The sequence below is a fragment of the Sus scrofa genome, chromosome 8, assembly GCF_000003025.6.
Source record: "Sus scrofa isolate TJ Tabasco breed Duroc chromosome 8, Sscrofa11.1, whole genome shotgun sequence".
Taxonomy (NCBI): domain Eukaryota; kingdom Metazoa; phylum Chordata; class Mammalia; order Artiodactyla; family Suidae; genus Sus; species Sus scrofa.
Window position 1 is genome coordinate 31,216,117 of NC_010450.4, and position 144,179 is coordinate 31,360,295.

At 39.0% G+C, this 144,179-nt stretch overlaps 2 protein-coding genes across 11 annotated transcripts in view; both read left to right on the plus strand.

The window, feature by feature from the left end:
• N4BP2 (NEDD4 binding protein 2) lies at positions 826 to 71,877 on the plus strand. The gene is given in 20 exon segments (XM_021101117.1): positions 826 to 925; positions 3,289 to 3,388; positions 13,979 to 14,061; positions 15,713 to 16,052; positions 19,936 to 21,058; positions 24,578 to 24,702; positions 28,641 to 28,729; positions 31,509 to 31,585; positions 36,694 to 36,849; positions 38,898 to 39,268; positions 39,271 to 41,268; positions 41,886 to 41,971; positions 42,477 to 42,522; positions 44,146 to 44,342; positions 47,146 to 47,264; positions 54,751 to 54,889; positions 61,615 to 61,803; positions 62,546 to 62,714; positions 67,407 to 67,530; positions 68,460 to 71,877. Coding segments are annotated over 17 exon segments (5,280 nt in total). The 5' UTR covers positions 826 to 925; positions 3,289 to 3,388; positions 13,979 to 14,061; positions 15,713 to 15,826; the 3' UTR covers positions 68,506 to 71,877.
• RHOH (ras homolog family member H) overlaps positions 104,889 to 144,179 on the plus strand; it is a 51,362-nt gene continuing 12,071 nt past the window's right edge. The window contains exons 1-5 of one of the 10 annotated variants that reach the window (XM_021100346.1): positions 104,930 to 105,253; positions 108,175 to 108,376; positions 108,799 to 108,839; positions 111,605 to 111,754; positions 115,224 to 115,308. The gene's annotated coding sequence lies outside the window, so the exon portion shown is untranslated. 10 annotated transcript variants of the gene reach the window in all.

Below are 144,179 nucleotides of genomic sequence, written 5' to 3' on the forward strand. Positions count from 1 at the left end.
GCTGAACCTGCTGCATATGGAAATTCTCAGGCTAGGGGTCAAATTGGAGCTGCAGCTGCTGGCTTGTGCCACAGCCACAGCAACGCAGGATCCAAGCTGTGTCTGCGAGCTACATCACAGTTTATGGCAATGCTGGATCCTTAACCCACTCAGTAGGGCCAGGGATTGAACCCACATCCTTCATTACTGCTGAGCCACAACAGGAACTTCTATTACATGGTTGTCTTCAGTAAAGAAGAGGTTTCCGGGAGTTCCCGTTGTGGTGCAGTGGTTAAAGAATCCGACTAGGAACCATGAGGTTGCGGGTTCGATCCCTGGCCTTGCTCAGTGGGTTAAGCATCTGGCGTTGCCCCGTGAGCTGTGGTGTGGGTTGCAGACGTGGCTCGGATCCCGAGTTGCTGTGGCTCTGGTGTAGGCCGGTGGCTACAGCTCCAATTAGAACCCTGGCCTGGGAACCTCCATATGCCTTGGAGCGGCTCAAGAAAAGGCAAAAAAGCGGGAAAAAAAAAAAAAAAAAAAAAGAGGTTTCCCTCATCAATTAGGTCTGTTTTGTTACCTTGAAATAACATTCTACTTAAAAAGCAGAGTAAATGCTTAGTTCTTCCCTTTGTATATAATCATTTCCAGGGTGTAATAGTCACTTCCAATGGTGATGAATAAGGTCTGTCTTTTTTCTTTATTTTGTAGCTCTCTCTTTGGGATATGATATATACTTATAAATATTGTATGTATTTTGGACTTTGATTTTGTTTAGGATTATGGTTTGATATGAACTTGCTTTTGTTAAGTATGTATATAATACATCACTTATATATTTTTTAATAGTAAGAAGACATTATGTTGGATAATAGGAAGAGCTGTAGAGTTTGCAGGTGTCAACCGTGGCCTTAATAAGCACACTGATAGCATCAATGCCAGACAGATGGTAAGTATTATTAAAGTCATGGAATATGTATATTTTACACATAAGTTTTCAAGCTTTTTTTTTTTTTTTTTTTTTTTCTCTTTTCTAGGGCTGCTCCCACGGCATGTGGAGGTTCCCAGGCTAGGGGTCTAATTGGATCTGTAGCCACCGGCCTATGCCAGAGCCACAGCAACGGGGGATCTGAGCCGTGTCTGCAACCTACACCACAGCTCACGGCAATGCCAGATCCTTAACCCACTGAGCAAGGCCAGGGATCGAACCCGCAACCTCATGGTTCCTAGTCAGATTCGTTAACCACTGCGCCACGAGGGGAACTCCTCAAGCTTTTTTTAATTTGTTTCTTTATTTGTTGCTTTTTAGGGCTGCACCTCCGACATGTGGAAGTTCCCAGGCTAGGTGTTGAATCAAAGCCGCATCTGCTGGCCTATACCATAGCCACAGCAATGCCAGATCCAAGCTGCGTCTATGACCTACACCGCAGCTCATGGCAATGCCGGATCCTTAACCCACTGAGCAAAGCCAGGGGTCGAACTTGAGTCCTCATGGATGCTAGTTGAGCCACAAAGGGAACTCTCTTAAGCTTTTGTTTACATACTTGAGTCATTAAAAAAAATCTCTCATAAGAAGGAAAATATAATCACATATTTTGTTACCAGGATTTCTCCAAGAGCTTGAGGTTGCATAAAATGTGTTGACCTAAGAAGTCTAAAGAACTGTATTGTGGTTTTCCCACTTAATGTGTGTTTGGTGTCTTTGTTTCTAAAGTGCCACTTCTTCATATTTTACATATTTTAGCCTGCTACAAATAATTTTTGTGCACCTATTTTAAGTATGAGACTGACTAAAGGCTAGATTGGATGGAACATGGCTAATAGAGGAAATAAACACATACAGATGAAAACATGTCAGTAAAACCAACAATATGAGATACTAAAAGAGCTAAACAAGACTCATCTGGTAGTAAGTAATGAGGATTATAGAAAATGTTGAAGAATTGTAGAGAAATACATCTTCCTGCCATTCTTTAGCTCAAAGCTATACATCATTCAGCATCTTGCCTTTCCTTTTAAGAATGTCACACAGATTTTCCTGGTTTTTAGATTCTACCTTCATTTTTCATAGCTGCATAGTATTCCAAACAATGATTTTTTTGTTGTTGTTGTTGTTGTTGTTGTTTGTTTGTTTGTTTTTTGCCCTTATTTATTTAACCGTATTTTGTCAGTAGCTGGGATGTCTTAAATTATTACTTATAATAGTTCTTATGACATATACATTTTAAGATTATTGGTTATCTTAATTTGGTTACATTTTCTGTAAATTCTTCTTTTAATGACACACCCTTTGGTACCTTGATGAGATTTGTCTTTGTCTTGATGAGAAAGTATCTACCTTTCTTGCTTATCACAACAGTACACCTTAAATCATCTTAGGAGTTCCCTTGTGCAGCTGGGTTAAGGATCTGGTGTTGTCACTGCAGTGGCTCCAGTTGCTGTTGTGGCAGAGTTTGACCTTTGGCTAGGGAACTTCCACATGCCAGGGTGGAGCCAAAAAAAAAAAAAAAAAAAATCATCTTGTAAGGGACTTATTTTTAAGGACTGAATGTATTGGTTCTTGGTAGCAGTTGTTTCTGAGAGAGATGTTTTCTGAGCTTGTCTGGGATTGTGCCATGTTTGAGTCTTCTGACTTTCCTGTATATTCCTCATGGAGGCATGCCTTTTGTTTTTGTTCCTTTTTTGATGGTTTTAGATAGCTAAAATATTATTTATATATGTGATTCTTAGTATCAGTTTTCTTAGGCCTGCTTTAAATATTAAATAGAATTATCTCTCTTGATTGTTTATAGAAATTTATTATTTTCTGGATATTTTTCCATAAAGGTGAGTTATTTAAAATTACTAGTCCCTATAATATATGCATAAACAGATTCATTAATAAAATGATGTAGGAAATTTTTTAAGTGTTAGGATTGTGTTGATGATGTAGTTTTCAGTAGGTAGGTTTTTTTCTCTAAGTGGTATTTATTTATCCACTTTAATGGCAGTGCTGACCATTGCCATACCCCTGTTGGAGTTCATGTTCACTTTCATTACTATTTATCGATTTCGTGTTCACCCTCAATTTTTTTTAATGGTTAAAAGAACATGTATCCTTATCTGTTAAAAAGCAAACAAACAACGAGACTTGATAAGTCCTCTGCTTACCATGCTGAAATATTTCGATGATAATCTGTGAGCAAGTATGTATTGGTTAGGTTCTCTCAGGTTAAAATTAAATAATAGAGGTAGAAGAGATTGGAAAGTGTGTATATGAAATTTATATATTCATGGTCATTATTAATAACAAATTGTATTATTTGTTTTTAGGTTCTTCATTTGAGAACCAGTCCTTTCATATTTCTCCATAATATGTCAAACTTTCTTACCCATCCTTATTTCCCATATCCTTTTAGAATATTTAGGTCAGGTATGTATGTAAAGCTACACAACCTTGTTTAAACTAGTATCAGTAAAGCCCTCTTTATAGAAAGAGGAAGATATGTAAGATCAGGTGATAAAAGTTAAATGTGAAGAGTTCCCACTGTGGTGCACTGGGATAAGGATCCAGCATTGCTGCAGCTGTGGCATAGGTCGAAGATGCAGCTTGGATTCAGTCCCTGGGCCAGGAACTTTCATATGCTGCAGGTGTGGCTGAAAAAGGGGGAAAAAAGTTAAATGTGAATATAGCTTAAGAGAAATAACTGGGATTGAAATACACTGGATATACAAAGCAGCTGTGACGTAGTGTCAGCTGTATATGTTTCTTTCCTGGAGTTCCCGTTGTGGCGCAGTGGTTAACAAATCTGACTAGGAACCATGAGGTTGTGGGTTCGGTCCCTGGCCTTGCTCAGTGGGTTAAGGATCCGGTGTTGCCGAGAGCTATGGTGTAGGTTGCAGACGAGGCTCGGATCCCACATTGCTGTGGCTCTGGCGTAGTCTGGGGGCTATAGCTCCGACTGGACCCCTAGCCTGGGAACCTCCATATGCTGTGGGAGCGGCCCAAGAAATGGCAAAAAGACAAAAAAAAAAAAAAGAAAAAAAAAGAAAAAAAGAGTTTCTTCCCTGTACTAAATACTGGTTGGATACTTAAACTGCCTGTATGTTTAGATCTTTTTCCATATAGGTAGACAGAGTGGAAAAAAGGGTTGCAAGCTGGAGGAAGTATATAAGGAAGTCCAAGATTCAGCTTTAATTGGTAGTAGTGATTGTTTTCTCCCCTTAAAAAAAAGTATATATTATAGGTTATTTGGAAACTATAAAAGTAGTATATCAAAAAGTATTTAAAAAAAGCAATAGTGGGAGTTCCTGTTGTGGCTCAGCGGGTTATAAACCCAACTAGTATCATGAGGATGCAGCTTCCATCCCTGGCTTTGCTTAGTGGATTAAGGATCAGGCTTTGTGGTGAGCTGTGGTATAGGGTCACAGACACAGCTGGGATCTGGAGTTGCTGTGACTATAGCATAGACCGGCAGTTGCAGCTCTGATTTGACCTGGGAACTTCCATATGCTTCGGGTGCGGGCCTAAAAAGCAAAAAAAAAAAAAAAAAAAAAAAAAGAAAAAAAGAAAGAAAAAAGAGTAATAGTTAAAGTTACCATTACCCAGGATTTCCTTTCCAGTCTAATATAGTCTGGTTCCATTTAGGTGTCTGTAAAAATTATATTTAGTTTTGTTAGTGTTAACAGTTTAAAAAAGAACTACAGTTAAATATTATCCAAAATATAATCTTTAACAGCTGTATAAAATTTCATCCTTTGAATCTATAGGGATTTATATTTAGTGGAGCCTAACAAACCTGGTGCAGATCACAGTTTTGCCACTTAAGAACCTTGAGCCTCATACTTACTTTTTCTAGTCCTTAGTTCTGTTATTTGCAAAATAGGCGTAACATTACTTATGGTTTTAAGAATTAAGTAAAATCATGATCTTAACTTTCTGGCTGGCATATGTTAAGTATTTAATACATTATATTTACCATCACCAGAAATTATTTTATCATTCCTTTCTCATCAAGTATTTAGTTGTTTTCAAATTTTCATTGTAAAAAGTTAGGGTATTTTGAACATCTCTATATAAATACTTATGTAAATCCTCTGATTTTTCTTTTTATGATGTATTCCTAGAAGTAGAATCGTGTGTCAAAAAACATAAGTAACCTAAAGTTTCTTGGTATGTTGTGTGTGCCATTTTGCTTTTCAGAAAGGTTGTACCAGTTTATGCTCATCATAATATATGAGAATTTTTGTTTTACTATAGCTTTGTCAACACTGGGTAATATCATTAAAAATTACTTTTTACTTAACAGGCAATATTAACAATGTTTTAATTCTTTGTCCTTTAATTTGGTTTTATTAATGGGGTTAGATATTTACTGACTATTTCTGTTTCTTTTAGAATTCTGTACTTAACTGCTTTCTTCTTCTTCTTGGTTCTTTTTCCCTGCTTTAATCCTTTATTTAGCCAGCAGAAATTTATTGAGCGCTTATTATGTGGTAGACATTGTTTTAGTATTAGTATTTAATTTTGGTACTTATTATTGCTTAGATTAGTAATGGCAGCCCAGGAGTGAACAGAACTGACAAAAAAATTTGTTTTCAAAGAGTTTACTTTTCAATGTCAGGGTATAGAGACATTAAACAAAATAGACACCTAAATTATAGAGTGATAATTGCTTTGTAGCCAAAAATTAGTGAAGGGGGAGATGAAGAGAACTCTGTGTGTACACATAATTTTATGCTGGTTGGTTAGAGAAAGCCTTACTACAAAAGTGCCATGAGTAAAGTCTTATAAGGAGTAAGTCAAGAAGATTTGATATCCAGTGGTGGGGGGTGTTTGTGCATTTCAGACTGCTATCCTCTCAACCTCAGCAATAGCAATTTCCAGTTGCTGAGGCCGGAAAAAAAAAAAAGTCATTTTTGCCTCTTTTCCTCACACCTCATGTCTAATCATTCAGCAGATCTTGCCTGTTCTGAGTTCAATGTATATTCAGATCATATGGTAACTTTTTGTTTTAACCTTCTGAGGAACTGCCAGACTGTTTTCCAAAGTGGCTGCATCATTTTCAATTTCCATCAGCATCGTGTGGGGCTTCCCACCTCTCTACATCCTCACCAACACCTGTTATTGTCCCTCTTTTTGACTATGGCCATCCTAATGGTATCTCATTGTGGATTTAACTTGCATTTCCCTGATGACTAATGCTGACCATGTGCTTATTGGCATTTGTATATTTTCTTTTGAAGAAATGTCAATTTGGATCCTATGCCCATTTTAAAATTTGAGGGTTACTTGTCTGTAATTTTGAGCTGTAAGAGTTCTTTATAATTCTAGGTACAAGTCCTTTATTAAATATGAAGTATTTTCTCCCATTCTTTGGGTTGTCTTTTCACTTTCTTGATGGTGTCCCTCGAAGTATTTTTCTTTTTAATCTTAATGAATTTATCTCTTTTTCTTTTTTTTCTCTTTTGTCGCTTACACTTTTGGTGTCCTAAGAAACCCTATTGCCTAAACCAAGGTCACAAAGATAATATGCCTATGTTTTCTTCTAAGACTTTTACAGTTTTAGCTCTTACATTTAGGTCTTCGATCCATTTTTTTTGGTCTTTTTAGGGCCACATTTGCAGCATATGGAGGTTCCCAGGCTGGGGTCAAATCGGAGCTACAGCTGCAGGCCTACGCCACAGCCATAGCAACGCAGGAGCCAAACCGTGTCTGCAACCTACACCACAACTCATGGCAACACCAGATCCTTAACCCACTGAGCAAGGCCAGGGATTGAACCTGCAACCTCATGGTTCCTAGTAGGATTCGTTTCTGCTGCACCACAATGGGAACTTCTTCAATCCATTTTGAATTAATTTTTGTAGATGGTGTGAGATAGGGGTCCAGCTTATTTCTTTTGCATGTGGATATCCAAGTTGTCCTAGCACCACTGGTTGAAAAAACTGTTTTTCCCTATTGAATGGTCTTAATGAAAATTAATGACTTTGTTGATCCTTCTTATTGCGTAGTTATTTTCTATTTTCTCTTTACTTCCTTTCTAATTTCTTTATATTTGATTTTTCTTTCCCAATTGTTGGATGCTTAGATCATTTTTTAAAGCTTTTCTTCTTTTTCTAACATGTGTATTTGTATACTTTCTATGCATGCCTTTAATTGTGTTTTACAAGTATGGATATGTAATAGTTTTATTTTGTTAAAATATTTTCTAATTAATATTAATAACTTAAAATTAATTTTAATGCAATGAGCTCTTTGTATAGATTTTTTTTTTAAATTTTCAAATTGGGTTTTCTAATTATATTTTTGCTACTGATTTCTAGTATAATTCCATGTGTACTTGAAAATAAAGTGTATTCTGTGGTTATTGGGTCCAGTGTTATATAGATACTAAGTCAAGTTATACTTATTACATGGCTCAGATCTTATGTGTCCTTACTGTTTTTTCTCTCCATTTTCTTCCTCCTTCTCTGTGTTTGTTGGTGGCCTGGGGTGGGAGCTTTGTGCTAAGAGTTGACAGAGAGAAGGGTTTTATTGGTTAAATGCAAACTTAGAATTGCTGTATATTTCCTGTGGATTAGACCATTTATCTTTGACTTTTATCATTGACATGTAGGTGAGAAGTGATTTAGATAGGAGCAATTTTAGTGTAGTGGTAGAACTGGTGGATTCAAATTTCTGTTTAAGAAAGAATGGAAGGAAAAAAGTTAAAAACAGTTGCTATATGTTATACCTGTTTTACCCTAAATTTTTTTTTTTTTCTCTTTATGGCCACACCTGTGGCATATGGAAATTCCCAGGCTAGGGGTCAAATTGGAGTTGCAGCTGCCATCCTACACCACAGCCATAGCAACACCAGATCAAAGCTGCATTTGTGACCTACACTGCAGCTTGCAGCAACGCCAGATCCTTAACCCACTGAGCAAAAATCCAGGGATTGAACCTTCATCCTTATGGAGACTAGTTGGGTTCTTAACCTGCTAAGGAACAAAAGGAACTTCTCCCCTAAATTTTTCTTTGATATACAGGTATTTTACATTTAAATGCAGCAAGATGTGTTAGTGTTTCTTTTTCTTTATGACCTTCAATTTGTACTTTTTTGTATATAAAGCTTCTTAACTTCTTAAAATGGGATAGTCACTTGCTTCATGGAACTTCTATTCATTCTAGACTGGTCCTGTCCAATAGAACTTATTGCATTTATGAAAAAATTCACTGTTTGTGCAAAATTTAACCACATGTATCTGTTGAGCACTTAAAATGTGACTAGTTGACTGAGGAATGAATTTTAAATTTTACATGCTTTTTCCAGAATTAAACTTTTGAGATTGTAGATTTACATGCGGTTGTAAAGAAACATGTTTGCAAAACTGTAGTATGGTATCACAACCAGGATGTTGACATTAATACAGTCAAGCAAGGTACAGAATATTTTCATCACAAGGATCTTTCAAGTTAGCCTTTTTATAGCCACACTCACTGTTCCTCTTTATCCGTTGGCAACTCCTAATCTGTTCTCTCTATAATTTTTTAATTTAATTTTAAATATTTTTTTAATTTTTAAAAATTAAAATTTTTTTTTGTCTTTTATCTTTTGAGGGCCACACTTGCTGCATATGGAGCTTCCCAGGCTAGGGGTCTAATTGGAGCTGTTGCTGCCGGCCTATACCCAGCCGCAGCAGTGCTGGATCTGAGCCTCATCTGTGACCTACACCACAGCTCACAGCAACGCTGGATCCCCAACCCACTGAGTGAGGCCAGGGGTCGAACCTGAAACCTCATGTTCCTATCGGATTCGTTTCCACTGTGCCATGACAGGAACTCCTCTATAATTTTTTTATTTCAGGAATATTAAATGGGATCATTCAATGCATAGCTTTTGGGGATTGACTTTTTTCACTCAGTGTAATTCTCTGGAATTTCATCCAGGTCTTCTGTATCAATAGTAAGTTTCTTTTTATTGCTTTTCATGGAATGGAACTATCGTAGTTTGTTCAACTCTTTACCTATTGAAGGATATCTGAATTGTTTTCTAGTTTTTGGTTATAATGAATAAAGCAGCTATAGACATTCGTGTATAGGTTTTTTTTTTTTGTTTTTTTTTTTTTGTTTTTTTTTTTGTTTTTGTTGTTGTTGTTGTTGTTATTGTTGCTATTTCTTGGGCCGCTCCCGCGGCATATGGAGGTTCCCAGGCTAGGGGTTGAATCGGAGCTGTAGCCACCAGCCTACGCCAGAGCCACAGCAACGCGGGATCCGAGCCGCATCTGCAACCTACACCACAGCTCACGGCAACGCCGGATCGTTAACCCACTGAGCAAGGGCAGGGATCGAACCTGCAACCTCATGGTTCCTAGTCGGATTCGTTAACCACTGCGCCACGACGGGATCTCCTGTGTATAGGTTTTTGAGTGAACATAACTTTTCATTTCTTAGAGATGCTTAATTGTATGGTAGGTGTAGGTTTAGTTTAAGAAACTGTCTGACTTTTGTCTAGAGTGGCTTTACCATTTTACATTCCTATCAGCAGCTTATGAGCCTTCCAGTTTCTCTGCATCCTTCCTAGGATTTGGTGGTATCATTAGATTTTATGTTAGCCCACTTGATAGATGTGTAAGTAAATCTTGTAGTTTATGGTTTATTTATTTATTTATTTTTGGCCGCACTTAAGGCATGTGCAATTTCCCAGGCCAGGGGCCAAATCCTAGCCACAGCAGTAATCCAAGCCACAGAAGTGACAATGCCAGCTTGCTGAGTTCTTAACTGCTAGGTCACCATGGAACTCCCTTATTGTAGTTTTAAATTGCATTTACTTAATGGCTAATGATGTTGAATATCTTAGGTGCCTATTTGTCATCTGTACATCCTTTTGGTGTATTTTGTTATTGTTGGCTGCCCATTTTCTAGTTATTTGGTTTTGTTTTTACTGTTGAGTTTTTTTTACATAATGATTTTTATTTTTTCCATCATACCTGGTTTACAGTGTTCTGTCAATTTCCTACTGTACAGCAAGGTGACCCAGTCTCACACACACACACACACACACACACACACACACACACACACACACACACACACACATACATTCTCTTTCTCCCATTATAATTCTCCATCATAAGTGACTAGACATAGTTGCCACTGCTATACAGCAGGATATACTGTTGAGTTTTGATAAAGTTCTTTATATATTTTAGATACTAGTCTTCATCAGATACATAGCATGCAAATATTTTCTCTCAGTCTCTAAGCTTGTCTTTTCATCCTCTTAACAAGGTTCTTCATAACAGAGCAAAAGTTTTAAATTTGATGAAGTACAATTTATCAGTTTTTCATTTTATGAATCATAGCTTTGGTGGTTTTGCCTAGTGCTAGAGCCTGAAGATTTTCTTCTTTTTTTTTTTTTTCCCAAAAGTTTTATGGTTTTATGGATTTAAGTCCTTGATCAATTTTGAAGGTTTTTTTTGTTTTCTTTTAAAGTGTGAGACTTAGGTCAAGGTTTATTTTTTTATCTGTGGATGTCTCCTTATTCCAGTTACACTTGTTGAAAAGACTGTATTTTCTCCATTGAATTGCTTTCTGACTTTTGTCAGAAGTCAGCTGGGGGAATTCCCATGTGACTAGTATCCACAAGGATGCGGGTTTTGATCCCTGGCCTTGCTTAGTGGATTAGGGATCCAGTGTTGCTGTGAGCTGTGTTAGAGGTTGCAGATTTGGCTTGGATCTGGCATTGCTGTGGCTGTGGCATAGACCAGCATCTGTAGCTCCAATTCAGCCCCTACCTTGGGGACTTCCATATACTGCAGGTACGGCTCTAAAAAAAAAAAGAAAAAAAAAGGGATCAGTTGGGCATATTCATGTTGGTCTATTTTTGGGTTTTCTCTTCTAGGTCTGTAATCTTTTGTCAGAACTGTATGTCTCTTCACTGATACCATATGGAATTCATCAATGTAGCTTTATAACAAGTCTTAAAATTGAGTTGACTGATTCCTCTCTATTTTCTTTCAAAATTGTTTTAGCTATTCTATTTCCTTTCTCCCTCCATTAGATTTAAGAATAATCTTGTGCATATCCACAAATAATCTTGCTGGGGTTTTAATAGGAATTGTGTTAAATCAGTATATCAGTTTGGGGGGAATTGACATATTTACTCTGCTGAGTCCAGAGTTGACTCTGTTGAGTCCAAAAGCCCATGAATATATACTGTCTTTCCATTCATTTGCATCTTTGATATTTTTCATCGTTATTTTGTATTTTCAGTTTGTAAGTCCTGTATATAGTTTGATATATTTATACCAGAATATTTCATTTTTTTGAACATTTGTAAATCATATTGTATTTTTAATTACAGTGTCCACATATTCACTGGCAGAGTGTATAAATACAGTTGGTTCTGTGTGTTTATCTTGTATCCTGCACTTTGCTGAATTTATATGTTGGAATTTTGTCATTTCCTTGGGGCTTTTAACATAGACAACTATGTTATCTACAAATAAGGACTATTCTTTTTTCTTTTTTTTTTTTTCTTTTTTTTTTTTGTCTTTTGTTGTTGTTGCTATTTCTTGGGCCGCTCCCACGGCATATGGAGGTTCCCAGGCTAGGGGTTGAATTGGAGCTGTAGCCACCGGCCTACGCCAGAGCCACAGCAACGCGGGATCCGAGCCGCGTCTGCAACCTACACCACAGCTCACGGCAACGCCGGATCCTTAACCCACTGAGCAAGGGCAGGGATCGAACCCGCAACCTCATGGTTCCTAGTCGGATTGTTAACCACTGCGCCACGACGGGAACTCCCTTCTTTTTTCTTTTGAATCAGTGTGTCTTTTATTTCCTTATCTTGCTTTACTTCCCAGGTTAGAACTTCCAGCATTATGTTTATTAAGAGTGATGAGAGTGACATCCTTGCTTTGTTTTCAGTCTTAGGAGGAAAACATAGTATTTTACTATTAAATAAAATGCTATCTGTAGGGTTTTTATAGATGCTCTTAATCAAATTGAAGAAGTTCTCTTATATTTCTATTTTTCTGGTAGTTTTTATCATTAATGGGTATTGAATTTTGTCATTTTTTTTTCCTTCATTCACTGATATGATTGTAATTTTTCTTCATTAGCCTGTTAATATGGTGGGTTTTTACTGATTTTTGAATATTGAACCAACCTTTCATTGCTGGAATAAACCTCACTTAATCATAGTGTATAATTCTTTTTAAATAAATTGCTGAATTCTTTTTTTTTTTTTTTTTTTTTTTTTTTTTTTTTTTTTTTTTTTTTTTTTTTTTTTTTTTTTTTTTTTTTTTTTGTCTTTTGTTGTTGTTGCTATTTCTTGGGCCGCTCCCGCGGCATATGGAGGTTCCCAGGCTAGGGGTCTAATCGAAGCTGTAGCTGCCAGCCTACACCAGAGCCACAGCAACGCAGGATCCGAGCCGCGTCTGCAACCTACACCACAGCTCACGGCAACGCCGGATCTTTAACCCAATGAGCAAGGGCAGGGACCGAACCCGCAACCTCATGGTTCCTAGTCGGATTCGTTAACCACTGCGCCACGACAGGAACTCCTAAATTGCTGAATTCTATTTGTAATATTTTATTAGGGATTTTTATGTCTGTATTACTAGGGATATTGGCTAGTAGGTTTCTGTCTGATTTTGGCTTTGATTTTGGTAAGAAGATAACAACACTAGCTTAATAAAATGAATTAGGAAGTGTTCCCCCTTCTATTTTTGGAAGAGATTATATAGAACTAGTTAATTTTTCTTAAAAATGTTTGGTGGACTTCTCCATTGAAGGTATTTGGCCTGGAATTTATTTTTTATGGGGGAATTTGAAAACTTTGAATTAAATTTCATTAAAAATCATAGGACTTTTATCTATTTTCTTTTGGGTGAGTTGTGATAATTTGCGGATTTTGAGAAATCAGTTTATGTCATATAAGATGTCAAACTTTTGCATGTATATTTGTTCATGGTATTATTATTAGTCTTTTGATGTCTGCAGGGACTGTAGTGATAACCCTTTTTTCATTCCTGATATTAGTAATTTGTTTCTTCTTTTTTCTTTGTCAGCCTTGCTAGAGGCTTGATAATTTTATTGATGTTTTCAACCAACATCAATTTGTTTCACTGATTATTATCCATTTTTTCTCTGTTTTCAGTTTTATTCATTTTTGCTCTGATTTTTGTTATTCCTTCCCTTCTATTGGCTTAGGGTTTATTTTGCTCTTGTTTTTTTTTTTAGTTTCTTTTGATAGGAGCTTAGATTATTGATTTGAGACTTTTCCTCTTTTCTAATGTATGCATTTAGTTATAAATTTGCTATAAATATCTGCCATTGCTGCTTTATTTGTGTCCTACAAATTTTGATATGGTATATTTTCATTTTCATTCTTTTCTGTGTGTTTTAAAATTTTCCTTGAGACTTCCTCTTGACCCATGGATTATTTAGAATATTGCTTATATCCTATTGTGATATTTGGAGATTTTCTTATTATGTTTTTGTTACTGATTTCTCATTTGATCTCAATGTGGTCAGGGAACATGCTTGGTATGATTTCAGTTCTTTAAAGTTTGTTAAGGTTTGTTTTATAGCCTAGGATATGGTCTGTTTTGGTGTATGTTCTGTGGTACTTGAAAAGAATATGTATTCTGCTGTTGTTGAGTGGGATGTTCTGTAAATGTTGATTAGATCCTTAATGGATGTTGGTATTGAGTTTTTCTGTGTCCTTGTTGATTTTCTCTCTCCTTACTCTATCATTTTTTGAGAAGGGACATTGAAGTTTCTGACTGTACTTGTGGACTTGTCTCTCCTTTCAGTTTCATCAGTTTTTGCTTCACTTATTTAGTGGCTCTGTTGTTTGGTGCATATACATTTAGGGTTATTACATCTTCTTGGTAGACTGATCCTTTATGAATTATAATGTCCTTCTCTGTCTCTGGTGGGGTTTTTTTTTTTGCTCTGAACTCTACTTTATCTGATATTAATATACAAAATGTAATTTTATTTAATTTTAATTAATTTAAATTTAAATAGGCACATGTGGCTGATGGCTGCCATATTGACATTGCAGTTCTGGAAGATGGAGAGATATATGACACAATAAATTTAATTAAAAGGTAAATTTTATAGTATGTTAGAAGATGTTAAAGACAATGGGTAGTTAGCAGGAAAGGGAGATTGGGGCAGAAAAAGTGGGGGATATGATTTTAAATTGGGTAATCAAGGGAAAAAATCATTGAATATGACACTTAACAAAGATCTGAAGGCGTGAGAGGGTTAGCAATGCACATATTTTGAGGACAAGTATATCAGAGGCCAGCAGGGAGGTGGGCCATAGTAAGAACTGTAGCTTTTACTCTGAGTGACATGGAGAGCTACTTAAGGATTTAAAGCAGACCCTGATCCATTTTGACTTATCTTGTATGTAGATCATTCTCGCTGGTGTGCTGAAAATAGACTGTAGGGGACAAGGGTGGAAGCAGGGAGACCATTTAGGAGATAGGAATATAGGTGAAAGATTACAGTAGACAGACCAAATGGTTAGAGCACGTTTTAGAGAAAATATCAGACATTTGGTGTTGAATATTTTCCATTTGACTTGTTTATTAGATAGATCCAAGCAGAGAAAGCAAGTAGATTGTTAAGAGTTCTCCAGATCAATTTGTCTCTGCCCTAGTGGAGCTTACACTCCACCAGAATGTGGGTAGTAAATACAATGAATAAAACAAATGGGTAAGACATATACTATGTTAGAAGATGAGTCTTATGGAGAAAATTCAAGTAAGGAAAGAGGAATGAGTGATGTTGGGTGACTGACTTCCTGAGAAGATAACAGTTGGGTTATGATAGAAAGGTAGTGAAGAAATAAATCTTATAGATACCTGGGAGAACAATAGTTCAGGTAGAAGGGACCAAATGTAAAGATTTCAAGATGGGAGCATGGCTGGTATGAGAAGAACAAGGAGGTGAAATATGGCTGGAGTGACATGAGTGAGGGAAAGGGGATTAGCGGTGACAGCACCAAAGTGACAACTGTCTGGGTTATAGGCCTTTTTAAGGGCTCTGGCTTTTACCTTGTGTGAGAGGGGAAACTAGTGGATAGTTTAGCAGGAGAGAGGCATGGTCTGACCTGTGGTTTAACCAAGTCACTCTAGTTGTTGCGCTAAATAGACTGAGGGGCAAAGGTGAAAGCAGGGAGGTTGGTTACACTAATCCAGGTAACAGTGGAGAGAGTGAGGAATGATCACATCCTGGATTATTTGAGGGTTAAGTTGACAAATTGGCCTAGCGATTGCAAGTGGGATGAGAAATGAGTAGCGTCAAGAATGATTCCAAGGTTTTTGACCTGAACAATTGGAAGGATAGAGTTGCAGGGGTTAAGATGGGAAAGACTACGAAGAACAGGTGTGCTAGAGGCGATCAGGAGCTCAGTTTTGGACATGTTAACTTTATGATGCCTTTTGGACATCCAAATAGGTGTTCAGTAGGCCTTTTTGTTATGAATACTGTTTTTTTTCAAGTGATTTAATTGTATTAAAGCAGTGTGCTCACTGTTCTGAAAATATATTACATTCGTTAATATCTTTAACATGTTCAATCCTGGCAAAACTTGAATATTTTGGAGAGAGAAATTGTTTGACTGCTTTTTGGCTTTGCTGCCACCAGAGTTGATGGTATTTTCTTAAAGTTAAATAAAGATATCATTCCAATTTTAGACATAGAAATATACTGTATAGTCTGAGTGTTTCAACTTGCTTTCTATTTTAGGTCCTATTACTGCTGGATTGTGCAAGATATTTAACACTCTTTTCTTTGAGGTATGACTTAAATATAAAACATCTTAAATAAGAAAAGGGAAACATTTTAGTTGTGGAAGTCAGAATGCCAAGGAGAAGGAAAAATCTTGGGGGAAATCCTTTTCGGAAGACTGCAAACTCTAAGGAAGTTGTATCCAGTGTTGCTAGTCATGAGGAGCCAACCACTACTCTTCCTTCCATGTATGAGACAAAAGTTGATCAGGAAGAACTCTTCACCAGTATCTCAGAGATGTTTTCTGATCTGGATCCTGATGTAGTGTATTTGATGCTTTCTGAATGTGATTTCAAAGGTGAGAAAAAGTTTAGTTTGAACCCTTTACATCTTATAAGGAGATTTCAAGTACTATGCCGTGACCAGTAGTAATATAGAATATACCTTATTTCTATTTTATTCATCATTTTTTGAGTATCTGCTATGGGCAAAGTACTAAGTTTGGTATTATGAGGGATATGAAGAAGAATAAAGCATAGTTTCTGCTTTTAAGAAATGTACAGTTCTAGATGTAAGATATATGAAGATATCATATTCTTTGTTTTATTTCTTTTTATCTTCCCTCTAGAACAGGTTGGCACTATTGACGTTTTGACCGGATAATTCTGTTGTGAGTAGCTTTCCTGTGCATTGTAGGATGTTCAACAACGTCTCTGGCGTGTACCCACTAAATGCCAGTAGCATATTCCTCCCCCTCATCCCAGTGTGACAGTTAAAAATGCCTCTGTATATCTTGTGTCCCCTGGGGGGCAAAATCATTCTCAGTTGAGAACACTTGACCTAGAAATATAAGCTCCATAATGACAGGGATTTAAAAAACTGTTTGGTTTTACTGCTGCATCTCTAGCCACCTACCCTCTCAAATAGCAAATGATCATCATAGGATCTCAGTAAATATTTGACTGAAAAGGTAATTGTAACTGTGAAAATGAGAGCCAATTAAGAGTAGAGTCGTTTCGAGTTGCTGTGGCTGTAGTGCAGGCCAGCAGCTGTAGCTCCGATTCAACCCCTAGCCTGGGAACTTCCATATACTGCAGGCGCGGCCCTAAAACAACAACAACAACAAAAAAAAAACAAACAAAAAAAGAGTAGATTGGTTTCAAAAATACTGGCTTTGGAGTCAAGAAAACTGAGAGTTAGTTTTCTGGCTCTGCCACTTAACCTCTCTGGGTCTCAGTTTTATTACCTGTTAGTGAGAAAAATAATAATATGCACCTCATAGGACTTTTTCAGTGAGGATTGAGGTTTTTTTGTTTTTGATAAAGTCTTCAGCATAGTAAGTTATTAATGACTTAAATTGTGTAGATGTATGTTTGCAGACAGAGGGGAAACTATCAAATTTGACTGGATGACTATAATTTAATATTGATGTTTAGTATTGCTATTAGCCATGATAGTATAAGATTAAATTATTCTGTGTTTGGGGAGTTTTGGTAATGTGATAAATTTGCTTTTATTTTTATTTTTTTGCATTACCTGGTCTGTGATGTGAGTATATCTTATCTATCCTGTTATGATATGTATGCAGAAAACCAGTTTTCAGCAGTCCACATGATGCTCAGAAATGATAGTGTTTACAATTTTATATGTGACTTTGACATTTATTTCCTAATTTTGATATGCTTAAAATTTATTTGTTGCACATACACTAACATAGCAATGAAGAATTACAAAGAAAATATATTACCCTACATCCTAACAAAACAAATTCTGTTTTCTAGGATCTTCTCTACACTTTGTTCATAAATACTGATGTTTTGAGTAGTTTGAATATTAACATTGATGAAATTGTGTGTTCTGCTTTTTAAACTTAACATAAGCATTTTTTTTCAGTGTTGGCTGCAATCTTTTTAAAAATAGCTTTCTAATATTCCACTGAGTTGTGCTCTAATTTATTTAATTATAACTAAGTTTTACGTGAATAATTAATATTGCAAAGAACTTCTTGGTACAAATAACATTTTTCTATCTTTTGGCTTTTTTTTTCTCAGTCCCAAAGTTTTATTTTCTTATATCACAGGGTAGGGACAGTTTTCGGCTGTATACACTTGGGAACATACTGCTAAGTTGCCTACTAAAGAGGTGTGCCTATTTGTAATAATACCAGCCCTGTATAAGTATAGTGGTTTCACCACAGCCTTTTCAGCATTGAGTGTTATTATTTTAAGATTTTAGGAATGAAAATTTACCTTTTCTTAACTTTTTTTAACATAAAGAGGAATTTTGAACATTTTTTATGTTTACTCTTGTATTATGTGAATTGTTCATTCATGTGTTTTTCGTTGTTTTAATTTTTTTCAACACTGTTAAGAACTTTTGTGAGATACTCATCTTTTACTTAATACCGTTTTTCGTTATATACACATTACTTTTTTTGGTCAATCTTTTCTTTTGCGGTTTTTCTATCACATAGATTTTCTTCCATAGAAATACCTCATACATTTGCTTTTTTTTTCTTTCTTTTTCCTTTTTTCCGTGTTTAAGGCTTCTAGGCTTTGTGGTATTGCTATAATCTTCTAACTGGTCTCTCTGCCAGGCTTGCCCCCTTCCAACCCCTCTTTGTTTTTCTTCTTAAGGGAACATTAATTGGGTGCTTACTAGGTGCCAGTCCTTGTGCACAGCCCTTTTTCATGGATTATCTCATTTAATCCTCACAACAACCCTATGAGGTAGGTACTTTGATTATCCACACATTGCAAGTGAGAAAATCAAGGCTTAGGAAAGTTAAGTAACTCGTTTAAAGTATTAATGCCAGCAAGTAGGGATTTAAATGTCGTTCTGACTCCTAACCAGAGCTGTTATCCACTGTGCTATTTCCAAATATATCTTCCTTAAAACAAAACAAGATGAAACACAAAAATAAAGCTTCATGAGTTCTCTTGTGGCACAGTCGGTTAGGGATTCAATGTTGTCATTGTGGTGGCTTAGATTGCTGCTGTGGCACAGGTTCATTTCCTGGCCCAGGAACTTCCACATGCTGTGGGTACACCCCCTCCCCAAAGCCTCAAATTTCAGATCCTTAACAATTGTAATCATTTTGTATTTAATGATTAAATAATGGAAAGAGCTCACCATTGGAGTCAGACACATCAGTCCTGGCTCTGTCACTTACTATCTCTGTGACTTGCGCTAAGTTAATGTACTTTCTGAACTTCATTTTCTTCATCTATTTTCTAGGAATACTATACCTCATAGTATAATTTTAAGATTCAGTAGCTCAAATGCTGTGACAAGTAGTTTCCCTTCAAGTTCCCTTAGAAAATAAGTTGACGTTTCTTACCATGACATAGGACCCTTTCTTACCATGATATGTCACTTGATCTTCCTTTCCAGTTTTATCTCCTCTTATCCACAATACTGTGTACTTGCATTCCAGCCAACTTCTCTTAACACCTTAAACAAGCTTGGTGTTTTCAAGACTGGCTTTGCCTTTCTCTTCTGTGTCTGACAAGTTTCTTCTTAATCTTCGGTTCCCACCTCACATATCACCTAATGTGAAATCTTTCCTTACCCTCCTTACCCTTAGGCTGCTAAGGCATTTATATAATACTAAAAGTGTGCATTATTTAATCTATATGATATTATAGTGTAATTGCCTTCTGATGTAAATAACTGTAATTGCCTCCATGAGACTGCAAAATCCTTTGAGTGTAGTAAAAACTATGTCTTACTCATATTTATATAAAGCATGTCTGATATATAGTACATGCTCATACACATTTTTTTGGTATTAAGTGAAATTCATAGCATGGACTATATAAAATTAGATTTACTAGGAGAGTGCTTAAAATTCTTCATACTTAAAAGGACATGCAGTAGGTAAGTATTTGTTGAGTAAATCAACTGGTTTTAGGATCTTTATAAACAACCCTAATATATACAATTACAATATTTTTACTTTTATTCAATAAATTCATCAGAGAATATCTTTTGATGGTGTTTATTAGCCTAGTTTATTACTGTCTGAAAGTAACATTGCATGTCTTCATCATTGAAAGCTTTTACTAATGTAGATGGATGTATTAGCAAAATATTAATAAAAATGACTTGATTATTTATAAATTTTTCTATTTCAGTCAATGCAAAACCTAGTATAATTTTATGTGGATTTTAATTAAATTATATTTTACTATTTTCAATGCACATAGATATATTTTCTTGTTTTTGTTCTTGTTGTACAGTTGAAAATGCCATGGATTGTCTATTAGAATTATCTGCCACTGATGCTAAGATAGAAGAATCATCTTCTGAGAACCAAGTAAATGCAACGGCATGTGAAATAATGGAAAAGTGTCCTCCTAAAGAAGAGAGTGAAGATTCAAAAATGGATTCATTTTTGGACATGCAGCTAACTGAAGACTTAGATTCCTTAATACAGAATGCGTTTGAGAAATTGAATACTTCTCCTGATGACCAAGTATACTCGTTTTTGCCTTTGCAAGATGTTAATAGTTTTAGTGACCCGAGTGCGTTTATAAATTCAGATTCAAGTAGTACAAATCCTGTTCTTTCTACCCAAAATACGGATTTGAACAGTGAAAATTTAGAGAGTTCTGCCTCTACATTAAGTTCAGATTCCTTAACTTCACATTCAGTTTCAGATGAGCCCAAAGGTTTTACAAAGGATAACACACTGGCATCGGAAGATTCTCTTCTCAGTAGTTCTTTAAATGTAGCAAATGACACTATGGTGGATTGTAGCAGTCAAATTCAGAGAGAGCTTTTAGAATCTGAGTGTGTTGAGACCCAGTTCTCTCAAGCCCCTGTAGATTCGGATGCCAGTGAACTTCAGGCTCCTTTAAACCTTACTGTGCAAAACCCGGGGCTTGGTTTACTAGGTACAGGTGGGGATCAGAAATCCACTTCTGTCTCTGATGTTTTTGTACCTGCTGAAGAATTCACTTTCCAGCCACACAAACCTGCTGAACTGCCACCAAAGGGGAAGGATGTGAACTACTGCCCAGTACTTACCCCTCTCCCTCTATTGCTGCCTCCTCCTCCCCCTCCACCAATGTGGAATCCAATGATTCCTGCTTTTGACCTCTTCCAAGGAAACCATGGCTTTGTAGCTCCCGTTGTAACCACAGCTGCACACTGGAGACCTGTCAACTATACATTTCCATCCCCAGTTATCTCTCACACTTCCCCAACAAAGGGATGGAGGAATAAGGAGGGATCAAGTGCTTATCAAATACAAGAAGCTCCAGTTTCTCAGGTTGTAAGAAAGAAGACATCATCTTATGTTGGACTAGTTCTTGTTCTTCTCAGAGGGCTTCCGGGATCAGGAAAATCTTTTTTGGCAAGGTATGAGGTTTGATTGGGTTTAAAAAATGAGTGCAGTGCATGAATTTACACATTTATAACAGAAAGCATGAGTATGTGAAATGTTTTTCTTCATAGAGATGTTTACTAGTTTTTCCTAACTTTGTAGGTATTAGCACTGTTTTTTCTAGAAGCTTTTATTGAGTTCTTTCATCTCTGAATATCATTTTGGGAGATAGCAGAAAAAACTAAAGATGATTCCAAGATTGTGAGCTTGCGAAATCAACAGAAATAAGTTCATGTGGAAAAGAATAATTTGAATGGGAGAAAGATGAATTCAGTTTTGGTTATAGAAATAAAGGGGCCATAATTGATTTTGAATATGAGGCAGTCTTAAGATAATTCTGTAGATAGTTAGAAATTTGGAATGTTGTTAAATAAGGTTTTAGAAATGGATGATTTGAGGGAAGAGAACATAGGATGAACCACTGCAGAACTTTAAATTTTCAATGATTTATTTATTGTAAAATGCAATATCCTTACTTGTTTTACTTCATTGTTCTGTGTCCCTTTTGTAGTTAAGGTGCATTGTGCATGCCTGACTAGAGTCAGAATTAGAGGCTGCTCCATTGTGTTTTCAGTGGCACTTGTTTGCTGGTTCCAAACTTTCTCCTACACCTCCTTCTTTAAATTCCAGAATATTTACATCATTTTTTTTTTTTTTTTTTTTTAATCTGTGAAACCAGAAGGGAAGAGAGTAGAAGAGGGTAGGGTGAGAAACTAAAGAAAGCAGAAAGCCTTTAAGACAGATGTTTTCAACCTCAGCTGCATGTTAAAATCACCTGGGGAATGTTTTTTTTTAAATGCCCATACCCTCCCTCACAGAGACCCCTAGTTGACTGGTTGGGTTGGGAGGCTGGCCTTGGGGCTTTTTTTTTAATAAAGCTCTCCAGGTAATTCTAGGGTGCAGTTATGGTTGGCAATCCTAATTTAGGATGAAGCCTCAGCCTGTAAAACTTTTGCTTTACTTTTCTACACTGGCAAATAGTATATGAAATAGAGGTCCGTCTCTGTAGACCAGTATCTTCATATTAAAAGTTTATTTCCTAGAAGTTCTCTTCTGGTGCAGTGGGTTAAGGATCTAGTGTCACTGCAGCTGCCTAGGTTGCTGTTGTGGCACAGGTTTGATCCCTGGCCTGGGCACTTCCATATGCTGCAGGTGAAGCCCCCCACCCCCAAAAAGTTTACTTCCTGGAGGGAAGTAAATCAGCTACTCATGTTGTCGAAACAGCCTCTGTGCACCTATGTCGAATTGAATTTTGGAGGCCGAGCTTTGGGTGAAGGAGAAAAGAAGAGCTTTATTGCCTTGCTAGGCGAAGAGGGATACAGTGGGCTAATGCCTTGAAAACCTTTGTGACCCCTAGAATATTTAGATCTTACGTAATATTTTTTATTTGCCAGTTTTTTTTTTTTTTTCTTTTCCTTCCAAATTTTAACTCTTTGCCCTCTTCTCAGCTGCATCTTTTCTACTTGATCATTGGTATATTTGGTCTTATATCAACCTTGGAATGTCCTTGATAAGCTCATTTTCAGGTTGTTTTTTTGTTTGTTTGTTTTAATGCTTTCTTAGTCTGGATTTATCTTCCAATAAATTTCCACGTATTCTACTCATATACTTATAAGTATACTCTTCTGTAGACACAGGCTTTCTCATTGATTTAGTGACTGCAAGAGTAAGAAACATTTTAATTTAATATTACAGATAATACAATCAGTTATGATATTGTATTTTGTGAAAGGTTGGAATGGAAGATAGTACCTTAAAAGGTAACAGAGCTATGACATAGGTTTGGAGAACTAGGTTTCAGATGCTTTAGAGCCAGAGGCAGCTACAGTTAGTGATTGAGGAGCAAAAAAGAAGTGCTTGTCTCAAAGTTGGAGCTTAGTAGTAATTTTTGAATGAGAGAAATAACTGGGAAGTACAGAGACACAGAAGCTGAGTTTTCTCAGAGAGAATGAGCCATAGTGTGCAGACCAAGGAATATGAAAGATGAAAAAAGGCTTTTGGATTTATTGGAAAGAGGTCTTTTTTTTTTCTTTTTGGGCTGCACCTGCCGCATGTGGAGGTTTCCTGGCTGGGGGTCGAATTGGAGCTGTAGCTGCCAGCCTACACCATAGCTGCAGCAACACAGGATCCAGGCTGGGTCTGCCACCTACACCACAGCTCACGGCAACACCCGATCCTTAACCCACTGAGTTGAGACCAGGGATCGAACCCACAACCTCATGGTTCCTAGTCTGATTCCTTTCTGCTGTGCCATGACGGGAACTCCGGAAAGAAGGTCATTAATGGATATCTTGAAAAACAGTTTTGTTGCGCTGGGGAGGTAGAAGACCTTACCTAAGACCTTAAAAAAAATTAATATTAAAGCAGTTAAGGAAAGAAGTTAGGTAATAATTGAAAAAGGAACCTTAGTGTGGTTAAAATGTTAAAAGATAGCTGAGAGGAATATATGTTGAAAGGGAAAAAGGGGAAGTGAAATGTCAGAGAGAGGAAAACTTCGAGATAGGAGAGAATAAACGTAGGCGTCTTAGAAAGTGGGATTAAGGAGCATTCACTAGCACGTAAGCTTCATGAGTGCCAGAATGTTCGTCTTGTCTTTTTTGTTCACCGATGTATGCTCAGTGCCTCAAACACCGCCTGACACTTAGTGGACAGTAATAGAAATTAAGTTCAAAAGGCGTATTTTAGCCTTAGAAATATTTATACATATTTTAGAAGAGGATAAAAGGTGGTGTTTTACAAACGGTTAATATGGTAGCATTGTTATGTCTCTGTGGATTTTATTTGCTCAGTTTTTGCTGTATCTCAGTTCTATGAAGGTCCATTCTGAGGTCAGGAAAGAGATGTCAGAAAACTCCCACAAAACTATCTTTGTATAATTTAACAGATTAAATTAATAAATAACTTTATATTTTTGAATGTTTTCGGCAATCACAAAATTTATAGTGATATGCAAAAAGCCTCATCTATTATTGAAGGTCTTGAATTTCCAGGGCCTTGCCCGTCTCAGTGTGACCTTGGACTTAGAGTGGGTGGGGAAGTTCGGTGACCAGATGAGGGAGATGCCTGTGACTGATAAGAGTTCTGAAGCATTTTCAGTTAGCAAGTTTTCTTGATAATTAAAAGGACTTTATAGTAAGGACAAAGGACTTTATAATATTTTTAATAAGTTTCTGAAGTAATAATTTACATAAAGCAAAGTAGACTTGCCTCAGGTCAGTTTTTTTGGGAGTTAAACTTCTTCTTAGAGAATTTCCAGTATGATTTGTTTGAATCATATTGTTTGTTTGAAATACTCTTTTAGTGGGATGGAAATCCTATAAAACTGGATTGTGATGATCATTGTACAACTATAAATGTAATAGATTCATTGAGTAATAAAAAAAATATTCTTTTAAATAATAGTAGTTGAATTTTTAATTTGGATTATGACCTTGCAAAAATTAGGAGAGAAAATTTAGAAGAAAAATTGATGAAAGTAATTTTATTATTCACAGGACTTTGCAAGAAGATAATCCAAGTGGAGTCATTCTTAGTACTGATGATTATTTTTACATAAATGGACAGTACCAGTTTGATGTAAAGTACTTAGGAGAAGCCCATGAATGGAACCAGAATCGTGGTAAGAATGCACATCAGATGCTGGGTAATATTAAGATCAATATAAAGAAAAAAATCCACTTAGTGTTTGTATTTTGAGGGACATACAGCTTTTAAAAAGTTGTAATTAACTTTAATTCTATATATAAAATTATAACTGTAACAATTCATGTTACATAATAAGAGGTGAAAGAGGTAGTCTTATAGGGTTGTTATGAGGATCGAGTTAATTTTTATACAATACTTAGAATATTGTGTGGCATGTTGAAGTTTTTAGTCTGGAGATCTTTTTTTTGTCTTTTTGGGGCCGCACTCACAGACGTATGGAGGTTCCCAGGCTACGAGTTGCATCCAAGCTATAGCTGCTGGCCTACACCATAGCCACAGCAACTCAGGATCTGAGCCATGTCTTGGACCTATACCACAGCTCATGGCAACGCCAGATCCTTAACCCACAGAGCGAGGGCAGGGATCTAACCCGTATCCTCATGGATGCTAGTCGGGTTTGTTAACCACTGAGCCACAATGGAAACTCCAGTCTGGAGATCTTGTCGGAAGTGAGTCAGATTTTCTATGTTGGTCTCCAGATAGCTCAGGGTGGTTATAGTTGTTTGGCATGCTCTGGTTCCTGATTCCTAAGATGGAATTTGCATTGTTAATCACTAGTCTTCCCTAGATTGGCTTAATTTTTATAGAGGATAGTATGAGAGTAAAAATGATTCTCCTCAAACTGAATCTTTAGGGAGATCATAGGTAATACCTTTATCAGTGCAACTCTCTATTCACTGAAGATGTTTTTATCCTGAAATACTTCATAATGGATAGTTTAAGTTTTTTTTTTTTTTAAAAAGAGCTTTATTTTATTTTATTTTATTTTATTTTATTTTTTTGCAGACAAACCCTTCATTTTATTTATTTATTATTATTATTATTATTATTATTATTATTTTTATTATTTTCCCACTGTACAGCAAGGGGGTCAGGTCATCCTTAGATGTATACATTGCAGTTACAGTTTTTTCCCCCACCTATTATTATTATTATTATTATTTATTTTTTTTTTTTAGTTTTTTTTTTTTAGTTTTTTTTTAGTTTAAGTTTTATATGGGAAGTTCTTACTAAGACCTATAGACAGTATTTTACTTAGCCTTTCTTTTATGATAAATACACGGTGAAGTCTGTTCCTTTTTTTTTTATTTTCATTTTTGGCTTTTTAGGGCCACATCTGCGCCATATGGAGGTTCCCAGGCTAGGGGTCGAATCAGACCCTTAGTGGTGTGTGCCAGCCTACACCACAGCCACAGCAATGCAGGATCCAAGCTGCGTCTGCGGCCTCCACCACAGCTCATGGCAACACCAGATCCTTAACCCACTGAGTGAGGCCAGGGATCAAACCTGCAACCTCATGGTTCCTAGTTGGATTTGTTTCCGCTGCACCATGACGGGAACTCCTGAAGTCTATTCTTGAGTTGTCATCTTTAGACATTACTAAATTGTTCATATTCTTTCTTGAATTAAATATTAAATTGAAAACTCAGAAGTATGAAAATTCTAAAACATGATTAAAAATAAAGGAAGCACATTCCCTGGTGGCCTAGTGGTTAAGGATCTGGCATTGTCACTGCTGTTGCATGGATTCTATCCCTGGTCTTGGAACTTCCACATGCTAAGGGTGTGGCCAAAAAAAAGAAAAAAGACAGTATGATGTGGTGAAGAGCAGTCCTGGATTTGCCAGTTACTAGCTGTGTGATCTTAGGTAAGTTATTTATACTCTCCAGGGCCCAATATCTTCATCTGTAACATGACTTCACAATACCAAACCCTCAGGATTCTTACAAAGGTTACATGAGAATGAAAAGTGCTTAGCACTATAGTTCAGCTTGCCCTTACTGTAGCAACATAATATGAAGGTAATTGGCAGAACTCTTTTTTTAAAAAAGCTTCATGGAGATATGAAGTTTTGAATAGATATGAATAGATAAATACTTTTTAGTGTATTCAATATAATAAGGCCATCATTATAATCAATTTTAGAACATTTTTATCACCCCCAAAAGACCCCATACCGTGAGCAGTCCCTCCTCATTTCTCAGCCACTCTCTCCCAGCCCCAGGCAGCCACTACTTAATGTCCTACTTCTATAGGTTTGTCTATTCTGGACATTTTAATATGTGGTCTTTTGTGAATTGCTTTCTTTCACTTAGCATGTTTTCAAGGTTCATCCATGTTGTAGAAAGTATCAGTGCTTTATTCCTTTGTATGGCAGAATAACATTCCCTTGTATGGGTATGTCACATTTTATTTAGTTGATGGACATTTGGGTTGTTTCCACTTTTTGGCTGTTATGAATAATATTGCTATGAGCATATCTGTCTGTGTTTTAACCTTTTTAGGAACTATCAAGCTATTTTCCAAAGCAACTGCACCATTTTACATTCTCAATAGCAGTTGTGAGGGTTTCAGCTTCTCTACATCATTACCAACACTGGTTATCATCTCTCCTTTTGATTATAGCTATTCTGGTGGTTGTGAAGTGGTATCTTGTTGTGGTTTTGATTTGCGTTTTCCTGATGCCTTTTTGTGTGCTGTTGGCTACTTGTTTATCTCCTTTGGACAGCTGTCTATTCGAATCTTTTGTCATTTTAAAATTAGATTATTTGTCTTTTTATTACTGAGTTGTAAGAGAGTACATAGAACTTTTAAAACTTTCAAATAATTTCTATGTAAGGCTTTTTTACTGTGGTTCATTATCACTTTCCCAAATGGTCTAATTCCTTGAGAAAAAAAGGCAGTTTTATAAGAAAATCCCTTGCACAATGGCTTATAATGGTATATAATAATTTTTTCTTTATTTTAAATCATTAGATCTTGGTTTTTTGTGTGTATGTGTGTTTGTCTATATTTTGTTTGTTTTTAAAACTTTATTTTGGAATTATTTTATTTTATTATTTATTTTTTGTCTTTTTAAGGCTGCACCTGCAGCATATGGAAGTTCCCAGGCTAGGGGTTGAATTGGGGCTGCAGCTGCTGGCCTACACCACAGCCGCAGCAACACAGAATCCAAGCTGTGTCTGTGACCTACACGGCAGCTCACAGCAAAGCTGGATCTTTAACCCACTTTACAAGGCCAGGGATTGAACCCACATCCTCATGGATCCTAGTCAGGTTTGTAACTGCTGAGCCACAACGGGAACTCCTATTTTGGAATAATTTTAGATTTATGGGAAATCTATACACTTCATCCATTTGGCCCTAATGTTACCATCTCATGTGACTGTGGTACTCTGTCAAGACTAAGAAATTAAAATTGGTGCATTATTATTAACTGACTTCTAGACTCTATTTGGATTTTAGTTTTTCTTTTCTTTCTTTCTTTCTTTCTCTTTTTTTTTTTTTTTTTTTTTTTTCTTTTGTCCTTTTAGGGCCGAACCCGCACCATATGGAGGTTCCCAGGCTAGAGGTCTAATTGGAGCTGTAGCCGCCAGCCTACGCCAGAGCCACAGCAACACGGGATCCGAGCCGCATCTGCAACCTACACCACAGCTCACGGCAACACAGGATCCTTATCCCACTGAGCAAGGCCAGGGATCGAACCCGCAACCTTGTGGTTCCTAGTCAGATTCGTTAACCACTGAGCCATGAAAGGACCTCCTTCATGTTACAGTTTTTAATGATAGCCTTTTCCGCCATTTATGCTGTTTATGCATGTAATAACATACACATAAAACTTAGATCAGACAGTTTTTATTTAATTTCTATGATTATAATTTTGGTATTTAGTATTTATTATTCAGCATTTCCCTATACTTTAATTTTTCATATACTCAAAAGTAATATGTAGTAGTTATGTAAAATTAGTACATATCTGATTTTCAGATTATGAAAAAAATATTAGAAATATCAAGATAATCCTTAATATTGTTATTAAAAGTGATTTGTCATTTTCTGTTTGTTTTACAGCAAAAGAAGCATTTGAGAAGAAGGTGTCACCTATAATAATAGATAATACAAACCTACAGGCATGGGAAATGAAGCCATATGTTGCTTTGGTTTGTACCATTAATTGTTATAAATCTATAATAGTGGGTTTGAAATTATTGGAGGATGTTAATTACATAAATGAGTCTCAGGCACACAGTCCTCAGGCTGTATGTAACTGAGCTTTCTCTAGTCTTTTGCAAAATAAGAAAAATGGGAATAATTTTTTCATAAAACTAAATTTATTCAGTTTTCACATTTTGAAATTAAAATTTTGAATTCTGAGGTTGTTTTTGTTTTTTGATGTCTTTTATGAAAAGGTAGTGGTGTTAAATTACAGGGGGTTTTTTTTGTTTTGTTTTTTTTTAAGGCCGCACCCAAGCGAGGCATATGGACGTTCCCAGGCTAGGGGTAGAATCAGAGCTACAGCTGCTAGCCTGCACCACAGCCACAGCAGTGTGGGATCTGAGCCGTGCCAGCAGTCTATGCAGCAGCTCATGGCAATGCTGGATCCTTAACCCTCTGAGTGGGACCAGGGATCGAACCCAAGTCCTCATGGATACTAGTCGGGTTCGTTAACTGCTGAGCCACAACAGGAACTCCTAAATTATAATTTTATATTTGTGTATATTTGTATATATGTATGTGTGTGTGTACATACACACACACCTTTTTTTCTTATTGCTCTGATTTGGCAGAATTAAAATTTGGTGGTCCTTTATTAGTTCCCAAATTTCTTTTGAAATTTCACTACTCTGAGAAAGTCAGAATTCTGTAAACTCAGCTATTTTCAGTTCTTCAAATTTGCTGGATTTCTTTTTTTGCCCAGCTTTGATGTCACCTTTTTCAGGAAGTTAACATTCATTGACTTATAAAAAAGCTGGATTGGGTACTCTCTGCTTTCATAGCAGCCTGCCTTCTGTCATAGCATTAAGCACACTGTTTTTAATCAATAGGCCATGGTTTGGCTACCTTTTTTTCTGCAGCACAGATAGTAAATATTGTAGGTTTTGCAGGCCACAGTCTCTGTTGCATATTCGTTTTTTAACAACCCTTTTGAAGATTTTAAAAAACCAAACGATACTACCTTAAGGCTGTACAGACACTGGCTGATGGGCTGAATTTGGCTCTAGGCCTTCTGTTTTTTTTTGAGGGTAGGATCATTGTTGTATTCATCATTGAATCTCCGGAGTGTAGCATGCTTGGCATGTAGTAAATATATATTCATTGAATAAGTTGATGAATGAAGCTTTCGTGAGTGTGGGTATTGTTTATTTCCTCAAGATTAGCATGCATCTGGCACATTGAAGCTCAGTTTGTTTCTTTAGTTAGTGAACATTGTACTTGCTGTGTTATGTCCTTGACACATTCAGCTTATACCCTCCTTGCTGTGCCTAGTGCACTGGTACTGTTTTTAAGATATGATTCTTTGCCTTTCTGAAAAAATTATGTGTCCTTTGAAAGCAGTGAGATTTTACTTCTGTGCAGGGCAGTAGAGGGAACAAAGACTTGATTTTAGTGCATTGAGAGCTGAAATTCAGTTTGCTTTCTGGCTTTTGGAGTTCCTAATTTCTAGACTAATGTGTTTGCTATAGGGACATGCTTCCTCCTTAACCTTACTTGTCTCCTCCGTAGGTTTTTCTTAATTTCCTGCTGTCATCTCACAAAGCACAACATTTTATTTTCCTATGTAGAAACCAAGGAGTCCTTGAATGCTGTGTTCCTGATTTTCATTGAGGCTTCAGCCTTCTATAATGTTTTCCTTTTCCTTTTTTCTTCTATAATAATTGAAAATATAAAGCGTTTTTCCAGTATTGATTCCTTGGCTCTTCCCAACTCTGCTGAGAAGTATAAAGGACTCCTGGAGTTCCCATTGTGGCGCAGTGGTTAACGAATCCAACTAGGAACCATGAGGTTGCGGGTTCGATCCCTGGCCTTGCTCAGTGGGTTAACGATCTGGTGTTGCCGTGAGCTGTGGTGTAGGTTGCAGACGTGGCTTGGATCCCGCATTGCTGTGGCTCTGGCGTAGGCCAGCGGCTACAGCTCTGATTAGACCCCTAGCCGCGGAAGCGGCCCAAAGAAATAGCAAAAAAAAAGACCAAAAAAAAAAAAAGAAGTATAAAGGACTCCTGCTTATCATAGATGTCAAATGTTTTCCTTCATAAAGATACAGGAATACAGGAGAGGAGTTCCCGTCATAGCGCAGTAGAAACGAATCCAACTAGGAACCATGAAGTTTCAGGTTTGATCCCTGGCCTCACTCAGTGGGTTAAGGATCTGGCGTTGCCATGAGCTATGGTGTAGGTCGCAGATGCAGCTCGGATCCTGAGTTGCTGTGGCTGTGGTGTAGGCCAACAGCTGTAGCTATGGTTTGACTCCACCATATGCTGCAGGTGTGGCCCTAAAAAGCAAAAAAAAAAGGGAATTACAGGAGAGAAGGAGGATCACTTTTTGCTTCTTTTGTAAGATAAAGAAAGCTGTCAGGGAGTGGAAGAGATGGGAGGTAATAGTCCATCATCTTGACTGTCATTTACAAATGTAGCTAAAGCAGTAAGCTGGAGATAAACAGGGAGCCGTCAAGTATGCTTGGTGGCAACTGGCAAAACGTACATGTATAACAGTGAACTGGCTATCTTAGTGTATATATTTTTTTACACTCTTGCATAAGTATTTATCAGTAGCATAAATTTCTGGAAGTTTGTTGCTGGATCAAAGAGATGGTGCACCTAGTCATCAAGATAAGATAATCTTTTAGGTTCTTTCAGTTTGAACATGGTGTGAATTTGGAAAGAAGCCTGTAACTTCATGGAAGTAATTATTTTAAAATGCGTTTGTCTTTTTTGTATGTAGTCTCAAAAACATAAATATAAAGTCCTTTTCCGGGAACCGGATACATGGTGGAAATTCAAACCAAAGGAACTTGCAAGGTAAAACTTGGAGCTTATCTAACGTGTTTTTAATTTCGTGAGAGTGATGGAAATTCCATGTAGATTTTTCCCCTAATAAATAATGAATGAAACAAAATGGATTAGATTGCAGCTTTGCCAACTTAAATTTTGTATTGCCTGTAGGTTTTCTTTTTCAGTTTGTGAAGAATTTGTCATCTTTTTGTTCCTGAGATTGAGTTAATTAACAGAAAAATCCCAATTGTCTTATATAGTCACTACCTCATTACTTATTAATAATATGATGTCAGTAGCTGAAACTAGAAGAGACTCTAGAGTTTGGCTTACCTGAACCATGGCTACTGCTGGAAGGAACAAATTGTTTTAGCTGCCTAGTGACTTGAAGGCTGGAAGGAATAGTGTGGCAAATGTTCAGCTGTCTAGGTTTTTCACTGCTAGCTCTGTTTTTCCCCCAAGGATAAAAATGTTACTCTGGACATGGACATAAAATGTGTTTTGTTTTGTGCTTTACTGTATTCTCTTAGAGAGAGCCCTAAATTAACTTCAGTCAGGATATTTTCTTTTTGGTAATTTAAACTAACTTCAGTACTTACTAAGAGGCAACCTAACTTCAGGATATTCACAGTGTTGTGAGCCATCACCGCTGTCTAATAAGTAAACATTCCATCATCTCAAAAAGAAACCCTGTATCTCCCAGTTCCTCTTTCCCCTTGGTAACCACAAATCTCCTTTTCTGTCTTTGTCAATTTGCCTGTTCTAGACATTGCATATAAATGGAATCATACAGTATGTGCACTTTTGTTTCTGGCATCTTTCACTTAGTATAATCTTTTAATGGTTCACCCATGTTGTGGTACATGTAGTACCTTCATTCTTTTTTTAATATCCTTGTGATACCTTACTAGTTTTGGTTTTCTGATATTTCATTCAAGATTTTTCACATCTGTATAAAAGAGTGAGATTGACTCACAGTATTTTCTTCTTTGCCCTGCCTCGCCTGGTTTTGGTATCATGGCTTCAGGTTCATAAAATTAGTTGGGAGGTATTTCTTCTTTTTCTCCTTTCTGAGTTTGTGAGTTTGACTGATGGAATTTGCTTATGAAACTGTCTGGATCCTGTGTTTTCTTTGTGAGAAGGTTCAACTAAAAGTTATCCATTACACCCAAAGTTTTCAAATTTATTAAAACATTTTATTAAGGTAGTTGTAGTATTATCTTACCTTTTATATCTCTCCTGCATCTATGCTTAAGTTTCTCTTTTCAGGCCTAATTTATGTGTATCTTTCTTTTTTTTGTGATTACTCTTATCAGAGATCAGATTTCTTATTGGCCTTTCAAATAAACATCTTTGCTTCATTGATCTTTCTGTAAGTTTATGTTTAATTCATTTCTGTTTCCCTTTTATTCTACTCTGATTTTTAAAAAATCTATTTTACTTTGTTTATTCTGTATTTTCAAAAGGCTTTACCTGAAAGTTTAGGTCATTTTCTAAAATGAACATTTATTACTATAAACTACGTTAAGTACTGTGTGTGCTGCTCCTAGAATTTTAATATATAATACCTTCCTTTTACCATTTATTGTCTAATTTGCATTATGATTACTTTTATTCTTTAACCCTTGGGTTACTTATAACTATATTTTAAATTTCTGAATAGATGGTTTTAAAATTTATCTTTTTAAAAAGTTGGTTATCAGCTTTACTACAGTAGGTAAGATTGTGCAGTTTGTGTGATACAATTCTGATTTTTTTATTCTTTTTCGGCTACATCCAACCTCCTACATATGGAGGTTCCTGGGCCAGGGATTGAATCTGAGCTGCAGCTGTGACCTAGGCAGCAATGCCAGATCCTTAACCCACTGCACCGGGCTGGGGATTGAACCAGTGCTTCTCTAGAGACAAAGCTGGATCCTACACCACAGTGGAAACTTTCATTCTCTAATTTTATTTTATTTTTTAGCACCGCACCTGCAGAATGGGGAGGTTCCCATGCTAGAGGTTGAATTGGAGCTGCAGCTGCTGCCTAGGCCACAGCCATAGCAACTGGGGAACCAAGCTGTGTCTGTGACCTATGCTACAGCTCACGGCAATGCCGGATCCATAATCCACTGAACGGGGCCAGGGATCAGACCCGAGTCCTCATGGTTATTAGTTGGGTTTGTTACTGCTGAGCCACAATGGGGACTCCTCTGATATTTTTTTAAGATGGGTTTTACTAGTTCATTGTCAATTTTTTATAAATGTTCATATTTGCTTGATAAGAATATATAATGGTTATAGTGTATTAATGTGTTATTAAATCATACTTTTTAATTCTTTTGCTTACATCTATAATTTTACTTTTTAAAAAGTTTTGCTTGATGGATTAATTAAGAGAGGGATAAGAAAAGCTACTATGATCAAAAGAAAAAAAAAAGAAAAGCTCCTATGAGAGAGGTGTTGAAATCTCTCTATTATGTTTATTATGTCAGTTTTTCCTTAAAATTCTGCCTTTTTTTTTTTTTTGGTCTTTTTAGGGCCACACCTGTAGCATGTGGAAGTTCCCAGGCTAGGGGGCTAATTGGAGCTGCAGCTGCCAGTCTACATCACAACCACAGCTCACAGCAACGCTGGATCCTTAACCCACTGATGGAGGCCGGGGATCAAACACATGTCCTCATGGATACTAGTTGGGTTCGTTACCACTGAGCCATGACGGGAACTCCAGTTCTGCCTATTTTTGCTTTAAATATACTGAGGATATTTTTTCAAGTGCATATAAGCTAAGATTTTTATATCAGTCTAATGGATCTTTTTATTCTTGTTTAGTAATTTTCTTTAATATTTTTGTTATAAAATCTAGCATCTAATGTTAATAGAACTGTACCATCTTCTTTTAGTTGGTATTTGAGTGTTATTTCTTTCCTTATACTTTTCCTTTCAGCCTTTTAGTATCTTTATGTTTAGAAGTATCTCTTGTAACCAGTATGGCTGGATTTTTAAAAATTCACTGTTGGAGTTCCTTGGTTGCTCAGCAGGTTGAGGATCCAGTGTTATCACCTCTGTGATATGGGTTTGATCCCTGGCCTGGGAATTTTCGCATGCCATAGGCTTTTAACTGAGATGCTGTCTGGCTTTTAACTGTCTGGCTTTTAACTGAGATGCTTAGTTCTTTTACAGTCTGGCTGGCTTTTAACTGTCTGTCTGGCTTTTAACTGAGATGCTTAGTTCTTTTACAGTTATTTTGGTTATTCATATAATTCATATATTGTTTTTTATAGTTTCACTTCACTTTTAATTTATCTCACCTTTTCTGTGATTTTTTTTCTCCTATCACAGAAAATTATATATTTGATTTTTTTCTTCCTAGCATGCTTAATTTTGGATTTTTTTAATTGAATGCAAATTTTCTTACTCATTTTTTCCTTCCCTACTAATTTGGAAATTATATCTATACTACTGTTAGTCTTTCAGTAGTTACATTAAAGTTTTTATTATAAAGCTTTAAAGTTAAACCATTTTCTTAGCCTTCCTTCTCACAAATACAAAGACTTTCAACCATGTTAACCCTGATACTTACCTCCCTTCCAGTTTACATGCTGTCGTTCAGAATGTACAGTGTTTTTCACTCATGTAGTTTTTGCTTTGTGCTTAATTTTTCTTTAATTATAGGCCTTTTGTCTGAGAATTTCCTTCTGCCTGACATCCATCTTTTAGGATTTTCTTTACAGTGTAGGCCTGTTTCATGTCAAACTTTCTTTCTTTTTTTTTTTTTTTTTTTAAATCTAAAAATCCTTTTATTGTCCTCATTCTCGTAAGGTACTTTTGCTGGGTGTATGTATGCTAGATTGACAGTTTCTGTTATTTATGATATCATTTAACTGTCTTCTGACTTCCATTATTATTGTTGCTAAGTCAGCTATAATTCTAAGGGTCTTTGTAGATTAGTTTTTAAAATTTCTAATTGCTTTCAATATATCTTTCTTTGGGGAATGATGCTTCAGTACTGTTTTTAGTTGTGGATTTCTTATTGTTTGTCTTGTTTGGGATTTGTTGGACTTGTGAGATTAGGAGATTAATGTCTTTCATCAGTTCTGGAAAATTCTCAGTCATTTTTTTCTTTAAATTACTTCTTGTCCCATGTACTCTTTTTTTTTTTTCTCTCTTTCTGGGACTTGGATTAGATGTACACTTGACCTTTTTGCTTCATCCTCTATGTCTATGTCTCTTAACTTCTCTTTCATATTTTCTATCTCTTTGCTTCTCTGTGATCTGAAACCAGACAAGATTGAGGTATGTAATTATGAAAGCCAGATTTGTCCAGGTGGCAAAAGCTAATATTAGCCACAGGATCCAGACACTAAACTTTAGATCCAGCCTGAGATAAGAGAGTTGTAACTGAGATATTTTCATTAAGACAAGACCCTTGAGGGACTAAAGCATACTGTCTTGCCTCCTGGCAGATGTAAATGCAGCTGCTGTGTGAATGAAAGTACCCCCCATTGTAAGGCCTAAGTATTCCCATATATTAGATTCAACTAAAAATGAGCTCATAAACAAAACAAAGAAATAAGCTACCATGAGTAAAAGCACAAATATAACAGACTTCATATTTGGACATCCAGAGACATAAATTATTAGGAATTTTTTTTCTTTTCTTGAACTTAAAAGGTATTAAAATGTGTGTTTGCTTCAATTCACATGGGATCCAGTTTTATTGTAATAGGAGTGCCCTTTGGGAAGTCTAGTCTGCCATACTGGCTTAAGTGGCAACCTCTATGGTGGAAATTTTTTACTCATTAGTTAATAATTAAAGCCTTGACATGATGGTCATATTCTTATGAGACTGTTTTTTTGCAGAGCTTGAGAGTAACTTCTTTTACAATTATTAAGATCTGCTGGCTTTTTCCAAATTGATAAAGGATGTTTGAAAAAGATTGTATGGAATGATTAAGAAAATGGTAATTTAGGACATCCTAAACTAAAATGAAAATTAGAATCGAGTAGTTTATATTATGTTATAATAAACCAGTTGTGATATTTTTATGTATTAGAAACATTATCACTATTTTTCTTGATATTATATGAGCTGATTTTTTTAAAATTTAATTACTGATGTTCCTTCTGTCCTTTTTCCCTGGAATTTTTAGGCGTAATATTCATGGGGTAAGCAAAGAAAAAATAACAAGAATGTTGGAACACTACCAACGTTTTGTTTCAGTGCCAATAATCATGAGTTCTTCAGTTCCAGAGAAAATTGAACGTATTGAGTTGTGTGCATATTCTTGTGAAGACAGAAGTACTAGGTAGGTTAAAGGCTCTGTGTACAAAAATACAATTTAAACTTAAGATATGATAATTTAGGGAGTTCCCATTATGGCTTGATGGGTTATGAAACCTAGTATCCAAGAGGATTCAGGTTCGATCCCTGGCCTCACTCAGTGGGTTAAGGATCCTGCGTTGCCGCCAGCTATGGTGAAGATCACAGATGTGGCTACGGTCTAGTGTTGCTGTAGCTGTGGTGTAGGCTGGTGGCTGCAGCTCTGATCAACCCCTAGCCTGGGAACTTCCATATGCTGCAGGTGTGGCTCTATAAAGAAGAAAAGAACCCGATTAGAAAAAATGTGATTTTTGGAACCTGTGAAATCACTGCCTACAGTTTTAAAAATAAGGTAGAGGTTTGTTTTTTGTAGAGTTTAGATATAGTCTTACCTGAAGCAGGATATATGTTGTTAGCAAGAGAAGTAGAAGTTTACATGAATGATGACATACATGGAAGTTTCACTGTCCTCTGGTTTACACAGGTCCATGTTTCTACTATGAATACTCCTGCCTTCTTTTTTAGCTTGCTGATGTTCCAGTGTTTATCTGTTACTTTATCGCCCCTCTATTATTATTTTGTGTATAGTCACATGACTTCTTAATTTTTTTAGATATTAATAAAAAATACTCTTAAGGGCTAGTTTGGTAAAAATTAATTATTCATGGTATACTTTTACTATGTAATACAAGTCATAGCCTTTTGAAAGTTTGCAATCCAGGGTAGTGCTGATTCTGTTAAAAACACCGAATAAATAAGTGAGTAAAGAGCCTTAAATATATATAGTGGTCTGGATTGCTCGCATTTTTTAATGGTAAGGGGTTGGGAAAAGAAAATGCATAAATGTTCTTTTATTGAGGGCAGTGTTACATAGTGGTTAAGTTTATAGACTCCTGAGCTGTATTTCCTGGATTCAAATCTCAAAACTTTGTAATCTTTGACAAATTCTAAAATATCTCTATACTTCAGCCCCTCATTTGCAAAATGGCAATAAAAATAATAACACTGCTTATAAGGCTCTCATAAGGATTATGAATTAATACCTATAAAGGATGGAGTTCCCGTCGTGGCGCAGTGGTTAACGAATCTGACTAGGAACCATGAGGTTGCGGGTTCGGTCCCTGCCCTTGTTCAGTGGGTTAACGATCTGGCGTTGCCGTGAGCTGTGGTGTAGGTTGCAGACGCGGCTCGGATCACGTGTTGCTGTGGCTCTGGCATAGGCTGGTGGCTACAGCTCCGATTAGACCCCTAGCCTGGGAACCTCCATATGCCGCAGAAGTGGCCCAAAGAAATAGCAAAAAGACAAAAAAAAAAAAAAAAAATACCTATAAAGGATTTACAATAGCATCCAGCATATAGAAAACTGAATGTTAGGTGTGATTTCACTTTGAAAGGCTCTGTGAGAGAGTTGGGACTTTGAGGGCTCCTGCAGTAAAGAAAGGAAGATGAGTTGACGAATGAGGAAAGTGTACTGGCGTTGAAAGTGTAATTCGGCAAAAGTGCTCTGAATCTGAGATAACATCAAGGATGGTTTTAAAAAATTTAGCAAGTGACATCTCAAATGAGAGCTCTCTTCCCTTTCTCTCATTTAACTTAATTTTGTGAATCATGTTGGTTGACTCCTCGTGACTGTATAAATCAATCTTAAGCATTTTCCTCTGTAGCAAATGACAGGTGGTATAGAGGCAGACCTTGTTTCACATATATTAAGCTTAAACAGGTTGGGAAAAAGCCAAGGAGGTGTCCTCTGCTGGGAACAAATTTAGAACCTTGACTTTAATATTTAATGCATATAAACACCTTAACTGAAATTGTCATGTTAATTATTCAATTCCAGAAAAGTTTGAGTGCCTCTTATATGCCAAGCATTGTGCTAGGTGTTAAGATTACAATAAGGGATCTGTTCCTAGTGTATTAGGGAAAGAGCAAGATTAAGTGTCTTGTCTTTCAGTTAAGTGATTCTTTAATTTAAATCATAATATTAATGGCAGCATTAAGAGACTTCATTATAATACTTTAAAAAAAATCTTACAGCCCAAGAGACAATGAAGATATTACTTCTGAAAAAGAAGAAAATGTTTTATCCTCATCTTTGAAGCATCTAGAGCTAACTGAAGAGAAGAAACTTGATGTGACCAAAGAAACTGTGTTACCTGAGAATGTTCCGTGTCTCCCTAATGCAGATTTAAACAAAGGAAGAAAAGAAATAAGTGGTGTGAATCCTAACATTCAGAGTGCCTTCATTCAGGAAGCTCTAGACATGTACTTTTCTGATTCTGAAGGCAAAGTACGAGTAGCAGACAAAAGTGAAAGAGAAGAACCCGTAGAAATGCCTTCGGAAAAAGAGTGTGGTAAAACCAATGCAGATAGGTCTGTAGAGAGCGTGTCACCGACTCTTTGCTCTGGTGAAATAATCAAGATGACTGTGGTCTTTCAAGTACTGTGCCACTTCAAAATGAAAAATCTTCATCTGGTGAAATACTGGAAGAAAGAGCAGCAGTAAAGAAAAAAGCCTTTGGAAAGCAAAAAAGCAAATCACCTCTGGAAAAGCTCCCAAAACATGAGCTCTCTTTTGTTGGTGACTGGCCAGTTGATAAGACTATTGGTCAGAGGACGAAAAGGAACCGAAAAACTGAGAAAGCTTCATGTGTACAAGGTGACAGAAAGTATAATCGCCCTCAGTCACATAAAATATCAGATCATAGTTCATCTGTGAGTATAGATTGTATTCAACCACAGGCATCTCCACATGAAAACGTAGAGAGTGACAAGTCACAGTGTGACGATGCTTTGGAATCTTTCAATAGCTGTAAATATGATACTTATAAAAATACGGAAAAAGACTCCTTCAACATTGTGGGCGACTGGCCTTCACCTGATTCTTTAGCTCAGAGAGAGCACAGATCAAGAATGCCAAAGGCTGACCTAAATGAACCCAACCTAGAATTCGGCACTAACAACAGTATGAGTGAAGTATCCTTATACACAGCACACGAGGCCTGTTGGGGCACAAACCCTGAAGAACTAAAAACATTGGGTAGTTCTACTCAAGGCAGGTCTGAAATGCTGCCCAGTGAGATGACCGGTGATACTAAGACTTGTCCCGGTAAAAAGATTCAAAGGCAACACACATTGTCTCTTGCCTTTACCAATAGTGTGCCAGCTCTTCTTGGAGGAATTGGCCCGCACACTCTAGCTGAAGTTCCAGAAGAAAAGCCTAAAGTCCCTGGAATAGAAGTAGGCATGTGGACCCAGACCGAACCGCAGGATTTTGCTCTCTTATGGAAATTAGAAAAGAATAAAATTAATGTTTCAGATTCTCTGAGGGTACTAACAGGAAGATTAGATGGATTTAAACCGAAAATTTTCAATATTAACACAAAATTAGATGTTCAAGAAACAATTCCATATAGGGTAATGTATGACAAAAGCACATATGTTGAAGAAAGTGAGCTTACTAGTGCTGATGAATCTGAAAATCTTAACATTCTTTGTAAACTATTTGGATCCTTTTCATTAGAAGCCCTAAAAGACTTATATGAGAGGTGTAACAAAGATATTATTTGGGCCACAAGCCTTTTACTGGATTCTGAAACTAAATTATGTGAAGATACTGAATTTGAGAATATCAAAAAATCATATGATGAGGCACAAATTGGGCCATTTTCTCTGGGACTGAATTTGAAGGAAATTATCAGCCAAAGAGGAAGCTTCGAGGATTTGAATTCTTCTGTGCCAGAATTTAGCCATGGAATTGATATCAGTAACACCAGTGTACAGTCTGCCTGTAATTTAGAAAAGGAAAACTTAGAGCAGGGAGAGATAAATGCGATAAGTACTGAAAAGCCTGGATTACTAACAAGTATATTTCCTAACATAGATCGAAAGAATAGAAATGAAGTACTTCCTACTAATCAGGCAGAACTTTCAGGTTTATGTAACGTTAAGCAGTTTTTTCCAGCTACTCTGAAAGCTACTGCCACTAAAAATGTGAGTGAAATGGAGAAGAATCCTGAAGGCACAGAGATTGGAGACAGTATACACTCGTCTTCGAATTTGTCTGATATTTTAAACTCTGTGTCGAGCACTTCAAATCTTGAATTACAGGAAGAACCTTATTTTAGTGACTCTTCTGAAATAAATAAAACTGAAAATCTTCCAAAAGATTATGTGAAATTTCCAAACACAGAAGACTGTATCAATGAAGAGGAACAGGAAATGGAAAAAATTCTCATGGCCGGGAGTACTTTGTCAGCTGGACTTACTGAAGAAGATCAGACCGAGACGTTGAATCCCACGCCAGTGACGGCCAAATCTCTGACCATAGATTGTCTGGAATTGGCATTACCCCCTGAACTGGCTTTTCAGCTTAATGAATTATTTGGCCCTGTTGGTATTGATTCAGGTAAAGAAAAAGTAAATTACCTATGTGTGTGTTTTTGTGTGAATAGAATAGAGAGTTCTAGTTCAATTTTACAACTATTTCATATGTTCACTGAAACATAAAAGCAAGTTGTGTTGCCCACCTTGTTTTTGATACAGGGTGTCTGTGGAAGATTTTTAAGTAGCTAATTTGAAGAAGTAGAGAGAGTATTTATATGGAGTTTGTATTCATCCCATGCATATATTGAAGTTTTTTCTGATATTTACCTCATGCTTATTTGCATAAGCACATCTTTTTGCATCCTTTGGTGCTACTCTAGGTACGTTTAAGGCAAGATAATTTCTTAGAACATACTTACTGAAAAGTCTTGACTAATGGAAATGAATAAATTAAATATGTTTAGTCTAATGGACATGGTGACTTAAATATGTGAAGCACTGTATAAGTGCACCTGCCAAGACGTGTGAAAACAATGACGTGTTACATAGAAATATTCCAAGAGATTTAGAACTAGAAACATAGGTTATTAATTAAAAATACAGATTAGTTTTATGATGCATAAGGTAATTGAGTATATTTTCTGCCAATGCATAATGAGTAATGATCATATTTTCTTTTCTTTTTCCCCCCATCACAAGGGTCCTTAACAGTTGAGGATTGTGTGGTTCATATAGATCTGAATCTGGCTAAAGTGATTCATGAGAAATGGAAAGAATCTGTAATGGTTGGTAGGCTTCTTTTTATAAAGAGCTCCGTTTCCTTTTGTGTCCATTTTGTCTTCTAAAGTCTGTTCTGTTCTATAAAAGATTCTATTGAATTTTGACTTTGAGAGAGAATGAATTTTACCAGTTAACAGATTACTGATTTTTTTGGTCTTTTTCCAGTATTTTAGATTATTTCCAGACTGGCCAAATTATGTAATTCATGATGGAGCTCAATATGATTGTTAAATTTTTTTTTTTTTTAGGGAAAAATTGTAAATAGTTTTTTACTCCCTAAAGATTTGCAATACTAATTAAGTTTCATAAACAGTTGTTTAAAAAAAAAAAGCACAAGAGCTCTACAAGGAAAAAACAGATGAAATCATACCATATAACTGTATTTATCTAGTTTTATTAGATTTAGCAAGGTCGATTGATAGTTTTACAAGGGAAATGATTACTAGAGACAATATATGCTTGTTTCTAATGCACCCTCCTTTGCCAATCCTCTTTGGCCTTTGCATTTAGGAGCGACAAAGACAAGAAGAGGTATCCTGTGGCAAGTTAATGCAAGGTAAAGCACATATTTTTACTTCCAGTGTTCTTGTCTTGATGTTGAAACTTGATGTGTGTGTGTGTATGAATTTTAGCTCATTGTAAATACACTTCCACAAAATATGTTACCCAAGAATTTTGATTTGTAAATAAATGTTGAGAAATTAACATTTAATATCATTATAAAATAACACTTAAAGAAGAAAAAAAGCCCCTCTAATATTATTTAACTTTCAAGTCACACCTAACCACAAAAAAAAAGAAAAAAACTTTTCAGGAGTGCTGTGGAGCACTTAAGGTGGGCTCTGATGCATATGGTCAGGGTGTTTCCTGTTGCTGATTTTGCTCTGAATGAAAGAAAACTGTTCTGGTTGGAGAGCAATAAAATGTTCACGTGTTTGAGAGCATGACTGAAATATTACTTGGTTATTCAAAATCTTTACTGATGTTAATACTATTAGAGCACAAAAGTCAGCCTGCTTTTTTTGGGTTCATCTGCCGAATTGGAAATCTTTTATTCTAGAAGATTTCTTAGACAGCATTGTCCTAGGAGATTAGTGCAGGGTGGCAGACCTGTTGTAGGGTTCTCCTTCTGTTCATGAGTTTCTCCAGATGCCTCTCTTGTGCACTCCGTATTAGGACTCCAGGTTGGAGATTGTTACAGTGCAGTTTCTTCACTTTTGTTCATACCCATTTTGTAGCTTTAAGAGCTAAATCTGTTGGAGAGCCAGAGGTGCCCAGAGAGTATCAAGTAATTCAGATGTCAGTGTCTGCTATTTCTTCACTCTCCAGGAAAGCAAAGGAGTATATCAGAATGTGTTGCTATCTCTTAGAAAAGCTAAAATACTGTATATACATTGTCTTGTTATAATGAACATCTTAGCTTTTTTTTTTTTTTTTTTGTCTTTTTGCCATTTCTTGGGCCGCTTGGCATATGGAGGTTCCCAGGCTAGGGGTCCAATCGGAGCTGTAGCCACCGGCCTACGCCACAGCCACAGCAACGCGGGATCCGAGCCGCATCTGCAACCTACGCCACAGCTTACAGCAACGCCGGATCATTAACCCACTGAGCAAGGGCAGGGACCGAACCCGCAACCTCATGGTTCCTAGTCGGGTTCGTTAACCACTGCGCCACGAAGGGAACTCCTAATAAAACATCTTAGAATGTTCAGTTCCTTCCTTATGCTGAATGTCATTTGTTCAGTATTTATGGAGTGCCTTTCGTGGGTTACAGCTTTGTGAAAATATTCATCCTTTCAGTTGCTGGAGTGGCCAGGCAGAGCTGACCAAAGCTGCTCTAGCTGGTCACTTCTGGTTGGCTGCAACTTCCTCTGTTCACCAGTGTATGTGTACACTGTTTTCACTATGTTGATGTGATACGAAAAAGAGTGGGAAGCATTACATTGATTTACAGTGATAGCCATGGCATTGGTCATTTGAAATATTTCTATATTTATGCGTATTTCTTGCTTGCGATTATGTGAAGATGTATTTTGAAACTTTCAAGTTGTATTATAATCTATAAGTAAAAAAATCATGTTTTCTGGGTCTCTCTGAGGTAAGATAGATGGAACAGAATGAATAGTGCCTAATTTGTGCATTTATTGTGGATGATCTGATACTATTGATCTTGTTTTTGTAGATCCTTCCCTGGTTGGGCATGCTGGTCTTGACAGTCCAGAACAAAAATCATCTCAGAGAACAGGCAAAAAATTATTGAAGACTTTAGCAGCACCTGAAATGATACCCTTATTGGATCATTGGAACACTCAAACTAAAAAAGTATCACTCAGAGAAATAATGTCAGAAGAAATTGCCTTACAGGAAAAGCATGATTTGGTATAAGTATAAATATTAAGCCTTTATCACTGACTCTAGTTTGAGTGTATGTGTATTTTGTGGTTTTCATTTGATTCTGCTTTTCCTAGTCTGGAATCTATATTTTAACCTGATTGAAGTTAATGTTAAAATTGAAAAAATACTTTAAATATAGTTTGAAGTTGGAGGTTTTTGCTTCTGGGAAAATTGGTTGATATTCTATAACAGTAAACCAATTTATGTTAAGTCTGTTGCTTTAGATTTAATTTTGCAGGTGCATATTTCTTTGTCTTTTAGCGTTTACTTCAGTAATTTTTTAATTCTAGAAAAACATGAAAAAGAAATATTTCATTTGAAGATAATTTCATTCATAAGTTAGTAATAAGAAAAGGCTGTCTTGTTATTAAAGAAGTATCTGTCTTTGAAACAATTTTTTAGAGAATTAAAAAATTGTGTTCAGATAACTTTAAAGTTAACCTAAACTTTTAAGTTTTAACTTAAATGTTAAATTCTGTATAACTTTTCAATTAAACAAGTTCAAACAGAACCTTCACTTTACTTTGAACTGCATTTTTGTTCTTTATTTAGCATTATCTAATTATATGAAACCATAAGAGAATTTGGTTTCCTTTGCATTTCTTTTTCTTAACCTTTTTTGGAATTCTGAAAATTAGTATTAGAGAATTCCAAAATCAAAAGGAAAATGACCTTAGAGGTTATTTAGTCCAGTTCTCAAGGGGCAAAAATTCTTAGTTGCTGATCTTAAAACATTTTAACCTCTTTTTTACTAATTTGACTGCTCAAAGGCTCAAAGGGGACCTTTATATTGGCTGAAATACAGAGAATTGGTGCATAGGAAGAAGAATACCTCCACCTTCATATTTATTTTGTAGGTTATCTTGTTAATGTGGAAATATACTACCATTACCTCTTTGCATGTTTATGTAATTCAAAGGACAATCCCTGCAGTAGGGCCTTATAATTTAGTATTATTTCAGATATTCTGTTCAATTTACATATGTAGTAAATTGAGGAAATGGATTTTCTTAAAAAATAGGAAAAGCCTAGAGTTTATGCTCAAATGGTGTGACATTTTTGTTGAAATGCCATTTTCCACTACTAAAACTTACCTTTATGGTTCTAACCTGCCTTTTTAATCTTAGTATAGTAATGAACAAATAAATGTCTTTGATTTCCCAACCTAATTTTTTTTTCTATTAGTGATCTTTGCTTATCTTTCTGTGGGTTTGGTAATAGAAGGTGTACTCTTTTGATCTTAAGGATGTTTCCCCTGAGGTAGATCCTCAGTAAGAGAATTTCAGGGGAAACTTCTTAGAGAATTTCCCAAAGGAGAAATGCATTTTAAATTCTTTTAAAGCAAAGAGTACAAAATAAACATTAGGCATTATGTATGAATAAGATAATTGTTTATAGGATGATTACAGTTATGAGTTTTCAGTTTATTGGTGAAACCTTTGCAGTCTAGAAACTTTGTGACCTGGCAGATGCTAGTAAATCTGATCAATGAATTTTTTAGTAAGTTTGGATTATAATGTGTGTCATAAATAAGATGTGAAATATTTAAAATTTTTGAGGTGGCTTATTTCCATCACTCTTATGATATGTGATGTGTTTAGCTTTACCAGTTATTTTTACTGGTTAGAGTGTCACCTGCTGTGGTTCTTCTTTTATTATTGTTTGGTATTATGAATTGCCAAAATATAATAGAATTCAAAACCAATAACTATTCCAGGATTGCCCTAAATTATTGTAATTTTTATATTTTCAGAGATACCTTTGAAGTTTTATAGTAAGTTATATTTTAGACATTAGGATTTTTTGAAGTAAACCAAAATATTACATAGTTAAATGATAACATCAATAATTTGTCTTAAAGTTAGAAATCACTTTAAGAATGATTACTATAATCTTCAGAATGAAAACAGCACATTTTAGGAAAGCTCTTTCGGTTTGGCGATTTAAACAGTCCAAATATGACTTTGAAAAAATACATTTAGTAGTAATTCTCATAGTTACTTTGGAGTAAATATGTTTGTGAAGTTTTTTTGTAATGTGAATTTTAAGACTTTCAACCTGAATTTGCAACTTATTTGTACATTGTAGTTTCTGCTCATTGAGGAGAATATGTTTTTGAGGACGTTGTTCACAGCATCACACAGTGTCCCTTTTATGAGGACCCATGGGAGAAATTTCTCTCAGGTCTCAGTACCAGAAAAAGCTGTACTTCTCCTGAGCAACTGGTTTGTTTTCATTTTATGGACACTGAGAATCTTTGTTTCCCCCTTTGCTTTGGCCAGTAAGAAGCTCAGAGCTGAATTTGTGGCCCACCTTTAGCAATTGTACAGGATTTTGTGGCATGCATTGATATACTAATTTTACTTGCTAGCTTTATCCTATATTCTTATCTTAATTTTCTCTACTCTCTGACTTCTTCATTTATTTATATCCTGTTTATATGTATGTATATATCTTCATCCTTTTTTATATAGTAAGATGGAATGTGTTGGGTGTGTATATATGAGAGTATATATACACATGTATACATACATATGTTTATGTATGATTGTGTGTGTATGTTTATTAATAAGCAGCTTCGAATATTTAGCAAAAATGGGATATAAATAAATAGTGCAAGAATACTTATATTACTAATTTCAGCCTTTACTCAGTGAAGAAAGTCCGTGATTGCTTTTAAATTGTTACTCTTTTTGCAATAAAATAACCATGCTTTTGGGTCAGCATAACTAGTACTGTAAATTCCATCTTAAGAATGATTTTTGTCTTTTTTGTTTGTTTGTTTTAGAAAAGGGAGACACTTATGTTTGAAAAAGATTGTGCCACTAAGCTAAAGGAGAAGCAGCTCTTTAAGATATTTCCAGCCATTAACCAAAATTTTCTGGTGGACATTTTCAAGGACCACAAGTGAGTGCTAGAGGATTATCTGTAGTTTCTATTGAGATGTCATTGAAACCACACATCATACATTTTAATCTCTTATTTTTAATTTTCTGGTAAGAAAAATAGTATAGGTATATTATAAACTATTTAAATGCAGTAATGTAGCAAGTGAAAAGTTTCTGTCAATTGGTTCATTCTTCTCAGGTTTTTCTCACATCCATACACTAATATATGTGTACACATGTGTACCTGTTTGCTTTTGTGTATATATATGAATATATATTTCACCAAAAATAGGTTTGTTTTATATTCAGTAAGTTTGCTGTTATTTGTTTTTCTGCCCACACTTTGTTACTTATTCTTTTTAAACTCTATAGTATATTCTATAATATTCTTAAGTGATTTCTAAAGTACCGTGGTTTATTTAAATATGCTGTATTTACAGGCTTTTTTTTTTTTTTTTTTTTTTTTTTTGGTCCCTTTTGCCATTTCTTGGGCCGCTCCTGCGGCATATGGATGTTCCCAGGCTAGGGGTCTAATTGGAGCTGTAGCCACCAGCCTACACCAGAGCCATAGCAACACGGGATCCGAGCCATATCTGCGACCTACACCACAGCTCACGGCAAGGCCGGATTGTTAACCCACTGAGCAAGGACAGGGACTGAACCCCCAACCTCATGGTTCTTAGTCGGATTCGTTAACCACTGCGCCACGATGGGAACTCCCTATAGGCTTTTTGACTGTAAGAAAAATTGGAAACCATGTTGCGCTGAACATCCTTGAACGTACATTTTTGTGTGTGTGTTGAATATTATTGTAGGCTAGTTCCTAAAGTGAAATTGCTGTTCAGAGTGTTTGCATTAAATTTTAGCTGCTGCATGTGGCATTGGATCATACGAATGAGATTAAATGATGTCAGGCCTCAGTATCCCTTATAATAACAGCTCATGAAATTGTGCATTTCTCCAAGAAGATTACAGATGCCAACACATGAAAAATGTCAATCGCTGATTATAAGAGAAATGCAAATCAAAACTACCATGAGATACCACCTCACACCAGTCAGAATGGCCATCATTAATAAATCCACAAATAACAAGTGCTGGAGGGGCTGTGGAGAAAAGGGAACCCTCCTGCACTGTTGGTGGGAATGTAAACTGGTACAGCCACTATGGAGAACAGTTTGGAGATACCTTAGAAATCTATACATAGAACTTCCATATGACCCTGCAATCCCACTCTTGGGCATCTATCCGGACAAAGCTCTACTTAAAAGAGACACATGCACCCGCATGTTCATTGCAGCACTATTCACAATAGCCAGGACATGGAAACAATCCAAATGTCCATCGACAGAGGATTGGATTCGGAAGATGTGGTATATATACACGATGGAATACTACTCAGCCATTAAAAAGGATGACATCATGCCATTTGCAGCAACATGGATGGAACTAGAGAATCTCATACTGAGTGAAATGAGCCAGAAAGACAAAGACAAATACCATATGACATCACTTATACTGGAATCATATCGCCATGAATGAAAGTCTCTACAGGACTGTGGTTGCCTGATGGAGGAGGGAGGGATCGGAGCTGGCTTATCAGTCAAAGTAGAATAAACAGAATCCGCTGATAGCATTGAGAACTATGTAGATACTCATGGCAGAAGATGGTGGCGTATGTATGTTACAGTAGGATACCTGACCCCTTGCTCAGTGGGTTAATTTTATTTTTACAGCGATTCCCGTGGGCGGGTTCGTCGATTAGGCCATGAGGTTGCGGGTTGGCTCAGGGTCTGGTTGCTGTGAGCTGTGGTGTAGGTTGCAGACGCGGCTCGGATCCTGCGTTGCTGTGGCTCTGGCGTAGGCCAGTGGCTACAGCTCTGATTCGACCCCTAGCCTGGGAACCTCCATATGCCTCGGGAGCGGCCCAAGAAATAGCAACAACAACAACAAAACAAAACAAAAATTTTTACAGCTGATGCCAGATTTCCTTTCAGAAGGGCTTTCCGTGTTCGTTACATGCACTGATAGTATAACCCATCCTGGACATTAAGAATCTTTAAAATTTTTGACAATCTGGTGTGAAAAAGATTTCATTGTTGTTTACATTTTTATTTTCCTTATTATTGGTGAGGTAGAGCTTTTTTCCCATTATTTTCTTCTTCTTTTAATTGCTTACTTTTTACCTGTCTTCCTTTTGGTTGTTTGTCTTTCTTTCTAGATTTGTGAGAGCTCTTTATGTATCATGTGTAGTTATCTTTGTTAATAGAAATTACAATAATTTTTCCTGATAAATTCTCTTTGGTTTTATATTTATATATATATACACATATTCATGTTTTATCAGAAAAATCTTTTCCTTTACTGGTTCTGAGTTTTATCTCTTTTTTAGAAAATTTGTCCTACCCCAATATTATACAAGTATTTTCTTCAGTTTTTTGGTTTTGGTTTTTGTTTTTTTCCTTTTTTGGCTGCCCCAAGGCATATGGAGTTCCTGGGCAAGGGACCAGATCCAAGCTGCAGTTGCAACCTACACTGCAGCTGCAGTTGCAGCAATGCCGGATCCTTAAACCACTGTGCTGGGCCAGGGATGGAATCTGCATCCTGGTGTTGCAGAAATGCACCAATCCCATTGTGCCGCAGTGGGAACTCCTTCAGTACTTTTAATAGTTAATTTTTAAAGATTTATCTAGCATTTTTATATGTATGTTCTGAAGTAGAGATTTAATTTATTTGTTTTTTTTCCAAATGATTAACTGGATGAATAGATCATCTTTATCCACTGATATAAAATATCATCATTAATATTTACTATATTCTCAAATATACATTTTCTTTTTAGGACCACCCCCATGGGATATGGAGGGTCCCAGGCTAGGGGTCTAATTGGAGCTGTAGCTGCCAGCCTACACCACAGCCATGGCAATGCCAGATCCTTAACCCATTGAGTGAGGCCAGGGATCGAATCAGTGTCCTCATGGTTACTAGTCGGGTTTGTTTTTATAGATTTTTGATGTGGTGATCTTTTTATAGATAATAGAGTTGTAGCTTCTCGTACATCTGGTGTCTGCCCCCCTTGTAGCTGAAGTTGGTAGGGGGCTTGCTGTAGGCTTCCTGATGGGAGGGACTGATGCCTGCCCACTGGTAGGTGGAGCTGATTCCTGTCCCTGTGGTGGTTGGGGGTGGGGGGGCTTTGTCTCTGGATGAGATTAGAGGTGGCTGTGTGCCTGGGGGGTCTTTAGGCAGCCTGTTTACTGATGGGTGGGGCTGTGGTCCCATCTGGATTGTTGTTTGGCCTGGGGCTTCTTAGCTCTGATGGGTGGGGCTAGATTTTTCCCTAAATGGCCCCCTCCAGAGAAAGGCACTGCTGCTGAATATTCCCAAGAGCTTTACGTCTGATGTCCTTCACCCACAACAAGCCACATTCACCCCTGTTTTCCCAGGAGGTCCTCCAAAAACTGCAGTCATGTGTGACCCAGATTCCTATGGAGACTTTGCTTTGCCCTGGGACCCAGTGCACATGAAAGTCTGTGTGCGCCTTTTAAGAATGGGGTCTCTGTTTCCCCCAGTCCCTTGGAGCTCCTGCTCACAAGCCCCACTGGCCTCCAATGCCAGATGCTCCGGGGGCTCTTTCTCCCAGTGCCAGATCCCCGCACGTGAGGGTTTGATGGCTCAGAACTCTCACTCCTGTAGATGAGTCTGTGTGAACCAGTTACTTTCCAGGGGTTGCTTATATTGCGTAATCGCCCCTCCTACCTCTTGATGTGGCCTCCTCTTTGCCTTCTGGAGTAGGATATCTTTTTGAAAGTTTCCAGTCCATTTGGTTGAAGATTGCTTAGTATTTGGTTGTAAATTTTGTTGTTTTTAGGAGAGAAGTTGAGCTCAAGTCCTTCTATTCCACTATCTTAATCCTGTCTCCTAGTTGAGTTTGTTAACTGCTGAGCTATTACAGAACTCCTGTCATCTTTTTTTAATTATTGTGGCGTTGTAGTATGTTTTGATGTTTGTTATGTTAGGAGTGCTTCTAGTTTGAGTAATGTATGCTTTTGATCTTAATGTATCCCTTAATTTTCTATTTTAGCGAGAATTGTTTTAAATAAAAGCCTATTTAGGAGTTCCCGTAGTGGCGCAGTGGTTAACGAATCCGACTAGGAACCATGAGGTTGCGGGTTCGGTCCCTGCCCTTGCTCAGTGGGTTAAGGATCCGGTGTTGCCGTGAGCTGTGGTGTAGGTTGCAGACGTGGCTCGGATCCCGCGTTGCTGTGGCTCTGGCGTAGGCCGGTGGCTACAGCTCCGATTCAACCCCTAGCCTGGGAACCTCCATATGCCGAGGGAGCGGCCCAAGAAATAGCAACAACAACAACAACAACAAAAAAGACAAAAAAAAAAAAAAAAAAGCCTATTTATTCATTGATTGATTGCTGTTTTAGGACTGCACGTGCAGAATATGGAAGTTCCTGGACTAGGGGTTGAATCAGAGCTGCGATTGACAGCCTACCTTATAACCACAGCAACATGGGATCTGAGCTGCATTTGCAACCTACATTGCAGCTCATGGCAATGCTGGATCCTTTAACCCACTGAGCAAGGCAAGGGATTGAACCCGCATCCTCATGGATACTAGTTGGGTTCATAACCTGCTGAGCCGTAATAGAAATTCCCAATAAAAGCTGTTTTAGAATCTTTTGAGAATCTAATTGAGATTTTTTTTCTTAGTTCATTATGTAATTCATGACAATCAGTAATTTCTGCAATAAAAATTATTTTCAGGCTTTCATTTTTTTCCTTTAATACAGTGCAAGAATTAATTTTAGGATTTTTGGTAACAGTAGTTAAATGAGATTATCTGTGATTTTCTGTTCCTATGTTATCTTTGTCAGATTTTGGTTTTAGGGTTTTATTTGGTGTTTGACTCAATAAAAGAACCTGGCAAGACTGCCATTTTTCTCCATGTTTTGGAAAGTTTAAATAAGTGCCTTGAGGGTCCTGGGGTTGTGCCTTTTTAGGGAGAAGGTCTATAGAACTTTTCACTATCTTTTTAAGGGTATTGCTTTATTCAGATGTTTGATTCCCCCCCCCCCCCCCGCCGCCATGGGTCTTTTCTGTAGTTTGTCTTCTAGAAAATCATCAGTTTTACTTTGACTTTCAGGTTTATTATTGTTAAGTTGTATATTCAGTGATAATTAAAACCATATACTTTTTACTTTCCTTTTTTTTTTTTCTGTTTTCTTTGTTTTTGCTGTTTATCAGATTGGCCTTTTTAAAGAACAGGTTCTTGGTTTATTGATCAAAGTCGGTTTTATAATTTGATACGTTTTCAATTCTTTGGCTAGTTTGTTTCCTTTTAGCCTTCAATAACAAATATATTAAAGAGTATGTTTTTCTCATTTTAATGTTTTTGATATATATGTAGTTTTGATTTTGATATATAGTATTTCACTGTTTTTCTAAATAATCTCTAATTCAGTTTGGTTTTCTCAATTATCCAGGATTTTTTAATTTTCTAAATGGCTTGATAGTTTGTTGGGGGGGTGGTTATTGTTTATTTTATTTCGTTGTATTGGGGTGTAAGAATGCAGCCTAAAAGAGTCCTACTTTTTGGAATTTGAGATTTTCTTTGTGGTTTAATACATGCTCAGTTGTTATAAATATTATATGAAAGTGCTTTTGAAAAAGAATATTCTCTGCTGAGAATGCAGAGTTCTAAATATGTCACTTGAGTCAATTTTTCCTGGTATTATTTTAGTCCACAATTTTTCTGTTTATTTTTGCTACCTAAACAGCTGTTTACTTAGAGTTATGTGTTCAAATATCCCAAGGCACTGGGAGTTAGGAGGATGGTGGTGGCATCTGGCAGCTCTCTTCTCTGGGGACCTCGAGCAAGAAGGCCTGATGTGAAGCTACCCAAAGTTGTGGTTCCCCAGGCAAGGTTAGGGGACTGAGTGAGTCTTCACGATGCTCAGAGTGATTGGACAGTAAGGCCCCTCAGGGTAGCTATTATGGTATTAAATGATTAAAAATTTTTCTGCCAACAGCAGGATAATTTTTTTCTCAGCAGTAGCTTCGGCCGCATCCTGGTAAAAAGGGTTAGGTTTGTTCAGTTACAGCAGTATATATGCCTGTAGTGTCATTTTCCAGAGCCATTCACCTGTAACAACGCCTGTTGTGTGGTGGAGTCTGGCTTCCAGCCCTGGGAATGGGCAAGCCAGGTGATTTTAAGGACAAGTTAGGATGGTGGAAAATTTCTGGTAGCTTCTAGTCCCTAGAAACCCTTATTTGTTGAGCATAAGTGAGGCAGCAAGATGAGAGTGCTCAAGTGGAATTGGTAGTCCCAAATGGTTCCTCTTTAAGGGTTGTCTTTAATAAATTGCAGGATAGCTTAATATCACAGTATTTTGGGTAATCACATTTCAAAAATGGGCCTTCGTGGTCAGCTCTTCATTATCTGGCCGTTGAAAAGATCAGAGGCATCAATAGTCTGAGCAGTATGCAATCATTTATAATTTGCTTTGGAATGAGTTTCTTTAGCTAAAGGGACGTGAGTGTTTTAGATGTTTGTCAGTTTTTGTAGAATCTCATTTTCCGTGTATAATATAGTATCACTATGAAAATATGCTTGAATACTGTAGGGACAGGCGATAGGATAATGTTTACTTTTTCCCTTTCCAGCATAGAATTTCTTTGACTAGAACCCGATGGCATATGTAAACTGTGAAATTTGACAAAATAAAAATGTCAGTTTAAAGACCTATTTCTTGGAGTTCCCATTGTGTCGCAGTGGTTAAGGAATCTGACTAGGAACCATGAGGTTGCGGGTTCAATCCCTGGCCTTGCTCAGTGGGTTACCGATCCGGCGTTGCCGTGAGCTGTGGTATAGGTTGCAGACGCAGCTCGGATCCTTCATTGCTGTGGCTCTGGCGTAGGCCGGCGGCTCCAGCTCCAATTCGACCCCTAGCCTGGGAACCTCCATGTGCCACAGGTGCGGCCCTAGAAAAGGCAAAAAGATGTTTTTGATGTTTGAAGGAAACAAACCACGTGTGAATCCAGCAAGGGACATAAGTATAGGTGATAAAATGAAAGAAAGATTGGTGGAAAATCTACCTTGAATAAAAATAAGAAAACAAATTAATTATCAATTTGTTTTTGATGTTTGAAGGAAACAAACCATGTGTGAATCCAGCAAGGGACATACGTATAGGTGATAAAATGAAAGAAAGATTGGTGGAAAATCTACCTTGAATAAAAATAAGAAAACAAATTAATTATCAATTTGTTACTTTTTGGTATTCATTTCAAAAATTAGTTTTTGAGAGCCTGTAACTTGACACTTTTCCTTGGGTCCTGAAATTCTTGAGTCTTGAAATACACAATGAGCATTTAATTTTGATATTTAAAACTTAGAGGTGAGCCAGTTTTTCGTATTCTTCTAAAATGTTTGCTTATGTTAATGTTTTTACATAACTTTTTTTTAATTGACCTTATATTTGTACTTAAACTCTCTACAGCTATTCTCTAGAACACACAGTGCAATTTCTAAATTGTGTTCTTGAAGGAGACCCTGTAAAAACAGTTGTAGCGCAAGAGTTTGTTCACCAAAACGAGAATGTCACTTCTCATACTGCACAGAAGTCTAAGGAGAAAAAGGTATAGAGCTACTTATTTTTTTTTTTTTTACAATAATGGTAAATAATTGTGTATGAAAATATAATTGGTTTGTTATATAGCTTAATGATTATTTTTCACAATTTGGCATAGACTGGAAATTTAACCACCAACAGCATCTTTGGTTTAGAATATCCCATTTGCTCAAATAATTTATAACTGATTATATTTTTTTCTTCAGTGTCTTTGTGCACAATAGGCACTTGAATTTCTGTGATTTTTTCTGTGTAGATACAAGGTAGAGTTATGAGGCTTAATTGAATATCGGTAGGATGTAATATGATGGGTCTTAGGGCATAAACACGTGGGTAGAAATTTTAACCATTTGAGAAACTGCAAAACATTTTCCCAAAGTTTCCAAACATTATTTTAACATTTTTGTCAGCATTGTATGAGGGTTACAATTTCTCCACATCCTTTCTGACATTTGTTATCATCTTTTTTTTAATGATTTTTATTTTTTCTATTATAGTTAGTTTACAGTATTCTGTCAATTTCCACTGTACAACAAAGTGACCAGTCATACATATATGTCCTTTTTCTCACATTATCCTCCATCATGTTCCATCACAAGTGACTAGATATAGTTCCCTGGGCTATACAAGCAGGATCTCATTGCTTATACACTCCAAATGCAATAGTTTGCATCTATTAACCCCTGATTCCCAGTCCATCCCATTCCCTTCCCCTCCCTTGGCAACCACAAGTCTGTTCTTCAAGTCCATGAGTTTCTTTTCTGTGGAAAGGTTCATTTGTGTCATGTATTAGATTCCAGATATAAGTGATATCATATGGTATTTGGCTCTCTCTGTCTGACTTACTTCACTTACTATGAGAGTCTCTAGTTCTATCCATGTTGCTGCAACTGGCAAATATGTTTTTTATGGCTGAGTAGTATTCCATTGTGTATATATACCACATCTTAATCCATTCATCTGTCATGGACATTTAGGTTGTTTCCATGTCTTGGCTATTGTGAGTAGTGTTGCAATGAACATATGGGTATATATATCTTTTTAAAGGATCGTCTGTCTTTTTAATCATAGCCATCCTAGTGAGTGCGGAATTATTTTATGAGTACTTGGGATTTGTTTTATTTATTTATTTAATCTTATTTACTTTTTAATTAAAGTATAGTTGATTTACATTGTGTTAATTTCTACTGTACAGCAAAGTGATTCAGTTTTATATGTATATATATTTTTTTCTATATTCTTTTCTATTATAGTTTATCACAGGGTATTGAATATAGTTCCCTGTGCTATACAGCAGGACCTTGTTGTTTATCCATTCTATACATAATAGTTTGCATCTGCTAACCCCAAATCCCAATAACCCCCTCCCCACAGGGGTGGGGTTGTTTTACTAGGGTATAGTAAGATACCCAGGCATGGAAGTGTCATGAAGGAAGTAGTTTATTAAACTCACAGATCCTAGAAACAAGAGGCATGGCCCACCACCCAAAGCCACATGAGGAAGCGCACCACAGTCAAGGAAGCAAAGGGAGTGGGGGGGAAATGTGGGCAAGAGCCTTTTTTGTGGTTTCTGTAGGAAGGACTATGTAAGGCAGAGTAATAAGCAGATTTAGGACTGGCTAGCTTGAATAATTTCAGCAGACTCTGGGACGTAAGAACTGTCCCTGGTTTTCTGGCTTCAGTGATTAAAGCAGGTGGATGGTGGCCAGAGAGTGAGATCCCCATAAAGGAGGTGGTTGGAGGTATGGACTCTAGATTGGATGATTGCATGTATAAGGCATGCCAGAAAGCACATTGTCTCCTAGCTCTAGGAATTAGCTAACCCCAAGGTGGGGGTTGCTATGTCACTGGGGGTTATTAGCAAGGCCCCAGCAATCAGAGCATCAGAATACAGGAAAATAAAGACATGGTTAACATAGAAGTGGTATCTCACTGTGATTTTGATTTGAGTATAAGCATTTCCTGGATGACTGGTGATGTTGAGCATCTTTTTATGTGCTTATTGGCTATTTGCATATCTTCTTTGAAGAAATGTCTGTTTATATCCATTGCCCATTAAACTTTTTAAAAAAATTCTTTGGTTACATGAGTTTTGTATGTATTCTACATACAAGGCTCTTATTAGACATAAGATTTGCAAAATTTTTCCTATTCTAAAGGTTGCTTCTTACTTTTTTGATAGTGTCCATTGAGGCACAAAAATTTGGAAAATTGATCATGTACTATTTATTTATTTTTTTTTATTAGATGTACTTTTCTTGTCATATATAAGAAACGATTGCCTAATCCAAGGTCATGAGAATTTACACCTAAGCTTTTTTCTGAGAGTTTTATAGTTTTAGTGCTTACATTTAGATCTTTGATCTATCTATTTGGGGTTAATTTTTGTATATGGTGTGAGATAGGGGTCTGGTTCATTTTTTTGCATGTGAATATCCAGTTGTCAGAGCACTACTTGTTGCAAAGATTATATTTCCCCACAGAATTTTCTTAGCACCCTAGTTGAAAATAAGTTGATTCTAAGTTTATCACTAGACTCTCTGTTTTATTCCATTGATCTGTATGTCTGTCATTATGCCAGTACCACACTATCTTGATTATTGTAGCTTTGTAGTAAGTTTTGAAATTGGGAAGTATGAGTTTTCAACTATGTTCTTCTTCTTTTATTCTTTTTTCAAGATTATTTTGGCTATTCTGGTCCCTTTGCATTTCCATATGAATTTTATGTCAGTTTATGCAAAGAAGTCAGTTGAAATTTTCATGGAGATTTGTTGAGTCCATAGATCAATTTGAGGTTTACTGCCATCTTAACAGTATTGTCTTCCAGTTCATGCATATGGAATATTCAGTAGTACCTTTTGATTTATTTAGGTCTTAATTTCATTCAAGAGTGTGTTGTAGGAGTTTCCGTTGTGGTGCAGTGGTTAATGAATCTGACTAGGAACCATGAGGTTGCGGGTTCAATCCCTGGCCTTGCTCAGTGGGTCAGTGATCCAGCATTGCTGTGAGCTGTGGTGTAGGTTGCAGATGCAGCTTGGATCCTGCGTTATTGTGGCTCTGGCGTAGGCTGGTGGCTCCAGCTCCAATTCGACCCCTAGGCTGGGAACCTCCATATGTCGCGGGAGCAGCCCTAGAAAAAGCAAAAAGACAAAAAAAAAAAAAAAAAAAAAAAGAGTGTGTCATAGTTTTGAGTATAAGTCTTGTAGTTTTGAGTATAAGTTTTACATGCCTTTTGTTAAATTTATTTCTGAGTGTTTTATTTTATTTTATTTATTTTCTGCTTTTTAGAGCCACACCTGTGGCATATGGAAGTTCCCAGGCTAGGGGTCAAATTGGAGTTGTGCCTCAACCACAGATGCAAGCCGTATCTGTGACCTCTGCTGCAGCTTGCAGCAATGCCAGATCCGTTGACCCACTGAATGAGACAAGGGATCACATTTATGTCCTTATGGATACTGGTTGGATTCTTAACCCACTGAGTCAGTATTGGAACTCCTAAGTACTTTATTTTTTGATGCTATTCTAAATGGAATTGTTTTCTTAATTTTATTTTTGGATTGTACATTGCAAATACATAGAAATACAATTGATCTTGTATATTAATCTTGAATTAACTTTAGGCTTTTTTTTTTTAACAGTGCTCAATCATCCTGCTATTCTTATTAATAAGGCCACTCAGTGATAACTTATGTGCTCTTTTTTTCTTTGATTATTTCACCATCACTTAGCTGATATATAGGACTTATAGGACTTAGATAATTTTGGTATTCATGTGACCTGTTAGTGTCTTGTGAATGTCATGTGTGAACCAAACCTAATTTGGTTTCACACAGGAACCAAATCTTACTATGGATGCTCTGTGGATAGCTGCAGTATATTACAAGATTCAGAAAGTATACGAAATGATGATGAGACCGTCAGTGCCAAAAGGGGGGTGAGGATTATTTTTTCTCCCAATAATAGAGCAAGACCTATTGATAATGTGGTGATTGAGGAAGTGATGGGGAGAAGGTGTGCTTGCTCAAAGTGGGAGATAGTTAGAAAATGTTGGAATCAGAAAAGGAGATTTTATGAGTTGTGTAAATGTTGGCCAAAATGTAAATTTGGGTAAGATATTCTTGTGATTATTCTTAGCCTTTCTCAAAAAAAAAAAAAAAAAAAGTAGGCAAGCGTCACAGCACTGATAGAAATCTTTTAAGATTTGTGAGCAGAATAATCTGTCTTTGATATCCAGGACCCTATGGGACCAGAGGTACTACAGGGTCGTATCAGGATACCAGTAACATTTTGGTTTATCTGCTTTGTTCAAGAAACTAACATTTATTTAAAACTGTGTTTTTTAATACTACTTTTTCCCTTTAGCTTTTAATGAAATTTGCAAGTTTGTTACCATAGGAAGTGGTTTGGGTATTGTAGTATATTATGCTTTCAAGAGAATAAGTGACACTAATTAGATGAATTCTTAGGAAGCATGTGTTTCAGTTGGCCTTTGTTAATGATATTATAGTAAACCACATCACTATGGAAGGAATATAAAAGTAAGTTTTGGTTCTGTTTTATTTTCTTAATTTTTTAATTTTTTTGTCTTTTTAGGGCCGGACCCGAGGCATGTGGAAGTTCCCAGGCTAGGGGTCGAATCGGAGCTGCTGGCCTACGCCACAGCCACAGCAACACAGAATCTGAGTTGCATCTTCAACCTACACCTCAGTTCATGGCAATGCCAAGTCTTTAATCCACTGAGCAAGGCCAGGGATTGAACCCAAGTCCTCATGGATACTAGATGGGTTTACTACAGCTGAGCCACATGGGAACTCCAGTTCTGTTTTAAAAAAGAGTAGCTATTTGATAAACAGCCTCTCATTATATACTTATTTTAAAAAATAAGAAGTGAAGGGTGTCTTCCCAGAGAACCAAGAGTAATTTGCATATTGAGTATAAACACCAGCAGAGAGAGACTTGAAAGCTGTGAAATATTTATGTTAGGCACTATGGGGTTTTCGAAGGTCATAGAAAGCATTTTTATTATCCCTTCCTGCAAAATCTTTGATTTTATTAGGGATGCAAGCCATATACTCATAGAATATTTAAGTATTATTATGAAAGAAGCTTGTGTTTAATTACTAGTGAGAGCAACATAAGGATGTAGGTCTTATGAGTATTCTTAGGTAAGAGAGAGCCTTGGATTTTTGTTGCAAAATTAAATCATATTAAATCTATATATTTACAGATTTTCAACTCTGGTAATGAGTTAGAAACAGGATAGTGCATTTTATTTTCTATTTGGTGGAGAGCATTGAGACAAATTTGCATAATTATTATTTTCATTACCTTGTGTTTTAAATTAGTTTAGTCTTTTTAATTTAAGATTCCATTTTGAGGGAGTTCCCGTCGTGGCTCAGTGGTTAACAAATCCAACTAAGAACCATGAGGTTGCGGGTTTGATCCCTGGCCTTGCTCAGGGGGTTAAGGATCTGGCGTTGCCATGAGCTGTGGTGTAGGTTGCAGACGAGGCTCAGATCCCTCATTGCTGTGGCTGTGGTGTAGGCTGGCGGCTACAGCTCCGATTCGACCCCTAGCCAGGGAGCCTCCATATGCTGCGGGAGCGGCCCAAGAAATGGCAAAAAATCAAAAACAAACAAACAAAAAGATTCCATTTTGAATAACAGCTACTTAATTTTCCAGAAAGCTCAAAAAGTCAATACTACCACGGTGGCTGCTTGGTAGTCAGCTGATTGAAAACTGCCCCATAAACCTACTTAGGATTTTTACTAACTAGGCATGGTCGCTCCAGGTGCACTTCTGTTTAAAAAAGAATGCTACTCAGTTACTTTATTGATTGATTTTTAAAAATATATAAATTTAAATATGCCATTATTTCCCTCAGTGATTGGACTGACCCTTTGAATGGGTTTACAAACTAAAATTTGGGAAATAGTGCATTAAGAAAATGAACGTTTTTTCTTTGACTATATTATATTCAATCTTGCGGCCTGATTTTTTTTTTTTTTTAGCCACCCCACAATATATGGAGCTCCCAGGTCAGGGATCAGATCCAAGCCACAGCCCCGAACTAAGCTACAGCTGCAAACACCAGATTCTTAGCCCACTGTGCCAGGCTGGGATCGAGCCTGTGTCCCAGCACTCCAAAGATACTGCCGATCCTATTGTGCCACAGTGGACCTCCTGGCTTGATTTTTTTTTTTTTTTCTCCTGGCTTGATTTTTTTACCTTCACAATTTTAGAGAACTTTTTAACATCTTCTAAGATAAGAATGGTTAAAGAAAAGTACGTTATTGCATGAAACAGTTAATTATAATTGCTAAGTCCATGGCTTACTAGATAGATAGTAGGCTACATCTGAAAGAAAGATAAGGAGTTCCTGTCGTGGCGCAGTGGTTAGCGAATCCGACTAGGAACCATGAGGTTGTGGGTTCGGTCCCTGCCCTTGCTCAGTGGGTTAACGATCTGGCGTTGCTGTGGTGTAGGTTGCAGACGCGGCTCGGATCCAGTGTTGCTGTGGCTCTGGCGTAGGCTGGTGGCTACAGCTCTGATTCGACCCCTAGGCTGGGAATCTCCATATACCGCGGGAGCGGCCCAAGAAATAGCAAAAAGACAAAAAAAAGAAAGAAAGATAAAAATTAGGAGAGCCTAGTTTTCATATATCTTTTTTGAAGGTAAAGTTTGTATTTTCTACTTCCTTTTGTATTTTACTTATTGTGTAACATCTTACAGGTGAAAAAATTAAAAGAGACTGAAGAGACATCAAGCGAACCGTCTTTCCAGGATTTTGAGTACCCCGAGTATGATGACTACAGGGCAGAGGCTTTCTTGCACCAGCAGAAGAGGATAGAATGCTACAGCAAGGCGAAAGAAGCTTATCGGATGGGGAAGAAAAATGTGGCCACGTTTTATGCCCAGCAGGTAAAGAGGAAAACATGATACTTTCTTTGTCCCTTGCGGTGTCTGAATAATCTTGAAACCGATAATACTCATACTGTGACTAGATTTAAGTTATTCTGGGGAATGTAGATTGTATAAGTGATATAATGCATCCTAATAGTAATACATGGTTCTGAGAATTCCAACAGTCTGTATTTTCTTTTAGGTTGGAGTCTCTCATTCAGTACCAAAAATCAGATACAGATTTTTTGGAGGCAAGGCAGCAGAGTGCTAATATTGGCCATCTCGGGATGGGATTACAGAGGCCTTGTGCTTTCTATCATGCTTGAATTATTAGTCATGTATCACTTTCATAGTCAGAAAAAGAAAGTTACATTAATCTCTTTTGGGGAAGTAAAATTTCTCCGTGGGCTTATTTGACCTGGTATTACAAGAAATTTGATTAAGTTTTTGTGGTTCCGTATAGCTTACTTTTTTATGACTGAACAGAAAAAGTATCAAACAGTTATAAAGTCATGAGCAATAACAGTAAACCTTGAGGATGACCTCAGGAGCAACTATGAGGTGTTAAAAGGCATGAGACTCAGGATTATCAAAAGATAAACCAGTGAATTTCCTTCTTGAGATGGCTCATGTTTATTTAAGTTATTTTAGATTTGTTGTTCCCTTTTTCGTTCTTCCTTTATTTGGGGCACTGTTTCCTCATTGCCTACTAAGTAATAGACATCAAAAGTGACTACTGGTGATGTGTTTATAATTAAAGGGTAGTCTTCACGAGCAGAAGATGAAAGAAGCCAATCACCTTGCTGCCGTGGAGATCTTTGAGAAAGTCAATGCCTCCCTGCTGCCCCAGAATGTTTTAGACCTCCATGGGCTGCATGTGGATGAGGCTATCGAACACTTGACGACAGTTTTACAGCAGAAAACTGAAGGTAGGACCACAGTCTTGACAAGTTTTCAGTAGAAATATGTCTTTGCTTATACTGGTGTAACTTAGACATTCAAGGGAGTCTGGATGTGCAAGACTAAGGATATCTCTGCCACACTTACTGATGTTTGATCAGGATTATTCTTCAAGAGAACCTTCTTGGGAAGGAAGTCTAACTGCCACGGCCCTTTTAATTTTCCCATTTTCAGTTATGTTTGTATTCCTCTGTTGTATTTTATCAAAGAGAGAGCATGATATAGTCTGAGAATTCCCTGGACCTTTCAGGAATATTATACATCTTTGATTAATAGACATTTACTAAAGCTAATGCCTACTTATTAGTTGCGAGTTGCTCGACAGATGTTTAATAAAATACTTAAGTAAATAAGATGATAGGACTTATATAGAGTTATCTCAAAGGCAAGATTTCTGAGTGCTTGCATTCTGAAAAGGTGGTACATCCTTCTCCCATTCTGCCTGTATTTTGTCTTTGCAGGTCAGTAGGAAAGGCTACTGCCTACCTCTTACAATCAATATCATGTATTTCTCATACATTAAAGTTTTCTTGTTGGTTTATCATTTTGTTTTCATCACCAGGTGGTAGTAAAACCTAGACTCTAATACTAGGGTGTCATCTCCTTTCACCACTGCTAGAATATTTTTGAATTCTCAACTTGACTTTCTGTTTATCTTCCATTTTATTGTGGAGGTATAGAATCCATGCCTCAGTTATTATTTTGTGTTCCATGATACTGCCCTGTTATTTTTAGCTGTATTGTGCTGATTAATTAATTTGTATATATTTTAGAAAGTTTTATAGTGTATATTATACAGGGTTATCAGTTCAACACATATCAGTTGTAAATAAATACTTGATTAAATATAATTGATGTAAAAGGTTGAAATTCATGGAAACCATGTTGAAAAGGTTGCAGAGTAATATAATGAACATCTCTGTATCCGTGAACCCAAGTAACAAGTGATAGCATTTTAACATTATAGCTTTTTTTTTTTTTTTTGCTCCTGCCTTTGCATTCTCCCCAATTCTTTTCCCTTTCTCCTCTTCCTTCCTGATGGAAATCAACATCCTTCAGTTTGGTCAATATTCTCCTGGCTGATTTTGAAAGAAAATACCTTTACTACATGTACGTTCATTCATCATCAGTCTAGGTATTACTTTAATCAGTCATGGTATTAGGACTCTATATAGGCAACCAAACCACTTATTTTATTTTCACCCATTATGGTTTTTAAGATCTACTCATCTTGATAAATTGGGGTTTTTTACACTGTAACTGCTGCATGGTATTTGTGACTGTATCACAATTTATTCATCCCTCTATTGATGTGACATTGAATTATAAGGTTGCAGTGAGCTTTATTTTGTGCATCAACATATGTACTCTTATCACTATCTTTTTTCCTGGCTCCCCCTCCCCTTTTTTTGGGCTGCGCCTGTAGCATATGAAAGTTCCCAGGCCAGGGATTGAACCCGTGCCACTGCAGTGACAATGCTGGCTCCTCAACTGGCTACACCACACAGGAACTCCCTTTCCTAGTTTTTATATTGAAAAATTAAAACCTACAGAGAAGTTGAAATTGCACAATACACATTCGCATATCCTTTACCTAGATTGATCAGTTGTCAGCATTTGATCATATTTGTTTATCTCTCTAAACTTGCTTTTTGCTGAACCATTTGAGAATAAGTTGCTAAACATTGTGGTGCTTTTCCTTTGAATACCTAAGCCTGTTTATCTCTTGAGAACAAATACATTCCCTACATAATCACAATACCATTATCATTTTTAAGACACCTAACATTGTTATAATAATATTGTCTAATATACAGGCTGTATTCAGATGTTTCCAGTTGTATGGAAATGTCTTATGTTGCTGTGCCATTTTCCACTTCCAATTCAGGATCCAGTCATGCATCGCATGTTCCAGCTGATTGTCCCAAGTCTGTAGCCTCCTATAATACAGAATAGTTCCTCTGCCTGTTTTTTGTTTTCCATGTCATTAACATTTTTGAAGACTCCAAGCAGTTGTTTGGCAGATTGTCCTACAATTTTAATTTGTCTGATTGTTTCTTCATGATTAGCTTCAGTTTACAATTTTCTTGGTAAAAATACCACATAGGTGCTGTTAGATCATCCATGGTAACCTCATCAAGAGACATATTTGGTCAGTTTGGCCCAGTATTGGTGGTGTTAAATTTGATTTCTTAACTAAGGTGGGATTCTATCAGATTTTGCTTTGTAAATGTACCTTTTCTCCCCCCTTTTTTTTTTTTTTTTGTCTTTTTCCTATTTCTTGGGCTGCTCCTGCAGCATATGGAGATTCCCAGGCTGGGGGTCCAATCGGAGCTTAGCTGCCAGCCTACGCCAGAGCCACAGCAATGCGGGATCGAGCCCCGTCTGCAACCTACACCACAGCTCACGGCAATGCCGGATCTTAACCCACTGAGCAAGGCCAGGGATGGAACCTGCAACCTCATGGTTCCTAGTGGATTTGTTAACCACTGCGCCACGATGGGAACTCCTCTTTTCTCCCTTTATAATCTGTTAGTAAATTTTGGTATTTGATACTTTTTGTGAATAACTATTCTTCTATAATTTTTTGCTTAATGATTTTAGTATCCACTGATGATCCTTGTCTGCATCAATTATTATATTGGTGGTTACATAATAGTGTTTTATAATTTGTGTTCATTCTATGTTTATTAGCAGGTATTCTTTGATAAAGTAGAGGATCCTCCTCCCCTAGTTGTTTTTTAAATAGAATTTTGAAAAATCTTAGAGAGAATCTAGAAAACCACAACAAAAAAGATTAGAAAAGAGAAAATTTAAGAGCAGTTTAAATACATCATTTAATCTGGAGAAAAGAGAAACTCTTATATAGAAATATTATAAGAGAATATTCTGTCTATAGAGGATGAATAAATCATTTACCAAAATTTGATTATCTTCTGTATTCTAGACATCAAGGATAAGGCAGTGAAAAAAAACGCAATCTTTATAGAGTTTAAAGATGCAGTCCTTATGGAGTTTGCCATCTAGTAGGAGAGATGATAGTAAATAAATGGTTACATAGTTACTTTAGCATTGTGATGAGAAAGTACCAGTTGCCATGTTTCATTTAGAGCAGATTCGCAGGTCCCTTCGTAATTGTTCCTTGCCTGCCTCTGGCCTCTGCCTTCCCATCTTGTGTTTCACTTTTCCCCCTTTTCTGTATGTTTATCTATATTATCGCTTGTCAACCGCTAGACTAGGCTCCCTATTAATAGCCTCTCATAGTGCGCCTATGTATCACTGTATTTGTAAAAAGCTTGTTTAATTGTGCATGCTACCTATAGTCGTCTATAGTCACTGAATGTCACCACCAGATGGTGGTAATATTGTTGAATGGAAATGTGTCCAGGGCAGTCTGCGGGCTCACCTTGCATTGCTTTTGGTCCAAAAAGGTGATTGTCAAAATTGGGAATTTTTTTTTTTTAATTAAAAAGATATTTGACCTTTATATGTCTTCTGATTGAAGTATATGCTGCTACTACCCATGAAACTTTTTTGCCCCCAAATAACCAGAAGCAGATAGAGCCTTGAGATCTGACTGACTCTATACAGATTTATAGGGAACAGAGGAACATGTAAGATGGCACCATGGGGATACCAGCAAAATCCAGACTGCGACTATCTAGGATAAATACTGTAATTTTTCCAACAAATTATGAAAAAGGAAAAAGAAAGAAAAAAGAAAAAAAAACTATATGGAGAGGGAGAACCTATAGATTAAAAGTTTAGAAAAATATAAACCAAATATAATGTGTGGACCTGTATCAAGCCTTATTCAGACAAATCATTGTGAAAACACTTTTTTGAGATTATTGGGGACAATTTTTAGCCATTTTTAGAAACACCTTAAGGAATTGTTTTATTTTTGGCCACCCCCATGGCTTGTGGAAGTTCCCACTCCAGGGACTGAACTTGCAACAGTGACCCAAGCCACTGCAGTGACAACACCAGATCCTTAACTGCTGCACCACAAGGGAGTCTCCTCAATATTTTAAAATTATCTATTTGGAATCGTTTCTTAAGTTAATAATTATCTTTAACATTAAGATACAGTCTGTGCTGTAACGAGTAGATTTGCTAATGGCTATTCCTGAGGGCAATAGTCTGTAAAGCACTTGCTTTATATCCCATTTTACTGATAAGGAAGTTGTCACGGATAGGCTCAGTAACGTGTCCACGGTCCTGTCACAGAGTCATTTAGTGGCAGAGCTGCTAATCAGACCAAGGCTGCCTGGCTTCAGAGTTAATAGGGTTGTTATAAAGATTCCTAGTTAATAAATATAAGTCACTTGAAACAATGCCTGACTCAGTGTGTAGTAATTGTTAGGTATCATCGGTATTATTGTTGTCATTATTTCAGAGAGAAATTCTGGTAGCACATGGAAATCTTTCTCCGTACAGAAGTCCTACTTACATCTTTAGATGGATGAGTTGCTATGAGGCTTCCATACCTAAAATGTAGATGAAACATACATTTAGAAATGTTAATTTGAAGGCTTTTTAAGTAATAAATCTCTGAATCCTCATGCAAATAATTTCCACATGTGTTTAAATAAAGGTTTGTTTTCTGTGGAGAATATCAGGGAAATCAGTTTTAACTGTTGCAATTCCTGTTGTAACAGAATTTAAGCAGAATGGGGGTAAACCCTATCTTTCTGTGATTACGGGGCGAGGAAACCACAGCCAGGGAGGAGTTGCTCGCATCAAACCAGCCGTCATTAAATACCTCACAAGCCATAACTTCAGGTGAGTATAGATTTCTGTTATTGATCATGGCAGTTAGTAATGGCAGATAGTAAACACTGATAGTATGCTCAGAACCATTTGTTAAAAATAGTTAAATTTAACCATCTGACCTGGCCACAAATTCATGCTTAAATTATGATATGCAACATTCTTTACTGGATATATGATGTCCAGTGAACCAGAAATGAAAGGAGAATGTGTTTGTTGTTGAAGTAATCGTCTGACAAAACTATTTCTATCATAAATGTAGTTCAAGAATGAAGATTTGTTGATGGATAAATTCCCTGAGGGTGTGTAATATATCATGAAGTACCCCCTTGCCTTACTTCTGTTTTCTATAATTGTTTATGCCATGTAGTAAAACATCGGCTACATCATAGAAAATGGTAGCATTAATTCTGAGTGTAAAAACAGATGACATTTCATAGGTACTTTTATAAAGGAGTAGCTGGATCAGAACATTATCATGTTGGGATTAACGATCTATTAGAGACGAGTGTTTCTTTAAATTTTAGCCTGAGGGAGTTGAAAGCATTTCATGGCCTGATGAATCAGACTTACCTATTAGAGATTTCTTCTTGATACTAATATAATGCATAGAAACAATGTAATGGACAGCATCTGGGTCTTTCATACAGCATGCTCTTCTTCATGACGGTCAAATTTAGGCTTGAAAAAATTTAAAGATCCTAAATTGTAATAACAACTAAGTTAGGAATAACCCCCAGCCTTAGGCTTGTATTTATTTTGACAATAGATTAAAATGAACATAAGTATAGATATTAGTCATGGATTTAACTTAAAGGAGAGTACTTTGGTAGTGACTATTGTGATTAGCATAGGCACTGGATAATTGATTGCAAGATATATTTTGTAATCAGTTTGAAATTTTTATCTTTAAAATGTTTTGTCTCTTTTCATTTTTGCAGGTTCTCTGAAATTAAACCAGGGTGCTTGAAAGTCATGCTAAAGTGAAATAAACACCCTTGACTTACAAAGTGTGAACTTCGTAGGTTAAAATTAGTTTTATTTGCAGTGATTTGTCAGTTTTACTGTAAATATGTTTTATTAGAAATAATGTCCAGTTATAAAACAGAAAAACATGTTTCAAAATTCAAGAGAAGTTTAATTTTTTACTGAATCAAATGCCAAATATGTTGTCTATTAAAAATACTAAAGAGGATTTTTACTGATCACAAGATGTCTAAGAAAATTATCAGCTACAGTTTTAAAGACTGAAATGCTCTGATTCTTTCTCAGACAGAAAATGTTACCTTTGTATTAATTGTTGTTTGACATTTAGTAAAGTCTTAAAGGCTTCTTTGAGAGGTATTTAAAATGCTTTGAGACCTAGTTCATGCCCTTCAAGGCTTGTATTTAAGAAAGAAGAAGCATTAGTGGTGGTAGTAATGAAAGACAAAAACACTTGAGTGTTTTTTGACTTCAAAACAATACAAAAAAATCATTTTGCCCTATCCTACTGGAAGGAAGACATGCATTGTACCTTCTGCTTTGTATATGATCATTCTCTCTTACCTTTTGTTCCTTTGTTCTCTGTGTGTGCATTTTCTAGGAGTAAAATTGGGGTCTGAGATTATATTGCAGTTTTATACCTTCCATAGCAGACAAGTTTTCAGAGAAGGAGAAATGGTTAGATATCTCCCAAGTGTTGCTGTCTTCTAGAACTGTCTAAGTGGTATTTAAGACAGTACTAAAGAGCTATATTTTGTATTTTGAGGCATGTAATTTCTAAACTGCAAGAGGTGAAAATCCTATTAAGACAGATATAGAAAACATTTTTGATATAATCATAAAAGAAATTCTTAACATTTAAAAGTTTTTTACCTTTATTTTTAAAAAGAGCCAACTTTCTGAAAGGAAACTTTCATTAACTTCTGTTTTTTGGTGAGCTAAAGAGTCCTGTTAGTATGTCAGTTAACATTTCCTTTACACAAATTTATGTGGTAAAGTGTAATTTTCCAAATGAGACACTGGCTTAAATAAATTTGACTTTGGATATGGAGACTATTTTCAACATACGTAATTTTAGCAAACAATTGTATTGCTTTTTGATAAGCTTAAAAATTATTTGGATCAGGAATTACAGTATTGCGCTATTACTGAAAGAATGCTGAATTACAGAATGGTTTCCCAAAAGAATAGACATTTTAATGAAACTGAAACTCAAAACCACATTTTTATATATCATGAAAGCATGCTTGTAAGAGAAGAGCCATATCATTGAATTTATTTCCACAAAAATAGTCATGTATGTTTATTAGTTAGAAATAGTGACTAGTATTGAAGTATTATTCACATTGTTATGTTTGTAGCAATCTGTTTAAAAAAGAAAAAGTGCCAACAATTTGGCATATGTTTTTTGTGATTTGTATACATTAAAAATAAAGCAGTTCCTTTCGACAACTTATAAAATTACAACTGTTAAATATTTCTATGTATAAATTGATAAGAAATAAGAAATGTGAATAGCTACTAAAACCTAGAATTATTTGAGTGTGCAGCTGCATGCTCATTTTCTGTGTTTTTATATTTCCTCACCCAGTTTTAAAAAAATGCATCGCTTTTGAGCACTTCAGCTGTACGTATTTCAGTATTATTTATTATAATTATGATTAATATGGGAGCAGTCAAAAAGAACAAGAGGTGAGGTATTTTGCGGGCAGAAATCAAATGAAAAGAAGCTATGTTTTTTACTATATCAACTCTAATTTTATGCTTTATTTTGGTAGATCTAGGATATTCTTAATCATCATTCATAAATATACAGGCAAATTGTGAGCATCTTAAGTGTTTTTATGAAATTGTAAACAAAGCTACCAAACTGCCTCCTACCCCGCTGTCTGGCGTAGTTTAAACAACACATAATTATGAAAGAAAATTTTATAACTGCTCCTTTCTTGTTTTGCCTGTTTCTAAACCTGCAGGCCAAAGGTAAACAAGAGTTTGGGGATTATCACATTTTTCTCTTTTGTCTATTTCTAAATCCCGTTTGTCAAAACTAAAGATAGTGTGGAGCTTATCAAAGCTTTTGTGTATGTATTGGTATATTTGTGCTAACATATGACTTATTAGAATGGCTTTTTGCACATTTTAGCAGTACAACACTTCTGTGATTTGGAAGGTTTTAGTAACAACTATCGTCTTTCAGCAGTCTCTGATGACTAGCTACCAGGGGGAAGAGAACTAATGTGAACCCACAGGGAAAGTGGGGATGGACTGAGGGGACTCTTAACACTATTTTCGATCTATTCATTGCCTTCCATCAACATGAAAAATGGAAGCATGTTGTCTTACATTCATCTCAGTAGTGTGTTCATGTTGAGGTTTCTTCAGTTTATTTGTGTTTCAGTACTACTTGCAATTCAGTGGCCTTTAAATGTAGGACACTGTGTAGTTGAAATCCTGACTTATATGCGTCTTGTGTATTGTAACACATTTTTTAAAAAAAAGCTAAATAATTCTTTTGGATTGTTTCCAGTCCTTTATTTTGGTGTTTTTCTGTTTAAATTCAAGAGTTTTGTATGCTTAGGAAAACGACATGTGTAGTAGCAAGATGGGTTATTTCTCAGCTTGAAATTGGAAACTTTGAAACTCAGGAAATTGCTCTGACAATGTTTTAACTGCTTTCAATTTAAGAAAATGACAAAATATATAAAAAAAAGACACAAAAATAACGTGTGCTCTTTTTTCCAAGTGCTTTTTCTAAGTGCTTTTTCCGTTGTGCAATTGAGGTGAAGTTTGATAATTTTTCTGTGTAGTGGTTAAATATTGCTTATTTTTATTTACATGGTAAAGAAAACAGATTTAAATGTTTGCGTGGCCAAAAAAATTTGTCATCTAAAAGGTAAAGTAAGTTTATGTAGAATGTATGTTAATGGTGCTTATTTTTAAAATGTAATTCAAGTTTACAGTGTTAATTAATGTCTCTCTGCAGAATTTATTAGAGAAATAAGGCTAGAACACATCTACATCCTGAAGAGCTTTTTATAACTTCACATTATATGATGACAAATTTTATTATTTTCCTTGAGGTTGAGCAGTTGACTTTTATGGTCCAAATGATGAACCCGTTAACACATGACTGAATTAACCGTGAGACTTTGCATTAAAATGTGACATTACAGCTGTCAGTTGGGGAATATATTATAAACATTTCAGACAGTATATCAGAAACAATGCTTTCATTTGTATTATAAAGAAAATGTAATTTTGCTGTTATCGCTGTACTTTTTTATTGAAAATGTTTTATAACTTTGCTTTTAAAATTTCTTATGAAACCATTTGCAAAATACATACTTAATTTAATAAAATACTTCAGCCACTGTCCAGCGTGAGGAAATCCTTCATTTGATGTGCTAGGATTAGTGGTTTCATTATTAAAGTGTATTTTTATGTGTAGCATTGTAATTTCTTGTTTTTTTTTTTTTGCCTTTTCAGGTTTTTGTTTTTATACTTTTTTTGTATTAAAAAGAAAAGCATAATTACCACAAATTACAAAGGACCAAATAGGTCTAGACTAATGAATGAATCCCTTCAGCCTAGAAAGCAGGTACTCTTAATAACGTTAATGTTATAACACAATCCCATTCAAGTATTTTACATTGTTTTCATCCTTTTAAATGTGATATCCTAGCACATGAAAGGCTAAGTGGAGCCTTCTCCGCAAAGCCAGATGACAGGCTTTCGCCTCCGGTCAGAAATGGGCTGTACGTTCTTATCTCTGCCTCTGCTGTCAGCAGGGCTGATGGAGAGGATGGGGCTGGGGCAAATCCAGCAACTCTTCCACTCAGGAGCTACTCTGGGGTCCCATTCAGGAGGGCACCAGATAATCCAGGCTGTTCCACCCAGGGTGTTGGCAAAAAACCACCCCCACCCCCCTAGCTAGTCTTCCTTGCCCCTTCTCCCCACTTTCTGAGTAGCTTTCTTTTTAACAATCAATTATCAGGAAAGGGGGAAAAAGAGCTACAATAGAACTAACCCAAAACATAACAACTTTGACATGGGCGTTCCACGCCTCGCTCTGAGCCCAGGGGGCCCAGGCCAGGGCAGCCTTCCTTGCCAGTAGTGCATTTACTCCCGGGTTCAGGAGTGAGTGAGAGAAACCTGCCCCTTAGCAGGGCTGAGGTACACAGACCTTCTGATGTTTGATGCCCAAAGGTGGTGTTAGCATGGACAAATCATGGGAGGGTACAGGATAAACAGAAGGATTTGGGCAGAACTTGCTTTGTGTCTCAGATCTTGGATCCCCATGGACAATGGTAGGTGCAAAGTGGGAAGCCTTGATGGCCCTTGTTCCTCCTGGAAAGCTTGTCACAGATACATAGGTCCTACATTCAGGTGTAAGTTTGTAATTTCAGGGGCAAAGGGTCATAAAAATTTCATCTTTGTACTACAGCTTTTATTTTAGTTTAAATTATTTTGCTGGAGCAAATTGGGGTCTGCTTTTGGACCAGATAAATGGGTCAGCTAGGATTATAAGGGTCTTCATACCCTTATAACTTTTTTTTTTTTTTTTTTTTTTTTTGCTTTTTGAGGGCCACACCTGCAGCATATGGAGGTTCCCAGGCATGGGGTCAAAGTGGAGCTACAGCTGCCGGCCCATACCACAACTACAGCAACGAAGGATCTGAGCCGTGTCTGCGACCCACACCACAGCTCATGGCAACGCCAGATCCTTATCCCACTGGGCAAGGCCAGGGATCGAATCTGTATCCTCATGGATCCTAGTGGGGTTGGTTAACTACTGAGCCACGAAGGGAACTCCCCTTATAACTTTTGACTGATATAAAAATTAAAAATTGTGTCTCCAAAGGATTCAGGTAATATTTTAATATTAAAGGCCTTTGAACTTTATTCAACTCCAAAGCAGAATAATTTACTCATTAGCAATGGCTTAAAAATATTTATTCAACAAATATTTATTGAGCAGTTGTTCCTGGGATATAAAGTGAGACAGAGCTTCTATCCACAGGTATCTTATAATCTCATCAACTATTTTGTGTATAGTGATTTACACTGTAGAACGCCTTTCATATACATTACATTTTAAGACTAAAGAGAAATTTTTTACACAGGTGTTTTACAAAAGTTTTGACATTTGACTATTTTGTGACAGAGGTAAGACTTCAGCCTGGGTTCTCTGACTGCTAGTATAGAGCAACTGCATCTGTCATAAAAGTAGGAATAGTTACTGAAAATGAGATAATATTGTTATCCCCAACGGAGAGAGATGTGGCTCCACAGTATATGTCTATGAAAGTCTCTCATTTATAAATCTGCCTTCTTTCTTTGTCCAAGGGAAGCTGACTGGTGAGGGTTTTCCCAATGGCAAAGATAAAAGTTTATTTTTCCCTTAATTCCAGAGATAAAGAGACTGGCCTGATGGGCATGCTCTGTTCCTCAAAGTTCTCGGGGATCTAGGATTTTTAGCTCACCATCCTATCATATCCAAGCTGTGGTTCTCATGTTCCTGAAGCCGTGCGGGCGGCCACATCTCTAGTTGTCACATCTGCATTCTGTTGGAGGAAGGACAAAGAAGGGAGCAGTGGGCAAAATGCCAATGATATTTTATACAAGAATGATGCAAGCTGCTGTAGGACATTTCCACTTATATATTACTGCCTAGAACTCAGTCACATCTTGCTGCAAGAGAGGCCAGGAAGTTGGCTTTGTTTTGGACTGCCATGTGTTCAGCTAAAATGTGGGCATTCTCTTGGAGAAAAGACAATGTAAGAGGAATGAAGAGCAGTCTCTGCCACCATTTTTGATGACTGAATGCAAATAATGTGAAAATTAGTTCTTATACACGTATTCAACAGATCTTTGTTGATGACTACTATGTGCTAGGAATAATAAAAAGGAAATCACCATTGTATGTATTTTAACTCAAATATTCAAATGACGTTCGAAACCAACATGGCTGATGGAACGGGCTTCCGGTCGATGACCTAACTAATGGGATTACATTTGATTTAATAACTCAGTTGTGGCAACTAGATTAAATGTGTAGGTTATGGAGTTCCCATTGTGGTGCAGTGGTTAACGAATCCGACTAGGAACCATGAGGTTGCGGGTTCGATCCCTGCCCTTGCTCAGTGGGTTAACGATCCGGCGTTGCCGTGAGCTGTGGTGTAGGTTGCAGATGCGGCTCGGATCCCGTGTTGCTGTGGCTCTGGCGTAGGCTGGCGGCTACAGCTCCGATTCAACCTCTAGCCTGGGAACCTCCGTACGCCGTGGGAGCGGTCCAAGAAATGGCAAAAAGACAAAAAAAAAAAAAAAATGTGGAAGTTATTTCTAGTGCTACTGCTCAGTTAATATATTTCCATAGTGACTTCTGTGTTTTCTTAAACATCATTAATGTCATTTATAGCTAAAAGCTCAGTACTTGGTACAAGCGAGGTAAAGCTGAGTAGACTGGGGTAGGGAGATGTAAATATGAATATGTCTTAAGACCTAGAAGCTGCATATAAAGAATTGTGGGAGCACGGAGGAGAATAAGTTATTCTTCTCAAAGGTGGTAGTCTTGAACTTTTCTCTCTTGATTGAATGAATTTTTAAATGATTTTTTTTTTTTTTTTTTTTTTTTTTGGTCTTTGTGTCTTTTCTAGGGCTGCGCCAGCAGCACATGGAGGTTCCCAGGCTAGGGGTCTAATCAGCTGCAGCTGCCAGCCTACACCACAGCTCATGGCAATGCCAGATCCTTAACCCACTGAGCAAGACCAGGGATCAAACCTGCAACCTCATGGTTCCTAGTGGGATTTGTTGACCACTGAGCCACAATGGGAACTCCTTAAATGACTTTTGTAGGGAAAAGGTAAAACACTCTACAGATTCATGGCTTTGTACATATATAACCATATAGTTGTACCTTTCATATGTTCTGGAGCCCTTCTCTGAGTAATCTTGATTTAAATTTAATTTTATGAATTTCGTCTAATGCTGCATCTATTGAGATGGCCAAAAGATTTTTGTCTTTCATTCTGACTGGTGTAAGATAGGAGTCTAGTTTCATTCTTTTGCATGTGAAATATCCAGTTTCCCCAACCCCATTTATTGAAGAGTGTATCCTTTTCCACTTGGGTATTCTTGATTTCTTTGTCAGACATTCGTGGGTTTATTTATGGGCTCTCTATTCTGTGCCATTGGTCTTTGTTTTTATGATTAGCTATATCTTTGTAATATAGTTCGAAATCAGGAAGTGTAGTGCCTTCAGCTATGTTTTTCCTCAAGACTGCTTTGGTTGTTCAGGGTCCTCTGTGGTTCCATACAAATTGAAGGATTGTTTGTTCTGTTTCTGTGAAAAATGCCAGTGCAATTTTGATGGGGATTGTATTAAATCTATAGATGGCTATGGGTGGTAGGGACGTTTTAATGTTAACTCTTCTGATCCATGAGCATGCAATAATCTTTCCACTTATTTATGTCTTCAATTTCTTTGTCCACATCTTAGAGTTTTCAGCGTACATATCTTCTATTTCCTTGGTTAGATTTATTTATTTAGTTTTGCTTTTTAGGGCCGCACCCTCGGCATATAGAGGTTCCCAGGCTAGGAGTCTAAGCGGAGCTGTTGCCTCCGGCCTATGCCACAGCCACAACAATGCCAGATCCGACACCACAGCTCACAGTAACACCGGATCCTTAACCCACTGAGCGAGGCCGGGGATCAAACCCTCAACCTCATGGTTCCTAGTTGGATTCATTTCCGCTGCACCAAGACGGGAACTCCGATAGCATCTTTAAGACAGTTTAACTTCTTCCTTTCTGATTTGGATGGCTGTTATTTCTTTTTCTTGCGTAGTTGCTCTGGCTAAGGCTTCCAGAACTGTGCTGAATAGGAGCGGTGAAAGCAGGCACATTGTGTTGCTCCTGAATAGAGGAAAAGCTCTCAGCCTTTCACCATTGAGTATGATGTCAGCTGTGAGTTTGTCATATACGGCCTTTGCTATATTGAGTTATGTTCCTTTTAAACTCACTTTGTTGAATGTTATTATCATGAAAGAATGTTGAATTTTGTCTAATGCTGCATCTATTGAGATGGCCAAAAGATTTTTGTCTTTCATTCTATTGATTTGATTTGTCACATTTATTGGTTTGGGTACGTCGAATCATCCTTGCCTCCCAGGGATAAATCCCACTTGATCATGGTGTATCTTTTTAATGTCTTGTTGAATTCAGCTTGCTAGTGTTTTGTTAGGAATTTTTCATCTATATTCATCAGGGATATTGGCCTGTAGGAATTTTTTTCTTTGTCTTTTTTCCCTTGTAGTATTATTTTCTGGCTTTGGTATCAGAGTAATAATGCTGGCCTCAAAATGAATTTGGGAGTTCCCTCCTCTTCAGGAGGTTAAATCTTAAAAATTGCTGTATGAAAAAATAATAGCACAACACTGTTTATGTAAATTAAAAATATGTGCACACAAAACAACAATGCATGTTTCACAACAGATAAAAACATTGAGAACACAGGAAAATACAGTTTGCCTGGCAGTGAGGAAAGGATATGTAAATGAGGAAGGCAGCAAAAAAAAGGATAAATCAAGAAATGTAAGGACCTTACACAGATGAAAGAGGATCGCATGCCATGAACTAGGGAGAATGACTAACTCAACCCTCTGCTCTGAAATCCACTAAGTAAAAAATGCGATGGACCTGGCATGGAGGGAGGCCAAAGTCTGCTTGTTTCTAGAAACTGATGCTTAGACATATTTTCGTTTGGTTTGGGTTAATTTTGCCCAACTTCTGCTAAGGCTGAAACTGCATGGTAGAGCCAGTGGTTGCAGAAGTTGAGATCTCTTTCTGAAAAAAGATTCCTGGAATTGTTCTTGTTTCCTGAACTGAACACGGACTAATAATATAATGAGGTTGCTAGAATGTCTTGGCTAGATTAGTAAAATGAAATAAAATAAAGAGGAGTTTATTCAGGACCTTAAGCTATTTAAATCTTATTGGAAACATCATGCTTCCCAGAAAAAATGAAAACAGTGAAAAGTATATCCTTTAGGAGACCTGTGCTTGGCCATGGCAGTCTGCAATGAAAGCAGATTTTTGGGTGTACTTACATATGTTATAATTTTGACCAAAAAGTTATGAAAGCCTTTATCCAAAAGGCCTTTGGGAGGTTTCCTACTCTCAGCTTTATATACGCTAAAGTAAATAATCTGGGAAGTCTAAGTAGCTCAGACTTAACAATTTATCAAGAGAAAAGCAAGGTACATTTTTTTTTAATTTAAAATTTTTTTTCCAGGACTATTTGTTACTTCTCAGGGAGGAAAATAAAAGTATCAATGAGAATATTACTTACTTCTCAGGGAGGAAATAAAAGTATCAACGAGAATATTAAAGAATAAACCTGAGACAATCCCCCAAGTGGGAGACATGTGGGGACTTTCAGTGACAGAAAAAAAACAAGACACATTTTTACCTGGACTTCGTAGTGAGCTAATGAATTGGCTCCTCTTTAGGTGGGTCTTGGTGATACCACCTCTTTAGAGTATAGTTAATTAAAAAGTCAATTTGCTAATGCTGTTAGGAAAGATTTCCTGCCCTTGATGTCCAAATAATTGGTCAGTTTGTTTCTCCTAACTCCATAGTTGTGGTCCCATCTGACTGAATGCAGAACATTATGTTTTGTTTTTTGTCTTTTTCTAGGGCCACACCCTTGGCATATGGAGGTTCCCAGGCTAGGGGTCTAATTGGAGCTGAGCTGCTGGCCTACACCAGAGCCACAGCAATGCCAGATCCGAGCCCCATCTGCAACCTACACCACAGCTCACGGCGATGCCGGATCCTTAACCCACTGAGCAAGGCCAGGGATGGAACCCGCAACCTCATGGTTCCTAGTCGGATTTGTTAACCACTGAGCCATGACGGGAACTCCATGTTTTTGTTTTTGTTTTGGGTTTTTCTGGTGGCTTCTATTAGAGAGCTATCTAATACGTAGAATCAGGTCCTCAAAAATGGTAGGAAATCACCATTTCCTGCCAAAAACAAAACCAAGTTGAACCTAAATCTGACCAAGCCTGTAGATCCAACACCCAATTTATCGGAATTACAGAGGATGGAGGACTACGTTTACACCATGGAAGGCAGCCAGCAAAATACATACTACAGGAAACTCTAACAACATGGTTGTTCAAAAGTCTCAAAGGACACCCCCCACCCCGCCACTTCCCCCACAAATGAAAAGGGAATCTATAAATTAAGACTTAAGAGGCATATTGCCAGTTTCAATTTGTGACCCTTCTTTGGGTGCTGGTTCAGCAAAAAAAAAAAAAAAAAAAAAAAAAAAATACAAACTAAAAAAGTTTATGACAAAAACAAGATGAATCTTCCAAAGTGAAGACTGATTTGGGTACTTCATGATAGCAAAGAACTTTTTTTTTCTTTTTTTTTGGTGGGGGGGGAATGATGATACTGTGGTTGTATTAGGAAAACCCAGGCTTTCCTCTTCTATGTTTTTCTCGCCTGTCAAGGGAAAACCCCAGGCTTTCCTTCTGTGTGTTTCCTTTACCGTTCAAACAGAACACCTCACTTCTGCTCACCAAATATGTGGAGGTTTGCCCCACACCAAGCCATTGTGACACTGTTGCAGTGTGTGTGTGTGTGTGTGTGTGTGTGTGTGTGTGTGTGTGTGTGTGTGTGCGCGCGTGCGCACGCAGGGCAATGCCTGTCCAAAGGCCAACTGGCAATCAGTGGGCAACAACTTTTACCTGCAGAACCAGCACAGTCAGCTCTGACAGTCTTTTGTTTTTGGTGTTTTTCTCTTTTTAGGGCCGCACCTGCAGCATATGGAGGTTCCCACGCTAGGGGTTGAATCAGAGCTGCAGCTGCCGGCCTACACCACAGCCACAGCCATGCCAGATCCGAGCTGCATCCGCAACCTATACTGCAGCTTCCCACAACGCTGGATCCATAACCCAAAGATCAAGGCCAGGGGTCAAACCCACATCCTCAGGGACCCTATGTCAGGGTCTTAACCCACTGAGACATATAGGAACTCCTCTGACAGTCATCCTGAAATTGGTCAGATGGTGGTCAGACCAACATTTTGATTAAATGCAGTTAGTCTTCAATTCCAAGGTCAGTTTTTTCCCATTTCTTTGGGGCCAGTTCTCAGAATCGGGGCCGCTTATGTCACGGCGACAGTCTGGTCACTATGTAGTTAACTTTTTCCACGTGATGTGGGTTTCAGTATCTCTAAGACAGCTCACAGGATATGGCTCAGAATATTATCTATAGGTCCTTGAGGGGGAACGAAATGTCCCCAACTTTGCTTAATGACTAAATGATTATAACTGGGTCTCATTTGACTCTTTTCTTTTGCTCCTTATTTTCTCACTTCTCTGATTAAAATTACTCTTTGACTAATGTTTTTCTACTGACAAAATGCAGGTGGAGGACCTGGAGTAGGGGAAAGACCATAGGGTCTGGCTCCAGTTCAGCACCAGCAGGTGTTCGATAGTTCAACTCCATTCTGACACTGTCTACGCAGAGAGCGCCTCGGAGCCTACATGTTTCACTTGGACCTTCATCGGAAGCTAATGAACGGCACTGCCTTCCCTGACCGTCTCCTCAAAGCCCAGCAAGCTTTTCCAGCGGTCTCTTCAAGTCCCTTTAAATTTTCACTAATTCTTTCCTCAAGATTCTTCCTGCTTCTTCCCATGACCCAGGGCTACTCTCGCATTTTTAGGGTTTTGTTACAGCAGAACCCCCTTTGGCACCAAACTGTATGAGTTACGTATTGCTACATAAAAAATTATGCCGAAATGTAGTGGCTTACAACAACACAAAGCAGGAGTTTCCTCATGGCTCAGTGGGTTAAGGATCTGGCCTTGTCACTGTTGTGACTTGGGTTGCAGCAGTGGTGCGTGCAGGTTTGATCCCTGGCCCAGAAACTTCTGCCTGCTAAAGACACAGCTAAAAACAATCAAACAAAACACTCACAGCAATAAACATTTATTTTCCTCAGAGTTTCCCAGAATTAGTTAGCGGCCTAACTAGGGTATTCTTGGTTGGAGTCTTTCATGAAATTGCAGCCGACATGTCAGTTGGGGCATCAGTCATTCGAAGGCTTGATTGGAGCTTGGAAATCCAATTCCGAGGTGGTGCCTTGTGCATGTGGACTGTACGTTGGTGCTGGTTGTTGGTGAGGACTCAGTTTCTCCCCATGGAAGCCTCTCCACAGGCTTCGTGACTGTCCTTAGAACAGGGCAGCTTTCCCTAAAGTGGGCATCCACGTGAGCAAAATAGAAGGTGCAATGCCTTTTATGACCTAGGGCTGGAAATATCACACCATTATTTCTGCCAAACTATTTATTAGAAGCAATTTCTTTATTAGAAGCAAACTATTAGTCACTGAGAATAGTCTACATTCAAAGGTAGGGGAATTAACGCTACCTTTTGAAGGAAAGACTGTTGAAGAATCGGTGGATGGCTTTACAAAAATATCATGTCTGGAGTTCCTGTCGTGGCTCGGCAGAAACAATCTGACTAGTATCCATGAGGATGCAGGTTCTATCCCTGGCCTCGCTCAGTGAGTCTGGGATCCAGCGTTGCCGTCAGCTGTGGTGTAGGTCGCAGACACCGCTCGAATCCCGAGCTGCTGTGGCTGAGGCCATAGCTGGCAGCTGCAGCTCTGATTTGACCCATAGCCTGGAAACCTCTATATGCCACAGGTGTGGCCCCCAAAAGAAAAACAAACAAAAAACCCCATCCTGTCTATATGTGCCAGGCACTACTGCGTACTTTATAAATATATCCAACATAATCTTTAGAATCACCCCATCCCCGCCGGATAGGTATCATTACCTATATGGCAGAGGTTGTCAGTCTACCCAACAGCTATTTCTTTCGCATTCTGCCAACTCTTTGTTCAGGTATCGGGTGGCAGTAGGCTCAGGAAAGACTGACCCCTCTCTAGGCCAGAGGGTGAGTTATGATTGGTCAAATAGGCAATCATGGCACTCCCATTTCCTTTTGGCAGTAATTGGTTAGAGGGTGGGTATGTGGCAGAGCCAAGGCGACTGGAGAATCCTATGAGGAGATTTCTAAGAAAGGTTTCCTGGGAGTTCCTGTAGTGGCTCAGTGGTTACCGAATCCGACTAGGAACCATGAGGTTGCATGTTCAATCCCTGGCCTTGCTCAGTGGGTTAAGGATCTGGCGTTGCCGTGAGCTGTGGTGTAGGTTGCAGACTCGGCTTGGATCCCACGTTGCTGTGGCTCTGGTGTAGGCCGGTGGCTATAGCTCTGATTGGACCCCTAGCCTGGGAACCTCCATATGCCATGGGAGCGGCCCAAGAAATGGCAAACAGACAAAAAAAAAGGAAAGAAAGAAAAAAATAAAGGTTTCCTCATTAATTTAGAAAGGCGCATGGGAGGAAGTGCCCTTCTCTTCAGCAAGACCTTCTATCTACATTCGATGCCTGGAATCGTAGTCTCCAAGTCACCGTGAAGAGACACAGCCAAGGCCCAACCCTATGAGATAAGGATGGGAGCGCATCAGGAGGAAAGATCCTTTGGTCTCGATGACACCATTGAACCCCTGGATTAACCCTGGAACCAATTTTAGCCTCCTTGTTATGGGAAACAACATAGTTTGGCAGGGTTTTCTGTTATAGCTGAAAGGATCCTGATAGATAGAACCCATTTTACAGATTAGGAAACAGATATTTAGAGCTAATAAACAGCAGCATCAGCATTTCAGACTGAGATCTGTAGATCCTCAACGCGTGGTACTTGCACATTGTATCAATTACATGATTTTTTTTTTCTCCAGCAATTCTCAGGAGTCAGGGAGGAGAAACAGAGACATCAGTTGGGTTAAGTAGAGTCTGTGGTTGGCAAACAGGTAAGGTGGGGTGTCAAGGTGGGAAGGAAGGGAGAAGGCATTTAGGGTGCTGCCTGTGTAAAGTGGAAGTGGCTGACGGTGAGAGTCAGACTGGAGAAGGAGTCAAGTGGCTCCCGGAGGGGCTGGTAGACCGGGGAAGTGGCGGTGAAGAGTGGGGGGAATGTGCAGATTCAGAACCTGTGAGGGCGCAGGAAAGCGGAAGGAGGTTGCAGGTGGGGAGAGAATTTCAGAGTACAAGGTCTTAGGGAGGCAAGTATTTGTTCCCAACAGAGTTTGATTTGTGGTTGAGGATGGAGAAGTGGTTATCAGAGTAGAGACGGTCACAGACCTGATGTCAAATTTCTGGATCATTCATTTTAAGTACCTATTGCCAGGATGGTGACAGGCCATGGGGAGGAAGATTGAAAGCCAGTGGGCTGAAAAGATGGATGGATTAAAAGTGTTTTCTTTATTTGCATGGTCCCCGTCCTTTACACTGATAGGATCGGACTCGGCACAGCCCCACTTTGGGGAAAGATTTATAAGGATTCTTCTGCTTTAATCTGCTCTTTTGCACCAAGTAGAGAGATGAGATGGCTTGGTCATCGGGAAGAGCTGAGAGGATCGCAGGAAATGGGCAGTTTTTCAGGTCTTTCTGAAATAATTCTCTGCGGAGGGATTTCACAGTGATGTTTGAAGTCACTTTCCTGTTCATTTACCCATCTGAATGTATGAAAAAAAGAAATATACTTTAAAAAGCACCCACTATTTCGGATTATCTCAGTTTCCTTGTATGTGTAAAAGGTTGAGATTAATGACACTCTCCTGAATCTTTCTGCTAGCCTCTGAAGTCAGTGGAGCTGTATAGGAAGAAGGGCTCACTGCCTTTTTAAGGTCTGGCTAAGTTTTTCTTTTCATTGTTCTGCCTTAGGTGAAATTAATTTTTCCCTTTAAAAATAATGTCTGGCATTTGGTTTCTTCAGAATCTATTTTTAAAACACCTAGTTAATTTTTATGACACTTGTGAAAGCAAAGTATTCTAGAATTTCTGAATATAATTCCTCCCTTGGCCTTTCTAGTTCTTGATTCCTGTCCTTGGAGTCATGTTAACAGTTTTAGGTCATGTGCCCGTGATCTCACTGTAAACAAACTCAGATCTTAGGAAGCAGGCAGGATATAAACAAACCTATACGTTTAATGGAAAAAGAAGCAAGGTTTAGAAGGGTAGTTACCGTTTTATCCCATTTGTGTTTCTTAGAAGGGATATGTGTAGATAAATCCACTTATATTTATACATCTCTTTCTATGCACATGCATCTGTGCACATGTACATGTACACACACACACACACACACCACACACACACACACGAATGCAAACCACACATAGAGTGAACAGAATGTATCCTGGGCCTTTAATGATGCAGCCTCAGAGGGTATCATGTACAGAAGACAGTAAAAGTAATTCTAGTCTTTATTTTTATTCCTCAAAGAACTTACAAGAAACATGAGTGCTTTATAGGAGCGTGTGCTGCGTTAAGTTGCATAAGCACTGCTTTAAGTCTGCATTCCCACAAAGTCTTTCTGTCTCCCACTCTCTCATACCCTGAAGACACCCCAAAGCCTCTGTCTCCATATTTCTTACACTCCCCCTTCCAGCAAAACCCTCCCCGATATCTCTGCCAGAGCCAGGCCTCATCTATCACCCATATTTCTTTTTCTTTTTTTTCCCCATGCAGTGAATAGACCTGGACTTTTTAGTATAAATGTCCTAGCTCACCTTCTTTGGTTTTTCACTTATAAGCTCCCCATAATTAAGGCGGTGGGGGGTAGGGATACAGGAATGAGAAGGGGTGAGTAAGTACTTATTTACTTTTTGTTAGTAAGTAGGAAGATGGAAAGAAGTATGAATAATCCCAGAGCAATAATTTTGTGTCTGTTACACATGAAGAATTTCTGAAAGTTTCTATAAGAAACATGAAGAGTGTCCCCCCCCCCCCACTTCTTTTTTGGCCTCACCCATGGCATGTGGAAGTTCCTAAGCCAGGAATGGAACCTGCACCACAGCAGCAACCTGAACCACAGCAGTGACGATGTGGATCCTTAACCTGCTGAGCCACAAGGGAACTCCAAGTAGGTCACCTTAGGGGTAGGTCTGGGGAGTCAGAGGTAAGAGAGAGAGATTTTACTTTCACTATCTGAACAGACTTTTTAAAAAGCAGTGTGTATTGCTTTTAAAATACTATTTAAAAAAAAGACATAACAGATGCGTATTTTAAAATAGAGTGAAAATGTCATACTTGATAGAGTGAATTATCTAGGGTGTAACTTATTTGTATACTATTATATTTCGCTATAGACTGCTGCTTTTCTGCTACCAAGTGTTATACCTAGATGATTTAGCTGATATCTGCAATGATCCAATATTATCAGGAGAAGCATTAACATACCTTTTCAAACCTTAAATGGATGCTTTCACTGCTAGAAGAAGAGGGTGCAGATTTAGGAGAGCTAATATGTAATAGGAGCTCCAGAATGAATTACAATGGAAAAGCCAACTTTAATAGATGCAAATTTTCCTGAGCTGAACAAAGACTTGAGTTTGCAACTGAAAGTGCACTAAGTCCTAGGTAGGACTGATGAGAAAAAGCACACATTGAAACACAGTCTGACTAAATTCCTGAATTCCAAGATTGAAGAGAGAAATCTGTCATTTCTCCAGACAGAAATAAGAAATTATTATTATTATTATTATTATTTGTTAGGGCTGCACCCATGGCATATGGAGGTTCCCAGGCTAGGGGTCGAATTGGAGCTGTGGCTGCTGGCCTACGCCACAGCCACAGCAATGTCAGATCCAAGCCATGTCTGTGACCTATACCACAGCTCACAGCAATGCCTGATCCTTAACTCACTGAGTGAGGCCAGGGCTTGATCCTGCGTCCTCATGAATGCTAGTCAGATTCATTTTCTGCTGAGCCACGACGAGAAGTCCCAAGAATTATTTACAAAGGGAAAGAATCAGACTGGCATCAGATGGTGGAATAATATTTATGCCTATTCAGAGAAAAGAAATGTAACCCAAGAGCTCCTTTCCAGTTTAGTACCATTTACCTGCCAGGGCAAAAGGGATGTGGCAGTGTAAGGATACCAAGAATATATCACTCATATGCCCATCCAAGGCAACTACAGAAAGAGGACTCCAACTAAACAATAAAAAAATGGGAAGAGAGATCTCAGAAAGGAGACGGTGATATAGAAAAAGTGGAGAGTGGAAGTTCCTTTGTGGCTCAGCGCAACGGTAACAAACCTGACTAGTATCCATAAGACACAGGTTCAATCCCTGGCCTCTCTCAGTGGGTTAAGGGTCCAGCATTGCCGTGAGCTGTGGTGTAGGTCATAGATGCAGCTTGGAACCAGCATTGCTCTGGTTGAGGCGTAGGCTACCAGCGGTAGCTCTGATTCGACCCCTAGCCAGGGAACTTCCATATGCCATGTGTGCAGCCCTAAAAATACAAAAAAAAAAAAAAAAAAAATTAAAAAAAAAAGTGGTGAGTGAGCAGTGAGTCTTGTAATATATATAGATAATGGTGGATTGGCTGGAATGTATTCTGTTTATGTTAAATAGTCTTAAGATAAATGAGAGTCACCTAATGAGAGCCTGGAAGTTGCAAAATTTCTCAGCAAAACCCAGGAGGTGGGGTTAGGGGAAGGGGAGTAGAAATGAAAGGCTTTCTGAAAGTATTGTCTTATTGAGGTGGAGGCAAAGTATGAGGAAATAGACTAAACTGGTGGATAAATAGTATCTTTTCACAGGCTAGTAATAAAATACGTGTATGGTGATGCATATTAAAAAAGAAAATAATCAGTAATGGAATGGGAAAGCATTAAATCATTTTGACATTATTGCGGGGAAAGGGAATAAATTATAACTTGATCATACTAATAAATATAAAGGAAAAAAGGGAATTAATGAAGCAAGTTCAATAGTAAGTATAAGCAAGAGAGAAGAAATAAATCAAGAGTATTAGCAATACTAGTAAATCCAAATGAGCTCAATCTTCCTATCAAAAGCCGGAGACTGCCACATTAAATTAAAAACAAACCCAGCTGTAGGTTGTCTACAAGAAACACACTTCACATAATAAAGAATTATTTTAAAATAAAGAGATTGGGCAAGCAATACCACATAAATGCAAATCAACCAACCAGAACCGGGAGAGGCAGTATTACTATCAAAGTGGAACTATTAATGCAGAGAAAAAAGAAAAACATTTTCTATATAACATATGAAGTATGTATCAAACAATGTAATAGTGAAATATTATAAGGACATAAATGTATGGACAACTAAATATATGTAAGGACAACATCATAAAAATAAAATTAGAGTAGGTTTTTATCTATTTATTTATACCTCTTTCAGAACTGGACCAGATCTAGTAGGGGAAAAATGAGAAAAACCATATGAAGATTAATATAATAACATATATGTGTTAATAAATATATACAGGATCTTACATTCTTCAAGCAGAGAATGCTTATTTATATTTTCAAGTGGCCATTGGCTATACATAAAAACTGGTCATAAACTTTGTCACAAAAAACGGTAAAATTTAAAGTAGAGATTTTTACAGGTTGTACTATTTGATGAAATTAGAAGTAAATTAATGAAATTAGAAATAATTTTTTAAAAGATAATTTAACCAATTATTTGAAATTTAAGGCTACTTTCCTATGATCACTTTACAGTATGTACAGGTGTCAAATCATTGTGTTTTACACCTGAAACTAATGTAATGTTGTATATCAATTATGCCTCAACAAACAAATACTGAAATGAAAAATTTGGGTAAAAACATCTACCCCAAAAAAGAGACTATCTCCTAAATACTCCTTGCTTCAAATTAGAAACTAAAGTTGAAATTGTAAACTAAAGTGAAAAAGGGAAATGCAACAAAACCAAACCTACAAGACCCAGTGAAATCTGTATGCAGACAAAGATTAGAAATATAAGAACTCAGGAGTCTTTGGTAGCTTAGGTTAAGGATCCAGTGTTGTCACTGCTGTGGCTCAGGTCACTGCTGTGGTGCATGTTCAATCCCCAGCCAGGCAATTTCCACATGCCATGGGGCAGCCAAAAGAAAAAAAAATAAATACAAGGACACTGTGTTCATCTTAAAAGATTAGAAAAAGAGGAATTCCCGTTGCGGCTCTAGCATCCATGAGGACTCAGGTTCGATCCCTGGCCTTGCTCAGTGGGTTAAGGATCTGGCATTGCTGTGAGCTGTGGTGTAATTTGCAGACGCCATGTTGTAGGTTGCAGATGTGGCTCGGATCTGGCATTGCTGTGGCTGTGGCATAGGCCAGTGGTTACAGCTCCGATTCAGCCCCTAGCCTGAGAACCTCCATATGCCTCAGGTACAGTCCTAAAAAGACAAAAGACAAAAAACAAAAAATAAAAAGACAAAAGTACACTCATATCTATTTATCCGCATTCAAGTATAAGAAAGAGCTAGTAGTAGATACAAAATGTGGAGAGTGAGTTTGGCAGTGTTGGGTGTGTACGTGGATTCTGGAGACAAAATTGAGAACAGTGGAAAGGGCTGTGATATGAACCAGGTGTTGTGAACTTCACAAGTGGCATTGTTTCTATGAAGCGCTGATAATTAAGATTGGGGAATTCCCTATTTTATTGTTTTTATTAACAGAAATAGACTTGAGTCAAAGTGATTCTCCCTGTTGTCACCCGGAAAGATAGTTTTGATTTTCTTGACGTTTCTCCTGAAATTTTATATTTGCTCTGCTATTACTTTTTCTTGTGTTGGTGTCATCGCTGGCCTATGGGGCCCATGTCGACGTAGTTACATCCACTTTATGGTTTCAAAATGTTGAGTCTAATTAGTGATACATGAGAGTGGAAGGATTACTTTCAGATATCTGAATGTTACAGTCCCTTTGGAGTAATCAGTATTGCTTTCTTTTTTGGAAACACTTTGGTACGTGTGAGCAAGGGATGTGGCTGTGCTTTTTAGCACTTATACATGGTCACTGATTAGCTACACCTTTCTTTCCTTGCTTTGCTTGTTTTTGGGTTTTCTCTAATCACTAATATTCTGAAGAGGTGGGGGAAAGGAAACGAATCTGAACACAAACCCAAGGACTGTTGCTTTGTCTGGAGGTCTTGGGTAAGGCTTGATTGCACGAGGCTGAAATCCACGCTGAAGTGTAAGTTGGCCAAGGAGTTCACTCACATCCCAGAACCACCTAGGGTCTGGGAGACCAGTGCCCTCCGAGACTGTGGATGACTCTCTTCCTCTTGATCCTTTAGGGATGGGCTCTCTTCCCAGTGGTAGCAATAATTCAGAATGGAGTTGTGATATATTTGAGGACCTTATTTCGACTTTACCACTAGGGGTCAGAAATTAGCCCATGAACCCGGCACGACTTCATCAAGAGTCCACTGGTAGATAAAGCTTTATGTAGCTTTCCTTTGTTTCCTACTTCTGATGAGGCACAGAATACTAATCAGATGGCTTTGAGAGATTAAAGGGAACCCCTGAATCTTTTTTTTTTTTGTATTTTTAGGGCTGCACCCACGGCATATGGAGGTTCCCAGGCTAGGGGTCAAATCAGAGCTTTAGCTGCAGGCCTATACCAGAGCCACAGCAACGCCAGATCCCAGCCGCGTCTACGAACTATACCACAGCTGAAGGCAACACTGGATCCTTAGCCCATTGAGCAAGGCCAGGGATTGAACCTGCAACCTCATGGGGAACCCTTGTGTCTTTTTTTGCACCAAATTTTAGCAACTGGCTTACCTGGAGTCTTCACTCTAATCCACCCTCAATCATTAACCTTAACATTTTTTTTTCTTTTGCCTACTCACTATATTTATACACACTATCATCCCAAAGTAAGAGTTCATTGTGGTGATACATCTAAAGATTACAAATAGAACAGAAAATGAACTAGGTAGACTTCTAATAAGTGTAGACAAGTGAACTCAGCGGACCTCATGCATTTTTGTGTTTTCATTGGAAATTGTTGACCATGCATATTTTTTCAGTGTGTATTTTTGGCCAGATGCTACCAATAAGATCATTTCCTCTTCAATAGCTATGTCGAGTTATGCATTAACTTAAATGATTGAGTTAATATGTCATGGGTCATTTAAGACATTGCAACTGTATTTCAAACATCCTCATTTTGTTCAGTGATTTTTTTTTTTTTACTTTATTTCCTCCTTGGTGTTTGGAAAGGGCTTGAAACTAGGGAAAAAGTGACATGAAATATATATTCTATATGTTTACAATTGAGAGATTTCATTTTTTTTTTGGAACTTGAGAATTCAATTTTCATATTTCAGCAAAAGCTGATGGGCATGTTTTATTTAGTGGTGTTCAGTGTGATGAGCTTATCATTTACACTGGGGTTTGATAGAGGCATTTAGATGTGTTTGGCCATCCTACTGGGTTGCAAATTTAGAGGTCTGGGTTTCCACTTTTCTCAACCTGTCTTCTGCCCTTGGCAAAGCCCTCCAAAATGAAGAACATGCTATCCTTGTCCGTGTCTGCTGTGGGCCGATCCCTGCTGCCGGGAACTAGACAGGAAGATGGGATTTGAGCTGCAGGAGAAGGCTGCCAGCCCCCCGGGGCAGGATGGGAGTGCCATCTTGTACCTTACCTATTGCTTCTGTGAGTGGTACCCCTGCTATCTTTGCTCCCAGGGATAGTGTTGGGTGATGATCTCCAGGCACCATGTCTGGTGATGTTTGGGCTTAATTTTGGATTGTCTCCTAAAATGTGACTGGGTGTTTTGTGTTGAATTTTATTCTCCTCAAATTCATATGTTGAAGTCCTAACTCCCAGTATCTACAAAATGATCTAATTTGGAGATGGTGTCTTTATAGAGACAATCAAGTTAAAATATGGTGGCTTGGGTGGTCCCTAATCCAATATACTGGTGTCCTTATAAAAAGGGAAATTTGGACAGAGATATGCATAGAGGGAATATAATGTAAAGAAACACAGGGAGGAGTTCCTGTCGTGGCTCAGTTGTTAACGAATCCAACTAGGAACATGAGGTTGCAGGTTCAATCCCTGGCCTTGCTCAGTGGGTTAAGGATCCAGCATTGCTGTGAGCTGTGGTGTAGGTTGCAGATGTGGCTCAGATCCCGCGTTGCTGTGGCTCTGGTGTAGGCCAGCGGCTACAGCTCCAACTCGACCCCTAGCCTGGGAACCTCCATATGCCGAGGGAGCGGCCCTAGAAAAGGCTAAAAGGCAAAAAAAAAAAAAAAAAAAAAAAGAAAAGAAACAGAGAGAAGAGGGCCATCTACAACTGAGATGGGTTTGGAACAGACCCTTCCCTCATGGACTCAAAAGAAATCAACCCTGCTGGGCCTTGGATTTTTATCTTGGACTTCTAGCTTCCAGATCCATGAATGATACATTTCTGCTGTTTTAAGCCGCCCAGTTTGTGGCACTTTGTTATGGCACTCCTAGCAAACTAATATAGTGGGTGTAGATCAATTCAATTCAGCTGTATTTAAGTCTGTGCAAGTGACCATTTCTCTACAACCTTCCTGACTATATTATAATCTCCCAATACCCCCAATGGCCCATATTCATGTTTGACGACTAAATGAATGAATGATTATATTGAATCCATCATGTTTTCTAAAAGCACCACTTAGTTTTCTCTGCAGGTGTCTTGGGGAGTAGGTCCCGTTGGCATTTCCCTGATGTTGTCTATTTGCTCCCCTAGCTCTGCATCTGTCTCCACCTGTATCTAGTTCTACTCTCACCATCAGCAGAGGGCATCCTTGCAATCAGGCCAACTTGCCCTTGAGCATTTTTTCAGAGTTTAGGAAAACTTGTCTGTAATCCCACCTCAGTTAAGTTGACTGAGGATATGTGACTTTTTTAATGAGACAAATTCTCTCATTACCTGTCCTCTGTGCCCGCGTTTGTGTCGTGTAAGATTTGGCTCTCTTTAAGGCTACCTCCAGTTATATCATTTTTTCTCCTATGACCATCAAAAAAGTCAGGTTTTTGCTGTGTGTGTGTGAGAGAGAGAGCAGGTCTTACTTTTATAAATCATATGTACCATAGATGTCTGCTGGGGTCACACTGTCTTTTAAAATTCAAGTAACATTGGAGTTTTCGCCATGGCTAAGCGGAAACCAGTCTGACTAGCATCCATGAGGATGCAGGTTTGACCTCTGGTCTCGCTCAGTGGGTTAAGGATCTGGCGTTGCTGTGAGCTGTGGTGTAGGCTGCAGGTGCGGCTCGGATCTGGTGTTGCTGTGGCCAGTTGTGTAGGCTGGTGGCTACAGCTCCGGTTCAACCCCTACCCTGGGAACCTCCATATGCCACGGGTGCGGCCCTAGAAAAGACGCAAAGACAAAAAAAGAAAAAAAAAGAAATGGGTAGAATTGAAAACCAGTCTTTGCCTTTCTGGCACCTGTCAGTATTAATACAAATGAAATAGATAAAATCAGAAATTAATTAGAAACTAAAAATCTAGCAAGGCTTGGTAAGTAAAACCCAAAGCTGTACTTTAAGATGCATAAGGGTTATAGAGAAAATTCTGGCAAGACTCACCAACAAAAAGCAAAGAAAAAAAAAATTCATTTTTAGACACAAAAAAGATACTTGCAGATATGGAAGAGATTAAGAATTACAAGAATTACAAGAACAAATGGTACCTTGTAACTTTTCGGTAGATTACAGTGATTATTAATGAAACATAGGCAAACTTTATCATTGTTCTTTGTAAAATCAATGAGAAAACTTGATCTTTATCTATAAATTGTAACAAGGATAATCAAGCTTTCCAGATAACATAAAGTTGCCCAAGACTAAATGTTTTTGAAAGGTTTGCGCAAGGTCATCCCTGAGACTTGCTCAGTGCATAAGCTAAATGTATAGGAAATGAGAGTCCTCTGAATGTTAACGGCACTTTTGCCTCATATGGGATCAGACATGTTTGTGCCGCTGCTGTCTGAGAGCCCTGTCAGGGCAAGACTCACCACTGAATCATGTCATTCCCATCTTATGCTCTTCTATTTGCTTCTAACTTGTTGAGTTTTTGCAGCCGGTACTTCTATTTGAATTGCTGCGTGGCACTCCGAACTTCTCATTTGCAATCCTCAGTTTTCTGTCTGTTTTCAGTTGCAGAGTTTCATTATTACTGCTCCAGGCAGGTGGCAGACAGGGTAAGACCATTTATAAGGATTGGATGCGTTTCTGGAGCATTATTTATGGGGCACATCGGATATGAAAATATTTTGGAAAACTACTATCATGAAGACACAGAAAAATAATAGTATTGTATTTGTTGAAACTTTCTATGTTGCAAGGAATGTTCTGAGCACCTGGTATGTACTAACGGATTTAATCCTCACAAAGCCCTATGAGGTTTGCATGCTGTTATTATCCCCACTTAACAGTCAAGGTAACCAAGGCACTTGGAAGTTGAATAGCTCTCCTGAGGTTACACAGCATAATCAGTATTTGAACTCAGGCAGGTTGGTACTAAGGATTGCACTCTTAACTATTACATTATTGCCATGTAATTTTGAAAAAAATGATGAATCATAATTATAGGAAAATATTGTTTACATTCAGGAGGGGTAAATCATCTTTCTAAGCAATCTCTGAAATTAAAAACCTGGGCACGGCAAAAGATACCATAAACAAAATTAAAAGGCAAGTGACAGATATAGAGATATTTTTGTGAAAAATATATAAATTACTGATATCTTTAATGTATAAACAATTTTTCTAAATCGATATGAAAATAATAAACAATTCAATAGAAAAAAATAGATGATATAAATATGCATTTCAGAGAAGAACACAAATAACCAGTAAATATGTGAAAAGATGTTGAATCTCACCAATTAATTAGCATGATATCACTTTTTAGCAGATAAAAACTGAAAAGATTTACAACACCTAATGTGGTGAGAGTACAAGCAAACAGGAGCTCTCACTCCTCATTGGCAGACTTCTCTGGAATGTAATTTGATATTATCTGCTACATTAAAAACATATATATCTACTGGAAACCCTGCAAAGTCTCTTCCTGTCATTTATTCCACTGGAATACTCAATTGCTCATGCACAATTGCGTTCAAATGTTACATTGCTTTGTACAAGTATGGCGCTGTTTGTGATAGCAAAAAAAACGAAATTACATCAATATGGACTAGTTAAATTAATTATGGTACTTTTTTTTTTTTTTTTTTTTTGGTCTTTTTGTCTTTTTAGGGCTGCAGTTGCGGCATATGGAGGTTCCCAGGCTAGGGGTCCAATCGGAGCTGCAGCTGCTGGCCTACACCACAGCCACAGAAACGTGGGCTCTGAGCTTCATCTGCCTTCGTCCTACACCATAGCTCATGGTAACACCAGACACTTAACCCACTGAGCAAGGCCAGGGATCGAACCCTCCTCCTCATGGATATTAGTCAGGTGACAGGAACTCAGTTACTCCAGTTACAGTACTTCTCTATGATGGAATACTATGCTGTTATTAAAGAAGGAAGTTAATCTATTTGGAAAGATGCCCATGACATTTGGTTGGTTAAAACAAAAGAAAAATATGTGGCAAAACAGCATGTCTAGCATGTCTGTGTCTATTTCTGATATAAAGAAAAATGATTTGTAAAATATATGTAAACATGTTATTAAAGTACCAGTATATGCATAACATTAACTCTAAAATTCATTCCATATTGAATGGGAAATACAGCCTTTCTACCCATTTAGGGGGCATTTAGGGGAGCATGTGCTTATTATAAGGTCTAACTTCTGCCTTCCACTGAATGGACAGTCTTTTGGTGTTTCAATTCTGCTGTTGCTTTACTCTACTTCGACCCCTTTTCTTTGATTTTCCAAAAAACCTGCTCTCACTAGGCTGTTGTGGATACAAAATTTTTTTTTTTTACTGAGAATTTGATGGTAACATTAGGGAATTACATTGTAACAGAGTACATCGAGTGACTTAATTTTTAATATTAGTCATCTCTATTCTTAAAACTTCTTTAGCAAAGTCTTTGCCCCCCCTCCTCTTCCCCAGATAGTCCTTGGTGGCCCTGGCTTCTCACCATATTTCTAGCCACTCATCCCCCGTCCTCTTCATGCTTTTGTTTGCCTTTGTGTGCCAGCTTCAAACCTCCCACTTTCTGTTCATGTCTTTTGGATAATAATTCACTGATGATGTTGTCATCCCTCTTCTAAAACCCTTTTTGTCACTAGCTTATCTCATAAATAATAAATATATCAGTTAGTACTAGGTGACATTATGTGTGACAGGAGAATCCAAACTGTAGTGGGGTGTCAACTCGGTTCTCTTCTGTGAAGATGAAACCCAGGGACCCAGCCTTCTTGATCCTCCAAGCTCAACTTGTGGCTTTCATTTCATGGTCCCAGATGGCTGCTCAAACTTAAGCATCTACGAAGGAAAGGACCAAGAAGAGAGCATCTCTTCCTATTAAGGACTTTCCTGGACATCGCCCACACCTCAATAGCCAGAACAAAACCACATGACTATGTCCAGCCGAAAGGAAGGCTAGGATACGTAGGCTTTATTCTGGGCTATAGTACACTCTGTTGAACATTATTTTCTATTATTGAAGAAAGGAATTTCGGGGAATAACCAGCGTTTCTGCCACAACTTGCAAGATTTATCTTGCCCACCAGGAAAGGCTATTTAGGCACGAAAGTGTGTTCACTGCGGCTGGAACAGGGCATGTGGTGGGGGATGGAGTTGGAAAAGTAGGCAGGGGCCAAGTTAGGAAGGGCTTTGAAAGTCAAGCAGGGAAGTTTGAGTTTGGCAATAAGTGGCCAAACTCAAACACATTCTTTTTCTTTCTTTTCTTTTTTTTTTTTTTTTGCTTTTTAGGCCCATATCTGCAGCATATGGAAGTCCCCAGGCTAGGGCTGAATTAGAGATGTAGCTGCTGGCCTACACCACAGCCACAGTAATGCGGGATCCCAGTCGCATCTGTGACCTACTCCACAGCTCATGGCAACGTCAGATCCTTTTTTTTTTTTTTTTTTTTTTTGCTTTTTAGGGCCATACCCCCAGTATATGGAGGTTTCCAGGCTAGGGGTCGAATTGGAGCTACAGGAGCTACAGCTGCTGGCCTCCACCACAGCCACAGCAGTGCAGGATCTGAGCTGCAGCTGCAACCTACACCGAAGCTCACGGCAATGCTAGATCCTTAACCCACTAAGGAGGCCTGGGTTGGAACCGCAACCTCATGGATCCTAGTCAGGTTCGTTAACTGCTGAGCCACGAAGGGAACTCTCCAAACACATTCTTATATTAATATAAATTCTTCCAGGGATTGATACCACCCAGACCTCGGTTTACTGTACTTCATTTTATTGTGCTTTGCAGATACTGTGTGGGGTATTTTTTTGTTTTTTGTCTTTGTTTTTTTTGTTTGTTTGTTTACAAATTGAAGGTTTGTGGCAACCCTGCATCAGGCTAGTCTATCAGTGCCGCTTTGTATTCGAGCAGGACCCTATGGGGCCTTCCTGGGGGCAGGCCCTTCCCCCATATCCTCTGCTTTAACTCCTCTCTGAAGCATCTAGATAATAGTATCTGGTACACATTTCCTGAGTTGTTTCGCAGATGCTAAAACCATCACCAAATGGAAGAAATTAACTACTTGATAATCTGAGCATGAAAGTACAGGTTCCTCGGGATTGGAAATGTGAACTCTTGTGACACAGCCCTGTTGCTGCACCATCAACCACTCAAAGGATTGTGCAAGAGATGATCACTTACCCTGCCATCCTCCTACCTCATCTTGCTTTTAAAAATACTTTACAATTTTGGTTCAGGGATCTGGGGCTTTTGGTGGGGGCACGAGGGACCCATCTCATTACATGGCCTGCAATAAATTTTTTTCTGCTTTAAACACCGACGTTTCCTTTTGTCTGGCCTCTCTGTGCATTGGGCACATGAATTTGTGCTAACAATTTTCCAACAGCATTTGCTCACTCATGTGTCTGCGTCATATTTTGGTAAGTCTCCTAATATTGCAAACTTTTTCATTATTATTATGTTATGGTGATCTCTGAGCAGTGATCTTTGTTACTACTATGATTTGCTAAAGGTGTGAATGATAGCATTTTTAAGCAAAAGAGTATTTTTGGAGTTCTCCTGTGGTGCGGCAGGCTAGGGATCTGGCATTGTCACTGCAGCAGCCTCAGCTGCTCTGGTGGCGAGGGTTTGATCCCTTGCCTGGAAATTTTCACATGCCCCAGGTATAGCCAAAAAAAAAAAGGTATTTTTAAATTAATCTATGTACGTTATTTTTTTAGACATACTGCTATTGCATGCTTCATAGACTATAGTGTAAACAACTTTTACATGCACTGGGAAGCCAACAGATATGTGTGACTTGCTTTATTGTGATCTTTGCTTTATCATAGTGGTCTGGAACCAAACCTGCAATATCTCCAAGGTAAGCCTGTGTTGCCTGTCTCTATGAGTTACTTTACTTTCTATTTTTGAATGTAAAGATCGTAACCTATGAAGCCCAATATTTGGAAAATGGAGACACGGATAAAAGCAATCTGCTGGCAATTCTATTCCCCTAAGACAATTCCTATTAGTGATTTGGGTTTGCTTTCTTCACAAACTTTGAAAATACTGTTGTAATCAGAGCTCACATACAATCCGAAGTCCTGTTTTTCTTTTTTCTTTTTTCCCGTCACATCATCTTATGTCATGTGGCCTTGTGATCTTTCTGCATATTATTTTTAAATAACTGTATATTCTAGTAAAGAAATCTACCTAACCATCTCTTTTTATTTTCCAGCTTTATTGAGATATGTTTGATATATAATATTGTGTCTACCTAACCATTTCTCTATGACATTCTGCATTGTTGGCCATTTAGGTTGAGTATTGGTTAAATTTTTTTTCTTTTTGGCTAATTTTTTTTACATTTGTAAGATGTTGATGGCTTGAATTTCAAATTTTTGTTATATGTTACTTATAATGTCATTAGGATTCGGTTGCAAGTATTAGAATAACGAACAGTGGCTTAGAAAATACATGCATTTAATTTTCTCACATGATAAAAATGGAGATGTGGTGAGTAGGTTAACAATGTTCTGGCTCTGTGTCTCTGCAGTTTTCCAGGCTTTCCCACTTGTCCTGAGATGACTGACTGCTGTAGCCTCAAAACGTTGTTGTTTTTTTTCCTTTCTTTTTTTTGCTTTTTAGGGCCATACCTGTGGCGTATGGAAATTCCCAGGCTAGGGGTCGAACTGGAGCTGCAGCTGCAGGCTTATGCCACAGCCACAGCAACACCAGATACGAGCCTCATCTGTGACCTATACCACAGCTCACAGCAGCGCCAGATCCTTAACCCACTGAGCAAGGCCAGAGATTGAACCCACATCCTCATGGATACTAGTTGGATTCATTTCTGCTGAGCCACACTGGACCTCCATCCTCAGAACACTGCATTCTCATATGACAAAGATCAAAACATGAAAGGAAGACAGGTGGGGTTTTTTTTTTTTTTTTTTTTTTTTTTTTTGACATTTCTCACTGATCTAACTGGTGAAGAACTCTTTCCCCAGGAACACCCAAGAAGAGTTTCCTGAATATTCCGTTGAGTAGAATTGGGTCACAGTTGCTACCCATAGCTGCAAGGGAAGCTGGGAAGCCAGGAACCAGAAGCATCTCTCACGACCTTGGACTGGACATCATGATTCATTGTCCCCTGAATCAGGACACTTTGTCCATCACCAAATAGAGATTCTTTTAGCAAGGAAGAAGAAATGACTACTGGACAGGTCGTCTAAGTTAACAGTTAAACATTAGGACTTACTATAGAGACAAAGAAAACCACAGAAATGGTTGTTCAGGTTAAGTTCTCAAAACCTGCCTTGTATTGCTACATGGGCTAGAAGAGAGAAGTAAATCTTCAAAATATGGCACTGTGATTTCACATTACTTTTTTTTAAATTAAAACCACATATGCTTTTTTTTTTAAATAAAAAGTTCCCAGCAAACCAAAAAACTGAAATGAAACCAAATACGATAATCACGGGTGAGAATAAACCACATATTTATAGCACTTTATTAAAAATAGCTTGAAATGTTTATTTTTTTGATGAGAGTTAATCCTTACTAATTGCTGAAAATTTGCAGAGTACAAAAAAATTAGAGAAAAATGAATGAAAAAATCATCTCCAATTTTGCCATTCAGAGATACTCACTATTATTGTTTGGTACAATCATTTTTAGTCTTTCAGACTTATGAATAACATATTTTCATATAATGTTAGGATTTTATTATACAGATACTTCATTTTTCTATCTCATTTTTTATACTACTAAATCTATGATGATTAAAAATAAACAGATTTTTTGCATGTCTCTTCAATGTGCATTTCTTATTGACTTTTAAAGACTCACTTGGGAAAAGTAATTTGTTTGCTGGTGGGGAAAATGATATTGACCTAGAGATTTCTCACTGACTGGCTGTATGACCTTATATAAATTGCTTTACCTTTTTAAGTTTCAGTTTTCTTTTCTTTCCTTTTTTTGTTTTTTGCCTTTTCTAGGGCCACTCTTGCGGCACGTGGAGCTTCCCAGGCTAGGGGTCTAATCGGAGCTACAGCTGCCAGCCTACACCACAGCCACAGCAACGTGGGATCCGAGCTGCGTCTGCAACCTACACCACAGCTCACAGGAATGCTAGATCCTTAACCCACTGAGCAAGGCCAGGGATTGAACCCACAACCTCATGGTTCTTAGTCGGATTAGTTAACCACTGAGCCACAATGGGAACTCCCAGTTTTCTTAATTATAAAATAAAGTTGCTGGGAATAATAATAATACTACTGCTTTTGCTATTTTACTGTCATCTGGTAAGGGCCAAATATGCTAATATACACAGAAGTACTTTATAAGCTGTAAATTGAATTTGAAAGATAAAAATTCAAAGCTAAAAGAAAACTTAGAAATTTAACATTTTTTCCAAAGCATTAAAAAAACTCATTATTTTATATTTAAATGATTACTTTAAAAGGAAGGAACTATAGAGCAAAAACAATCTTATTTTTTATTTTGAATAATGAACACATCCTAGAGATGTTTGTTTGAAATTGAAAACCATTTTGTTTCCGATAAACATTTGAGAACTTAAAATTTTTATTTGAAAAATATTTTAATAGAAATATTGCCTCTTTAAAGGTTTATGTGTTAAAAAAGAGAACAGACATTTATTTATAACTAAACTTGACATTGTTTGTATAATTTTAAATGTCATTTAAACAGAAAGCACTCATTAAGAAGAATTGACAAAAATACTCCTGCTTCCCCTAAATGATTTTAAAAAATGCAAAACTATAATAATTTAGGTGATAATAAGGAGAAAACAGCAGGCTTAGTTTGAAACCAAATCTTGCAATCCTTGACTGCCTTTGTCACAAACATGTTTACCTCTAATATGCATCAAGCATTTCCCACTACCTCTTTCTTTTTGAGCTCAGACACTGAATAAATTTCCCGGAAACCTCACTCTTTAATTTCTGAGTACTCCTTTAACTTTCCCATGAGAAGATACAGCCACTAGACAGCCTAGGATCTTTCCCAGCTATGATCTCCATTTTAAGAGAAATTTAAGATAGAACTTCTAAGAGCTTTAATGCAAAACCTCTGGATTCCCTTGTTTTTGGTGTCTGTGTGGAAGTGGAATTTGCATCTGGTTGGAATCGTCTAAATGTGACCCAGTATAGGCGGAACAATGAGGAAGATGACTTTGCAAGGTTCAGCCGTGGTTCCGTGATTCTTCTCTGAGAATCAACTGCTATAAAATCACTGGTTATTGTTACGCAAAACATATTGCCACCAAAGCAGTGACAAGGGTTTATGGAGGAAACTTAGGAAGACTTGCTCAATGCAATTAAAAAAAAACCCACAAAAAACCAGTAATTCTCTGGCTCATATAAATATTGGGAAATTTTAGGAAATACATAAAAGGTAAAATTTAGGAAATACATAAAAGGGAAAAGAAAAACAAAAATCACTGGTGTCCTGTCACCTAGAGGTTCCCTCTATTAACATTTGCATATGTGTATATAATAATGAGTTGAATTCAAATTCAAGTTCTGTGTTCTGCTTTTTTCACTTAACAGTGTAGTGTGTGTACATTTCCATGCCATTAAGTATTTTTTTGATTTATAGTGGGCTAAAATTGCCTGCCTCTTCGGACTGAGTCATCATTGGCAAAGAGATGAAATCAGTGCCTTCTGGAAGAAAGTAATTGCTTCTACTGCCTATATCTGCTCTCTTTCATTGCACCCATAACTTTTTTTTTTTTTTTTTTTTTTTTTTTTGCTGTGCCCTAAACATATGGAAGTTCCTGGGCCAGGGATCAAACCGGAGCCACAGTAGTGACCTGAGCCATAGCAGTACCAATGCCAGATCCTTAACCGGTAGGCCACCAGGGAACTCCACTATTTTTCTAATAAGCAATGTCAACTGTGCCAAGTCTCAGTTGGATGACATGATGTTTGGTTTGGTTTGGTTTGGTTTTTATCTAAGGGCCAACTACAACTTATAAATACTGTGAGTACAAACTTTCACACAGATGTTTCCAGCTAGTTTTCTCCATGAAGGCTGCATCGATAACAAAGTAAATGGAATTCACAGTTCTACTTGGTTGACTCAACATTTATCATTTGAGCGAGTGGGTATTTCCAACCCAGGACTTTAAATGGTAAGGAAGAAGGGATATGCTAGTCTGAATCTGGCTTCCCAAAATTTAGGCCAAATTATTCCAGAGCTGCCAACAGGTCAAATAAAAATTTTCTATTGGAGTTCCCGTTGTGGCCCAGTGGAAACAAATCCGATTAGCAACCATGAGGTTGTGAGTTTGACCCCTGGCCTCGCTCAGTATGTTAAGGATCCAGTGTTGCCATGAGCTGTGTTGTAGGTCACAGACACAGCTACGATCTGGTGTTGCTATGGCTGTGGTGCAGGCCAGCGGCTACAGCTCTGATTCAGCCCCTAGCCTGGGAACCTCCATATGCCTCGGGTGCAGCCCTAAAAAGCAAAAAAAAAAAAAAAAAATTTTTTTTTTTTCTGTTGAAGTAAACATTTCCTTAAGAAGTATGCTACTTTCTAGTGAGCTTAAAGAGGTCCTGAGCCGAATTTCTTAACCATTTTAAAACCGTAAACAGATTGTTTTAAAAAAAAAAAAAACCCAAACAAACAGAAAACAACTACATTCATTCAAGGCCAAAAAAATCTACACATATTCCTGGCATTTCTGCAAAAAACTTTTCGCTATATGTAATTAAAACACACTAGTCATCTCGTCTTTGACTCAGAACATACCCTGGTTTTTTCGTGTTAGTTATATGTTCCTGTAAGATGCATTTACTCATTTAAGAGAACTACCTGTTCAAATTATAAACTGACAAGCCACATAAATTCTAGTTTTACGTGATTTTCAGAAGAGAGTGCCTCACCTCTTCTATAAATTGGTTTATATCTGAAGCAGCTTCCCAAAATTTATGCAGGAGAGCACATGAAAGCCATTTTTACACATGTCCTTCTCAGTGTCAGCACTATCCAGTAGTAGGTGCTTATTCAAATAAGCACTCTTCTTGCTTATTTGTGTAATGGCAATAGCTAATAAAAAATAGTATCTGGGATTTCCCGTTGTGGCGCAGCAGAAATGAATCTGACTAGGAAGCATGAGGTTGCAGGTTCGATCCCTGGCCTCACTCAGTGGGTTTAGGATCCTACGTTGCCATGAGCTGTGGTGTAGGTTGCAGACACAGCTCAGATCTGATGTTGCTGTGACTGTGGCATAGGCTGGCAGCTGTAGCTCTGATTTGATCCCTAGCCTGGGAACTTCCATCTGCCATGGGTGCGGGCCTGGGGGAAAAAACTGGTAGAAAAAAAAAATAGCATCTAAAAACCAGAAATGTCTTGAGTCATCTTAGGAAAAAAAGACAAAAATATGGCAAGTACTATTCTTTAAAAATGCAAAGGAAAAAAACTCAATGAGAATAATGACAGCTTTTATAATTTAAAATCAATCTTCATCCATGAGCCATGTGGAATTCAGGATCAGGCAAATAGGCTTGGGACGTTAGGTGTCTCCAACTGGTGTGAGAGACCTAATAAGCACTATTTAAATGATATGGCTGTTTCCTGTAGTCAAGGGTACCAAGGATATTGGCAAAATTCAACAGGCTACCATTACAAAGAAACGCAGATGGAGTATGGAATCCAGATGTGCCATTTAGGTGCTTTGAGAGCTTGAGCAAGATACATAACATCTCTCTGCCTCAGTTTTCCCCTTTGCAAATGAAAGTAATAATGGTACCTACCTCATAATTGTTGGGATAATTAAGTAAGAAAATCCCTATATAGAGAACAGACTTGTGGTTGCCATGGGGGAGGAGGAAGGGAGTGGGATGGACTGGGAATTTGGGGTCAGTAGATGCAAATTATTATTTTTAGAATGGATAAGCAATGAGGTCCTACTGTACAGTGTAGGGAATTATATGCGGTCTCTTGGGATAGACCATGATGGAGGATAATGTAAGAAAGCAAATGTAGGAGTTCCCATTGTGGCTCAGTGGTAACTAACCTGACCGGTATCCATGAGAATGTGGGTTCGATCCCTGGCCTCGCTTAGTGGGTTAAGGATCTGGCACTGCAGTGAGCTGTGGTGTAGGTTGCAGACAGGGCTTGGATCTGGCATGGCTGTGGCTGTGGTGTAGGCTGGCGGCTGCAGCTCCGATTCAGCCCCTAGCCTGGCAACTTTCATATGCCGCCGGTGTAGCCCTGAAAAGCAATAAAAAAATAAATAAATAAGATAAAATAAAGGGAATGTATGTATATGTGTGACTGGATCACTTTGCTGTATAGCAGAAACTGGCACACCATTGTAAATCAACTACACTTTAATAAAAAAAATTGAACACAGATTATTTAAGTGAAAAAGAAAGAAAGAAAGAAAATGCCTATAAAATGCTTCATGGGCACATGTTAAAAGTGCAATACATGGCAGGCCAGCACGGCTTATTGTTATTACGACTTGGTTAAAAACAGCAAGGGAGCAGAGACTAGAGAGCTGGCAGACAAGGCAGCAGTGTGCCCCTGTGTCTTCAAAACCTCTTATGACCCTGGAACATTCTTCTAGGTACTTGGCTCTGGTCACATCTCTCTCTCTAGCTTCCGCAGTCTGTGATGAAAATGACTTCCAAGGATTCAGAGAAGAGATTCAGAAAGGACGAGACAGGCTGGGAAGTGAGCCATTCACCTGGAGGCCTGAGGCTGACAGATGAGCCCGCAGGAGCTCCTCGTCCAGTGCGGGAGGGCAGCCCCGTTGAACTGGGTGGTCCCCACATTTCTCCCAAGTCTGAGAAAAAGAGGAAGCACGCCTTCCATCAGTGAGAAGGCAAATGATCATCCAATCTAGGGATGATGCTGATGGTAGGCACCATTAAACATTGAAGTGGCTACTGGATTTTTTTTTTTTTTCAAAAAGGACTTCCTTCCCTCATCTTCTCACCCAGGATTTTCCTGACCACCCTATTTACATATGCGCCCCACCCAAACTTTCCATCTCTCATTCCTACTTTATTTTCTTTTTTAATAATTAGCACTCCATAACATAACATATTACTAAAATCTCATGTCCATTGCTTTTCTTTCCAGTAGATGTAAATAATGTGATTTTTTGGAGGTGGTTATTATTCACTGCTGTCTCTCCAGCACCTAGCATGGAGCTCAATAAATATTATAGCCAGTGTTCAACGAATATTTGTTGAATGAGGAAGAAAAGGATCAATTCTCATCCATCTTATGATGTTTGTAGTGTGGCAAGCAGATGACTTCAGAAGGCATTTCTGGAGTCTGTGATCATGCATAAGGAATACATTACCATTCACAATCCAATTTAAAATTTTCCAGACCCTTTAAAACTGTTGAGGCAATAAAAACATGACATTAGAATCCTACACATGATGTGTAAGCTTGAATGATTTTATTTCAGCTAGAATTTGGCACTGGCAAAGCTTCTCAAATTCTGAAGTTCAGAAGTTGTTATTTAAAGAGGGGGGTGGAAGTAGAGGGAAAAAACCTCCAGAGGGAAAAAGTTCAAAACAGGAGTGGTAATTAATAGACATCCTGTATTGAGTGGCTACTATATTGCAAGGACCATGCAGCTGTTTTACAAAAGCCTTCCCAGATAGATACAATGATACCTCTTCCCCAGATGGGAAGATCAGAGCCTCATCCTTGCTAATAAGTGGACCTGGGATTCGAAGCTTGCTTTGTCTGAATCCAAATTCATAATTCTCCAAAATTTCCGACTGCGCTTGGGTACAGGCTTTAAACTGTTCCTTCCAGAACCGTGCAGGAGATCCGTTACTTTGAAACGATGGCAAGTCAGTACTCACTGGGCCCTGCCTTTTAACCGAAACGTCTGCAACCCCCGCTCTGAGGCTCTGAGCAGGTGCGCTGAGTTGCAGTTACCCTGCAATGTTTGTGCCCAAACCAGAGATCCCTATCAAGGCAACGAGTAAAATATGAGTGCCAGAAGAGGCAGCGATGGCCTTCTTCTTCTTTTTTAAACAAATCAGAATTTCTACATCAGAGAGGATCTTGTGCGCTGTGCAGAAGTCCTCTGGGAGTTGCTGCTGCTTGACCCAAGCACACTACTCTCCTATCGTGTCAAACTCCTCCTTGGGTTTGCTCTCAGAGCCTGAGGCACATTCTTTCACATTTTCTTCAATGATAGCCCATCTTTGTCCTTTCCCAGTGGATGTGATTTTTGGAGACAGCCTTTTGGAGCTAACATCTCGGGAATAAGGTGGGTGACAAAGCCAGATTATATTTTGAGTCAAAAACAAGTTGTGAACAGAATGCAGTGATGCTGGTGTGCTTTTGTAGTTTATTAACCTATCGTGGAAGGATAGTGTAAAAAGGTTCTAAATGTCTTTGCCTTATGTCTGCAGTGTTGGAAAAGCGCATCAACTAAGCAAGGACTGCTTTGAAGGTCATTTGACAACATTATTTCTGCTTTGACACTTAAAATAAAAGGTTTCACCCTCAATTTAGAGCCACAGCTTGAGTGATTAGCTGGGTGCCATTGTTTTCTGCAACAAGGCCCTGCATTGTTATAAATTATGGCTCCGCAGCAAAAAGGGCCAGTATGTAAATGTTTGCTGGATACACAGTTTATCATGGCAAACAAACCAGGATAAAAATGGCAGTTGAGACTCCTGAGAACCTGACATTCGCTGAAACAAAAAGCAATATATTATGTGACATTAAAACAGGTTGAAAATAGATGATGAGGATAACAGAGGGGGAAATGATGTTTTTATGGCTTTGGCTACAAGAGGGAAGCTAAAAGATGTTTGAAATGATATTCTCATCCGGTTAGGGAGGCTGTTGTTGATAATGAATTAAAATGCATAAGGAGGAAATCATTCACGCGTTTTCTAGCCTGTGGCATTGCAGGGATATTTTAATATTTAGACTTTTAAAGGGTATTTTGTGTGAATGTATTTTTACATGGAAAGTGATACATCAGAGTTAAGCTCTTTCTCTCATGAAGAGCTAACATTTTATAATCCCCGTCATAAAAATCTCTCAATCAGAAGGAATGCGTGTTTTGGTTTAACGAAGCTGTTTATCACTTGGTGGGGAGCTGGGTAAAAATAATTACAGTCTGACCAATGCCCTGGGTTTGAAACTCACAGCATTCAGACAAGGTTTTAGAACCCCTTTCCCATCTTCAGAACCCACCGAAATGTTTTATTAGGTGGCATATCGTGAAGGAGAATCTGTTTAAACGTTACCCACTAAATCTAAATCATTTCACTTAAAACCCTCACCATAAGAAGAAGGGGGAAGCATCTTATTAACCCCAAGTAAAAATAATTTAGTAAATGAGAGAGATCACAGGTCTCTAAGGTTTATTATTTATTACAATTGCCATTGTCATCAAGAGTTCTCTCTGGTATAACTGGCAGAGACCTTTGCAAAGGGCAAGGATACTACTTGTGAATGAGTTCAGCTGATGCAGCCTGGTAGATTATTTTAAAACCGTCCATAAGGTGTTCCTGTCGTGGCTCAGCGGTTAATGAATCTGACTAGCATCCATGAGGACGCAGGTTCAATCCCTAGCCTCGCTCAGTGGGCTAAGGATCTGGCGTTGCCATGAGCTCTGGTGTAGGTCGCAGACACGGCTTGGATCCTGCATTGCTGTGGCTGTGGTGTAGGCCGGCGGCTACAGATCCGATTTAACCCCTAGCCTAGGAACCTCGATATGCCATGAGTGTGGCCCTAAAAAGCAAAACAGCAACAATGACAAAAAACCCTCAATAAAAGACGTCTTCATTCTTATGAGACAGTTAAAGAGACAATGAACTCATCTGCCATATCAGGGGACATTTCAGATGAAGGTGTTTTTGAGAAACCAAGTCTTAACATTTGGGGGATTGTGTTTGCCCGGCCATCTCAGAGGAGGGGTGCTCAGGAGAGAAAACGGACCTGTGGTGGGGGCCCAGGCTGCCTTCCCTCCCCACAGCAGCCCAGCTCTCGCTTTGGGAGACAGCAGAGTGAAGAGCCAGGACCAATGGACCGGGGTGCATCCTTTTTCTGTTTTCATGACCCTTTAGATTCATGCAAATTGTTTAGTCAGCTGAGGGCTCCTTGGCTGAAATATGTATTTAAAGCAAAGCCAAGCCCTGCGCCTCAAGGACCTCTGAGCTGGCACGACAGGGCTGTTTGGTGAGTCCCTGGCAGTGTTACGGAAGGTGCCGTGGGGGTTGGTGGGAGGGCACTCGCCCAGCTCACATCGGGCATGGGTGGGCCACATGGAAAGCTTCCAGAACATGGCTTATAACAAGGAGCCAGATCTTACAGGGAACTCCATACCCATAGCTTCCTTCCTCCCATCACTCTGAATTCCCCAGGATTTCCCCCTTCTTCTGTCCCAAGGCTTGGCTGTATAGCATCAGACAGACACACCCAGCAGTTCTGCTCTGTGTGTGTGTGTGTGTGTGTGTGTGTGTGTGTGTGTGTAAGCATGTAGTATGTACATGTATTTTAGGTTATTTGTCTTCCTCTTCTCACCACCACCCCTGTCTGTGAAAAAAATGAGAGAAAAAGAGCCAAAAAGAGATTTCCGGGGAAGGAAGTTTAGATAGCTGTTCCCCAACCTCACCCCCCCACCTCCCCTGAAAATCCCCTCTTCGATTAAACTATGTGTGGAGATCAGAGGTACGTAAGAGATAATAGGAAAAACCATCACCATCAGAAGCAGGAGGAGGGCTCTGACTCTGCGAGAGCATCTAAAACTACAATGACACACACGGAGAGGGCAAGTCCATCAGAAGAGGCAGGGCGTCAGCGGGGAGCCAGGAGGGAAAGGGGTGTCTTGCAGCCAGAGAGCAATACCCCGTCCCAGCAGCATCCAGGGTAGGGTGGGAGGGCTGCCGAGGCTGACCCCCTCAACCCTGACCCCAGAGCACGTATGCCCTTTGGTGCAGAAAATGAATGAGGCACAAAGCCCTGAGCTTACAAATTGTGCCTGAGGTGCCTCATGCTCTGTTTCCCCAAGGGCAGGGTCTCACCTTCTCCTGGAGGTGGAGGGGGCTGCCCCTGGAGGCTGCTGTCCTTGCTGGACTTCTCTGCTTCCTCAAGGGACACTGGGACACTGAGGAAACCCCTGGATCTCTTGCTGGAGGTACAACCTATTTGCAACTCTTTGATGTCCCCCAGTCTATTAAAAGCTCGGAGGAGAAAAGGATTTTTATCCTGAGTTTTGGAAGCATTTCTGAAGTCTGTTTGCCTCTCTGCATGAAATGGGCGTCTCGGCCCTGGAGCAGCACACACTGTCCTCGCCACCTCCCCGCCCCCCAAACCGGGATTGCTTTTCGTCAACTCTTTCCTGAAATGAAATCAGCCCAGATGGAGGGAAAATGTAAGCAGCCATCTCGCCAGGCTTGTGCCTGGCTGTGTTTCGTCTGAGGACGGTGTGTCACTTCAGTTGCAATGTCCTCTGATGAGAATCCAGGCACCAAGCTTGTCTTTGGTCTCAGCGCTGGGCAGCCAGGAAGCCCTTGCCATCCTGAGCAGCGCCCAGCTCAGCTTTGTATGTGGTAGTGTTCGCTGCTTCACCACGGCTGCTTAAACACTGAGACCTACGTGCCATTTTCATTTTCTCTATCAACCTCGCCCCTGGTTTTAGCTGAATTTTTTGTCTTCATTTCTTTTGGCCTCATCTTTCCATTTCTTGCTTTTAATTTGCTTTCTCTTGCTAAGGTGTGTGTGTGTCTCTAAGCTGCTCTCTTTTTTTTATTGATCTTTTTTTGTATATAATGATTTTTTTTTTTTCCATTATAGCTGGTATGCTGCTCTAAGTCTTTTGATGACCCAAACTAGAGGTCAGTAAATAAAGTATCCACCAGCCATGTGTTCTGCTTACCTAATAACATCATAGTGGTGATCTGACTTTCCCAGGAGAGTTTTCTAAAAGGAGATCTCTATTTAACAGAGGGCTCAAGGATCTTACCTGCCAGACTGAGTTCTTACTGCTCATGAAACTCACTGACATCTGGGTTCATGGAAGAGTCTCTAAGGGACTTAGAAGTTGTGTGGCCATCTCTGAGAATGCTCGTTTTGCTCCATGTATTCCTGCTATTGTGACACACCAGACACATCACTCCTCTTTCACTCCCTTGAATATACCAAGCTCTTTCCCACCTCAGGGCCTTCTTCCTTCTACTCCCCTTAGGTTCCTTTTTTTATCATTAGATTGGTAGTGACACATTAGACTGGCAGGGAGATTTATATTGATGTCCTGGCCCCAGCTCAGACAAATTAAACTGGAATCTCTGGGGGTGGGGCCTAGGTATTGATATTTTTAAAAAGCTTCTCAGCCATGGCAGAGAGTCGTGACTTCGGGTCTCACCTTCAATGTCATTTGCACAAAGAGGCCCTCCTGGACCACCCCTAGGAAGTAGATATTGTCTTGCTCTTTAGCTCAGCTTCTTCTCTGTTCCTCTGCAATAGTTATTACAATTCGGAATTACCACTTTTTTTTTTTTTTTTTTGTCTTTTTGTCTTTTTGTCCTTCTAGGGCCGCACCCTTGGCATATGGAGGTTCCCAGGCTAGGAATCTAATCGGAGCTGTAGCCGCCAGCCTATGCCACAGCCACAGCAACACCAGATCTGAGCTGCACCTGCGACCTACACCACAGCTCACGGCAACGCCAGATCCTTAACCCGCTGAGCAAGGCCAGGGATTGAACCTGCAACCTCATGGTTCCTAGTCCAATTCTTTAATCACTGAGCCATGACAGGAACTCCCATGTAATTATCACATTTGTATGAATGTTTTTGTTTGTGTCCCCCACCCCACTAGAATGTAGGTCCTGTAACACAGGGAACATATCTGTCTCAGCCTTTGTGCTTCTCTTCAGTTCATAGTATCAGGCACATAACAACATTCTGAGTCTGCAATGGTGAGTGGCTGAGGGTGGCCCTCAGATGCTGCATGAGGGTCTGTGTGGCCTCCTGGAAGCCAGCCAAGTCTCCCTGGAATATTAGGAGAGCACAAGAGAATGCACATCCACATTCAATGGTTACCTTTTTTTTTTTTTTTTTTTTTTTTTTTTTAAATGGCTACATGCAGCATATGGGAGTTCCCAAGCCAGGGCTTGAATCCTCGCCACAGCTGCGGCAATGCCAGATCCTTTAATCACTGTTCTGGGCCAGGAATTAAACCTGTGCCTCCGCGGTGACCTGAGCTGCTGCAGTTGGATCCTTAATCCACTTCACCAAGGCAGGAACTCCTTCCATGGTTATCTTAACGGACAAAGGATTGTATACATTTACCTTTCTCTCGACTCTAGTGTGCCAGGATTTTTCGAGTGAGATTTGTAAATAGATCCCGACTCAGCATCTGCTTTATGTCTGTGTCTTTCCCCTTCACTTGATTTTGACCATCATGAGGGAGATGTTCCATCTCATTAACCTTTGGGTGTCCTCCCCTCCCCTGGCCCCCAGCACTGGGTCTTGCATATAGGAGGGGCTCTATAAATGTCTGTTGACTTGAGGGAAGTTGATTTTATCCTTATGGCACATAGGTATTTTGACCAGATTTTTTTTTTTTTTTTGAAAATGTATTTTCTATTTTTTTATTATTTATTTTTATTTTATTTTTCTATTACTCAATGAATTTTATTACAGTTATAGCTGTACAACGATCGTCACAACCCCATTTTGTAGCATTTCCATCCCCAACCCCCATCTTTTGGCTAGATTTTATCCTGGGTGTTAGCTCTTATGGTTATTCAGGAAGCACAAAAGGGGAATTGTGACCACATTGTGAAAGTTAGATTTGCTGGTGCTGGCGACTCGCTATAACCTAAATAGATGCAGCTGGTGTCTAGATGCACCGAAGGATAGAACGAGTAAATTTGTGTTTGGAGGCAAATAATGACACCCTAAGGAGTCTGAAAACAACTCAGAGTCGCATATTGCCCAGCACGGTCCGTGGAAGGATAAAGGCGTGGTGGAGCTGCTGGAGCTCTCGCGAGGGCTGAGCCTGAGGTTTCCCAAGGATTATTTAGTAGCTATTAATAAAAAAGTGAACCGCCCACCTGCCCTTTTTCCCTCCACAGCTGACCTGAGGCTCTAAGGGGTTTTTTCCTTAAATGAACCAGGCTTAAATGAACCAAGAGAAGTCTATGTTGTGGCCTTGAGCGCCCGCCACCACCCTCCGGTTTATTTTACTTCCTGAAGAAAGCATCGTGGTTTTCTGCTCTTCCTTTCCTGAGTTTTTACATTTAGATGATTTGCTGGTGAGAAAAGAGGGGAAGGGGAGAGGAGATGGTCCCAGGAGAGCTGATAAATTCAACACAAACCCAGCCATGCAGCAAAGGCCTTCATCTGTCTCTCATCTGGGGACGTTTTCATCTTGTCACGAAGAGAAACGCACGTGCACACACATCCACACACATCACGAAACCCACACAAATGAAACCCTCTCTTCGGAGAAGCCAGCTACAGGAAATTGGCTTATGCACAGGAACTTGCTAATCTCTTTTGTCACATTCGGATTGTTCCTGCTGCCACAGTCACTGCGCACACTAAACCTCAACCATCTGGGTTGGGTTCTCTACTAGCCTAACTCTTAAAATTTCAGGTCTCCCAACATGAAACAGTTACATGCTTGAGGAGGAAGGGAAGGTCGATCCTTCGGCTGCTGTTGTTGTTGCTTACCTGCACCGAACAAATTTGACTTCCGGAGTCCGTTATATTGAGGTCAAGAAATTTCTTCGGCGTTCGACAGCAGGTAAGACTTTTGCCCCTTTAAAAATATTTCTTTGGGGTCAAAAGAAATCTTTCTGATTTTATTTAGCTTTTGCTCTAGCTTTTACTCTAGGCTGATTCCACTGTTCTACCTGTTGGGAAGTGTGGAACCACGTTTGGTGGATACGGTGCGTTGCTCTGATCTCCAGCTGCCCTGACCCCATTCTTGTCCAAGTCTAACAAGACACATAGAGCGTTTGGGACATTAAACGTTGTAGTAGTTGGCTTCTTGGTTTTTCAGACATTTTCCTGGAGAATTCACAGGCTTATGATTGGCTATGACTGACTGAGAGCAAAGATTTCGGTGGTTTAAATATCACCCTCGGTGTGATAAAGTCTAAAGATCCTCTAAGTTGTGCAAATATGAGTTTTCACATTTCCTAATTCATAAAAGAAACAACCCAAACCCAAAGATGTCGATTTATAATCGTAGAGGGTTGGTTTCATCTAGTCACAAGGCTAAAGTCCTTTTTCTAAAAGAGGCATTTGATGTATAAATATATATATATATTTAAATTAAATCAAATCAAATTAAATTAAATTTAGTTTTTGAGGTGGTTTCATTTGGAGACCTGCTGCGAGGTACCATTTGGAAGGCTGGGTCGTATCTAAATAAAGTTTGGGAAATCACTGGTTTTGGGTTCTTGACTAAATTAAAGCTGCCATCGGAATAGTCAAGTAAATCAGTGGACGATAATCACTTTTTGATTCTAAGCTGGTGCTGAGGAGGGTATGAGAGATACGTAAAGCATTCTCTCTTTTGAAGGATCCGGTAGTCACGGCAAGAATGAAAATTCAGGAAGCAGAGCAAGATGAGAATTAAGGGAGGAAGGGGGGCGGCCACTGGCTGTAAGTGTTCTCAGGCTTCCGAGAATGAGATTTGAGGTTCAGGTGGAAAGACATGGGCTCTGGAAGGATAAGTGATTTGAGCAGATGGAGAAGGAGGAGGTTCATTCACGCTGGAAAGACTGTGTGGGCAAAGGCGCCAAAGGTCAGACCGACTAACACACGAGCAGCCCCGGGGGAGGAAATTGGCCCCAGAAGAAAAGAAAGGTTGTTTCACACGTCGGCAGGAAAGAAGCTGGGAAAATTAAGGGGTCGACAGGCTGCAGAGCACCTTGCAAGGCTGCTGAGAAGAGACACCCCTCGGGGGTTGGGGGTTGTCTGGCCTTCTTAGGCTGCCAGCTCCTCTTTCTCAGCTTTTGCAGCTCAAACAGCGTTCACGGGAGAGGCTGCCTGGGGATCCTTGCCTCTTCATACTTGGGGCTGCTTTGGGGCGTCTCCAGGTCTGTGGTCTTCCAGGTGCCCTCCCTCCATGGTCATTATAAATAATGAAATTATTATATATATATAATATATAATTTCATTATAAATAATGTCATTATAAATAATATCTCGTACATTATGTATGCAGAGAAAGGTTTGTGTGGCTTGGGGTACCTGTAAGACCTCCATTTCTGGTCCCAGCGTTTTAAGGAGGCCCTTCAATCATTCAGCAATTAAAGCCGCCTTCCTCTTGGGAAGCCAGGTTTTGACAGATGACAAGCATGTCTCCGTTCTTCAAAAGCCAGACCCCAAATCCCATGAGCTATAGGTTACTTCCTTTGTGTGTCTGAATGAGAGGATGTGGATCTGCTGCTCTTTTCCTAATGATGCAGACTGTTCCTGGACTGTGAAATAGCTGCATCCACATAATAACAAAAGTACAGTGTGGTGAAGAAGAACCCAGATTGCCTTGTGTTGAATCCTGTGCTGTTGCTTCTGATCTATGAGAACTTTGGATATTTTCCTTTACTTTTTCAATCCTCAGATTAAAAAAAAAAATCTGTAAAGTGGCTCTATTAATAACTGAAAACACCTGCTTCAGAGGGTTGTTGCAGGGATAAGTGAGATAAAAATATGTAAAGCATTTAGCCTTGGGCCTGGAATTCAGATAAACTTTCAGTAAATGTAACTACTACGGTTCTAATCAAGGCTGGACACTAAAATGAAGATAGTAGGATCCTGGGCACAGGAACAAGATATCTCTAAAGTAACTTTTTAAATGCCAGTATTCCTCTCCAAGGAAAGTGGAGTGATAAATAGAGACTGGGAATTAAGATTTTTTAAGCACCAAGAAGAGACTAGGCACAGGGTGAGATGTTTTATAGTGGTAATATATATGAGAAAAGGGAAATGAGATTAAAAGCTGATCTCTCATAAGCGTTTTCATAGCAAATTCTGAGACTAAGCTAACTCTCCGAGTGATGGCTGTTATTCATGGGCCTCTGTGCCTGATGCTCTCGGAATGCTTTGGGTGGAATTATAGAGTATGTGGAATTAGAGGCAAGAGGGCGACTCTTCTTCCTTGGCCAGTTTAAGTAAAATGCTCTATGACATATTTTAATTTTAGTGGCTAACAAGACACAGCTAAAAATCCACTTCTGTTTAGGAATTGGGACCATTTGACCAGAGTGCCCCAAGTGCTTATCTGGGTTCTGGATGCTTGGGTCTGGATGAAAGCCAAGATTAAAAATCATTCTGCTTTCCCATTCCACTCTCTAGATCAGAGATTCTTTGGGGCTAGTAAGTGATTTTTAAAAGTGCAATTATGGGGAGTTCCTGTTGTGGCACAGTGGTTAACGAATCTGACTAGGAACCATGAGGTTGCAGGCCTTGCTCAGTGGGTTAAGGATCCAGCGTTGCCAGGAGCTGTGGTGTAGTTCGCAGACGCAGCTCAGATGCAGCCTTGCTGTGGCTGTGGTGTAGGCCGGCAGCTACAGCTCCGACTGGACCCCTAGCCTGGGAATCTCCATATGCCTCGGGAGTGGCCCTAGAAATGGCAAAAGGACAAAAAAAATAAAAATAAAAAAAATTAAAAAAAAATAAAAGCACAATTATGTCCATCACACAGGGGACTCTCAGTTGTACGTGTAGGTTACTTTGGTCAAATCACAATATTATTTTTCTTTCTAGAGCCCCACTAAATCCTAAGGGAGAAATGTGGGGGCTTTGTGTATGGAAAGGGGGCGGGGACACAAGTCAGGATGGGATACCCAAGTGGAATGTGCTGGAAGGCAGCCTGACAGAAACCGAGTGCTGGGACAGGCAGTGAGAGCAAGGCGGTGACCGAGCTGAGAAGGGTGAATAGAAGGAGCTGGAAGGGGCCAGAATGAAGGCTCCTCCTCTGTGGCTCTTCAGTCATCCGGCTCCAACAGCTGCTTGAATGCCCTGAACCACTTCTTGCCACCTGGCCTAAGATGCATCATACTGTTCCCCAGATACGGTCCACTGTTCGGAGATGGTTTGATGTGTCTAGTTCTGGCCTGGAATCCCAGTTCCTCAGGCTGGCTGGCCATCAAAACCCTTTGGGCTGTTTTTCAAACATAGCAATTCTCAGGTATCCCACCTCAGCCCTGGAGGGTGTTCAGGAATCTGTGTGAGAAAAAAATATAATTTTTTTTTTCCCCCAGGTGACTTGGAGACAGTTGTCAGTCGATGAGCGTTTGGGAGCCATTCCTCCAGAACTCTCCTCCGAGGGCCCCAAGCACCGAGATGGTAAGTTGAGTAGGTGCTGAAATGAGGTGAAATGATTGTCCCTCTACTGTGAACAATCGTCACCCCAAAACATTTTCCTTTGTTTTGAAATGATCTCTTGGGAGAATTTCTGGGATGGGACCTGAGCCTGTTGAGCGTTTTTTGTCAACCCTATTTACATTTTCACATGCAAATGTAAGGCGCCACTGGAAACACTGAAGCGTTTAATGCAAAAAGAGCTTCTTCAAAAAAAACACACAACAGCCAAAATAGCCTCTTCAGTGTGGCACTCAGGGAAAGCCTAAGGAGGGGAATTCGTTTTTCAGAGGGGAATTCGTTTTCAGAGGAGAAAGTGCCCAATCACTCAGTTCTCCTTCCCAGTGAAACAGAAAACTAATGAATGACTCCTGGAAGAAACTTTCGAAGCCTTGTGGACAGGAGATTGCTTCTTAGAGCCTAAGTTAGAGTCTTCTTATCATTACCTTTTAGTTTCTTGTAAAACTGAAGTCAGCACTGACCTCTTCCCCATTTCGTAGAAAAGAAAACCAAGGACGTAGACCATGGTTGAGTAACATGCAGTATTATGGTTCTCATCACATCTGCCCTGAGAACTGCGTCTTGTCATCCAGCCAGTCACTGTTTGAGAAAATAAGTGATTGAGTAGTTTTATAAGTGACCCAGGGAAAAACACGAGTAAAAGGAATGCACGAAGAGAGTATTGTCTGAAGTGGGGGAGGGTGGGCAGAATTAATTGACCCAGATAGACCTCTTGCTCTATCTTTGTGTAATATGTTCTATTCATTATGCGTTATCATAATCTGCTAACCTAAAAGCAGGGTTATTGTTTGTGGCACAGATGGAATAAGGTGAATTTTCAGTAGCTGCAGTGGGTAAAAAAAAAAAAAAAAAAAAAAGGACGTGCTTTTCCAAAACATCAAGGGAAATATATGCAGTGGTATATGGGAGTCTGCTTGTACTTGCTTGCAATAGCTGAATGGAATAGTTCCAGAAATTTCGCAAGTCGGTTGTTAAACAGTCACGATTAAAAATGAAATTTCGTAAATCATGGTTAAATACATTTTATTAAAAACAAAGGTAATACTCAAAACTCATTAATCCCTAATTATTTACCATTTTACTCTTCTCTATGCTCTTAAAGTTCTTTACTCCAGTTTCTCTATGTGTCAGAAATATTGCATAATGCATGCTAGTAAATATTTCTTTCCAACTCTGCATTTGGAGATGTCACGTTTGTAACTTAAAACTGGCCATCAGAGGCCAGTATTAGGAGTATTTCTTTCCACTTTTTTTTTTTTTTTTTTTTTTGAGGAAAGCCTGTTAAATAAATCTTTACCAGTGTCCCAGCGAGGAAATATGTAAAACACAGTCATGACCACCTGACAATATGTATCAAGAGCCATTAAAATGCTCATACATTTTGATCCATTAATTCTACCTCTGGGAATTTACCCTAAATAATTCGAAGAAGGAAAAAATAATGCATACGAACATGTTCACTGTAGTCTTCTTATAAGAGAAAAATCTGAAAATAACCTCAATATTCAGCAAAAGTGATCTGGCAGCACTAACACCACGGAATATTTTATAGACATTAAAGGTCATAGTTACGGTAGCTATGAAAACATATGGTAGTTAATTATGGTGTTAAATTAGAAAATCAGGATTAAAAATTTACTTACATTCTGGTTTGGTATGAATGAGGATTAAATGTGAGTGTAAAAAAAATGAAAGCCTTTGGTGTGTTAGAAATGGTGAAATAGTAGAATTTTGTTTTTTACTTCATGTATTGTAGTAGTGGTGTGTGTGTATTTAAAAATGTGGAGAAAGTCTGTGAGTAAGTGGTCTTAGGTAGTTCTGATATTTAAGGGGAAGGCTGTGGACCAGGTGGGCTTGCTTTTAACTTGCAAATAGGTACTGTGAATCCCCAGGCAGGGTACTGTAGAGGAATGGAGGATCCAGACTATGTGGAGTGGGGGATGCCAAGGAGGTTAGTTAGGGTGGCTCAGGAAGAAAGACATGACTGGCTGAGTAAGGCCGACTTGCTAATGTAGACAGCGGAGTCTGAGAATGAGGCCAGAGAAAAGCTACCACCAAAAGCCTGAGAGAGGAAAGAACATTTCTTCGTAAGAGGCAGGGAGATGCTGATCTCAGAGGTGAACAAGATGGATGTGAAAACAGTGCAGTTTGGATCTCAAAACAAGAGGGCTCAAACCAGAGAGAAAATGGTTCTTCTTAATCATGGATGCTTCGGAGTTCCCTTTGTGGCTCAGCGGTTAACAGACCCGACTAGGATCCACGAGGATATGGGTTCAATGCCTGGCCTCTGCTCAGTGGGTTAAGGATCTGGTGTTGCCATGAGCCTTGGTGTAAGTCGCAGACACGGCTTGGATCCTGAACTGCTGTGGCTGTGGAGTAGGCCAGCAGCTGTAGTTTCCCAGCCTGGGAACTTCCATATGCCATGGGTGTGGGCCTAAAAAGCAAAAAAAAAAGAAAAAAGAAAGGAAAAGAAAAGAAATCGTGGATACTTGAATTTCAGCATGTTTTAGAGTCGCCTGGATGGATGGGGGAACGTGTTAACAAAAACAGCTTCCTAGGTTCCAGGTCCATGGCTTCTGATCCAGTTGGTCTTGGGGTTGGCAGGAATATGCATTTTTTAAAACAAGTCCCCCCACCTCATGAATACACAAATGGTCTGCAGATCATACTTTGAGAAATGCCAATAGACTAAAGGTAATAGTTTCGGTTGGCCCAGGGAATGTGTGTGTGTGTGTGTGTGTGTGTGTGGTGTGTGTGTGTGTGTGTGTGTGTGTGTGTGTGTGTGTTGGAGGGTGAGCCTGTTAGCTTGAGGCTTAAGATCCAAGAGCTTATGGTATAAGAGACATGTGACAACAGAGAAAGCCCAGAAGGGACAAATTACTGTGTTAGATCTATAGAAACAAACTAAAAACAGGAGGCTGTACTTCAGATACTCCTTAAATGGGACCATAGTTTGTGCCACAAAATTCCCTTCCACAGTTAAGTAACTTCTGTCAGGAATTCAGACCAACTGAAAGTAGGGGAACTGTGAACTGTGAACAGGGGAACTATAAAGGGGAAGCACAGAGAAAAATAGTCAGCAGGAAAGTCTGGGACCCATGAGTGCTCTTTTTCAAATCATTGGGAGGTGGTAATCAAGAATAAACCCGAGGAGTTCCTGTGGTGGCTCAGTGGAAACGAATCTGACTAGCATCCATGAGGATGCAGGTTCAATCCCTGGCCTTGCTCAGCAGATTAGGGATCCAGCGTTGCCGTGAGCTGTGGTGTAGGTTGAAGATGTGGCACGGATCCCGTGTTGCTGTGGTTGTGGTATAGGCCAGAGGCCACAGCTCTGATTAGATCCCTAGCCTGGGAACCTCCACATGCTGTGGGTTGGGCCCTAAAAAGACAAAAAAAAAAAAAAAAAAAAAAAAGAATAAACCTGAGCAGGAGTTCCCCTGTGGCTCAGCAGTTTAAGGATCGGCATTGTCACTTCTATGGTTTGATCCCTGGCTGGGGAACTTTTGCATGCCACAGGCATGACTAAAAACAAACAAACAAACAAACAGTGAGTGTTAAAAAAATAATAAACCTGAGTAGTGATGCCAAGTTAGGAGTTTGAGAGAAAAATTAGAAATGTTAGTTTAGAGAGCTATAGCCAGATACTGAAAGATATTAGAACAACTGAAAATTTGGTAAGGACTGACAAAATGTGTTTCAGGTAATGAACAGGACCAGAGTCTAATAACTCACAAAGTTCGCTAAGTTTTCTGTTAGAACACGAAATTTCTTTCCAGAATTATCCTTCTTTTGGTCAAAGATAATTAAGGTAGAATTATTCATGATTTCAAAACAAAAATATAAGCTCAGTAGAATACGCAGTGCTGTGTTCAGAAAGCCTTTGGGCCTTAGCATATGATAATGTCACATTAAAGGAAGAAAGAAGGTCTGATGTTTGGTGAGATGTAGTCCTTTACACAGAGTCCATATACATATTGCTCAATGCAGTAATAACCGTCAGACATGTGCTGTAACAGCAATGTGGGTATCACAAATAAACATATTGAAGTAAACAACAGAGCGCTATCGGGAGCCATGGTACTAAGGTTATCTTCTTCACCTGGCTTTAGAACTTCGGTGAGACTAATAAGCTCTCAAATTGCCTTTAATATCTTGGGTTCCTCCAACTTTACATAGAAGGTTCTTTAACTTTAAAAAAGATTTCATCCTCCCTCTCATCAGGACACTAGTGTCATGGGATGTAACATAATAAAGCAAGGACAAATAAACAACCTTTCTAAGCGTCGGAGGCACAACTCAGGGGCTGTTGGATGTGCAAGGGTTTCGCACCTGAGGTCAGACCTTCTTCCTCAAGCACCTGCTGACTGTCCTATTCCCCACGGATCAGGGTTTTCCCTGGACCAGTTGGCTTACACTTTAGAGCGATGTTTCCTAATCACTTTTTTGGTCCTTTGAGAATCTGATGAGAACCAAAGATCTTCTCCTTGAGAAAAAGCACGTGCATTTGCCATAGACTTTTGGGAGATTTATGGATACTCTAGAGCACATCCACGGAACTCAGTGGTCCAGAGGCCTTGTGTTAAGAAATTCTGCCTCAGAGGTAATATGTATATGGACTCTGTAAAGGACTACATCTCACCAAACATTAGACCTTCTTTCCTCCTTTAATGTGACATTATCATATGCTAAGGCCCAAAGGCTTTCTGAAGACAGCACTGTGTATTCTCCTGAGCTTATATATTTTGTTTTGTTGTCCCACAAGCATAGGACACCTTGTGGAGGTGGAGAAAATTCTGGTTATTGCTGATGTAGATTTAACTGCTAGAGAGAAATGTTGACTCTCGAGTTGGTTAAAATGAGGACAAGATGCCAGGTGTATGCGCAGTTTTATGGCACTGGATCCTTAAGTTGCTTAAACATACAGGGCTGGAACTGATTCTTTTCAGAGTATATATGACTGGAGTTGCCATTGTGGTACAAGTGGATTGGCAGTGTCTCTGGTCACAGGTTCTATCCCCCATCTGACACAGTGGGTTAAGGATCCAGCATTGCCAAGGGTAGCTTGGATCTGATCCCTGGCCTGGGAACTCCAAGCGCCTTGGGGCAGCAAAAAAACGAAAATGAAAACAAACCAACCAACCAAAAACCCCAAAACAAAAAGCAGAACAAAACAAAACAAAAACCCCCAGAGTATATATGACCAATGTTCTAAGTCCTTGATTCTGAATTCAGAATTACATGAAGCCAGGATCAGTTCCCCTCTGGGCAAAGAGTCTCTAAGATTCTACTTTAATGTCTTATTTACTGTCATGTGGTGCCTAGTTGGCACAAGAAATGCAGACAGGTTGTAAATACCAGTGGGGCCAACTCCTGAGTGTAGTGAGTGGACTTGCTACTGGCTACCCAGCCGGGCTGCTTTGAGAGGCCACAGGCATAGCTGGTGTGTGATGTGCTTGCTTCTGGGTGTAAAATGTTGGTTTTCCTCTCTGAAGCTGAACATCTGTTTGGGTCCTGATGACTTTGGAGATAGTCCTTTTCCTGTGTAGTGTTTAGACCACGGAAGGCCTGTTGGCCTTCTTCCGCTCGTGGGTACTTGACTTGCAATTTTGGGAACTGGCTGTTTTTGATGGAAAGTTCATGCCTTTGTTAATCTTCTGTCCAACTGGATGGTGATGGGGGCTTAGGCAGGGTATAGAGATTCACTCCAAACTGTCTGTTTGAATTAGCCAACTGTGTTGAAAGTGATAAAACCATATTATCATGTCATGTTAATAGGGTGGGGTGAGATCCAGAACGGGGAGAGGAAATACATCTTGAACCCTCCAGAGAAAAAGTATGAACAACTGGCTAAAAAACTGTGAAATATTCCTACTAGTGTAGCACAGGCAATTATATTCAATCTCTTGGCATAGAACATGATGGAATATAAGAAAAAGAATATGTATATGTATGACTAGGTCACTTTGCTATACAGCAGAAATTAACACAACATTGTAAATCAACTACAGTAAAATTTTTCTTAAATTGTGAAATATGCGTCAGGCACAGTGTAAGGATTATACATCTTTCTTTGAGGTAGAAAAGGAAAATCTATAACACATATATTCAAGGCTACCTCACCTTTGACAACCATTTGTGTTATTGTACACCCATGACTAGGTCTCTTGTCAATTTCGATTGAATGTGTTTTTCAAAGTATTCAGTGTATTTTAATTTAACACATCAAAGGCATTTAAATAATAATACTGCATCATGGAATCCTCGGTTACAGCCCATACAGCAGAAGGACCCATGTTCACCAAAGGACAGTGGCAAACCCTTCACCCCTCTTTTCTCCTGGAGGTTGATTCCTCTGCTTCAGCCTTGTACCCAGCAGCCTAGTTGCTGATGTGGGGAACCGACTGGTGTGTCTCTCTTCCTTGATGCTTTCCTTCTTTCAGAGGACTTTCTCGTGGGCAGGATCCCTACTTTTCCTTTGCTTCCCCCAGTGCTATTCCAGCTGTCGCCTTATCAAGCACTTCTTTTTTTTTTTTTTTTTTTTTTTTTTGTCTTTTTCTAGGGCCACACCTGCGGCATATGGAGGTTCCTGGGCTAGGGGTCCAATTTGAGCCGTTGCTACCGGTCTATGCCAGAGCCACAGCAATGCCACATCTGAGCCTCATCTTCGACCTACACCACAGCTTACGGAAACGCCAGATCCTTAACCCACTGAGCAAGGCCAGGAATTGAACCTGCAACCTCATTGTTCTTAGTTGGATTCGTTAACCACTGAGCCATGACGGGAACTCCATCAAGCCCTTCTTTTTTAAGCGCTGCAGCCGTGGCATATGGAAGTTCCCAGGCTAGGGGTCAAATCGTTGCTGCAGCCACAGCAACGTCAGATCCGAGCCACATCTATGACCTCCACCGCAGCTTTCGGAGACGCTGGATCCTTCACCCACTGAGCGAGGCTGGGGTTTGAACTTGCATATCCTCACAGACACTAGTCCTATTCTTAACCTGCTGAGCCACAATGGGAACACCTCCAGCTCTTCTTAATACACATATCTTATCATGAGCCATTTTCTTAATTGCCACCAAAAATCCTGCCTGTTTTTGTTCCAATCTTGGGCTGAAATAAGCTCAACCACGACTGAGTGGTGTAAGGCTGCCTGTGATTATTTCCTCTAACAGGGAAAAGGGAAGCCATATATTTGGATTCACATTTAAATGTCCTCAAAAACCCTTAAAGGGTCTAGAAATCCCCTTGGGTATTATACTTTTGGGGGCTAAAATCTGATTTTCTTCAAGCTCTTATAACTTTGGGCAGTAACTTGTCTTCATTTATGTCAGTGTTTCTCTCTCTCTTCCTCTGGCTGTGATGAGGCTGTAGAAGAGGGTGTTGGACGTACATACAGGAAATGGGAGGGGAAAAGGCAGAAAAAACCTTACATGTTGACAGTACCACAATTTCCTATATTTACTAAAATGATATTGTCACTATATTCTCGTACACAGAATAGCTGATGATATCATAGAAATATCTGTAATGATTTTGACTTTAAAAATGTAGTAGTCATACATGCTTATTGTAACAAATGTCGCATATGCCTTTTAACCTAAAGAGGTGTGTATAATTTTATTTATGAGTATTTAAGTTTTTATGTATTGAATACACCATCATGCTAGTGCTTTCCCTCCAAAATGTGCAGAATCTATAGAAAGAAGCTTAAAGTAAACATTGCTTCTTTCTATAATAGAAATATAGCTGATGCTTAAATGGATCGTTTGAATTAATGAAGGGCAGCAAGCAACTATGATATCTTTTCTGAGTCCCACAGCTGTCTTTTCTTCCTCTACATCTCAGGAAAAGTGACTTTTATGGCCATGTCTCCATTAAATTCTAGAGCCATGAAAATACACAGACAGTTTTGACATGGTAGCAGGGAAGTTCTATGTAAAATTGGGACCAAAATTTCAAAACTCAAACCGATAGTTGTGGATTTCCCCAAGAGTTACCCATTTGACATGTCATTCAGGAAAGACCCCACAGACACCGCTATGGAAGGAAAAACAAAAGTTTCTCTTCCAACAGGCCTAGACTCTTGTGGCTTTCAGTTTAGAAACTAGATTGTGCAATGAAAAAAATTCACCAGCATTCGCAGCTTACGCGCATTTTCAAATTTTTTTCGACCTGTGACCAGTCAACCTTATGAAGTTATGTTATCTTAAAGTTCCTCAGATTTATTTAGAAGGTTGAGATGATCATACTTTAACATTTGTCCTACATGTATTCCTGCTACTTGGAGTTTAAATGTTAGTGCTCCTTCCTTTATATATAGTTGGTCATGACTAATCTTATTTCTCAACAGGTATGTAGCTCATTATTTTATCTACCAATTATAATTACTTTTTTTTCTGCTACCTTTGAGAGTGTTCAACTCTTCTTGAATACTAGACCTTTAACAAGTTCATTATTAGAATAAACGTAGGATAAATAACAAATTCCCTTGCCTTCATGTCTTTTAGAGTTTGATCAAGAACTTGTAAATTATTATCAAGTTTTCGTTTCTTGTAAAATATTGGCCAAAGTACAGTTTATAAACAAAATCACCAGTCAGGAAAAAAAGGGGTCTGATGATCCCTTCTTCTCATCGCTCCATATGCGAGTAGCTGAGCAGTATGAATGAATAACCTTTAAATGTCCATATCCTGTGTCTAGTTATAACTATTCCTAAAAATACACTGTTTTATTATAAAAGGAAAACTTTTCATCAGAGTGATTTTTTAATAATAGAAAAATCTAAAAATCATCTAAAATGTCCAACAAAGGAGTTCCCGTCATAGCACAGTGGAAACGAATCTGACTAGGAACCATGAGGTTGCCGGTTCGATCCCTGGCCTTGCCAGTGGGTTAAGGATCTGGTGTTGCTGTGAGCTGTGGTGTATAGGTCGCAGACTCGGTTGGGATCTTTCGTTGCTGTGGCCGTGAGGTAGGCAGGCAGCTGTAGCTCCGATTCAACGCCTAGCCTGGGATTGAATATGCCGTGGGTGTGGCCCTAAAAAAGCCAAAAAAAAAAAAAAAAGTCCAACAGAAAGGTATGATTAATAAATTGTATTTCAGCCTATTAAGTATTCATTAAGATAATTTCTAGATGATGTTTAATAAGTGAGAAAAATCAGAGGACAAAATTATTTGTTTTTATTTTAAAAGGCCTATATGTTTTTTTACACATGAATTCAGAATATAAGGGTAGATAAACCAATATATTAAAAGTTATCATCTAGTGTATGATAAGATTACATATGATTTTTAAAATAATTTTTATTTTTCCTGTATTTTCTGTGGTTTGCATGTATTATTTTTATAATAAAAAAGTCAAAAGTCCTTGTTAAAAGAAAGTCAATTTGTGGTGTGAGGTTAATGCAACTAGTACAATGATGTTGATATGATCATTATTTTGGCATTTTGAATAAAATGTAATGCTTGTAAGCCCAAGCCTATAATTAAATTTTATATTTTAAGATTTAGAGGATCTTTAGATTTAAAGGGATCTTGAGTTTCTTTTATCTTGAACTTTGATAAGCTGTAGAAAATCACTTTTAATGAGAAACACTAGAGTTACTAATAGGCGTGTGTGTAGTTTATGTTTTTAAAATAAGAGAGAATTAGCTTTAGCTAGTATCAGAATTTAGGTAAAATATAAAATATTCAAATGATGAATATAGATGATCATCTAAAATTCTTAACATGTGGAAAGATTCCCAAAGGGATCCTTTAAGAAGCACATATTCCATATGCATCTTTAATGTTTAACTTAGAAATGATTGACTTTCAAATATTTTGAAAGCTGCTAGGCAAATCATAATGTATTCATTTTGGCATAAAGTAGGGAAATTCTCTTGTAGCCTTTTATGGCTGTTTTTCTATATGCTAAAGTTTGTTAGTTTCAAATGCCAAATATTAGTTGGAATACATTAGTTGAATTATTTGAAAAGTTGATTAATTTAGTGAAGGAGAACATTTTCCTTTTCTTTTTTTTTTTTTTTTCTTTTTTCCTTTTTTTTTTTTTTTTAGGCCAACTCCCACGGCATATGGAAGTTCCCAGGCTAGGGTACTTTAGCTAGAAGTTGAAGCTGCCAGCCTACACCAGAGCCACAGCAACGCAGGATCCAAGCTGTGTCTGTGACTTACACCACAGCTCATGGCAACGCCGGATCCTTAACCCACTGAGCTAGGCCAGGGATCAAACCCATATCCTCATGGATACTAGTCGGGTTCATTTCTGCAGGGCTACAGTGGGAACTCCCATTTTCCTTTTATAACGAGTGAAATCTCCTTTTTGATTGTATAACACCTGAGATCAAATTTTGGTTTGTTTTTGTTTGTGCTTCTCTCTGGGCTTTGATTTAACGATAATTCATGATCTGTCAGATAAGCTGTTGTTCATGAGAAAGACAACGGATCAGTTAGCAATGCTTTCAGCTCCAAGGTATACAAAACCTAGCAGGAACTCATAAAAAGAATCCAGATTCTTTTCTCCCACACAAGGAGTCTGGAGGCCTTCGTTCCTGCCACTGGTTCCGTGGCTCAGTGATCCTGCCCCTGCAGTTCCTATGACCTTCCTCATGGTGGCAAGAAGGCTGCTGTGGCTTTGAGCCTTGCGCTTCCCTCGAGAAGCGTGGCGCTGGGTGGGGGTGGAAGGGAGGCCGCTGACCTGGCCGTGGCTGTGGCTTTTTCTAGGAAAACAAGAATTTTCCCAGAGACCTCCTATACAGATAGCAACTTCTGTGCCTTTGCTAGAACTGGGTTGCATGGCCGGCCAAGCTGTGAGAAAGGTAAGGAATCATTATAACTGCCTTGGACCACCTCTTCCCAACAGAGAGGGAGAGGGAGGAAAGTGGTAAATGGGCTGAGGGTAGGGATGGGGTGAGGGCGGATGTGGGAGAATAGTGTTTAATAGTGGGGAGGAGAGGCAGAAAAAAGATCTTGCTGATGCATAAAGAACAGGTATACATACAATCCATCAACAGATGTGTATTCAACTTTCCTGGGTGGAGTGATTAGGAAAAAAGTGTCGAAAAGTGCTCTGAGGAGTTCCCTTCCTGGCTCAGTGGTAATGAACCTGATTAGTATCCATGAGGACGCAAGTTCGATCCCTGGCCTCACTCACTCAGTGGGTTAAGGATCCTGCAATGCCGTGAGCCTTGGTGTAGTCCCAGATGAGGCTTGGATCTGTGGCTGTGGTGAAGGCCGGCAGCTACAGCTCTGATTAGATCCCTAGCCTGGGAACTTCCCTGTGCCTTGGGTACAGCCCTAAAAAGATGGGGGGAAAAATGCTCTGAGGAGGATGATAATGAAAAAAAGCGTTGAGAAAGAGTGGCTTAGGCCAAGTATGATGCATTGCCTGAGGCTTTGCACACTGTCTTCTGAGCAAAATTGGATTCTATTATTAATGACCAAAAAAGAGGCTCGGATATTGAGTAGAAAATTAACAGATATCATAAATTAAATTAAGGAGCCAATGACATTGACAAGTGTGCCTAATTTGGAGTTCCCTTCATGGCTTGGTTGGGGAACCTGACTAGGATCCATGAGGACGTGGGCTTGCTCCCTGGCCTCGCTCAGTGGGTTAAGGATCCGGCATTGCTATGAGCTGTGGTGTAGGCTGGCAGCTGCAGCTCCAATTTGACCCCTAGCCTGGGGAACTTCCATATGGTGCAGGGGTGGCCATAAAACGCAGAAAAAAATTTTAAAAATAATTAAAAAGCTGTACCTAATTTGCTTGTTTGTCCTGACTCAAGCGTCTGTATCTTGGCTCTGCAATCAGCTAAATTCCAGGAGATCGGGAAATCTTCCACCGTGTCCAGTGCAGTGCCGTGCATCTGGGAAGCAATCATAAAAGCTAACTAAATAGTGAATACAATGGATAAATATCAATAGATAAAATGAGAACCAGTAAGTGGTGGGACGCTTTGCTCTCTTTGCAGTTCCAAAGCCCCCTGCACAGTATTTGTGTTTTAACATTTATGTTAAAATGGAGATTCACTCACAAGAGACTAATCTTAAGGCCTGATTTAGGAGCTAGAAACTGCTCACTAGCTATGTTCTGCCTTCCATTTCCTGACCCTCTCTGCAGGAGGGTATTTTAGGCATGGAGGTGTGGTGGAAAGCCCAGGGCTTTGGAGCTAACCAGGGACGAGTTATTTAATTTCTCCGGATCTCAATCGTCACACCTGTGATGCATAATACTCTCTGCAGGGATAACATTATTTACCACGTGGCATTGTAGTGAGGATAAAATGAGGTCATATAGAGAAGTGCCTCCTTTAGGATGTGGCTCCGTAGAGGTGCTCAGTGTATAGTGTTTGGCTGGCTTGGTTTATCAGCCTGATTGATGTTTGGGGGGCAGTTTGTCTTTGCTTTACTGAATTTCTCTCTCAACATTCCCTTGAAGAGAAGAGGTTACTTAGGTGTGTGTAAACCTAAAAAGGTATTTCTAACTGAGGAGTTGGAGTCAGAGTGGTATCGACATTTCCTAACATTTAGGGCCGGGATGAATCCCTCCTGTGTTATGCATGATGAAGGCTGCGCCCAGAGGGGAGTGGTCTGCTCCTGGTTGTGAGGCCAGTGACAGAGATGAAATCGAACCCAGATATCCTGACTCCTGATTAAGGCTGGGTTGCTAGATCTAGCAAATAAAAGATCAGGATACAGGAGTTCCCGGTGTGGCTCAGTGGTGACAAACTCAACTAGTATCCATGAGGATGGGGGTTTGCTCCCTGGCCTCGCTCAGTGGGTTAAGGATCTGGCATTGTTGTGAGCTGTGGTGGAGTCCAAAAGCTGCAGCTACAATTCGACCCCTAGCCCGGGAACTTCAATATGCCTCAGGTGTGGCCCTAAAACGACAAAAAAAAAAAAAAAAAAAAAAGAAAGAAAGAAAAAGAAAAAGACCAGGATACTAGTGGGATTCTGAATTTCAGATAAACAAAGAATTTTTTAGTATAAGTATCTTCCATAGCCATTAGTTAAAAATAACTGAAAAAAACCCTTTTGGAGAACAAATGAGAAAAAAATAGATGTGCAGAAGATATCTGATACATAATTAGGCTTGTTGGCAAGCTATTTTAATAGGCATTGAGAACTTTATTGGGGGAAAATGGAACTTTGGAGAAGTAAAGGTGCTGATTTTTTCATTTTTTATTTATTTTTGTTTTTTGCCTTTTAGGGCTGCACTTGTGGCAACTCCATGGATTTCCCAGGCTAGGGGGTCTAATCAGAGCTGCAGCTGCTGGACTGCACCACAGCCACAGCAACGCCAGATCCGAGCTGCATCTGCAGCCTATACCACAGCTCACGGCAATGCTGGGTCCTTAACCCACTGAGCGAGGCCAGAAATTGAACCCACAACCTCATGGTTACTAGTCAGATTCGTTTCCGTTGCACTACAATGGGAACTCCGTGATTTTTTTAAAAAATTGTTTGATTATAAAAATTTTGAATGCTTCTAAAAATCCCCATATGTCCATCACTCAAATTCAACAGTTGTCAAGATAGTGCCATATTTGTTTTGTATTCTTTCCCCCTTTGCTGAAGTACTTTAAATTCCAGACATCATGTCACTTTACATATATATGCTATGCATTTCTAAAATCAAGAATATTTTCTTACACATCATGCAGCCATTACCCACCTAACAATATTAGCAGTAATGCTTTGGAACCTTTTAATATCCAGCCCATAATCATATTTACCTGGTTGTCTTTTTATAATTGGCTTATTTACTTCAGTATTTAAACAAAGTCCATCCGTTATATGGTTGTTATGTGTCTTAAGTATCTTTAATGTTGATTATTTTAATGGCAAAACGAAGTATCGAGAAAGACATTGGTAGATGTCTAGGGGTAGTTTTATTTTGATTCATACTTAGCAAGCTGTTTGGTTACTCATATGTAGATGGTACAAAAACCAAAACAGGTTTTGCAAAGAGCGATGTTATAGTGATCATTTATGAGATGATCCGTAATGGCAATTCCATTGCTTTGGTTACAGCAGATGAAAAAGAAAGAAGATGGAGAAAGATGGAAAGAAAGATGGAAAGTGGAAAGGAAGGAAGGAAAGAAAGGAAGGAAGGAAGAAAAAGAAAGAAGGAAAGAAAGAAAGAGAGAGAAAGAAAGAAAATGCAGAATTAGTTTCGATTAATTTTGGGGTGGTGTGATTTTTTGTAGGGGGGGGCAAAGCTGCTTCACATGTAAACTGGGGATAATAATATAATTCTTACTTCCCAGATTGTGAAGGTCAAGTGAAAAGCTGTCTGAGAAAGCTGGGCTTAGCTATGGAACAGTGTTTATCCAATCTGACTGAGTTTCTGAGTCATCCTAGCTCTTTAAAAATAGCTTCTCTGGTTCTTTCTAGACCTACTGAATAATGTGAATGTCCCCAGGAGGGGCCCAGGAAAACATTTTAAACAACCTGCCAGGGTAATTTTGATGATGTTCAAATTTGGGGATCACTGACTTTACCCGCTGAACATTGATCAATTTGTCTGTAAATTGAGATGAGCATTCTTCCCCGGGCTCATGGGATGTCACACACTGCAGGGCAAGTAGCAAAAGTCGTGAATAAACACCAGAGGCTTCCTTAACCTTGCTCATGATCAGCATGAAGAACCCAGGTGATCCTCAGCCCCACGTGAAGACGCTTGACTTTGAGATGGATTAGAATTCCTCAGCTTTCTCTGTTCCCCGTGTGGCATCTAATACAATGCCTGGCACGGAGTCAGAGTGCACTGCGTGTTGGAGGAATAACATACGAGGGGTATGATTGAGAGTTCAGATCGGTGACACTTGAGGTGATCAATCCACAGACTATACAGGAGACTGATAGGCCACCCGCGTTGTGCCAGTTTAGGAGGGGCCCAGACTAAGATGGGCATGGCCCAGGAATGGGACCCAAGCCAGTAAAAAATGTCTTCCAATGCCTTACCTCTGTTTGTATACAGTTTTTGTTTTCTTGTGAAGCTTTCTCCTCCTCTGATCCAAAGTGGCTCTGAGGAAAGAATGAGACTGGAAGCACATTCATATAAACATGGAAATGCTAAAAAAGGGCTTTACCTTTCAAGGATATTTGCCTTTCGACAAAGCACTGAGCCTCTGGAATCAGGGCTGTTTCAGTGGTGGGGGGGGAGTGAGCAGTAGCGAGGGGACTTCCCATCACCGTGATGTCCCCCATGGAGGCGGGTACCTTCCGGTAAGGCTGTTCCCTGAAGAGGACATGCTGTGCCTGCTGTGCCAGCTGGTTGGAAAGCCCGTGCGTTGGACTTTCTGGCAGGGGATCTTTATCAGCAGAGAAGCAGCTGCGCTTGTTAGATTGGGAAGCTCCTTGCTTTGCCATCTCTGTCTGGGGAGGGTTCCCCTGAGCTGGGCCTCTTGATGATGCCAGACCAAAAATTGTGCTGTGGGGATCTTATCTGATGCTTCTGAACTATGGTCCTTCTCCAACATGAGGAGCTCAGAACACTCAGTTCTGTGTCGAGCAGCCGTGATGACTCAGAGTCAAGAAGATACTTGAATTCAGCCAAGAGAATATCAGTAAAAGGAAAAGACAAGAAAATAGACTCCATGTGATGGAGAAAGGGCCCATTCTGTGCCCCATGATGCAAAAAAAGAGGGAACAGAGTTTGCCTAAGATAGTGGCCCTGTGGATAGTAAAGTTCCCTGGTACCTTATTTGAGAAAAATAGCAAGTGTGGGTCTCACTCTTCTAGTTCTTGATTACACACACACACACACACACACACACACACACCATGGGCCAGTCTAGTAAAGCTTCATGGGAAATAGAACACTCGAGTTCACTGAGAGGTTTTCAAATTTAATCTTACCACGTAAGCCCTTCTGGAATGATAAACCCAAAGGAAGCATTCTGGCGGATGACTGCAGAGGGTGCATGAGCCTGTAAGGATACAGGATTAGCCTAGAGTGAGGAGGAGGGAATGAGGTTAGGGGAGTATCTTCTGGTGCACTTGAGTGCACTTTGGGATTGTGGATTTAAGAAGTTGGCTAATGTCGATATCCTGGGGTTTCTTCTGGAGACTTACTGTTGTCTTTTCAAAGTAACTTCCGGTGGGCTGATACCCCTCAGGCAGGATAAGGGTAGCCTAGTACGTGACGATGTCTAGAGAGTCATCTCCTAAGAAGCTGGATTGATATGAAGAGGTATTGATCAGAAAAATGAGGGTTGATGTTCTGAGGAAACGTAGAAAACAAGCAAGTCTGAGAATCGTACTTTGACAGCGCCCATCCGTGCATCGTCAAAGGACAGAGACTCTTGGCGCATAGACTTCCTGTATTTTGATCCCATTCACAAGGCCACAGAGAGGAAGGGAGCCTTAGGCTAAAGCATGCCCTTGACTTTTCTGGGACTCAGGGACAAAAGGAAAGGGGTTCCCATGACTCCTAACAGTGGCAACCATCTCCATTACACAAAAAATCTTTTTTTTTTTTTTTTTGTCTTTTTGCCATTTCTTGGGCCGCTCTAGTGGCATATGTAGGTTCCCAGGCTAGGGGTTGAATCAGAGCCGTAGCTGCCGGCCTACGCCGGAGCCATAGCAGCTCAGGATCCAAGCCTCGTCTGCAACCTACAGCACAGCTCATGGCAATGCCAGATCCTTAGCCCACTGAGCAAGGCCAGGGATTGAACCTGCAACTTCATGGTTCCTAGTCGGATTCGTTAACCACTGAGCCAGTGAACAGTATGATGGGAACTCCACACATACTGTTTTGAACTTGCTTTTTTTTTTTTTTCATGTAACAATGTGATCATGTTAAATATTTCCACGATATTAAATATTTTTCTTAAATAATGAGTTCAGTGGTGAAAAATGCGTGTGTGGTTTTTTCCTTTGAAAAGTTATCTTTTGTGGCAGGTTGTCTTATATTTAAAAAGTCAAGATAGGAGTTCCTTTGCAGTGCACAGTAGGTTAAGGACCTGGCTTTGTTGTTGCAATGGCTTTGGGACCTGCGGTGGTGCTGGTTGGATCCCTGGCCTGGGAATTTCCACATGCTGTGGGTGTGGCCAAAAAAAAAAAAAAAAAGTTAAGACAAATGAGGGCAAAAATAATAGAAATGGCAGGTCAATTGCACAGGGAGTGTGTGTTCTGAAGGTCCCTGCTGCTAGAAACAGATTTAGGCTTAGGTCTCCTGGTTTCATACATGTGGATAATAGCTGTGTGGAGGTGTGAGAGTTGGCATGAAAGATGAACATCCAACTCCGGGTAGGACCCCTGGGTAATCGAGAGAGCAGATGGTTATCAGTCCCTCTCCCTGCTCAGACCTGTACTCGTTGCTCCCCATGGACATCTGGTCAGTAGTTTCTGGTCATTTTAAGGCTGTGGAAAATGCTTTCATGGGGCCTGAGAACGTCTCTTCTCAGTGTGGACCTTTGAGAGGCAAATGAGCCATGTGGCCCATGGCTGCTTTTCGGGCTTGAGCAGAGCTATGAGAGAGCCTTAGAGAGCTGAAGGGTTTTGTGGGGGTCTAGGTGACATCCCCCTTTGGGTTTCTCTGTCATCTTAGTCACTTAGTTGTCTGCTGCTGATATCTGTAAATGGGCTGGGTGTTTTCTCTAATCAGTCTCTGAAAACTCTGTAGAGCACAAAGTGTTTGCGAGTTCTGTCACAAATTAGGCCAGCAGTCTCTATATGGGATGGGGACATGTTCCCAGGAAAAGAGGTTCCCATACTGTTTCTGAGATGGCTGCAACTAAACACAGTCTTGGAATCAGACACGTGCTGGGGCCCCTCGTGTTTCGTTAGGCTGATGCACCCAGGCTGAGGGCTTTTCGTGTGCATGCATCTGGGTCAAGGGGATGGGTGGAGAAGGAAGGACAAGCAAAGCAAGGCTCGAGGAAAAGACCAGGAGTGGAGAAAGGTCATCCATGGCAGGAATGTTGAGCGGTCGGCTCCTTCACGCTCTTCTCTGTTAATGTCTGCTCTCAAAGCAACAGTAGGGTTTGAGAACAGGGACTCCAATTTTAAAAGAAATTCTACTGTAGGTAAAATGTGATCACACTGCATTGTATGCTGCAGAGAAATTGTTCATGAAAGGAAGCGTCCGTGGATGTGGTGAACTTCACTGTTGTCTTATTTTAAACAACTGCCACCGCCACCCCAGCCTTCAGAACCACCACCCTGATCAGTCAGTAGCCATCAACATCGCGAGGCAAGACCCTCCATCCGCAAAAAGTTTATGATTCGATGAGGGCTCAGATGATGTTTAGCATCTTTTAGCAAAAAAGCATTTTTAAAAAAGGTATGTACGTTATTTTTTTAGACATCATGCTATTGCACACTTGATAGACTATGATATAGTATAATCATAAATTTAGCATGCCCTGGGAAACCCAGAAATTCATGTGGCTCACTTTATTGCAATATTTGCTTTATTGAGGAAACTGAACCTGCAGTATCTTTGAGGTCTGCCTGAAAATCTCCTGATAAAGAAAAAAATTAAATGAGAAAAGCATCAGGAAGTATAGTATAGTATGCTTTAGTTTTTATATTTACAAAAGAGCGAGTGTGTGTTATGGTAATTACACATATGCATTCATACGTGTATGTGAATGTCATAATGTAATTGTCATTGTGAATGTCATATGATAATTACACATATGCATTCGTATGTATACATTTGTTTATGTCATAATGTAATAGCTTTGGGCAAATGCATGAGAAAACTTAATACAATGGTTGCCTCTGGGAAGATGGCCTGGGTCCCTGGAGGACAGGCATAGGAGGGCATTTTGCGTTTACCTTCAATATGGCACTTGTCCACTTAAATCTTAATTTTCCTGGGATGGAGCTGAGCATGATGTCATTTGTATGCAGAAGGTGGCTTCTTTTCTCTCAAGTTAGGATTTTATTCTCTAAGGTCCCAGCTGTATGGGGCCTTCTTGTGATGAAGCACCATACTGTCTGCCTTGAAATGGCCATCATATCACCTCTCTGCATGAAGTCATTTCTTCTAGGGAGAACAGTGACAACAAAAACGTGAGGGTCAGGGACATTATTAACAAAGCAGAAAAACATTAAAAAAAAAAAAAAACAAACCTCTAGGCCTCGTCTAAAGTATATAAACTATATTAACATTTTCTTTGTTATCTTCTGCCCTATTAGGCTCTTTAAACAAATAGGCCTAGTTTAGGGTCAGTTTAAGCCACTTTTTTCAGACTTCTATGGATTTGGAACTTAAATGTTCATGGAACATTATCATTGCATAAGCAATGAATTAAACAGTTAAAGAATTTTGTGGGTGGGGGAGGGATAGAGTGAGAGTTTGGGGTTAGCTGATGCAAACTATTATGTAGAATGTATATTATTATTCTATACTATTATATAGATTGGATAAACAACAAGTCCTACTGTACAGCACAGGGAACTACATTCAATATCCTGTGATACCCATCATGAAAAAGAATATGAAAAAGACTGTACACATATGTATAACTGAGTCCCTTTACCGTATATCAGAAATTAACACAACATTGTAAATCAACTACACTTCAATTACAAAGAATAAATAAAAAAGAATTTTGCTGTGGAGTATTCTGATAGTTTCAAGGGCATTATGACCTTGTTTCTCCCAGTTTCTGTAAGTCCTCTATCAGAAGTTCTAGATCTAGTAGAGTTCCCTTGTGGTACAGTGGGTTAAGGATCCTACATTGTTGTCGCTGTCGTGGCACAGGTTCAGTCCTTTGCCTGGGAACTTCCCCCATGCCGTGGGTGTGGCCAAAAAAAAAAAAAAAAAAGTTGAGCATCTAGGGAGACAGTTAATCCCACCGATGTGTATTATATCTGCAATGTAATCAATATAGAGAGTATATATATTGATATTCTGAAGGGGATTTCAGAAACCTAAGAAAGGCTGTACAAACTTGTGTTCTTTGTTTCTCTTCTCCCTTAGACAACTTAGGGAGTAACTGCTGTACCTTTAGTACATTTTCATCTGCAGGAGGACATGGGTCAGATGAGCTGGAATTCACAGCAAGCCTGGTTTTGTCCACCACTACACAGATACCTTTCCTCTGCTTTTCTGGCCATTCTGGGCACTCAAGGGCATCAGACCAGGCTTGAACACTTATTTTTCTTCATAGATGAGATTCTTTAATGAGTTGTTCAACTGCTTTCTTTTTTAGTGACTAATATATCATGGGAATCCTTCCTGTGCAATACATAGAAGGCTAACCTAATTCTTTTTTTTTTTAATGGAAATATAGTTCATGTACAATATTATGTTGGTTTCATATTATATATGTACTACATAGTGATTTGACATTTGCATACACAGTGAAATGATCACCACGCTAAGTCTGGTACCCATCTGTTCCCATACAGAGTTATCACAGCATTATTGACCATAGTCCTTAGGCTGAGTATTACATTTAACTTATTTCTTTTATAACTAAGAGGGCTGCACCTCTTAATCTCCTTCACCCATTTCACCCCCCCCATCCCTGTCCTAATTCTTTTTAACACTGTATTGGATTCCATTTTATGGATACAGCAGAATTAACTGAACCACTGCTTCTTGGTGGACTTTGCAGTTACTCTTTGTTCTCCCTCCCCCACTGTTGTGAATAATGCCATACTGAGAATTCTTGCACATAAGTCTTGACCACTTGTGTAGGTAAATAGGACAGTGTCTTTAAAGAAGTGGAATTGCTGGTTTAAAAGGAATATGCATTTGAAAAGTTGATAGCTCCTGGCAGGAACATATCAAGGACTAGTGGAAGGGGTCCACCCGGGTACAGGCAGTGAAGGAGTGCATTATCCATTGAGAATTTAAAAACAACAGTAAAAGCAATGTGGGTCTGCTTGTTATTTTTTTTAATATCTTCTCATAGGTTTACTGATTTTCCTCATTTTGCTCGCTTTTTTTTTTTTTTGGTCTTTTTGCCATTTCTTCAGCGGCTCCTGCAGCATATGGAGGTTCCCAGGCTAAGGGTCGAATTGGAGCTGTAGCCACCGGCCTATGCCACAGCCACAGAAACGCGGGATCCTTAACCCACTGAGCAAGGTCAGGGATCCAACCCACAACCTCATGGTTCCTAGTCGGATTCGTTAACCACTGAGCCACGACGGGAACTCCGATCTGCTTGTTATTATCACCGAGCATGCTGGCCAGGATAAAGTTAGAGTCAGGGCTTAGGGGTGTGTCTGAATTCCACTAGAGCTGACTTTGAGGGCAGATAGATATTCCCACTCTTGTTGTGCTACAGACTTCTGATTCCTGTTCACTGATTCCTAAACACTCTATTAGAATTAAAGAAAGATAGCACAGTGTTTACAGAACTTGATTTACTTCCATTTTGTTATTCTCTGTGACTTGTTTTTTGCTTTTTTGGCTTTTGTAAAGGGCCACACCTGCAGCATATAGAAGTTCCCAAGCTAAGGGTAGAATCGGAGCTGCAGTTACTGGTCTCACCACAGCCACAGCAACCCCAGATCTGAGCCCCATCTGTGACCCACACTGGCAATGTGTGATCCTTAACCCACTGAGCCAGATCCTTAACCCACTGAGCAAGGCCAGGATCAAACCTGCATCCTTGTGGATTGTTACTGCTGAGCCACAATGGAACTCCTCTAGGTGACTTTTGGATTTTTGTGTTTAAATTTAAAACAGTGAAGCAGAGCGCAAATTGCAAAGTATAATATTTTTAATCGATAATTGCATGAAATATTATACTGCGCTTGAATAATACTTTAAAAATTGAAATTTATCATTCCTGTAAATTTAGTGGTTTTTTTTTTTTTTTTTTTTTTTTTTTTTTGCCAAACCTACAGCATGTGTTAAGTACCTTGGGCCAGGGATGAACCAGTACCAAGGCTGGATCTTTAACCTGCTGAGGCACCAGGGAACTCCTGTTAATTGTTTATTTTAAAGCTAAAGAATGCATCATTCTGGCATTGCTGTGGCTGTGGCATAAGCCATTGGCTACAGCTCTGATTCAACCCCTAGCTTGAGAACCTCCATATGCCACCAGTGTGGCTCTAAAAAGACAAAAAAAAAAAAAAATCATCATTGAGGAGTTCCTGTTGTGGCACAGCAGAAACAAATCCAACTAGAAACCATGAGGTTCTGGGTTCTATCCCTGGCCTCGCTCAGTGGGTTAAGGATCCCGTGTTGCTATGAGCTATGGTGTAGGTCGCAGACACGGTTCGGATCTGGCATTGCTATGGCTGTGGTGTAGGCTGGACCCCTCCTGGGAACCTCCATTTGCCTTGGGTGCAGCCCTAAAAAGACAAAAAACCCCCAAAACCAAAAAATGCATCATTGAGATAATGGTTGTTCCTGACTCTTACACAGTATTGTTGAAACTAATTTTGTGATATAGTTGAGGGTGATTAAAAAATGATCAGCTCCAGGCATCAAGAACACTAAGTTCTCCAGGAGTTCCCGTCATGGCGCAGTGGTTAACGAATCCGACTAGGAACCATGAGGTTGCGGGTTCGGTCCCTGCCCTTGCTCAGTGGGTTAACGATCCGGCGTTGCCGTGAGCTGTGGTGTAGGATCCCGAGTTGCTGTGGCTCTGGTGTAGGCCAGCGGCTACAGCTCCGATTGGACCCCTAGCCTGGGAACCTCCATATGCCGCGGGAGTGGCCCAAAGAAATAGCAAAAAGACAAAAAAAAAAAAGAACGCTAAGTTCTCCAGCACCACTGGATTCTGTCAGATCAGATTGCCTTCTGCAAAGATGCCATTTTTCTGAACATCTTTCAATGGTTTGTGAGAGTGTCTGCTTAAGGGAGAACTCTTTCAAATGTTGTTAGTAACCAGGCCTGTGGAAAGAAAGGAATCACCCACCCGCTGAAAAATGTCTTTCCAACTTTCCCTCCACACCTCCTCCCTGTATTTTAAGATTGTGTCTTAGTCTATTCAAGCTGCTATAACAAAATAACCACAGGCTAGGTGGCTTACAAACAACAGAAATGTATTTCTCACAGTTCTGGAGGCTGGGATGAGAGATCATGATTAGCCCAGATTTGGTGTCTAGGGAGGGCTCGTTGCTAATTCATGAGTGGCGCCTTCTCACTGTGCCCTCATGATGGAAGGGACAAAGGAGATCTGTGGGGCTCTTTTATAAGGGCACCGATTCCATTCATGAGGGCTCCACCCTTACTACCTAATCACCTCCCAAAGGTCTCACTTCCCAAAGTTCTCACCTCCTCATTCCGTCACCTTGGGGGTTAGGTTTCAACATATGATTGCCCCTAAAGAGAGCTGATCTACCTCGCAAAGGAAGTTAATGGGAAAGAGAACATCTTTTTGAAAAGAAAAAAAAACAAAACAAAACAGAGTTTTATATTAAAGCTGAGAGTTACCAGGTTTACATTTAAATATTAAGGAAATTAAGTAGAAGATAGAAAATGGTGACATGATGTGTCTTTGACAAAATCCTGTGTGGGTGGAAAAAGTGCTGACTCAGTGATTCAGTTTCTGGGCCTCGAGTCAGCCCCCAGCACCTAAACCACCTCTCTCTGGGCCTTAGTTTCCTCATGGGAAAATGAGTGGGTTGAACTAAATGACCTTTCAGGTAGCTAATCGTGCTAAGTTTCTTTCCACCATCGGGGACATACTGTTTTACATTCTGTTTAGTTGCTCAATGACATTTGGGAAATTCCCAGAATTCATGGACGCAAAATATATAAAGAAAAACTGCTACGTATTTATTTAGCCGAGAGAGGAATGAAGTCTTCAATCTCTGAAACGATTTTTAAAAATCGTTAAGAAATGATGACTGCCTTGCTAGAAAAGTAGGCAAAGTAGGTGACTTACAAAAGAAAAAAGAAGTGCTCAATAAACAGATGAATTTTAATTTTCACTAGTCATAACTGAAATGCAAATGAAAACAGATCAAACTGCGGAGATTATAGCCAATGAGGGCAGTGTGATGAAATGAACACTCATACACGCCTTATGGGGTACAAATCTGTCCAAGTTTTTCATCTTTCTTGTTCCAGGAATTGTGCTCATACCTATTTAAAGAAATAGCTGTGTATTTGTACAAATTTTTAATGTGTTCACTCAGTGTTAGAGTAAAAATTAGAAACAATTTAAATGTCCAATAATAGGCAATTGGTTTAAAAAAATGCTACATTCATATAATGTATATGTTTGAAGAAAAAAATTGTTTGAAATTAAAATTATGTTTGAAGACTCTTACTGCTATAAGAAATATTTATGATGTAAATGTAAAATAAAAAAGCAAGTTGCCAAACCACATGTATAATATTAGTTTTGAAAAAAAAAAAAAGATACACTGAAAAAAATGAAACCAGAAAATGTACACTAATATCTTGCAGCGTTTGGTTTTAGGTGGTAGTTGCTTTCCTCCTTCAGGTCATTTTGATAGTTCAGTATTTTCGAAGTGTTCCAGAATGTGCATAAACTACTTTTATAATCAGAAAAGAAAGAAAGAAAGAGAGGAGAGACGGAAAAGAAAGAAAGAAAAGGAAGGAAAGAAAGAAAGAGAGGAGAGAAGGAAGGAAGGAAAGAAAGAAAGAAAGAAAGAAGGAAGGAAGGAAGGAAGGAAGGAAGGAAGGAAAGAAAGAAAGAAAGAAAGAAAAAAGAAAGAAAGAAAGTATGTAAAGATGATCCAGAGAAAATGAGGGGGAAACAGCCAGAGTGAGGAGTCCGTCTTTAGTCTGATTGGATCAGCACATAGAAAAACCACTAATGGTTCGAATACAGGTGTTGAATGATGGTTCCGGAGTGGGGGATGGGGAACCCTGAGATGTGATGGTTTCCTTTGCTACAGATGGTGCTTTAGAGCTAGAAGGTATCTTGGGCTGGGAGGTCTACCCAAATAGTGGGCAGACTTCTTATTTTCCCAGAAGTAAAGACCAGGCTACTTTAAGTCCAAGGGGCAAACATAAAATTCCAAAGTAGAAACTCTCCACGGCCCCCTCACCTTTTCAGATAAAAAAGACCCCCAGGGCCCAGGATCCTCCTTGTTCTCAGAGTACTTTGATTTGTGATCTGGTTTTATGTGGGTAATCCATTTTCACTCTTAGGTTTCTTTTCTTTTGTTAAGAATGGTATTTTCAGTATTACTTTTTGCTCTTTTGCAAAGAGCTGATGCCGCAGAACTGGGGCAAAGAAGGCTGAGGGAAGTTAGAAAATGTAATTTTACCAGTTAGGAAGTTCAGGTAATTTCAAAGTAACTTCAGGTGTGTCCTTTGGCCAGAATATTTTCTAGCCGTGGCCCTTACTTTCCAGGGACAGGTGATGATGTCTTATTGAGATACAGTTACAACTTGTTCTTGAAGTGCACGCCTTTCTTTTTATGATTTGGCTGGGGATCCTAACCCAGGGCCCTGACTTTTCTTTTTTTTTCCTGGAATAATCTTAAGCTAAATTCCAGACATTATATTCATTTCCCTTGTCAGCTGGGGCTTTAAAAATGTATATGACCACAATGTGATTGTCACCTAACAAAATTAATAATAGCTCCTTAATGTCATCAAACATTCAGGCTGTATTCAAAGTTCTCTGAATATTTTAAAAATGTAGAAAGGGGCATTCCCATTGTGGTTCAGCAGTTATGAACCCAACTAGTATCCATGAAGATGTGGGTTCAATCCCTGGTCCCGCTCAGTGGGTTAAGGATCTGGTGTTGCCGTGAGCTATGGTGTAGGTTGCAAACATGGCTCGGATCTGCTGTTGCTGTGGCTGTGGTGCAGGCCGGCAGTTGCAGCTCTGATTCAACCCCTAGCCTGGGAACTTCCATATGCTGTGGGTGCGGCCCTAAAAAAAATAAAAAAGAAAAAAAGAACTAAAAAAAAACATAGAAAGGGAGTTCCCTTGTGGCTCAGCAGGTAAAGGATCTGGCATTGTCACTGCTGTGGCTCAGGTCACTCTGTGGCTTGGGTTTGATCCCTGGCCCTGGAACTTCCACATGCTGTGCGTATGGCCAAAAAGGAAAAAACATGTAGAAAGGGCTTAAAAACTCTCTCATGAAGAGGAAATAGAGATGAGTCTAGGACATTTGTGAGAGGGGGCATAGTTACTCAGCTTCGCTTGTCTGCTTTCCAATACAGACCTTTAAAAAAGAACCAGAGAGAATGCTTTAAACAAATTCAGCTGTTCGGATGTAGGAAAAAAATTTGTCTTTGAACACTAACGGGGGCGTCTAGAAATTCTCTAGCCTCAAAGGCCTGCAGATCAGTCTTCTTTCTCTTTTAAGCCAAACTTTAAAAAGCAACACATATGAAGTTCCCATTAAGGCTCAGTGGAAACGAATCTAAATAGTATCCATGAGGATGCGGGTTTGATCCCTGGCTTCGCTCAGTGGATTAAGGACTGTTGCTGTGAGCTGTGGTGTAGGTCACAGATGTGGCCCAGATCTGGTGTGGCTGTGGCTGTGGCGTAGGCCGGCAGCTGCAGCTCCAACTCGACCCCTAGCCTGGGAACTTCCATATGTTGCAGGTGCAGCCCTAAAAAGCAAAATAAAATAAAATAAAATAATAAAAATACATAAAAAGCAACACACACAAAGCACTTCAAAATTGCACACATAACTCATACTTTTAAAATGTGTTTTATTTGGTTTTAATTTTATTTTAAAATGCACAGAAGCAAGGAGAAGGAAATGAGAATCTCAGGACCCTGGGCAATTCGCCTTAACATGTTGGTATATCCTGCTCTGGACTTTTTCATATTTATAGAATCATACTGTATATATTTTGAAACCTACTTTTCCCCATTCAGCTTAGGGACCCTTTTTATTTTAAAAGATATGGATTATAGGAGTAAACTAATCAGTTTATCCAAGAACCACCTGCTCTGAATTTTTTTTTTTTCTTTTTGCCGTCATAACACAAAAATGTGCGTGTAACTAAATATTTCCTGTCAAAGCTCGTGGAAGAATAAGAACGCTCCTTGCTGCCATCCTTCTCCCCTTCCCACTCATTCTCAGGCCTTGTAACGTGGCCTCAGCCTCCTTGGCGCTCCTGAAACCGCTGGCTGGTCAGCAGGCACCGCGTGTCAGTTCTAGCCCATGGATATTGCTGAGGGTCTGAGGTTTGCCGCCACCTCCCGCCCCAGCACCAAGTCCCCTCTAGATAAATCCTTCCCTGTGCCCCCTCCCTTATTACTACCAGAACCTCTGAACTCGCCTCTCGGATCTCCCTCCTGGGAATCCAGCCTACCCCACCACAGCGAAGAGCTTCCTAAAGCCCAGCTTTGACTCCTGCTCTGTGCTCTCCTCGTCGGCTCAACTGAGCTCCTGACCATCCTCTCATGAGCCCCACGTTTTTTTCTTTATGGGTCATGATTCTCTTTCATCTCCACGCATCGCAAGCGCAATTGTTTTGAGCCCCATGGTCTAATATCCTGGCCGGCACAAAGCCTTCCTTGATTTTTGCAAGCAGCACATTTTTCCTTTGTTGGCACTTTACTTGTTCCTCTTTTAGACACTTGCTAAGGTTTATGGCCTGTGTTGCCCTTTAGACTCAGTTTCTTGAGGGTAGGGACTGTATCTTATTCCACTCGGGATCGGCTCCGTGTCATACACAATGCCTGAGACATACAGGTGCCCCAAAAGTCTAGTGTGTTGGTAACATTTAAGTGAAGAGAGATTGGATTGGTAAGGGTAGATGTTCAAAAGGTCCATTGGGGTTTTCACTGGCTGTGGTGCTAATAGTATGCTGTAAATGCTGACAAGCCTACAGCAGTTTTGGATTGTATGAAAACAAATACAGGATCATTTTCCGTAATGCCCTCCACTGTCTTCTTCCTCCTCCCCACCAAACATCCTGCAGTGCAGCCTCCCTGAACCACTTTCCACATCTCCAAACCAGACATGGACTTTCATGCCCCTGGGCCTTTGCACATGCTTCCCTCTCCCTATCCCATGCCCTTTCTTCTTCTTTGCTTGTCAAAATCTTATTCTTTTTTTTTTTTTTTCTTGTCTTTTCAGGGCCACATCCCTGGCATATGGAGGTTCTCAGGATGAGAGTTCAATTGGAGCTATAGCCGCTGGCCTATGCCACAGCCACAGCAACGTGGGATCCGAGCCACGTCTGTGACCTACACCACAGCTCATGGCAACACCAGATCCTTAACCCACTGAGCAAGGCCAGGAATCGAACCCATCACCTCATGGTTCCTAGTTGGATTCGTTTCCGCTGCACCATGACGGGAACTCCCTGAAATCTTATTCATTTTAAATGCAGGATTTCCTAATCACCACTCCTTTTTCCCACCTCCAGGGAATTAACTGCTCCCTCTTCTAGGTTTTATAGTGCTGGTTCATATCAACACTTACAGCAGTTACTGTTAGAGCAGTGAAGGGCAGTGGGATTTCAGAGCAGAAGTAAATAGAGGCAGAGAATCTGGGGCGTTGAGGCTTCAAGTAGGTTTATTGATCAGAAGATGGCTAGGAGCACTCGGGGCAGCTTCAGGCTCCCCGTTGTTAGGGGCTTAGTAGGTTTTATAGGGGCTCGTGGCTGAAGTAACCTGTGTCATAGGAGGGGCGGGAGGACAGGGTGAGAATGTTCCAGGATAGGGTGTGGGTTGAAGATTAACAAAGTCCAAACGCAGTCTGGGCAGTCGTTGTTCTGGAACGGTTGGTTCTTAGCTGAACAAATAAGGGGGTGGGTGGGTTGAGCAGTTTAATCTGGCTCTAAGAGGTACTACTTGTGAGTGGCTATTTTATTTCAGGCACTGTCCCAGGCTTGTGACATATGCTGACTCCAAAATCTTACAACAACCCTTCAAGATACATAATAATGAGTATAATAATAATAATAATAGCATTATAATAATAATAGTATTATAATAATAACAGTAAATACTTC